The sequence below is a fragment of the Cydia pomonella genome, chromosome 8, assembly GCF_033807575.1.
Source record: "Cydia pomonella isolate Wapato2018A chromosome 8, ilCydPomo1, whole genome shotgun sequence".
In the NCBI taxonomy this organism is placed as follows: Eukaryota; Metazoa; Arthropoda; class Insecta; order Lepidoptera; family Tortricidae; genus Cydia; species Cydia pomonella.
Window position 1 is genome coordinate 9,763,730 of NC_084710.1, and position 144,179 is coordinate 9,907,908.

General features: G+C 36.6%; 2 protein-coding genes and 2 long non-coding RNA genes across 5 annotated transcripts; 3 read left to right on the plus strand and 1 right to left on the minus strand.

The window, feature by feature from the left end:
• The first annotated feature begins 1,552 nt into the window (after positions 1–1,552).
• Positions 1,553–102,857, plus strand: LOC133520522 (uncharacterized). 2 transcript variants are annotated; one of them, XR_009799768.1, is made up of 6 exons: positions 1,553–1,567; positions 2,383–2,461; positions 76,919–77,002; positions 99,582–99,652; positions 101,385–101,438; positions 102,124–102,857. It is a non-coding gene; the product is annotated as an uncharacterized LOC133520522 (long non-coding RNA). The 2 variants fall into 2 exon arrangements; XR_009799769.1 differs by lacking the exons at positions 1,553–1,567; positions 2,383–2,461; positions 76,919–77,002 and adding an exon at positions 97,865–97,883.
• On the plus strand, positions 19,732–20,954 carry LOC133520519 (uncharacterized). Its single transcript, XR_009799767.1, has 2 exons — positions 19,732–20,136; positions 20,695–20,954. It is a non-coding gene; the product is annotated as an uncharacterized LOC133520519 (long non-coding RNA).
• LOC133520520 (uncharacterized protein K02A2.6-like) lies at positions 21,071–24,038 on the plus strand. Its single transcript, XM_061854993.1, has 2 exons — positions 21,071–23,220; positions 23,779–24,038. Exon 1 carries the CDS (start codon positions 21,301–21,303, stop codon positions 22,270–22,272), a length of 972 nt encoding a protein of 323 aa, XP_061710977.1. The 5' UTR covers positions 21,071–21,300; the 3' UTR covers positions 22,273–23,220; positions 23,779–24,038.
• On the minus strand, positions 61,023–97,013 carry LOC133520521 (protein timeless homolog). Its single transcript, XM_061854995.1, has 22 exons — positions 96,520–97,013; positions 96,257–96,440; positions 95,117–95,251; positions 93,842–94,098; positions 93,336–93,533; positions 90,781–90,963; positions 88,709–88,996; positions 88,236–88,354; positions 82,544–82,700; positions 74,798–74,878; positions 73,034–73,143; positions 72,407–72,451; positions 71,678–71,750; positions 70,078–70,276; positions 68,874–69,022; positions 68,612–68,706; positions 67,949–68,158; positions 64,962–65,138; positions 64,337–64,534; positions 63,730–63,926; positions 62,852–63,302; positions 61,023–62,427 (listed from the first exon to the last, which is right to left on the minus strand). Exons 1-22 carry the CDS (start codon positions 96,771–96,773, stop codon positions 62,339–62,341), a joined length of 3,849 nt encoding a protein of 1,282 aa, XP_061710979.1. The 5' UTR covers positions 96,774–97,013; the 3' UTR covers positions 61,023–62,338.
• Positions 102,858–144,179: the final 41,322 nt, after the last annotated feature.

Here is a 144,179-nt window from a genome sequence, read left to right on the forward strand (position 1 = left end):
GGGTATTCATGAGACCGCGTGCGTAGGTATAAATAGTTATTTGTACAACAAGAGAGCAAAGTTTGATATTTCTTCGAGTGCTTGTTTTGAGTCCCTGCAAGCGAAAGATTCTATAATAGATTCACGAGCGTAGCGAGTGAATCAAATTTAGAATTTTGAGCGTAGTAAGGGACTCAAAAGCGCACGAGATGTAAATAACTTTGATCTCGTGTAGTACACAAAATTTTTCACGTCAGTCAGCCATCAAAAAATACAACCTGAAAAAATGTAATCCAGACGGACGGATTACTATTTCACTCATGTTTTCTGAAGGTATTCTAACAATTAACTTTAATTACCGCAATAAAACAAAACGAAAGAAATTTCAATAAAATAATACGAAAATAATGAATTAACGAACATCAATTGACAGTTCAATCGACAAATTTTTTTTTGTAAAAAAAAACTGTAAGATCCGGTCCGAATTGCGGATACTACTATTTGTCAAGTATAGTAGAGATCGTTAAAAGTAGTTAAGTAGAATTATTTACTGCGTAACAATTGCGTAAATTTGTATAAGTTCATTGTGTTGATTGTATAATAAAATATGGTGTTTTTATTAAATTTTAAACTTTTATTTCATTAATTAATTATTACGAATGACGACTCGTAGGGTGTTTTGGAATGATGCGGTCTGACTTATTTCGGGGGTCTATTATATAAACCGTCAATATACCGTTGAATTACTTATGCACTTTTTTGTCTCTTTCTTTTTGCTAATGACGAGAAAGGGATAAAGACAATAGAATCCAAATATTTCGAACTTGTATTAGGCCCCACACGTTGAAATGACATTCGAATCTAAAGGTCACATGAATGTTATTTTGTCTCACTCGGTGAGCAAAATGCGATTTTGCTCACTGTTTTTAAGCAGCAAATTACCCTTGTTCGAGCTGCTGACGTGAAAATTAAAATGTATGAGACTGCGATCACTTATTTAAATCTATGTATGTGTATGCATGTAAATTATGAATATCAACCCAAAATATGTGTATACAACCGACGGCCCGATTCGAACAATGCTCGTGACGTTTTGGGCTGAAAAAATTTACTTTTGACACTGTCAGATCATTATCATATCGGTGGGATATCTTATAAGAATTGTTCGAATAGGGCCGTTGTCGCGTTTTACGAGTATAAAAATGTGTGATGAGTTACAAGTCTCGTAGACTTCAAAAATGTTACAGAATGCACAATCTATGAAAGTTGCTCTATAATGGCACTAGTGGAAGTGATATTAGCGCTTAAACGATCAATAGTGCACCAGGTGTTACATATAAAGTGGGCTGAACGAAATAATGTACGCTGGAAATTTTTAGCTCGGGGCTTTTTCGTTTATTAAAACGTACGGTCGGCCGCTTAATTGTTCTCAATACTGGGACTCATGTATTTTTATATTTATAAACTCCGTTTTAAGTGTCAAATTTGTTTAAAATGTCTGTGCTAAAAGGTCAAAAATATCTGAATATACCTTGACAAATCGACAAAAGAGTCGTGTACATATATAGGTACCTATGTAGTTTCACAGGTAAGCACTTTGTTCGATATTATTAGCCGCCTGTATAGTCGCGTAATACTCATTAAAAGCCAATGAATTGTCTTTGAAGTTGACAACACTTAAAGCCCAATTTCATTCGCTAACTAGCTTATAACAGGCTATTTGTAATACTTGCCTTTGAACTATACGGTGCAAATTGCCGATAACCGAATTAATTTGGTCCATGAATGGGCTGAAATAGAGCACCATGCATAAAACAATGCTTAAAAGCCTGTTGATGACGCCAGTTATAATTAAAGCTAGTCAAAATTAGTAATAGAATTAGCTCGACGCTTGCCGGTCGGGCTAAAACGGTATTTGGGCTTCATTCGCCAGAAATAAGACAATTAATTATAAATTCATTAATTGTTGACAAGTTTGATCTTAGTTTAAAGAAGCAATCAAACTCTGGCAGTACCTACCTAGGTACTATAGGTTCACCCGTAACAATGGAAAGGATTCAGCAGTTTCTGAAAAGAAAACAAAAACCTAAACTAGAATATAGTAATCGTACGGTAGCAGCTGTCGCAGGACAGACACTGCACTCCGCCCACTATGGACACTTCATTCCAATTTTTACGCCATTGATTCGACCAAAACTTGGAAGTCAAACCCGAAGTGTGTTTTATTAAAACATGTGCAACGTTGGAACATCCTTCGATGCTCTACTTTTTAACTCAGCCCTTTTAATAAACCACCCCTGTTGGCAAGATGTCGTTGCGCTTAGCATAATTAGGTACACTCATTATGTCGCAATCCTCTTAAGTCTCTTGAAAACGTAGAATTGTACCTAATGAGATTTCCAGACGGTGAGCTGAATTGTGAAATACGCCAATAGTCAAACGAGCCGGAATGCCGGAGCCTTGCTTAATAACCCCCGAGCAGGTAAGTGTTAAGCCTTATTTACCTCTTCGCTGCGAACGTTATTCGAATTTCCATTACTCGCATTATTCCTAGGTGCTCGAATTTTCATTTTATGCGGCACCAGTTTTCAATTAAATGCGCAAAAGGTGATTTTATTACTTTTAAGTCCTTCGAATCAAGCACTCGAGATAAGTTTAATGGATGTCTTTAAGATGAAAACTAATCGCTATTTATAAATGTAAGCGTATTAGATGTAAGAGGACACTAAGTATTTAATTGTACCTAGTTGAAGAGTTCTAGAATTCTCTGAATCCTAACAGAAGACTATTAAAACAGAAGTACTGCAGAACTTAAATAAGATGTAATATAAGTAACTAACAACGGAGCGCAAAGCTACCTAAGTCCTGTTAACAGTAAAATCGTAAAATGTTTGGTCATATATAAGTAAAGATATTGTAAAACGGAACGAACAAGAGGCAAGAATCGTAAAATTTTGCATGTTCGTGAATCGCGCGACCACTCAAGTAGAAAATTTCACTCGAACACACGAGTACGCAACGTTTACGACTTTTTCATGACGCTGTACTAGACTGGCTTGCACAGACAACCATAAAATTTTCCTTTCTCACTGCTTTGTCTTTCTTAAATCTCTTTACATCTCGGTAGATGCGGATAGGATACGTATAAAGCTACGTCATGTGTCGCGCTACGTTAAAATGTTTGTACTCGTAACAAATTCCCTTTTATATTTGAAGACGCGTTAAAAACTACCCTCGTTCGGACCGCTCCGTAAAAAGGATATAAATGTAGATCTGGACGTCTGGTGATACGGAGTTTGCAAGCAGACATTTAGCAGTCCATTACCGTCAAGAGACGAAAAGAAAAATGAAACTCGATCGTCTTTCTCGAAATGAAGCGGGAGCGGGGCCCACGTCGGGGCGGGGCCGGGCGATAAATCTCAGCGGGACATCGACAGCGAACGCCGCGCTGCGCTTGCCAACGCACAACACCACATTAGGGGCTCTAGACTAATGTCCTCTGATATTACATCCCACTATCTGCATCTAAAATGTAATTTGTAAACTGTTTCACTGTTTACTTATACGTGGAAACGGTTAAAGTCAAGCTATTCAATATTTGTCTGTAACTGAAACTGGTGTGTAAAAGGATCGAGCTATTTCCATTTGCGTAATTGTAACATGAGATTATTAGGAGACCCTAACCATAGTTTCATTAAAACCAACGAATCGCTCAAGACTTCACTTTTCGAATCACTCGCTTCGCTCGTAGTCCAATATTGAACTGTTCGGGTATCAATATTAGCACAAAGAGTAAAAAACAACTTTGCCCCCTTGTAAAACAAATAACGATTGTAACCTAAATATCCACGGAAACGCTCGCGCGATGTAATAACCGATCAATTCAGATAATATTATGTACTTATTACGGAGCTGCAACCGAGCGCGGGCATTCGCTATGTAGCAGTATGCCGCAGCTTCGCCGCGCCGGGTTAAGATTATGACTAAACGGACGTTGCTGCGTGGTTATAATTTAACGGCCCGATTCGAACCTACCTCAAATATTAGTGACGTTTTTATTGAAGAAACGTCACTTTTGATACTGACGTATCCGACACATATCGTATCTAGACCTAATATTTGACGTATCTTAAAGTTCGAATCGGGCCGCCATTCAGCGCTAATCGTCGACAGGTTGTCCTTTTGCCTCTACGAAGCATTTCCGCTACATACCGGTAAATTCATGATATCGGCTACGACGTAGCTCTTCAATCGTAGCTCAGTGGTAAATGTGTTAAGTATTGCACCGTAGCAAGCAGTCAAAAGAAATGAAGCGTCGAGACGTGTCAGGGGGCATATCCAAGATCACAGTCGTTGATAGAAAACGCCAATCGAAACAAATAAAGTATTGTTGCAAATTGTTTTTTTTTCATCTATTTTTTTGAGAATAACTACCTACAGTTTGCAATATTCGCTTAGAACCTTTGCATACAAACTTCTATGCAGGGAGTACCTTTTCTCTGCAGCTGACTGTACATGTACCTACAGTTGTTTTCTCTGACTTCACTCGTTCGGCGGACATCACGAGCATGTGAGTCATCGTTAGGAAACTACGTCGTTACGCGGCGGAACTTCCCTCCCGACTTCTTACGGCTTATTATTTTTTTATCAAAAAATGCAGGGGTGTCACATCGAGTGCGAAATTGCCTATCATACAAAATAGAATCTAGGGGTGCCTTCGATAAGTAATCTAACTGTAAGTTAAACTTTAGGGAGGGTCAAGAAAGTACGTTTGGAAGCAGTTGGGTGCACGTAACGATGTGTGCGGGCTGATATTCCCGGGAAAAAATTAGATTGGTGTTAAAAAGGGGCATTTTCTTTACATCAACCAAAATCTGGTGTAGATACAGTCAGTATCAAGATTAAACAAAGCGTCAAAAGTATCTACATCTGTAACAAGTTAACAAAAAGTGATGTATTTATATGTAGGACAATTAAGAGGAATTCCTAGATGCAATTTTTCCATAAAAACGCTCTCGACTGTTTCCTCCCTGGATTTTTAACCTAGAGCAATATTTTTTTTCAAATAAGATCCATATCATTCATATCTGTGCCGCAATGTTTTGCTTTTTTGGATTATTCTATTTTGAAGAAACTTACGCAAAAACGGCTCAATTGGATTGGTTGCAAAAAAAGGCACAGTATAATATCAAAACAGCCGCATATATTATTTCTACCTCTTTCAGTTTCAAAAATTTCATAATGATTGGTTGCGTTTTGGAGGAGGAAACAGTCGAGAGCGAAACCTCGATTTTTGTTTTTTTTTTGCGTGGGAATTTTAGTCCGAGCTGCAGTTGCACGCCCACCGCAGCGCGACAGAAACATAGCTTTAAAAATTCGATATATAAAAAGTTGATCAGCTAGGAATTGCTCTTAAGATTGTAAAACATAGACTTTTGAACGTGAATTTTAAAGATTTATCTGTATTTGGAAAAGTTATCCGGGTTGTCAGATACTTTTGGTGCGTGGTTACATGAGCTACTTTTGACGACCAGTTTGGCCCAGTGGGTAGTGACCCTGCCTACGAAGCCGATGGTCCCGGGTTCAAATCCTGGTAAGGGCATTTATTCGTGTGATGAGCATGGATATTTGTTCCTGAGTCATGGGTGTTTTCTATGTATTTAAGTATTTATATATTATATATATCGTTGTCTAAGTACCCTCAACACAAGCCTTATTGAGCTTACTGTGGGACTTAGTCAATTTGTGTACTAATGTCCTATAATATTTATCTTTATCTTATCTTATCTTAGCTACTATTGATGCTGACTGTACCTACGTAACTTATTTGCGCGTTCACTTAGGTACGCCTGCAGTATACTTTTGACCGTGTAGGTGAGACAAATGAAAACAAATATAACAAATATTACCTACTTAATATGTAGTTATATAATTTTTTTAACGTACCTATACAAAAGCTGGCATGAGGGGGCAAAAATCTTTATCTTCGGGATGTAACATACATAGAAATAACAGGGGTATATACCTACTATATTTCATTTGTCTATTCTCCATTGACGGCAGGGCAAACCATAACTGACAAGGGGCTGTCAGATTTAAAGACGCTCCAATGCTTCAGCTATTTACGAAATATTTTCCCAGCAGCGCATAACTAGCTGCACAATATTTTAAAATGTGATATAGCATTGATGGCATGCTCCGTCATATATCATCATAAATCAGGGCGCTCGGCTGCGGACGCTCTACATATTTGCTTGCGCGGCGTCCGCAATTTGGGCTCAGCTTGCGGCCGGATGCGCCCGCTGCCCGCGTGTGCTCGTGGCTAGCACGAGCGGCCTGGCCAGTTCTTGACCACTCCAACGTGACCTTGAGGATTATTTTGATTGTAATAACATGGTAATAACAGGTTATGAATTTGATCTTCAATCAGAAACGTCACTTTTGACACTACTGACAGATCATAACCATACCAAATTCAGCGGCGGTACCATGGTCGCATTTTTATCACTTGTCATGTCATGCGTCACTTTGTCACTTACATACTTGTTAGAACGTGACATGGTGACAGGTGATAAAAAACCGACCATCTTAGCCCTACAGATCAAATTACAATTAGAATATGTCTCCCTGACTTCTAAGTAATGTGGTAATCAACAATTGAAATAAAATAAGACACATTTATAATCAAAATAATTGTAAATTATAGTAAGTGTAAGTAATAGTAGTTTATGTGACTGCACTGACATAATAAAAGGCATTAAAATACACGAGTGTGGGTTTAAGAAACGAACGAAGTGAGCACGAGTGTTTTAATGCCTAATTATGTACCTACAGTTACATAAACTATAAACTTTCTATGATATATTCACTAACCCAAATTACAGCCAACGTTGGGGCATCTCTTGGCGAAACTCGCGGATATGTGGTGGCGTCACCGAAATATTTTTATCGCTCATTTTACACGAAACTTTTGTTATAGTTACTTTAGAAACAACAAAACATATTAATTTTATACTTAAAACTAATTAAAATATATATTGTTATGTATATTGTTATTGTCAATAAATATGTTTTTAGTCATTATTAAAAAAAAAAATTAAAAGATAAACTGTACGTCAAATGACGGTAAATGAAAACTTTTTCACGCTTGTCACGCATTCGTAGTTCTTTTTTAAATTCTGGGACAAACTAGTCGGGGGCCTATTTCCGTATCATTCGATACAAACGAACATGCGAGATATGTTAAAATTGTATGAAATTGACATTTCATTTCGAACAAAAAGGCATCTGGACTAATATTAGAATAGAGGTCAAATCGAATTGCTTTTTTTTCAGATATGTTCCTGAAGTCATAACCAAATAGATTTTGATGTAGTTATGAAGCATTTACAACATCATAATAGATAAGAAATTTGTTGTAAAAAACAGTTTATCGTAATGTTCGCCATTATTTACGGATTTTGAAGGCATCATAGAGGGTTTATGATATGTGTGTAGATAAATTAAATTAATTCAGCTGTTTCGGCGACCGCATTAAAGGTGCACCAACACAGCAGCACCAAGCAGCATAAAGGTGTTTGCAGCAGTAATTCCGGTGTAGTCTGAATCCGAACGTTACCTTAAGTTAACGAAGGAATGTAATGACAATGTCGCAATGAAAAGGAATCTATTAATTTATAATCAATTTCTTAAAATAAAATTAGCTACTATACCTAAATTCTATTTTGTAGTTCATGCGGTACAGACTTTGTCTTTCAATGATCTCTAATCTTATAGTTATTTTTTAAACAATGATATGAATAAGTACTTGAAAAAGAAAACAATATATTTATTGCCACTCGTACGTGGCATCGGGCTAAATATATAGTTGAGGATATTGAGAGATATGTAAATACGCGATTAAAAAATATAGGTATAATCGATTTGTCAAATCTAACCTTTCATTACATGACAATACAAGTCAAGGCACGCGTATTCGTGACTAACACGATGTATATCTACCTATACCGACCTACCTACCTACCTATACCTATACCTATGGCGTTATCTATAAACGTCTGTCAACTCTAAACAGCCTTGATAATGATAATCATTTGTCCCTGTCATGAAACAATGCAACAATTTAACAATGGCTTGCTCAGTTTTATGAATAAGGTGGTCATACTGCTTCGCCAGTCTTCTCCCTGGCTCTGTAAGTTGTGTGAGCTCCTGCCCGCTCAGATATGTTAATGGACACTACATCGGATTACTTAGGCCGGTGCGAGGAACTATCCCCTGTATTGTACCTACTGTTCATTTTATTTTAAATGCCGGTACATTTAAACGAATTTATTGCATTGTTCCGTATCTATCATACCTTCATCTTAATATACAATACGTAATAAATTAATTATTTTATAGTGAGTAAATTCAGTACGGGCGAATATTTAAACGGTGGTTAGTATAGGACCTAAGAAGTATATTGAGATAAATTGGACTTAGAAATACAATGAAAATATTAATCACACAAAATAATTCAGCCCACAATGTAAAGCAACATACAAGTTACAAGATGCGAGATTTTTAAAGTAACCGTCATACTTATTGTTAGAAGTTACTATTGCCGTGTCATATAAAGTTGGCAGTACCAACACTGCTAAGCGGTAAAAAAATAAAAAAATACGGGGTTTTAATTAACTTAAACTTTAAAAAAACTTCCCGATTAACGATTACACTAATTAATTCTATAAGTGGTTTAATTTATCGCCCGTATTGGATTTACACAGTTATTTTTATGGGGCTATTCAAAACTATGACAGCCATTATCTTAAGCCTGTCAGCCTGAATATTATTTTCGTCGCAATGCATAGTTAAAACATAAAACGTTTCGCGCCAATGAATGTTGAATACGTTGCATCGGAATTTTGTGATGGTGTAAGAAATTCGGCAACGGAGCATATTTATTATATTGTTTAATAGTTCAAGCGAAGACATACCAAATTGCTCCTAGACGATTCCATATAGCTCAGAATAACGAACCCACAAAGCAATTTTCTGTAGTTTCCATATTGTTAGTCTTTCAATTTAGATAAGTGTAGAAAGTATAGACAAATATTTAATACCTACAGGAATAAGTATGAAACAGGCACCGCCCCCCTGCCGTAGTAAATCACACATTAAAATAAGCGTAAAACTTAACACCCCTCATGCGTTAACAAGATCGGATTTACAGGCGAACCTCGTGCTTGAGGTTCATTCAAATACGTAAAACATGATACTTTTCAATTTGTTTGCATCATCATGGCTCTAATAAAGCTAAAGTACAATTTTACTAGTTATTGAAACCTGAATCGAAGTACCTCTCATATCCATTGGCTAAACTTGAAACTCATGCATATTTAAACTTTGTTAAATTTCGGCGAGTGCGGCATACTGACATTTGTTATCTGAATCGGCCCCCATAATGCAGCAGCATATTTGTCAGTTGCAACAGAAGTTAATCTACAATCTGGCTATAACCATATCATTAAATTCGTGAAGGTGCAAACTGAAGCTGAGTGCGCTATATTTTAAACGTAATGGCGGCCGTTTGCTACGAATTGTAATAAATTACTTACATTTATCTCGCGCTCGGTCGGGCTAATTGGCTGTGTGTGGACGCTGCAGGCTCTGTTTGAACTGCTACGATATTTACAACTGAATAAAGCTATTGGAATTGTATTGAAATACTGTAATACCCTCGATGCCATGTAAAAATAAGTAGGTTATTAACTAGTAGGTAAACATAATTATTATAGGCGGTCGATGTTACTTCGTGATGAGACAAATTTAATAACTACACGTGCGTTAAACGTTTTCAGTTTCTAAGTTTAATTACAAATTTTGATCAAATTACAACTTGCATTAATTTACATATTATCATCACTGCATTAATGTAAAAAGGAATTTCTACAAAAATCTGAAACTTCTATATTTTAATATCATATCATGATTTAAATTACGACCAAATAACAACAAACTTATTTTCTCCAAAATGTCCACGATTTGATAAATCTGGCAACAGATTCACAATCACATATATTCCTACACTTAGCACGAAAGCGGCTGCAAATGTGGAAATACTTGGAAGCCAAGCCGTAAGCATGAGTCAGCGCGTATTATTTTACTTTTTAGAGCACCAATGATTTTCCTCTTACATCGGCGATTTAGAGCTGGCAAGTTTTCGCCTGTTAAATATAAATCTAACTTATGGGTGTCGAAAAATCATTCCCGCGTCATAAATTGTAGCAGCAGGGGTGGGCAACAGTGAAAAATTGCACTTGCTGTGTAATCGTTGTGTCGAACCGAGGGTGCTAATGTTGCAAGTTAAATTTATCTCGTACAACATTTATTATATTTGAAACCCAGACGATCACTGCCGGCGCAGTCGCCAATCGCTTCATTTGACATTCTACATCGAGACGTAAAATCTAAGTCATTATAATTACAACGAAGTCAGTAGTCGGGTCTCGGTAAGCCCCAACACTGTTAAATATTAAGTTAAAACCGCATGTTGTGACCCAGTTTCCAATACAAATTAAAGTTTTGTTCCTGTCAACCCCTCGGACGTATTGCGTCGACTATTCAGAGAGAGTGACAGGTCGAACCCCAAGGAGGCCCCCTAAGTCGAGCGGGGGCGCCGCGGTTGCCCCTTGTGGTCTTACCCTCAGGCGAATTATAGGCCTACAGCCACTGAATACTAAGCGCGGGATAAAAATTCACCCCACAGGTAGCCGCTTCTAAGCCGACACATAACTTGGTCTCGCGAGCACACGACGGGAACGGGGAACAAATCCGATACAGGAACAAATCAATCCCTTGTACAGGATTTGAAGATCAGAGCAGGTAAATAAACAAACACGCTATGCGAGTTTGTTATTGTTTATCCTTCAATAACAATCTCCCTTCAATACGACGAGCATGGTTATATTTGGATGTTAGGTCAGTAAGCAGGTAGCTATGTGTATTCTTAAGAGGAAAGGGGACGACCGCTTCTCCATAGAAACGTCGTCACCGTTTTCCTCTCTGGATGTTAACATTATAAAAAATATTTAGATCCCTCGGCAATGTCACCAGCTATTTTGTAAGTAGATACTAAAATTTCACTGCTATGGTATGCAGGGTAGGTAACGATATTAGTACAACTGAAAATAAATGAAAATTGTAGACATGCGTTCGTGTTTTTTTTTCAATGGAGACAACTTTAACCTTTTAAGGTTTTGGTCGGAGTCTGCCCTTGTATTGTATATATAAGTTTGTGTGTTAATTTTTCATGACATATTTGCCCTTGATCATGACGTGTTAAAATTCAATATAATAACTACAATCTTGCGTTAGCCTGACTTATTAGTACTTTATGATACAAGTGCGAAAAGAAGAAAATTGCGAATTACCTTTTCGCACGTGTATTGTAAAACGTTTTACAGTACATATGGCCCTTTAAATTTTCGATATACGCATGTATAGTGCTAGTTATCGCATAAGGGCGGTAAAGTAGCACCATGTGTACTGTAAAAAAAATTAAAACGAAATTAAACGTCCATAATGTTTCTCTCGCTCATCAAAGGTTTTGGAAAAATTGGCTTCTTATTTATTAAATATAAACATTTATTTTATATGAAAAGCTTGGAAGGAAGCAACCTAATCTTATCTTTTCTGACTCTTCAGATCTACACCTTTTAACCGCATCTACCAGAAATAATGCTCACACTTCACTGATAGTCCATTTAACGAGGTGTAAACAAATGAGGATATTTATACGTTGTCGCCAAAATTAAGCAGCGCTGAACGTATGTAGCTGGTGGCGCCTATTTCCTGTCACGTAGCAAGGCGCAAACGAGCCAACGCGGTAAACGAGTCGCGTAACGAAACAAACAAAATAGTCCAGCGGAAGCCTGTCCTCGCCGTCATATCTCCACTGGCCTACTCGTTAACGAGCCAAATGAACTTGTGTAACAATAATGTTATGTTGAATTTCTGTTGTAAATAATAACACAGCATCAACTACGCAGTATTTCAATCAAGTGTATCCAAATATTTTTCTAGTAACGCATATAACATTGCAATTGTGTAGTTGAGTAAAATATAAGACAGCTATGGCTCAGAAGCACCTATTCAAACAGGCTGGAGGTACATTCAGATTTTACAAACATGATTTTGCATTAATAATAATATTTATATCGCACTAATCTGAGTGAGTTGACTTGACATCAGTATCAAACCAAATATTTCCAAAGTCTGAATACGCCTCCTAGCAATTCCGCGCCGCACTTCGCGCTGTGATGAATCTCTTTTGCTTTCATCGTGTAGGTACACACGTGTTTCCCACTGACACGATTTCTTTGTAAAACACCACTTTTGTGTAGTGTCAAGAGGTAAAGCGTGCGAAGGGAATTTTAATAACACAAGTGTCTGTGTAGTCCGTGTCTCAAAGGAAAAGTTGTCACGTCACTAAATCTAATTAACTCTTTTGAAGTAGGTAAGTATAAAGACTGACATATCCAACTTTCGTCATCACAGATGTTTATTGTACGCGTAAGATTTAGTAAACAGCATGTCCTATCCGCTGAAACAGAAATAAGTCAATCCGATTCTTATTTCTACTTTTATTCTTTTCGATCGTCGCAAATACGTTACTCAACGAACGCTTCGAAAATCCGGGACACGAGTTTCAAACATGGGAAAGTTAATCCTATATACGGGCCGCGTATAGCTTCTGAAGATGTAATAAAAGGAGTAATGTTATGTACCCTTAGTTAAACATTAGGTTTCAATAATGTGGAATCCTAGGAATTGTAAACTCGGTCCATTAAAATATAGGTACAGGTTGGAATTTAAAATATTTGCAAATATGTATTTGTAACTCAAAATCAACAATAAGGATTCGTCCTTTTACCGGTGTTTGCACAGACCGGTAGAAAGACGGGAAAACAAACCGCTAAGTATATTAATTGAGCGCTTACGGAAAATTATGCTCCCCGAGGTGTACTTTAATATTTTCCAGCATTTTCTGACAAAAATAAATATTACTGGTACCAATTTATTCTTTCATAGTTACAAGCGACTGTCTTAAAGGGGCGGAAGGCTGATTTAAATTCACCTACCTCTGTAATTAATTCTACAGCTGTAAAAAAGATAGGCTTACTTTAATTAAAACCGTATCGCGAAAACATTTTTCAGACAATTCCATAATAAATAGGACAGTAATTTAATTCAAATCTCGTCTCCCTAATTGGGGTGTTTGTCAAGAGAATTTATTTAACGGGACTGTTGGATAGCATTAGCTGTACAGTTTGTTCCCTAAAGAGCGTTGAGTAATGAGTTCTGGTTTCAGAGGCGCGGAGCCCGTGAGCATTCTCGATGCACTTGTGCAAAACTAATTGGCTCGGGCAACTTCAACTGAATAAAAATCCATTTGGTGCGGCGCGCCGCCGCTACGCTTCACTTCGCGAGCTCTAGTGCTGTTCCTTTGCCATTACGTTTTTGTAATGTCGTTTTGTTAGTTTTGCCGTCACCAAATGGAAATGATGCGTTTTTTTAGTGTCCGCACAGTTTCTCGTTCCACTGGACAGCTCCAAAGTTACCACGCAGTTTCGCTTTATATAGGAAAATTCAATTAAACGCGACTCAGAACGAATGAATTAGACTCCGTTGCTCAGCCTTTTGGAAATGCAAAAGTTAAATCTATTTGTATTCAACTTAGCACGCAAAATTGTTACAAAATTTTGATAATGCCGAGTTTACCCTCGCCCTTACAGTGAGGTTTAATTAAATTGCAGCATGGACACCTTTTCTAAAATTTCAGAAAGGAATTTTAAGCAAGGAAAATAGACATTAAAAATATGAGTCGGTATCTCTCAATATTTGAGGCCACGCTTAAGGCACTTCTAGGTATACTGCTCAGTACAAATGTGAAATGCAATGCAATTCGCTTCGTGAACGTGACAAGGCCTCTAATTATTATGTAATGAGCGCGTCCGTGAACAAATTTAGCCTTAAACTTTTGCATAAAACTCCGGCGATATATAAAGTTAGGGCTTCAAACAAATCGTATGCGTTAAACTGGCAGAAGAGATTCGTATAGGTAAGTACTATTTATATATCATGTTATATGTCATATTCTGTTTTGAAATCGCTTTTTACGTACCAACTTTTATAGATAATATAACGAAGTTTTTCATACGTGCCGGTTGGTCATAATAGTTTTTTTATGGAGGTAACTATTATTATGTATTCGTTTTCTATGCAAAAAAATTGTACCAGTGCGATATTATTCAAATATTTTTAGTTACAATATAGGTACAATAACTTTTCACAGTTGGTCCTTCGAGCCGTATGTTTCTCCATTTCAAAGGTACGGAAGTTAGTATAGGGTAGAAGTGCGAGTCTCTGAATATGGGACATAGTTCAATAGTAGGACGGGGCCGCTTTGACATGATATGAAAGGGCACAATAGTGCCCGGTGGAGCGGTGCTGATTGACCCACTAACCAAACCCATTAACGCGTCATCGCTTCGACAATAAATATTGAAATTGCTTTTCGAAGTGTCAACCTTTTCCATACGGTGATTGTGAACTTTTTATATGAGGTTCAATCTCGCTATTCAAATCAATTATAGATTTATCGTTCAGTACAATTCAAATCTATTATAGTAACAAAAAATGTATTGTAGTCAGACACACTTGTTTGAGCGCTTGAAATTGTTGAGTGCTATTTTTATTATGGATTAAGTTTTAAAAATAGAAAACACCTTAATTACAAACCGTGTTAATTATAAACATCTGTTAACATGTTTAGGCATGCATTTACAGTGCATGCTACACCTAAGGCCCAAACGTTACTTAAAAGTTGGTTCACATAAAGCCGTTGACACATTTGCCGTTATTAACTGCATATAATCGAAAGCGAAAAGTCTATTAACAGCGATCTATAACTTTCATAACAATCGAAAAGATTCCATCGAAGTTAGCAAACTTTGAAGGATTACTACAATTCTATTGGAAGCTTACCAAAACAGTTGGCCACTTATAAATCATAGTGTTTTCCGATATGTGAGATAAAGTGCAGTGCGCTCGTCCCCGGATTAACTGTTGTCGTATTTACGGTGATCGATCGCAGCACTAGTATAGTCTCGGCACGTACGGCGCTCCAAGACCTCTAGTGCTGCACTACACTTTTATTGTGCCGGTTTTGGCGGTTTTTGGTTCGCGTAAGCCCGGCGAAGGCGTAGGAGTCATTGTGATCGTTGGGCGATCAGCCGTAGTGCGCAACGTAAGTATTATGTAGGCATAGCGACGGTAGATGTACCCAGGTAAATACTAGGCACAAGCTCGTCAAATACTGGTAATGAGATTTTTTATCCTTTACTACTTAGCTCTACTTTAGAGCTTGAAGAATGCTTTCGATGGATATTATGTTGGATATATGTATCGTGGCAGAATTGATCATTTTATGATGTAGCAATCATATCACGTCGCCAGTGTCATGGGGTCCATGCCGCAGGCCGATTTACTGGACGGGGTGTTCTTTTTGTAATTGGGTTTATTATTATTTTAAAGGTAAGTATATATTAATTTTTCCTTCTGAAGAATATACTTAATTTTATTTTTAGGTTTAACTCTATATATAGGGTACTCTTTCATGTTACAATAGTATCATTTAATTTAGTTAATTTATTTCATTTGATTGTAATTATATTTTATCGGTTGAAAAATTCAAACCTAACCTTGGTTTATCAAGAAGTGATCAATTCTAAAATGGCATTCATGAGATCATAAAAATGTATGATCTAGCCAGACATCTTGACAGATGGATGGACATATTGGACATAGGTAGCTAGTGGATTTGTTAGATGGACATTTTTTGTATTGTATGACATTACTTACATAACTTGGAAAATTAAGGAACTTGTTATTACGATATGTGTTAATTGATTTTATTAAGAACTTCACGAACTACCTACTGTGCTGTAAGTTTTCTATTGATATATTAGAATTACAAAATCACAAAAAAAAAGTTTATACCTAAATCAATGGCTTAAACGTTCTCTCGCCGCTACGAGCTCTAAACTATAAGTAATTAAGCTTATATTACGGGAAGATAAGATAAAGATAAGTTGAGATCAGTAGTTTTAAGAACAAACGGAGCAAAGTTATCTTTTATATGCGACGGCGACCCGCGCCTCATAGGTCAATTCGAGTTTTAGTTATTCGATCTGTTTCCGATATGATACTGATCTGTCAGTGTTAAAAGTGACGTTTTTGGTAGAGGAAATGTCCCACTGGGCTGAAGCCATAATTTTAAAATTATGAATGAATGAACTAATACTCATGCCAGTAAGTTTATGATGAAGATGTTAATATCAAACTCTAACCCCTTTCAAACTCTTTTTCCTGTGTGTGTACTCAATCTGGCCCCATTTAAACAATATATAATATATATATATATATATATATATATATATATATATATATATATATATATATATATATATTTATATATATATATATTGGCAGTAAGCTCATTTCTGTCTATTGGTTTAAGTAATTGAAATTGAAATCATTTATACACATAGCAGGTACCTTAAATATAAGGCTGTTCATGTGACGCCCTGTTAGGGCACAGCAACATATTTCCACATAAGGCTATGGACAGATGTAGCCCCCCCGTTTCTTTTCCCACAACCTTGACGCTGGCAAAATTGTCCTAATGAACAGATGCATGATAAGAACAAAAAAAAGAACTGAACTGAACTAAAACTCGAATTGTTCTGTCATTTAATGAATTCTGAGTACCTAGTAGGTACCTACCCAAGGTCGTTATCGGCGTCGGTCATCTCATAGATCGCCAACCGAGCACTTGCATCAGTCACTCTGTGATCTCCGGTATTACAGCCACGTGTAGGTAATAATATCTTACTAAAGTAAGCGCTCAAAAATTTCTTATCTTGAACTTTAAAAAAAGTTTGGAGAACGGAGTTTTCCTTGCATTTCCAGGAAAAAATGTATGACAACGACTAAGGTAAGTAAAGTAAAAGCAATATTTCATTACTACAAATTCACACGAGAAATACCCGTTTACAATTAGTGTCAAAGTTCATCATTGACGTGTGAAATTTGCATTACGGATGTCGAGATCAAACAATCGTCCACCGCAGACATCCCTCAATACCTGCCGGCCTGGCCAAGGTGACAATCGCTATCGCTTCGACAACGAAATGCTTCAATCTTCCATAATAGTGCGACAGTGACAGTTGCGTTTCGATCGCTACGGAGCGTAGGCGATTTGCACGTTGGCTACGCGGCCTGGATGTTTATAGTACTGAAAAAAATCAGATGTCTATTGGCATTCACATCTGGCGGGTCTCTATTTTTTCCCATAAAGTTTTAAGTCATAATGTATTGTTTGTCCGCGTTTTCGTTAGCTATAATTTGGTTTTTCTCAGAAACGCGTAGCTTTTCAGGATTGCCATAAATTAAATTAAATTAAATTTAAATTAAACAAACCTAACCTATCTATAGGATAACCTACGGAAATTCCTGAAAAGTTAACGGATTCAGAGTTATGACTATTGATAATAGCGTGCGGAAAGTTGGATATCGCGAACTAGTGTTCGTCGAAGTCGTAATCAACATAAAAACCTACTGTTAACTTACTACGGCTCGTGGCACGATATCTCGGTACTCATGAAGTAATGACATACTTGCCGCTCTAGCATCGAAATGTACTATATTAACGTTATAACAGCTAACGCGGATTTACATCATCTTTAGGAATTATCCCGTGACATAAATCGTGTTGTAGATTTCTGTTACTAAGCCAATTGAACGCGTATACAACATTATTGATTTCTACATTAGATATATCTAGATTTGATTTGTGTTAACCAAGCAACACTGGGTTCAACTTCTCTCTCGATTAAAAGCTGTGGACATCGCAAAGCAAACAAAATCGTAGTGACAAACTAGTACCCTCTCAAGTTTTATGAGTTTTATGGCTCAGTAGAAATAAAAGTAAAATAGGTACCTACTTGCTGTGCGCAAGAAAATTTACGTAATTTCGGATTTTACAAAATTTTTGAGAGAAAAATGAAAGTTAGAAACACATAAAGCTACTTTTTTATTACTCAAGACAGTTTTCCTTTTACGCTGAGAAAGACAAAGCATAGTAGGTATAGGTATAGTACGAGTTGAATATTTTGAAACTCGAGTCTAAAATTGTTCTACTTTTCATCATCATCATCCATCATATCAGCCTTTTATCGCCCACTGCTGAGCATAGGCCTCTCTTCTAGTTTCTTCTTTCTACTTTTCTACTTTTAGTGGGATTTTAATCTGGATGGTATTGCTTTGAATATATATTTTTATATTTGTAACATAAATGACAGATGCAACTTCACCAAAATTGCATTTTCGAATGATTTGTTGTAATGTTTCCGTTGTAATTTGGTGTATCGATATTGTTTCCCGTTTGATTCAATGAGGCAAAAGCAACCTATATGACTTATACAAGTTTTTTTCAAAACGTAATATAATATGAAAACATTGTTCTACTTATATTGCTCGGTTAATAATAAATAAGTATGTATAGGGCATTCAGTTACAAAACTCCTCTATTATTACCTATTAGTAACCTCATTATATTTAATTGCCGAAAATTCTAGGGTAAAATGTTGTTCTAACGGCGCTGTTTATACAGACGTGGCCTTGAGGTCGGTACTTGCCTTTGTAAATATGACTTTGTCAAAATAAGACCTATTTTAATTAGGTTATTCCACAATTTTGCATTGTATGATAATTTCGAAACCATTTTTTTATAAATAAATACATATTATAGGACATTATGACACAAATTGACTAAGTCCCAGGGTAAGCTCAATAAGGCTTGTGTTGCGGGTACTTAGACAACGATATACATAATATATAGATATTTATGAATGCTTAAATACATAGAAAACATCCATGACTCAGGAACAAATATCCATGCTCATCACACGAATAAATGCCCTTACCAGGATTTAAACCCGGGACCATCGGCTTCATAGGCAGCGACGCTACCCACTAGGCCAGACCGGTCGTCTTTTTACTCACTTATGTCAGTCAGTAGGTAATTGACCGAGTGAACGCGAGGTTTCCGTTTCAGCTGGGGCAAAAATGCTTTCGTATGTCCGGCTGTTCTTTCTCTTCTCCCGCGTAGCCAACGTGCCAATAGTTAACCTTCCGTAGCGAACGAAACGCAACTATCACTGTTGCACTAATATGGAAGAGTGATAAAGAGAGAAGACTATACGCTACGCTATGGAGCGTTCACGATTGGGATGTTGGTTACGCGGGCTGGGTCGATAATTAAGAGGTGGCCAACGCAAGATTGTAGTTTTAATATTTAAATTCTTAATAAAAGGCGAATGCTTAAAAAACACTCTTAACCTAGATAATTATTTAGATTGCCTAAAAGGTTGGCTGGAAGAGATCCCTTAAGGGGATAAGCTCATCTTTGTACACATTTACTGTATTCTCTCTGTGTTATGTACTTGTTTTGTGCAATAAAGTGTTTGAACTACTACTACTGGTACTATTGTACACCGTGTTTTTTAAAACTCCTTTGATTTCAAGGGTGCATTTCTGAGCTTAAATCAAGTTACTTTCACAAAGACACTGGTATTCTAATTAACTCCATTTCGGAGACAATAGTTTTTTTTTATGTAACGGTTTACCGTTATCTTTAATTAAAATCCTATGAAATAAAAAAAATACAACTAAAACCTAAATATAATTATAAATTACTATAATACTAACTAATACTCACTATATATATATTGACAAAGAAATCATACAAAAACTCTAAAAAGTAATAAACTACACATAATAAATCTACGAACAAACGGAATTGACGACTTCATTTGCTATTAGATAAAACTAGATGCGAATACAAAGGACTACGTCACCCGCTCGCGATAAGCGATGTGCACTGGCCGGTTAATGAGACACATACGCGTCCGCGACATTTCTACCACGGCTTTGACAGCGAAAGGTCAAATAAACTAAATCTAAAACGTCATGAAGTGACAAATTTTTAATATGGTGAAATAAAATCTAAAACTAAATGTGTTAAGTTTAAGTTCCAGTATTTCCCCAAATAGGGTGAGTGTTTTGAATATTTTGTAGTTTTTAGAATAAGGTAACTTCCGTAGTTAATAGCATAGTAAGGAAACATATTCTTCATGCAATCATTTTACATTTTGTTCTTAATGGGTACATATTTCACTAACTTTTTTTTAACTGTAATTCCCTATAGAAGTAACGTTGGAAATAATAAGTTTCTCAATCCTTCTAGAAATATAAGTCTACCCACTTTGTAAAAATCTTGTAAATCATAGTTAAAGTTATGCTTAAATCTAATTTAATAGTACAAAATTACATTCCGAATTGTAGTTTTCATGCATTGGTAATGCCATTAGTTGTTTTTATGTTAGTAGAAGTAGATTTAATAGCTTTCGATTCACTTTCTTCCTTGTTTAAAAAAAATAATGATGTTTCTACTTGTGACTGCCACATCATTGATCACCATTTAAATGCTTTGGGGTTCACTAAACCAGCCTACTATTCAATTAGCACATTAATTTGGCCTAAATCCGGATGCCGCAGTCACTAGTTAAAAATCGGACTTTTCTTGAAATGGCCATTTTACCGGAATTCCAGGGACCAAGTCTGGGGTTTCAATTGGAACACACCGACCCCACTGCGCGTGCTCCCGTTCATGTTCCGGAAGGTTCCGGCTGAGGATCCGGAACCCTGCTGATGACGGCCTCCTCCACAAGTGCGAAACCGTAGTGCAGGGAAGTGACCCCTATCAAGGGCTTGTTTCCGACCTAACTGTGTAGTGCCAGCTCAGAAAAGACTCACGACCTTGTCCTTCTTTTAGTTAGTTTTTTTGTTTTAAATACATCTTGTAAATTTTACTCAGGTTAGTTTTCTTCCGTCTCACTCTGCAGTCTACCCTAATTAATGCGACGCTAAACGTCACATTTGGCGCCCAACGTGGGGCCAAATACAACAATGGGCGTGGTTTACAATGGTTGCCAAAACACTCCTACTTCATTTTTAAATTACAAAGTGACTAACGGTAGACTATTTAGGTTTAAAAAAAGTTTAAATCCTTTAACCCGTGAATTTGAGTGGAAAGAAGTAATCCCTCTCGAATTTAGACTCGACATTATAGTTAAAAACCATTCAGAACCTACCGCTGGCCACTTGGGCATATATAAAACACATAAACGACTTTCTTTAAACTACTTCTGGCCCGATATGCATCACGATGTAGTTAAATTCGTTTCAAGTTGTGATACTTGCTGTGCTCACAAGCATGCTACTCATGCTACTCTTGGCATTATGGGCCGTCCTAAAGACTGCTCACGCCCTTTTCAAATGTTGAGCATGGATCTTATAGGTCCCCTACCCCCGTCGAGAAAACAGAACACCTTTATATTTGTCGTGACATGTTGTTTCTCGAAGTATTGTCTATTATTCCCAATTCGTCGCGCAACCTCCGAGATAATAGCTAAGTTAATCGAGGAAAAAGTTTTCTTAGTTCATGGCGTGCCCAGCACTGTTCTTATGGACAATGGAAAACAGTTCACAGGCAACCTGTTAAAGAAGTTGTTTAATGACTACAATGTGCCTAATGTAAAATTTACGCCTAAATATACTCCGCAAGTGAACACAGTAGAACGTTATAACAAAGTGATCATTACAGCAGTGTCATCCTACATTGAAAACGACCATAGATTCTGGGACTGCAACCTACCTAAAATTCAATTCGCTATGAACACAGCTAGTAATGAGGTGACAAAATACAGTCCCTCATTTCTCGTTCATGGACGGGAGTTGGTCACTAGTGGCTTACATTACATTGACGCAGAACTAGGCGACGAAATAATATTTACCCCTAGAGATGAGTATGCGGAGAATCTGGGTAATTTGCGAAAAATTTTCGATAAGGTTCAATCCTCTCTAGTTCAAGCCCATGCCAGGAATAGTGAACACTATAACTTGCGTCGTAAGGATCATAATTTTAAAGTTGGTGATACTATTTGGAAAAAAACCTTCTACCTTAGCGACAAAAACAACATGTATTCCAAAAAACTTGCACCGAAATACGTGCAATGTAAAATAGTTGCTAAAAAGTCTAACTTAGTATACGAACTAGAAGACATGCAAGGGAATAATATAGGACACTGGCACATCAAAGATTTTAAGATCACCAACTACAAAGTTTAATAGGATTACATAATTCCCTATCAACGATTTCTATATTAACCGTCTAAGTTTATTCATTGGCCTCATGATACGGATTTACAAACGCTGGCACATTCTCTAAATACTCTAGCTGTTAGATTACATTCTTTCTACTTTATAAACCCCTACCGGTTTGTGAGTTCCAAGCCTATCAATAGGTTATCAAATCTTCTAAAGAGATCTAAAATATACGGAATAGCCAGCATCAGTGTCTAATATCACTGAAGACACTGAGGTTAGTGATTAAACTTATTTAAGACCCATTAATAAATACATGAGAGTATTAATACAATCGTATGTATATTACTCAATGTGCTAGGACGCAAAAACATATTTAGACATGTTTATTGCTTATTTGGCTGTGTGATGAATGTATGGAGAAGTGGTGTATGTTTAGATCGAAGCCTGAATGATAACTTGTGTATCTATTAAGTAGACAACAGAAATAGCGGGTTTTCCTAGTAAAAACCCTAACCTAAAAAGAGGGGTATGTAACGGTTTACCGTTATCTTTAATTAAAATCCTATGAAATAAAAAAAATACAACTAAAACCTAAATATAATTATAAATTACTATAATACTAACTAATACTCACTATATATATATTGACAAAGAAATCATACAAAAACTCTAAAAAGTAATAAACTACACATAATAAATCTACGAACAAACGGAATTGACGACTTCATTTGCTATTAGATAAAACTAGATGCGAATACAAAGGACTACGTCACCCGCTCGCGATAAGCGATGTGCACTGGCCGGTTAATGAGACACATACGCGTCCGCGACATTTCTACCACGGCTTTGACAGCGAAAGGTCAAATAAACTAAATCTAAAACGTCATGAAGTGACAAATTTTTAATATGGTGAAATAAAATCTAAAACTAAATGTGTTAAGTTTAAGTTCCAGTATTTCCCCAAATAGGGTGAGTGTTTTGAATATTTTGTAGTTTTTAGAATAAGGTAACTTCCGTAGTTAATAGCATAGTAAGGAAACATATTCTTCATGCAATCATTTTACATTTTGTTCTTAATGGGTACATATTTCACTAACTTTTTTTTAACTGTAATTCCCTATAGAAGTAACGTTGGAAATAATAAGTTTCTCAATCCTTCTAGAAATATAAGTCTACCCACTTTGTAAAAATCTTGTAAATCATAGTTAAAGTTATGCTTAAATCTAATTTAATAGTACAAAATTACATTCCGAATTGTAGTTTTCATGCATTGGTAATGCCATTAGTTGTTTTTATGTTAGTAGAAGTAGATTTAATAGCTTTCGATTCACTTTCTTCCTTGTTTAAAAAAAATAATGATGTTTCTACTTGTGACTGCCACATCATTGATCACCATTTAAATGCTTTGGGGTTCACTAAACCAGCCTACTATTCAATTAGCACATTAATTTGGCCTAAATCCGGATGTCGCAGTCACTAGTTAAAAATCGGACTTTTCTTGAAATGGCCATTTTACCGGAATTCCAGGGACCAAGTCTGGGGTTTCAATTGGAACACACCGACCCCACTGCGCGTGCTCCCGTTCATGTTCCGGAAGGTTCCGGCTGAGGATCCGGAACCCTGCTGATGACGGCCTCCTCCACAAGTGCGAAACCGTAGTGCAGGGAAGTGACCCCTATCAATGGCTTGTTTCCGACCTAACTGTGTAGTGCCAGCTCAGAAAAGACTCACGACCTTGTCCTTCTTTTAGTTAGTTTTTTTGTTTTAAATACATCTTGTAAATTTTACTCAGGTTAGTTTTCTTCCGTCTCACTCTGCAGTCTACCCTAATTAATGCGACGCTAAACGTCACATTTAATACCTAATAAGGCCCCTATGAACGGGTAAGTAATGAAACGTATACGTACTTATGGTATATTCCATAGAACATATAAACTGTAATAGTATAATATTGAAAAGTATTATAACATTCACTAAGAATAACGATTATAACGAATAACAACGATTATAATTTCATAATCAATAACACCCTGTAAGTATACTATTATTTATGATAAAATTCATGTAATAAAATGTTGAATTAATATAACTTTAAAAATATATAACAAACTCTAAAGAAAGTAATGAAACACACGGATGACGGTTGACAAGTAACGGGATTTTATTTCATAAGAACAGATATTACCATAGACATATGTTGTTACATGCCTGTACTAGATGGCGCTAGGAACTATATTTTAAACTTATTTTGATATATAAACAACACCCCCACTATATCAAAATAAGAAATAAACTAATATTTGACAGGTATAAACCAGTGAAACTATCTTTCATTAAAAAAAAATATTTTGTCTCTACAGGCATATAAAATAAAACATGAAGTAATTACACTATTCAAGTGAATATATAAAAATGATTTAGTGATAACAGAAATTAAGTAATAAAATCATTTCTGAATCACACCAAGTGTTTTCATAAACCTGTAATGTTTCACCTCTGGTAAACCTTTTGTTAACAGGTCAGCGGGCATGTTAGCGGTTGGCAAATATTTTGTTTCAACAATATCATTATCAATCACTTCCCTAATGAAATTATATCTAACATCAATATGTTTAGAACGCTTATGTGACTGATGATTATTTGCCAGCTTCAATGCGCTCTGACTGTCATTGTATATAACCATTTTATTGCTAAAACCCATCAGTTCCACTTCAAGGTTTTTCAAGTAAATGGCTTCACGGCAAGCTTCTGATAAAGCCATGTACTCACTCTCACATGAGCTCAAAGCAACAGTCCTTTGCTTTTTGCTCTCCCAAGAAATAGCAGAACCAGACTTCATAAAACAAAAACCTGTATATGACCGTCTGTCAATGGTATCACTCGCCCAATCTGCATCTACAAAACCTACCAGTTCTGCTTTTCCTTTGGAATATTTCAAACAATAGTCTTTTGTTCTCAATAAATATCTTAAAATTCTTTTAGCATAGTTCCAATGAACATAAGAATAAGAATTATTAAATTGACTCAAGTAACTAGTAGCATAAGATATATCAGGCCGAGTTAATACTGATAAATACATCAAGCTACCTATAAGTTTTTGATATGGCAGGTTTTCTTCACAAAGATTTGTTTTTTCAACATTCAATTTACATTCTATAGGAGTTTCAACAGGGTTGCAATCTTCCATATCAAATTTTTTCAATAATGTCTCTATATAATTCTCCTGATCTATAGTAATGAAATTTTCATCTTTATTTATATTAATTCTCATGCCTAAGTATTGTTTTACTTGACCCAAATTTTTTAATTTAAACTTTTGACTCAGTGCCTTTACAAGACTATCTTTTTCTGTACTATGATTTGAAAATATCAAAAAATCATCAACATAAACTCCAACAATAGTTTTCTTATTATTGTTATGATTTTTAACAAATACACAAGGCTCAAGTTTACTCTTAGTATATCCTAAGTTACACAAAGTTTCATCAACCTTTTTATACCAAGCAAGTGATGATTGCTTTAAGCCATAAACAGCCTTTTTTAATTTTAACACTTTATTTGAATCAATGACAGGAAAACCTTCTGGCAAATGCATAAAAATGCTTTCTTTAAGCTGGCCATTAAGAAAGGCTGTTGTGACATCTAAATGAGTGATATCCATATCTAACTGCACACTTAAAGCAAACAGTAACCGCAAAGTTGAGTGCCTAATTACAGGGGAAAAGGTTTCTTGATAGTCCACACCAAGCTTTTGTGTGAAACCTTTAGCTACTAGCCGCGCACGATATCTCACTCTATTGTCACAATCACGTTTCTTTTTTAAGACCCACTTACACTGCACAACACTCGCGTTATCTGGGGCATCGACAACTTCCCATACCTCGTTGTCCTCAAAAGACTGCAGTTCATCTGCCATCGCCTGCAACCACTGTTGTTTCTCAGGTCCACTGATAGCGTCTGCATATGTCATCTCGTCTTCTCCCACATAGGTGCTGGTGCATGTATTTGCAAAACCATAACGTTCAGGTTTCTTCCTCAATCGTTCAGGTTTCTTGGTCAATCTTTCTGTGACGTCCACTCTTCTTGGTGAAGCATTTTCTGAAGACAATTGCTGATTTTCAGATGTCAATTGTGACAGAGCATCTATTCTATGAGGTACACCTTCTAAAGACTGCTGCTGTCCTTCCTCTTCATGTTGATCACCATCATCCACTTCGAGGTACTCTGATTCAGAGTCACTGGAGTTAGGCTGGTTAATTGGCTCTAATTTAACCACAGATTCCTCTGTCAACTCCCCCACTGAATCTGTGTTTTCTATACATACTGTGACTGTATCCTCATTCTTTTTCTTCTCTAGAATCACTACATCTCGACTTGTTGTGATCTGATTCTTTACTGGATCATAAACTCTGTAGCCTTTTATGTTCTCAGGAAATCCTACAAGTATGTGCTTCTTGGACTTTTTGTCCCATTTCGTCCTTTTTTCTTTCGGGATGTGTACCATGACAGGGCTACCAAAGATGCGCAAACCTTCTAAATTAGGCTTTCTTCCTGTCCACATCTCGTAAGGAGTTTTATCTATCCCCGATGCTACTGATCGGTTCTTTATGTATACGGCAGTATTAGCAGCTTCTGCCCAGAATTTCTTGTCTAGGCCGGCTTCAAACAAAAGACACCTTGCTCGTTCCACGATCGTACGGTTGCTTCGTTCACTGAGACCATTCTGCTCTGCTGTGTAGGGGTTGGTTTTCTGGTGCACTATACCTTCATTCTTTAAGAAATCTTCAAATTCTTTACTACAGTACTCACGGCCTTGGTCCGTTCTTAAAAATTTTATTTTCTTGTTCTGACTGTTTTCCACCATTGACTTGAACTCCTTAAAATAACTTAATGCTTCACTCTTTGCTTTAAGGAAATAAATGAAAGTCATTCTGGTAAAATCATCAACAAAAATGATGAAAAATCTTGCACCACCAATTGAGTTTTTTTCCATAGGACCACAGATGTCACTATGAACAACTTGAAGGATCTCTGTGGCTCTTGTGCCTGGTGAGAAGGGTAACCTTGACTGTTTTCCTTCACAGCACACTTCACAGTTTAATTTACTACCCGTGAATGTTCCAGGGAAATCTATTCCGTCCACTAATCCGCGCTTCATCCTGTTTAAATCACTGGCATTTATATGACCCAGACGGCTGTGCCAGGTCTGACCATCAGCTGTTGACGATGATAGCATACAGCTTGGTGTTGTTTTTAGTTTTAACTTGTAAACACCATTGACTAGGTCTGCTTCTGCAACTAATTCGCCTAGTTTGTTGCGAATCAAACATTTTTTACGACCAAAATGTACACTATTTCCATTTTTGGTCAATTCACTGACCGATAGTAGGTTAGTCGTAAGGTCTGGCACGCACAGGACATTTTTCACGTTCACTTCGTATCCGTGACTTGTCGTAATTTCCATATCTCCGGAACACAAAACAGGTACTTTCGTATTATTTGCTACAATTATGTCTGGAATATCCGGCGAAAACTCTTTATTTTGCAGCCAAGCTTCATTCGCCGTAAAGTGCTGACTCGCACCGGAATCCACATAAAAATCGCTTTTATTGAAGTCTCCACTAAGAAAAACAACGCTAAACGCGTTAGTCTGCTTTTTCTTTTCTGTTTTTTCATTTAACAGTGGACATTGGCTTCGATAATGGCCTGCGTTTTTACATTTATAACAGGTTATGTTCTTCGTGTTTACATTTGAGTTTGACGTTTGAGAGGTTTGTTGTCTATGCTTGCTAGTGTTGCTGTACTTCTTCTTCAAATAACTTTTTGCAACTAATGCTGAATTGCATTCCGTTTCACTTACTTGACTTGATTCCATATCGAGTAATTTGGTTTTAATTGAATCTGCCGTTATACTGATTCCAGAGTGCTCGATAGCCATAATCATAGGCATAAATCGTTCTGGTAAACCAGCAAGCATCAATGAACCTACCCACTCATCATTGATTTCGAAACCTGTACCGGATAATCTCTGCGAGGTTTCAACTATTTGTGTCACATAATTCGTCATATTATCACAGTTTTCCAGTCTGATGGATATTAAATGACGAAGCAAAGTAATCCTCCGCGAAAATCCTGAATCGTCGAACAAAGTCTTCAACGTTGTCCACAATTGCTTCGTGGTCTTTGCATTCTTTATATGCACAAATAACGATGAATCAATCGTCAAAATCAGTTTCGCTCGTGCTTTTGCGTCTGCAGTGTCTGCTGCTGCTGTTATTGCAGTCCCGTCTGCTGGAGGTTCTTCCTTCAGATACTTGTTCGCGCCTTCAAGTATCAGCAAATTTTCTACTGCGAACGCCCAATCGTCGTAATTTTCGCGACCCTTAAGCTTTGGCACGTTCGTCAGAAAATTAGAACTCATTTTCACGCACTAAACACGAAAAAACACTAACAATTACTAATATTTTTTATTAAAAATACGGGAAAACGCCCATAACCTCTAAAGAAAGTAATGAAACACACGGATGACGGTTGACAAGTAACGGGATTTTATTTCATAAGAACAGATATTACCATAGACATATGTTGTTACATGCCTGTACTAGATGGCGCTAGGAACTATATTTTAAACTTATTTTGATATATAAACAACACAAACATTACCAATAATAATTCAAAAAAGTAATATACTAATAAACGCCTTACAATTCTCCAAAAAAAATAAGTCAGTTCAATTAGCTCGCAGTTCACCTAACACGCTCCTCCTCGCTTCGCTCGTCGTCGCACCTATCTATACTCCTGTCAAACAATACTCTTCCGTGACAGTATCTACACGCTCTGCTGCTTTATATTTAAATATTATTTAAAATGTTATTCGACATTTTGATATGTATACTAAATGTAGATTACTTATTTCAAACGGAATTATTTCTTATGCTCGTTAGGCGAAACAATGATATATTTTATGTATGTTATATCATTATGAGCTTATACTTTTTGAAAATAGACAATTCGTACATTATACTTAACGTTATTATACGTTATTAACGTTTGTAAAGTAAGATTATACCAAAAGTGCGTATACGTTTCATGACGCACCCCCTATGAACGTGTACACAACTTGCCTATGGGCTTGTTTACATATTGATTAGTGTTTAGTATGAGTTTATGCATTTCCTACTACTAAACGCAAGTACTATCTCGGACGATTGATGTTCGAAATGATATTGATATGTCAAGTGTTTTGTTTAGTTAAATAGCATGACCATGTTGTAACAACGCTAGATGCGTTTAATTTCTTATTACAAAAAAGAAAAAAAAACTTGAAAATTAACTATGGCATTCAGTTTCCTTAAATGTACTTAGCCATACCCCGAAATTAACGGAGTAAAAATTTTTACATAGTGTATTTGCGAGGGCATACTCTAAGAAAAACCTTAAAGGTTAAAGTTGGCTCGATAGAAAAAAAAAACACGAAAACATGTCTAATTTTTATTGTTTTTCGACTGTATGTATATTGTTACTGTGTATACCATAGCAGTATACTTTTAGTATTAAATAGCTAAATGATATAGTGGAGGGATTTGACTTGCAAAACTTGAAACAGAAGTATACTTTCAGAGATATAGAGGTAAAACGTTAAAATGCGCGCGAACGCCAAATCTTCCCTCGCATGTTTCGTGCGGTGTGTCATATCATTTGTTTCCTTCTAATTTCGGGGATATCACTAGGTCTACAGTTCACAGAGCCACTAGTTTAGTGCCTTGTGTGTGAAAGTAAAGATGGTAATTGGGGTTCGATACGGAACTAATGAATATGTAAGTTAATACGTATGGTAAAATACCATTAGTAACGTGCTGGCATAAGAATTCCATTTAGTGTTGTTAAAATAAGCCTGTCTTTTGTGGGGTACTATGGGTTCTCAATTTCTCATTGTATTAATACGACCTGTCTGGCCTAGGGGGTAGTAACCCTACCTATGAAGCCGATGGTCCCGGGTTCAAATCCTGGCAACTCTGGCAAGGACATTTATTGGTGTGATGAGCACGGATATTTATTTGTTCCTGAGTCACGGGTGTTTTCTATGTGTTTAAGTATTAATATATTATATATATCGTTGTCTAAGTATACACAACAACAAGCCTTATTGAGCTTACCGTGGGACTTAGTCAATTTGTGTAATAATGTCCTATAATATTTATAAACATTGTTGATTATTTTAGACTCAATCATTATTTTAGTAATCAATCACAAACAATTTCAAAAAATAATAATACAGTAACATTGATTAATAATTGTAAAAGTTTCACTCTGATCTAAAAATCTTTGAAATGACTTTTATACGTAAAATATTCTGATAATCCCATAAGCCCCAGGGAATATTCCCGGTAACAGTCCATCACTAATTGCATTGTATTGTAAGGGCTTCGGCCCTTTTAATTAGGCTGTCCATTAGTGTCGGGTCGACAAATAAAACTCGTATTATGAGTGGCCCCGGAACTGTTACTATTAATGTGATTGCGATCCCTCGTCATACGTCAGCACTCTCGCCAAATTAAATGGAAATGTGAGCGAGTTAGACACTGCTGGAGTATGAAAGGGCGCATTTAGTTTGTAGTTCAGCCTGCCTGCGGCTATAGCTTGGGTTGTTTGAAATGCACGGTTATAGCGAGATTATATTAAATTACAGTGCGGCTTATACTCTCAAGAGCAATAAAAACGGGTCGGTTTCTCTAGAAATTTCTACATAAAGTGACCCGTTTTGATTGATATCCAGTTTATAGTCTTTAACACAAAATAGACACAGGCACAGACATGAAATTGAACTACTGCCTGCCGCAGGCATATGGGCAGGCATAATAATTAAATTATTAGTTAGGTGTAGGTGATATCTAGTATTGAAAAATATTGTATAATCTAAATTATTGCGACTACGTAATTATCCGACTAAACACGTTGGTTTGGTTAATAAAATTATATTATTTGAAATACAGAAAGTAGTAGCAAAGTGAATTACATTTGTGTTCAGCAATTTTGAATTTCGTACCCCATTTTCCTACCCGAAATTGCAGGACACTTCATTTCGTAACCACATGAGTATGGTAAAAGGCAATGCGGCTTTTACAACTGCAAATCTTATTAGTATTAGTATTAGTAGGTACCTATTTTCTAAGACTTTGGAGACATTTTACATATCCAAATTTAATGTATAATTTACCATAGAGACTTATATATCTCTATTATATTGTAGTTGTTATATATTTTAAGATTCTTATAATGGTTTACCCAGGTATTGGCTGTTGTATTTTTTTATAAATGTTGCTATGTATTTTTCATATCACCATGCGAAGTCACTGTAAATTTTGTATTGACTTGTGAAAGAGCCCTTGAAACCTACTTGCTGATTTTAAATTACAATTTGGATAGGATTCATATCTTGTTTAAAGTTATTAAAATATTTTTAGTACTTAGCAGAGCTATCTATTATATAATATAGGTGTGTATTCCGTGATAATAAAACAAATGCCAATTAATTGAATAGCTATTTGAGGTAGGGAAGTGAAGTTTCACAAAGTTTTCGGCTCCGACACGCAACAGAGGATCAACTAATGCGTCAATCATGTTGAGCAACCATAAACTTTATTTGCATCGCGTAACTTAGGGGCTGACCTACATGTAGAGTACATTTATCACTACAAAAGGTAAACGTCCCGCTGCACTAAATTGTTATGCCCAATAACTTCCTGTGACCAGAGGCGTATTTCAATATTTGGAACCCTGGGCCAGTGGGCCCGGGCCGTCCCATGTAATAAACACAAAAGCATTTTTTTTCTCGGCACCCTCTGGAAACCTGGGTCTTGCCGCCATGGCCCCCTTGGCCCTAGGGTAAATATGCTCCTGTTCCTGTCACCCCTATTGCTAATGACATACTTATATTTAAAGTTGGCATCTTCTGGGACAGTGACGAGCAATCAGACGGTTACCTTAGAGTGAGGCCACACTGGTGCGTTGCGTTGAGTCGCATTATTTCGTCGCAAGCGTCGTCGCAGCGTCAACGCTGTGTCGTTTTACATATATCTTTTATGACATGCCACATTGATGCGTTGCGGTGACGCGATTTGCAATGAAAAATGTAGCAATGTCATCATTAATGTCAAATTTCTATAAAGATGTGACGTTTATAGATCGTGTTATTCACGAAGACGCGTGCCTTGACTCGTAATGTCATGCTATTAAAGGTTAGATTTGACAAATCTGCGCGTCATCGTGGATGACACGAACAATATAATGATATTTTTCTAAATAAGCTAGTTTTGCTTTGTTAAAATCAGAGCGAAGTTAGCTTAGATGGACTTTTTTGGCTCTCGTAGCTGTAATTGTAGTTTATGTAAAATATTTCATTGCATTTGAAACATAGAAAAAGAATTATTTACAGAAATTTTAATACCTTTACTTGCGAAACTTTTTGCAGACTTTAATTGCGAAATAAGCCATGAAACCTCCCAGGTCCGTCGAGAGCCCCCTGAAGTCGCCCGAGTCAACGGTATATACATATTTCTATTCAGTAAGAGCCATTGAGTTTACGGCCGCGCCACGGTGACTCTAGGATTCGAAGAATGAGATACTATAACGATAAGTTCTCATTTAGATATCATTTGTATGTAGTATAATTGACAGAAGCAGCTCGATTCGGCCAACCAATGTCACTTTGACGTTAGAAATATCGTAGATAGATCTTAGTGGGATCACAGCGGAATCCAAATAAACGTCAATTTTGACATGTCGTTTAGTTATAGATCTTTTAAAGACCTTAAACGTGTCTTAATCATTCTTCGAATCGGGCCGTCTATCCACGTACCTATTATGAAGTTAAAAACCTATTTAGTAGATTAAGGAAATGAACGGTAAAGTTGTAGTTTTCTTTCAGCACTGCACTTTTATTGTAATATACAGAACTTTTATAGTAATGGTATTGAGTTACACGTTTCTAATAGGTAGGTAAAAAACTTTTCTGGGTTTTCCCTTTATGCTTTCGAGTAGGCGAACTACTGCACACAAAAGTAGAGCAAAAGATCTGCAAGATTGGCCGACTTCCGTTTCAAAACTTCGATAATAATAAAATTATAAAGTGTACGGTCACGTCTGAAAATATCGATTCGAAAAAAGTGTCAAATATATGTATTCACGACTTTATTGCCCATATATTAAGGTAGTGTATCAGACGTGACTGTACACTACGGTACGGTGTGTAAGCAATATGCGGCTATCGTCTGTTAATTGTATGAATTTCGAATGTTGTAACGTTGTAAGGAATATATACCCTCATCTATAATTTATCTGTGATAAGAAATAAATAATAAATAATATTCACATTGCAAATAGGTTGACTAGTAAAATTTGATTTTTATCTAAAATCTAGGCAACTATGGACTTGATGAACTTGTAGGCAACCTATTTGCAATGTGTGAAAATTACCTATCATTTATTTCTTATCACATTTAAATAACAGATGAGGGTACAGAATTGTGGTATACCTTATATTATCTCATGCTATTTACCCGTTACTCTCGTATGCAAGAGTTTATATCCTTTAATGTTAGTATTTTATTTTACTATACTATAAATTTGTAAATTATAAACTAGGGGTTAACACTAACGTGTATGGTCGGTCGGACAAAGCAGAGTCAGTACGTTAGGATCGTGTCATTCACAAAGACGCGTGCCTTAAGTCGTATTGTCATGTTATTAAAGGTTAGATTTTACAAATCTGCGCGTCATCGTGGATGACAAGGACTATAAGAGCATACAAGTCATAATCGCACAGTTGTTATTTTCACCGAGGCCAGTGTAAGAATATGATTTGATACCGTTTCTCAAGTCTCACAAAGCGTGCTGCTTCGAGCCACGAAGACGTCTGTTCTACAGACACGGACAATAGAGCTGCATCCAGCCTGAGACAGTCAAAAAAGTCGTATAACCTTGCGGTTTTCCCTGTACGTAAGGCTTTCGTTATAACTACGGTAAGTGAGCGCGGTGCTCGTGAATCTTTTGAGCTCCCGTCAGGCGGATAGACGCGAGGTTTCGTGTGCAAATGTCAGTGCAGTGCTGATGTTTAACTTGACTTAGGATGCGTTTTGTATCCAAACTGCGCTTGCTGTATAGTCGTAGTTGTAGCTCAAGAAATTTGAAACAAAAGATTTCCTTTGGCAGGATTATCCCTTAAAATATAAAAAAGGGCTGTATGCAAGGGTCACTGACTTCAAAAAAGAGGAAGACATTTAATAATAAAACAATAATTACTTTAAAAATAAGTTTAGAAATTGCTGGGTTCGATTTTTTTTTAAAAGTACTTATTAAGCAATATTTGACATAATGGAATTAAAAATATCACAAATTATTTGTAGCTATATATTATGTACCTACATAATATATGTATAGTTAAGTTGTTCTAAGGACATGTATAATTTTGCACATTACTTGCGTCTTGAATTCGCAGAACTAATTTTTCAAGATTGATTTTGGAGATTTATTTATTTGACGGAGATAAATATATTTTTTAAGCGATGTGTTATAATATATATGCAGGTGACCTTAGCCATTGGACAAACCCTGAAATCCCACGTAGGGTTACTTCTCAGGAATGCTCTGACGTTAATATTTTTAAAATTAAAACAAAAGATAAAAAAAATATTTTTTTTGAACAAAAGTTATTTGCAATAATCGACAACATAAAAAAACACACTGTGTTAATCTTCGGCAGTGCTTTTGACAATTTGTTCGAAATTAGGGAAGGTGGAGATAAGGAACGAAATCTCCATGTATCAAAAAGTGTCATCAAAAAACTTTAAATAGGTGGCGCTACAATACCTAGAGTACTTGAACAAAAAAATCAAATCATAGACAGCGCAATTCACTCCGTCAATAACGCCTAGGTTCTTAGCTACTCTAGCGCTACTCTGGAGAGATTTGGAACTATTATTTATAGCTGACAGCTGGACACTTTTGCAACAGTTCTACCATAAGAGATGCCACTCCTCTTAATTCCACACTCCATATTCGAAATATTTGATAATGCTGACATTTTTCAAAAGTCAGAAGCTTTATTAGTGTCATAAATAAAAAAGATAATCAAAAAGGTCGAAGAAGGTTCCATACTATTCTTTTAGGATATTACCTTAGGAGCTACTAACATATACAGGCTGCTCCAAAGTAAAAAATGGTAATTTGTTAATTTCTTCGAGACAGCTACACCGGTTGTTATGATACTTTGTACATTGGTTCTAAATACCCTAATGCATATGTACATTTCGGCTTTGTCCAATAGCTAGGGACACACTGTATACGTAAATATATAATATATCATACAATAACTTAAAAATTGTACGGGGCTATAACTATTATATGGGTATAAACTAGGTTACTGGAGACGTATTTAGATGTCTCGTTGCTGTGATTGGCATGTTGGCTAAGCACTCAGACATTTAAACACTTGCAAAAAGAATGTAATATTCTCATGAAACTCCCGATTGGGAATTTATCAAATTACAGATAAGAACTTATCATGAAGATAAAAGTCAGCTGACTAAAAAGTGGTGTCTTTTTACGTCAACTTTTAGATATAATTTAAGATATTAATGAAGCATCTTACTTTTGGAATGATCATTCTTAGTTTCACTTTTATGTAGATTGTACGAAAAACGTTATCAATTAATTAATTTGTGCAATGCCCATATGAACTCTGCCCCTATTTGCTACTGTACATTAGTCAAAACCGCTTATTCGTGCCCAAGTGCATACATTTCTGATATTGCATCCCGCCTCGTACGCTCATATCGAAGCCGTCCCCAGGGCCCCAATTGTGATGATCGAGCGGAGCAATAGATGCAATAGATCAAACGTTTCACTCAAGTGAGCACGCGTTTGTATCGTTCACTGGGTGATCACTTGATCAGTTCGAAATGTAATAAAGATGCATTGCTTTGTTCGGTCAGCCATTTAACTTTCAAAATGTCGTGGCTCTTCTGAGAGCATTTCTCTACTCCTTGTACGACTTAATCTTGACATACGCTACAAATATGTGTAATTGAGTAATCAGTATTCAGGCACAGCTTTCACAATTGTTGGTAGTATGTACTAGACAGGACACAGGTATAGCAGCGTTGTCGGCGTCGGTAAGAATGGATTGATTCGGTGCGTTGCCTAACGGTTTATATGAGTTATAACTGTTTGTATGCTTTTTTGAACCTACTTATGTACATATTACAACCACTATTACAACCTAGGCATCTCTCCTTTAAACTGTTCATGTAGATGTTATGAGCCCAGTTTAACTAAAAAAGTGACAGCAGTTGACGATTCCAGGTCGCTACTTTTGTTGTGGAAATTCATTAATGACATGTCCGACCTTATATAATGTTCCCTTTGTGACGTATTTTAAAATTTCAGTTTTATTGTGATAGGGCCATCTGATCTATTACAATAATTAGAAGCGATATGGCAGCTACATACGTCACTTTCTGTTCTCAAGTTACATTCGGTCCCAGCATGTACTCATATGTATGTTTGATCTGATTCTGAGGAGTACCTATTATGATTATAATAGCTGTCTGTCAGTGTCAGTGTCAAAAGTGGAGTAATAAATGTGTCAGTGCCAATAAGTGGCGCTTCTGAAATGACATTTTTGACACTGACAGATCATATCCATAATAATTCCAGATCAAATTCATAATCTGTCATTACAACGCCTCTCTGACATATTAAGTTAATTTATTTAGGTTCAAAGAACTTACGAGTACATACGGCGTCGGAAATGAAAATTCTTCGCAGCGAAACCGACTGTAAATACCTGCCAGCGTCGACTTTAAAAGATTCCTAGATGTCTGAAGAGTAGCTTTTAACTAAATGTTTTTTATTTGCTGTAGTTTAGAAGATCGTCTTTAAAGATGTTCACATTAATGGGGCGACACTTTTAGTTCAAATAGAGATGGTAATAAGATATTAAAACCAAGCACTATTTTGATTAGAAATAAGAATATTAGATTTAACTAAATTTCACGTTGGCTATCTACGCTACACCGTGGCTTTTGTCAGCATTTGACTACATTAAGCGTGAAAAGACGTCGAACAATAAACCAAGAACAGGAGGCCTATTAAAAGTTGCATTTTGATGTCAAAAACGATATCTAAATGGTGTCATACTGTTATTAGTACGAGCGAGACGCTCGGGCGAAAGATATCGATAAATATGCAATTGCAATCGGTAATGGGAATTCTATGTGCGAAACTCAGAGGGGGTTTCTGCCCATAGATTGTCATAGTCGCTACGCCGTAGCCGCGTTAAATCTGTCACTAAACGAGAAGTAACCGCGATATTACGTAAGTACGTAAAAAGATAGACAGGTCGATACATCTTGTGCTAGTATTGGTTGACCCGCATTAGTTCTGAAAGTCAGACAGAAAATACACATTTAGGGTCGACGCATAAAATATTTTCTACGAAGCCTCATTTTACGTTCAAAGGCTTTGAGCTTCAAGTAACGGAATTAAGTTAGCGTTATCAAACAATTGTTACCCACAAGGTAAAGGACAAAGAAATTATTATTGTAAAAACGAGTATAATATACGTAAAGGGGAATGGCTTACGCCGGGAGCGATTTATTCAAACGACCAATAAATATTCAAGAGTAATTAACCGGTGGCGCCGATACAGAGCGGAATATTTTTCCGGCGTCGATTATGCGGTAATCCCCGAAAAGGTAGATTACCGCGAAGTGTTGCTAACTCCGTGAAATGCGGTCGAAAATTTCATATTTTAGTCCTGGAATGAAATAAAAATGATGCTTTAAAAATTAATCGGTTTATTTCATTCTTTTCTTTAGCCGTTGTTATTTATGCTGAGCATGATTGATTCGAGTAAATTCATTTTAATTTGAATTAAAATAGGTACTGATATATCTTAGTATGCGTTGTGTGCCTAAGTAGTTACCTAAGTATTTGTTTGTGTCCAGAAAAAAACGAAGGAAACGGTTGCGTACGCACTTATTAAACGAAAAAATATATATATTGCGACTCTAAAGCAATGCCACTAAAATATTGCCAGGGCCCTTAAGTTCTAACTGCTCTTTATTGCGTTTTAGGTACATAAACATTCAGATATCTCAATCGAGCATTTTAAATTGCAAATCTTTCGCTGACTCAGCGCGAGAATAAATGTAGTTGGCGAACTTAGTGTCTAACAATCGAACTGGAGTCACAGAAACGAATGCAAAGCGAATTACTTTCGCTGATCCATGGAAGTTTTACTATATCGAGGGGTGTTATCCCTTTAGCGAAGCGCAGACAATTCTATTGTGTAGAAAACTGACTAGGAACCCGGAGTGTTTGTGCCTAAATATCGATGGGAGTATTTTACAATAACCAATGGACAAGTCGACACACTTAGTGAACACACATAGCCATAACACATCGCAATGAATTGAGTCATTTAAGAGTTAAACGAACCTAGCTGTCGCCATACCTACATTGATGTTACGCTCTCATTTTAAAACTTAACTTACTACGAAAACTGCGGCTTTTTGGCGGCGGGTGCGGTGAAGTGAGAGATTTTTGATGAGTCATTCAAACTGGCGATATACCTAATACAAATAATTATCATAGGTCGATAATAATAAATGCCCATATTTTAATGATGCTGAGCTCGAATTCAGTCTCTTTCTTCTTCTTTTTATCGCACCATACCTACTCATACGTCCTCGAAAGTTCCGTGAAAATATTAAATTGATAGGAGTAAAACAGACGCAGGAAACCACTCACCACCTACCTCACGGCAACCTACTTGTGCGCAAGTTGCGCAACGCAATCAACACTTCTAATCAATTAATTTGATTACCAAGCTCTAATGCGCAAGCTTCTCACGCAACTCGAGATCAAGGATGTCATATTCCTGAATATTATGTTTTCTGTGCATTTTATACGTAGACGGGCAGTTGTGGAGACCTATGGTAATGTTATTGATCTCATCTTCTCTCGCAGCATATCAACCTATTGCAAGCTTCTATCAATATTGCATTTGCAAGTATTGGCACAAGGGAAAATCTAAAAAGCATTTCCATTTCTGACTTTATTTTTTGATGAGCGATATTGGTTACGGTTTTTGTTGAACGTATGTGGAAAATAGTCAAGTTTACATATTGGTTTATGTAGTAACTTTTTGTTGCAACAATCTCTAAACCAAATTTAATTTTTAGTAATAAAGAATACCTTATTGCACCACAAAAGGAAACTATTACAAAGATCCATTTAGGAAACCGAGCACTGGTAGGAACAGCCCGAATCAATAGTAGCGGATGGGACTACGATTCAAAAGTACCTATCCACAGTTCTCTACGTAATAGCTTTATAAGAGATGTCTCTTTATTTATGTTAAACAATTAGTGTAAAGGATACTTTGATACGTGACTTGGGTACTTAGCCAACTTGCCAATGGTTAACGCTCAGTAGCGTAGCGTAGTCCTTTACGTACTTTGGCTACGCATCCTGGGTGCGTAGACAAGATGCTAATCGTTAACGCTCCGTAGCGAATGCAACTGTCTCTGTCGCACTAATATGGAAGAATGATAGAGAGAGATAACTACGCTACGCTACGGAGCGTTAACGATTAGCATCTTGTCTACGCACCCTGTACAGACGTATCTATATTTGTAGAAGCATTAAGTGGTAAATACTTATGGGGTGTCTTTTATCCCCTACTATTGATACCGAATACTGTACCAACAGAAGGACTTATTGGTTTATATATTGAATATATTTATGAAAATGCTGTGGTTATTTTCGGTATAAATGTTATTTTGCTACTATGCAAACCAACCAGTTAAAACGTCAGTAATAATTAACGGGATGATACCAACATTAAATACATTACGTTGCAAAACGCGAGAGTTTAATATATAATTTTCGTCAATAAACAATTATAATAATAGGATATCATATACTTTGTAACCGTTTCGAGTGCAACATAGTGGAGTTAATGGAACTTGTACTCAGATCTCATATTGAGTACCTACCTAGTTTATGAATCCAATTAAATTAAGTACATTTAGTCACGTTATAATATTATTTTGCGTTGAAATAGATTCATACTCGTTCCATTGCCATGAACTTTCAACCCCTGAGGGTGTTGCGGATATATAGTTCGTGTCATCCACGTGACGCACAGATTTGTCAATTCTAATCTTTAATAATATGACAATACAAGTGAAGGCATGCGTCGTCGTGAATGACACGATCTATATATGGTAATCACCTACATCGCATTAGGCGATTCGTCTGCTCGTTTGTTTCCTATACCATAAAAATCAATTGTTTGAGTTGAAGTGAAGGTCACATAATTCCATATTTTATTACATTTTAACGGATTGACAGCATATCGGTATCTTCATCATTGAGTGAAGCGCGAAGTAGGCTTTAAATTAGTGGCTTTTAATATTGTTACTCTGTGACTTTTTAGTTATAGGTACATATTGTACTCACAATTTTAAATACATAATATCAAGCAAATAATAAAATTAAGGAACTAGTTTTACCCTTATCTACAGAATAGTCGATCAGTTCAGTTCAAATATAGGTACTAAGAATTTCACAAAATATTGTCAAATATTAAAAAAACAATTGTATAAAAAATATTAGTCTAGAATGTCGTTTTGAACCTCATAGAGGTACTACAATCGCCCCATCCCCCTCAGGTTCGGAATAGAATAGAATAGAATAGAATTTCTTTATTTGCCAGAATACGTATGGTACAAGATGATAACAGAAAAGGTTTTACATATAAGTGTCAGTATTCAGTCGAAGACACGACATGCAAAAATTAACATAAAATAAATCAGTATAGAAAAATTAAGAAAATAAAACAGTGGCTAAATTTTTCATAGTAAAATAATAATAATAGTAACATCCACTTGTAACAATTCGAAAATTAAATAATAGAATGTCCAAGAATAAATAAAACTTATAAAACTAACATCGATAAATTAAAATTTGATATTAAAAGTAAAATTGCAAAATGGATGTCGTATATAATTTATTTAAAAGTCATTGGGAGAATACATTAAAAATAAGATGTAAAGAAATATACATAAACTCTACTACTGAAAATTTTACTTTACTAATTTCTGCTCTAAAAATTCCCTAACACTGTAAAAGCAATTTTCAGACAGCCATTTTGTAATCTTATTACTAAATTGGTTACTATTAATTTGCTTTAGCTCATCAGGAAGACTGTTGAATATAACTATACACATATTGTATGCATTTTTGTGGTATACAGTAGAATGTGAAGGAGGCTGATATAACAAGTCCTTATATTGCGCTCTACGATTTCCGGCAAAAACATCAAATCTCTTTTTAAAAAGTTCAGGGTGTTTTTTCACAAATAGACATGCTTTTTTGATGTACATGCAAGGCAAAGGCAAAACATTAAATTTCCTAAACAGTGGTTTACAACTGTCCGTGATCCAAGCGTTGGCTATCGCACGAATGCACTTTTTCTGTCGAATGAACGCTTTTTCAATGTCGACCGAATTGCCCCAAAGTAAAAGACCGTAGTTAAGTACAGATGCAACATATCCGTGATAGGCAGTTGTTGCGGCCTGTAGAGATACCGGAACCGATGCTCTAAGTCTAAGCGGTGGTCGTGATCACAGCTAAGCTACGAAAGTAATGTGACCGCTTTCAGTAAGCCGAGCTCAACCTTGTATAGCGAAGCGGGTAAGATTTGCTGTGAATTCGCTTTCTGATCGCAATCTATGCACAACGGACCTTTATTACGCGCTATTACACCAGTGCTAAGTTTAGTGTAAAAATTCATAAAAATCCAAAACTTTTATTTGTTTCTCGGAAAAACCACTCCCACCTCATCATGATCATCATCATGGAAGTGGATAGGTGTATTTATCGGTGTAAGTACATCGATAGGTACACCTATCTAATAACAGCTTAACGCGAATCGGGGAATTCATACACATCTTTGAATTTCTGCGAAGACTTTTTATGTTTTCCTTCACCAAAAATACCCTGAAACATATTAATCATATTTCGTACAGTACCGAGAAACGAGACGGTACGAGACGGCCCATGTGATCATAAAAATAAAAGCTTTTACAACCCGAGAAGAACTCTAGTATGAAAACTGATTCTAATTGGTGGATAGCATACACTACTAGTGCAGACTAATGCAGGCTTTGCGTGAACAAGTGGCGCGTGGCGTCGCGTCGATGCTGCGTGTTGTTCCTGTTGCTAAACGAGCACGGGCGAGTCGAAATAGTAGGCGGACTTTGTTGAAAAAAATCTACCGGCGTTACGAAAAATTAGGCATCCAAATACTAATGGCATTGTCGAAGATCCTTTACTTTGACACTAAAGTCAAATAAATACATAAATGGGACTTGGGATTATTATAATGTAATGTTTACCCAGGTATTGGCTATTGTTATAAATGTTGCTATGTATTTTTCAAGCCAGTTTATGATGTCACTATAAATGTTGTATTGACTTGTGAATGAGCCCTTGAGGCCTACTTACAGAACAATTTTTGAATTAAACATTAACTCGAATAGTAGAAGTAGAAAGGAAAGGTAAATCTATTCTGAGAGACCATGACTTCGACTATAGTGTTAAAAGAATAGGCATACCCACCTAGAGCTATTCAGGATCTCGAGATCAAGTTATTCAACACCAGCCACAAACTTGACATAACCTCGCTCGCGCATCCCACATCATTGCATCGCTTCGCTCCACGCAAAAGCGAGAGTTCTCCAGCGCATCAGTATCAGGTACAATTTGCGACCTCAATATCCATAATATACCTATGTATGCCACAGCAGAGATCCCAATTATAAAGGTTATTACTGAGTAAACTGGTCGGGAAGTGTTCGGATAAGGAATATAGAGCCAGTATACGCCGCGCGTCGCACTAATGAATCAAGTTCGGCCTTCGGCCCTGGCGCGATGCCCGAATTCAACTTTTAATTGATTTGACATTATTCCGTTTGTGGATCCCGAGCGATTGCGACGCCCCTTCAATTATAACTCATCTCCCAATGAAATGATCAAACGAAAATTAATTTACGAAAGTTAAATGAAGTTATTAAAACAATATTAAGGCGCCTGGGAAGATGTCGCACGCCGCAGCGAAGGGTATTCTAGATTAATAATAATATTGTCTTTGTTAAATCTTGCGGCATTCCTTCGTAATTGATTACTTATTAATTTGATTACATATTTTGTCAATATTGAGCTTTTACCATCTTTAGCGATAAGACCGCCTGTTGTCTAACCAAAGTTTAAGCAAAGAGAATTTGAAATGGAGGTGGAATGTCAAAGAAAACTTTGTAGCTACAGTAAATTTACTGCCATCTTTCGACATATGATTAAAACTTTTAGAACGACATTTGAATTTGATCCTTTTTTTTAATTTATTGTTTTATTGGACCTTTATACCATTGTACATATCGGCCCTATCAAGTCCGCTTCTTTTGATCCTTATTCTTTCACTGATATGTGTTATATAAAGATGGCAATAAATTTACTGTGGCTACAAAGTTTTCTTTGACCATCTACCTCTATTTCAAATTGTCTTTGGTTTAAGTTATATGCTTAATTTGTATGTAATGTTCTTTCTCATATTGGTGAGCAATTAAGAATATTTTGTATTGTATTGTATCTTATACTATTGAAGATAAATATGCCAATTAGGTCGTTATGAAATATTAACGAAATTATGAATTATATTATACTTGATTGCCGTAAGATTGAAAGAATAATGAACATGAATAATATGAGTAACATTAATATATCCTCAATAAGAACAATTTTAAATGTATACAATCGGGCGTTTAATGTAATAATTAACAATAGATAAGTTCTTAAAACCAGTTTTTTAAAGAATCAGTGCTTTGAACTGTAGTATAATAAGTAGAAAACACATATATACTTTCCCATTTTATTTATTTGCTCTATGCAATTCAAGAATACCACTTTAAGACTATCAAGATACCTACAAGTATTGGAAAATAAAACTTTTAATAAGTTTAATTATCCCGCACCGTCTGCACGATATATCCTACAAGAGCAAGTAGGTGGAGAACACCGAAGTTGGCGATAGCTTGCGCGGTTCGTTCCAACTTGTAAATGAAAAGTTAATGCACAACTTTCTGACAGCTGCGGCCGCGAGCTTCGACCTCTTCACACCGCCGGAATGAGTCTCAACTTTTTAATTATTCTACGGCAATACCCCAGATATGTCACTAGGAATACACCAAGTCCTCGGGCCACCGAGGCGTTTTTAATTAATAGTACATACCCACATGTATATGGGTTTTGGTAATTGTAAGTTATTCCTAAAAGTATAAAAAACTTAGCAGCTCTTTTGGTTTTATTAAACCGCCGGAATGAGTCTAACCTTTTAAATTATTCTACGACAATGCCCCAGATATGTCACTAGAAATACGCCGAGGCCTCGGGTCACCAAGGGGCGTTTGTCACATGTACTTTTGGTAAATGTATAAGTTATTCTTAAACCTATTAAAAACTTAACAGCTCTGTTGGTCCTATTAAGTACCTACTCCTTATTTCAATTTCATGGCATTACCTTTCCCATATTAAACCTGGGGGCTGATTATTGCATTTCGAGCGCTCGAATTCGTCAGTCGAAAATCTGTGGAAAACGGCGAATTGATATTTTAGAAATATGAGCAATAGAAATAGGGAATCTAGTGGTATTGACCACTCGTTTTCAATTATATAAGTAAAATTTAAATGCCTAGTAGTGGAGATAAATTGAAGAGAATTACATGAAATCGAGCACTCGAAATTCAAAAATCGGCCCCCTGACCAGTAATATATGACCACGCGCCACATTGTGTAATTTCATTGGAACTAAATTTTTCATACTAAACTGAACTGTCACCCTATACATAAGAATAAAAACGCCCTCTTGAGCTCTTGACAATGATCATATATTTCTGGTCGGGCTTTAAAAACATAATAACCGAAACTGAATGAAAACACAAAAAATATGATAATACATTTTATTTGTTCTATTGAATCGAAAATATTCTTGCAATTCTGAGTAAACAAAAACCTGACCGTCGAGCTAAATCGGGACACTAAAAATAAGTATTAACAAGGCGCGAGCTTAGCTTGGGAGGACCTGGAGGCCGATTTTTGAACTTCGACCACTCGATATCGTGTATTTTGTTCAATAATATCTCCGCTACGAGGCATTTAAATTCTCCTACTGGAATAGGGTTGTTTTCATCTACAAATCTTAGGGCAGAATTGTACCCCAATAAATTATTATGGATTATAAGAACATGTTAAACTTCCTTTAGTGGACCTCTAATGAGCATATTTTTGTAAATATTGAATTTAAAATATCTTTTAACACACGTCACGTGACCCAAGTCGAAACGACATTGAAGATTCTGATGACGTCACAACTCTCGGTTTGACAGTTCGATCAACCAAGGCCCCGTTTTCTGTTCTCAGTACGAAATTTAATACTCAAGCCGTAGCCATTTTGGTGTAGGACAAGCTTGTGTAAGCATGTGTGCGTATAGGTAAATGTGTGTGAAGAGACCTTGGTTTTACGTGTGTATGTACATAGTGATGTGTCAAACTGTAAACTGTGATGTCACATAATTTTCAAAGAGCGTTTTGGGCGCGAATGCTTCTATCAAAAGATATTTTGTTAATTTAACATATTTAAAGCCGTTTTTAGGCTAAAAGTTGAATTTTAGGCCGTTTGGTTAATATATAACGTATTACAAGCGTTTCAAAAAATTGGAAACAACCCTATTGAAAACAAGAGGTCAATACCACTCGATTCCCAATTTCTATCGCTCGTATTTAAAAAATAGCATTTCGCCGTTTCCCACAGATTTTCGAGTGACGAAATCGAGCGCTCGAAATTCAAAAATCGGTCCCCTGCCCGCGTAGCCAACGTTACAATCGTTAACGCTCCGTAGGGTAGCGTAGCCATCTCTCTCTATCTCTCTTCCAAACTAGTGCGACTGTGACAGTTGCGTTTCGTTCGCCACGGAGCGTGAACGATATGCACGTTGACTACACGGGCTGTTCTGAAACGGGACGTAAAAATATTAACTATGGAATAAAGCAAACATAAATTATAGATTAAATGATATCGTAAATTACATTAATGAACAAACATAACATTTTATCTATTTGATCTCCGTCCGTCGAATAGAAATACGAAAATATTAGCTTTTTACATTTTTTTAATTGGCTATGTCGAAATCGTTCACACCTTTGCCTTGCGCGCGCATTGGAATCGTGCGTAAAAAAAATAACGCGCCAGCCATTTTGCGTATTTGTCATAAAATTGGAATAGTTTTGCATGTTTTTAGTTTGACAAAAATGTAATTTATAAGCATTGAAAATGAAGAACACTTAAAATTGACGCTGCCAGTAATAGGTATTAATAGAGGCAAGAGCCGGGAACGATAGCCTTTTATCATCAAAACTAAATTATAAGTTTTGTTTTTTCCTCGCAAGTGTGTTGAAAAACGTCGTATGAAACGCGTGTGCATTGGTCATTACCCATCGGCTTTCTTATTGCGCGCCCGCGTACAGCTCGCGTGCACAATATCGCCAACTTAGCACACTTGTATCATAATGTACTCTATTTTAATATTAACAGATACATTCACTTTTTAATACTTGACTTTTGAAACTTTATCACCATTTACACGATTTTCGATAGAAATATTTATTTATTTAAACTTTATTGCACAAAGATATACAACTACCTATGTACAAATAGCGGACTTAATGCCAAAAGGCATTATCCACCAGTCAACCATAGAGCCAAACAGAAACGCTATGCAAGGAGAAACAAACAATCCAGTAAAGAAAATTGACAAATACATTATTACAAAGGGAAACATTGTATAATATATATACTTACATAAACATCTATATATATTATATAAATAAATATACTAATATACCTATATATGGGATGATGGACACTAGACGAGTTCTTCATTTAGCAGATGACTACAAAGCATCCGCTTGAAAACTAATTTGCTTGGGGATTGTCTTATAGGGAGAGGGAGTGCATTCCAGAGACGGATTGCCTGACCGGCGAAAGAATCAGACACAAAACCGGTACGGTCAGGAAGGATTGAAAAAAAAGTGAGCGGGAGGAACGCAGTTCACATCCGGGACGGGGAAATATCAATTAATTTACCTATATTACACTCGACGACGTACATACTTATATTAGGAATCGCTGAACATCCGTCGGGATGAGTCGATGACTTATGAGGTCCCCTATGAGCAGTCCTCTTCGTATTATGGTGAGTTTATGGGACACCTCATATATCTAAATCTAAGAAGGGACGAGGTAACGTACATGGTTCGGTTCGGTCGATAAAGATTGCTTAGCTCAGGAGCTTTGAACAGCAGGAGCAACAGGAGCAACCTCGACTTATTTAAGAAAAAGAGGAAGTTTAGTTAGCTTATTTCCACAAGGAAAGCTCGATTTTGTCTCGGTCTGTTCATCGTTAGCTAGGATTTTCTATTGAGACTGGAGTTTAAGCGCAAAAGTAAAGCGACTATCTTTTACATCTAAAGAAGCGGCGAATAAAAAAAAATAGGGCACTGTACCCGTTGTGGCAATTAATTGTTTTAATTAAGCTATAAAAACTAAAAAAATAATAGTTATTCTATATAATCATTCAAACTTCAACTGTACAAAACGGTGGTAAGGTGGTCAAAAACGGTACTATCGGCCCTATTTTATTTTGTCATGACTAATACATAATATAACATTAAGCTAATTAGATGATTAAAATAATAGCGAACTGGAGTAATTTTATCGCAAAACATTCTCTAAATTCTATATGAAATATGTATGGCGTTGAAAAGATGGCGACAGAGCAAAATTCATGCGTGACGGATTCTTTACGTTTGAACAAGTTCGCAAACGGAATCCGTCAAGCTATGCAAGCATTATATTATTTACACTCGCGTAATGTGGAGCTCGATGTACAAACTTTGCTGAGTAGAATTCAACTTTTAAAGGATTATGCACGCTACACTAAACCGTGCTGAACGGACTCCGAACTTTCGTGCTTCCATGCAAGCTTCTGACATCGCAAGTCTTCTGATATGACCGCCATACCAGGATATCCAGCATATACATATACACTTGAAATACAATTTGAGCAACAAAAAATTTAATCTATTGATCACACTTTTTTCAAATTGAAAATAAAACCAACTACCTAGTACAATTTGGCTATTAATCCAGCAACTTCGTCGACTTCGTAATGGGGTTCGTTTGCTTCAAATCCGGTAGTTCTGATTTTTTGCACACTTGTTTATGATGTTGGCTCAATTAATAATCCAAATTTTTTAACCTCGATCGCCGAGCGCAACTATGTCAAATAAAACCGGCCAAGAGCATGTCGGGCCACGCTCAGTGTAGGGTTCCGTAGTTACTCTTCCGTCACAATAAGCTAAATTGGAGCTTAAAGTATAGTAAATTGTTAACCAAGGGATGAAACGGTACCTTTCACCCGAGTTAAACAAATTGGCAAATTTGCATAATCAGTACCTAATTAAAGTACCTAAGTCTTTTTACTATGAAGGGGAAACTTTTTGCGATAACTCAAAAACAGCTAAACTGATCATGTCCGCTATAGTTTTCATTTAATGTCTTTCTTAAGCTCTACTTCCACGATTTTTTTCATATTTTTTGGACCTATGGTTCAAAAGTTGGAGGGGGGGGGGGACACATTTTTTTTTTCTTTCGGAGCGATTATCTCCGAATATATTCACTTTATCAAAAAATGTTTCTTGAAAACCCCTATTAGTTTTGAAAGACCTTTCCAACGATACCCCACACTCTAGGGTTGAAGCAAAAAAAAATTTCACCCCCACTTTACGTGTAGGGGAGGTACCCTAAAAAAAATTAAATTTTTAGATTTTATTGTACGACTTTGTCGGCTTTATTGATTTATATATCCATGCCAAATTTCAGCTTTATAGCACTAATGACCACGGAGAAAAGCCTCGGACAGACAGACAGACAGACAGACAGACAGACAGACAGACAGACAGACAGACGGACATGGCGAAACTATAAGGGTTCCGTTTTATGCCATTTGGCTACGGAACCCTAAAAACGGAAAAATCGCGAAAATTTCGTTTTTTTTAGATTTGGGCGAATATAACCCTAAAGGTCTAGTTTTTGATATTATCATCTGGGGTGTTTTTAAAGTAGACTAATTTTGCTACAGTACGAGACTAGAATTGTTTCTGTAGACCTAATAGTTTTCGAGATACATAACTCACATATAGTTTGGTCCGCAGTATTGACAAATTCGGGCTGGATTCTGTACGATTTAAATTAATGCCGGAACGATGCAGTGTGAACCATTCTTAACTCGTAAAACAACAAGTTTTGAAGTAGCAACGTGTTAAAAATTTACGCTCGAGAATAAGCACTATTCATTGTCGTTAAAACTTCCCGGGGAGTAAAATGGTTTTTATTTGCGTCGATGTAACATCAAAAGTAAACGGGGGAGAGTTTCATATTTGCACATAAAACTTATATAGCGGGCTGTCCTGGATAAGTAGCGAACGTACGTCCTAAGTCCTAAGACAAGGATAACTAGGTATCGTTAAGTTCTGCGACATTGACAAAAATACGAGTACATTGTCGCTTAGTAGATACATAACTGTGCTGTCTTTTCCGTGAAACTATAAGTCTATTTTTTTGCGTTGCTAGTTTTTTACGTCTTATAAATAGTGATGTGCTACAACCGGTACTAACCGAAACTAAACTATTGGGAGTTACTTATATAGGCATGTCACACCATTTTGAGGCATTTAGAAATTTTTATCCAGGTCAATACACAATATTTCTAATATTTAAAAGCGATTTTATTGTAAGATTAACTGTCACCTCGAAACTCATAATCCAATTTTTAAATGTTTGAGTGGATTAGTAGTGAGTAGATTTCATTCATTGTTTATTTTGATATTTATCGGTTATTCACAATCCGAAATCAAAGATCAGCACTATTTGTTTTAAGCTGGTCACATTATTTCTACGTTTGACATTTGTGGTTGTCATTTTAGTCTACGGAATAAAAAACAGACTTTAATTATTAGTAAGGAACTTTTTTTTTTATAGATTCGGCCCGCCTCAATGCAATGTAAGCTGACGCTATAGTGTGCCCATAACACAAACATAAGACACATCAGAAAAGCCGCTTATGCATTTGCGACATTTGACCACTTAACCTACAACCGTTCATTCCTCATTCATCTTGCATTGTAGTATTGTCGAATACGGCCGTTAGTATTCGACAATACTTCGAAGTGATCACTACGGTACGATAACGATCTGTCTATGTCAAAAGTGATATTTCCTCAACCAAAAACGTCACTTGACACTGACAGATCGGTATCGTACCGCAGTGATCTCTTAGATGCATTGTTCGAATTGGACCCTAAAGCTTGTTTTTGGTGTGCGGAATCTTGGAACTGAGAATAATAAGCTTGTTAGCTTTCTTGGCGGAGGGGAAGTGTTTTCTTGAGGTAACCAGGCATTTAGAAGCTCGGACCATATCCGAAGTGTTCGTGGAAACTTAAGAGAACTGGGGGGCGATTTTTGCTCGATAGCGCTCTATTTCGTGTGGCTTCCTTCAATACTATCTCCACTAATAGCGTGTAGCTGTGCTCTCTCGGAAAGGTTTCCACGGAAGACCAGCGTCGAGATCCTTAGGTGGTATCTTGACATTAAGCTGAGTGGAGACCTTTTCAGTGACGCTTAATAATAAATTTATTCTGTCGTCTCATGTAATACTTAAACTTAAGCGTTTTCTGAATAAATTTCTTCTATTCTATTCTATTCTAATACTTATAGGCAATTAAATTCTACTAATAACGAAAACGAAACCGAGCGAGTGGTTGATATGATATGTATAAACCGTGTTTTTATCGAATTCCTTTAACTTCGGAGTATATGTAGGTACGTTTAAGGAAAATAAATGGCATGGTTCATTTTAAGACATTAATTCTTTTATTGTTATAAAAAGTCATTAAATGTTGCATATAGCGTTGTTGTAACACAGATATCAAAGTCTGTTTTTTTATTCCGTAGACTAAAATGACAACCACAAATGTCAACCGTAGAAATAATGTGACTAGCTTAAAACAAACAGTGCTGATCTTTGATTTCGGTTTGTGAATAACCGATAAATATTAAATTAATTTTAGATTCAAAATAAACAATGAATGAAATCTACTCACTACATGATAGGAAGTAAACAATAAATAAAATCTACTCACTACTAATCCACTCAAACATTTAAAAATTGCATTATGAGCTTTTAATCTTACTGTTAATCTTACAATAAAATCGCTTTTAAATATTAGAAATATTGTGTATAGACCTGGATCTGGATACAAATTTTCTAAATGCCTCAAAATGGTGTGACATGCCTATATAAGTAATTCTCAATAGTTTATTTTCGGTTAGTACCGGTTGTAGCACATCACTTTTTATAAGACGTAAAAAAACTAGCAACACATGAAATGTCATTTTAGTCTACGGGATAAAAAAATAGACAACATTTAACTACAACCATACAATAGAAAACTTTGACTTATAAATGTCATTTCGAACATCGATCTTCAGAGAGTACTTACGTCGTAGCAAATGTATTAACTCGTACTTAACAGGTCCTAAGGCAAGAGTACACGCTCGTAGGAGCTTTATCAGATAAAAATAAATCGTCGATTATCTCTGAAATTAATTAGAATTAGGAGCTAATTAGAATACCGGTGTCTTTGCGAAAGTTGCACAATATAAGCTCAGGAATGCACCCTTGAAATTAACGTAAATATAAAAAAAAAAACACGATGTATATACAACTAGACACTAGATTCCCAATGTCTATCGCTCGTATTTTAAAAATAAAAGCATTTCGCCGTTTTCCACAGATTTGCAAGACGAAATCGAGCGCTCGAAATAAGAAAATCGGCCCCCTGAAAATCCTGAAATCAGTTTTAGGTAATGAAATCCCGATAGCGTAAATTTGAATATAGGTACTTACAAAGGTAGTATAAGTTAAATACGAATGCATAGGTATAGGTAGATACGATACCTAACGAGAAAACTTATCACGTTTGTGTTAATATGTATTAAATTACTAAAGTCCTAGGTTCTTTTACTTCACACTGCTACTTCAGTTTCTGCTATGGTTATATTAGAGTTGATTGAGTTGATGAATATAGTTAATTTCATGCTTTCAGGCCTATGAAAATGAGCCCTCTTGGACCAATTTGTACACGAAATGCTCGCAGAAGCTAGGAACCAAAAGGAAGTTTATGATGGTAAGGTTTTTGATGTTTAGTTGAAAGAAAAAAGAACGACTAAATTCAGGTCTAAAGTTTGAAGTCAAGTTGTGCAACTAATGTGCACATTGGCTCTGCATTAATTGTTCACACGAAGCTTAATGTAAGTAAAAACCACAATGCTGTCTGAACTAAGTGATTTGATTAGGTGTAGCACAGAATGCAGATAGAAAATTAAACACAAAATAACATATCGATTTTGATTTATCTCACTGCAAAAGCCATGACCCATAACTTTTTCATCAGACAACTCCTAGGTCTCTGTAATTTTCAAGAAAGAAATCAGACTCGGGGAACGTCATTTGTCAAATGTATAGCTTTTAGTTGGCCAACCGTACAGTGCCTGCTATTATGGTATCTAAGCGTTTATTATTAATAATTTATTATTAAGCATTCGTCAGAGGTGAAGGAGGAGAGCACGCATCAGAGGCGATATGTGATATTGCTGTCCCTATAAATTACGCATAGGCAATAGAAAATGAAACATAAAAGTTCCATTGACCTAGTTTCGGCTATTTTGCGAGATTGAGTTACAAAATAATTAACTTTCACGTTGCTTTTACGTATCTAAACATTAGTTAGGACGGACGTTTGGTTTGGACTGTGGACGTAGTCGGATTTGTGGAATTTGACATCAAGGCTTATGCGATAAGTCGTGCCATTTATTATAAAAAGTAATTTCATTAAGAATGTCAGTAAATAAGAGTTTACTAAATCCGTGAATATAAAACTAATTAATTCATGCTCGTATTTCCAAAGGGATCCTAAATAAGATAAATACTTAGGTAATTTCTTGACCAAATATGTTGGTGTCCATCATCCTTCATGTACAGGCACAGGTACACTCGAGGCTAGACCCCGTTAATCCATCGTAACAACAGCCTTGTGCTCGCGGTCGCAGCCACCGCACAGTTCAAATTAAACGCACGCCTAAGACCCCTTATAAAATTACAATAACTGTATAATACCGTAAAGCGCGGTTAGGAGCAGACTCGATTAAAAGGGCCCATATAAAGATAATTATTCCACAGAATACCGCGACCTCGTTAGACATGATATCGGTTTATGTCTTTCGCAAGTGGCATGATATAAATTGCCTAAATGGCCGGGTCTGGGAGGGATTTCCAAACGGTTCCTATTGTGTGACGCTGCCGGTGAAGATATGTTATTTGTAATGGCATATCGTTAAAGCCTATTTATGTCTAATAGTGGTCTTGCCCTGTGGATCTATTGTTGGGGACGGCTGACATTTTATATGAATTTTGTGGGCTCTTCAGTTGACAGAACCTGAAAGCGATTGTCTTGGTATTTACTAATAGGTATGTACCTAGCATACCTAAGTAAATTTATTTTGAAACCTTAATTAATATTATTCATAATAAAATATATGAAGGAATTCTTTTATAACGGTATTATCCACCAGTCTAACTAAACAGAAAGATTACATCGGTGAACTCGCTTAAAACAAAGCAAACACTATGAATGTGTACCTAGATATAAAATATTGATGTAGCTAACCTAAGTTTTACCAAGTACCTATTACTTTATGTATCCAGTGTAAAATATATATTTCCTGTTATGTATAGGTATCAAATCTGCCATGGAAGGACCCCTGAACGCATTTGCCAGAGTAACCTCCAACCGAGGAAAATGGCGAGAAATCGTACGGCAAGCAACATCACTGTGTCTATACTAATGTTAGCAGTAGAACGACTCTCGGCAAAGAGTATAACGACAAAGAAGATAGGTATCAAATCAATCCCTCACCTTGTCAGTACAATATGTTCTCCCAGCAATTTTAGCGGTTTCACATGAAAATTTGGCAATTACTAACGATTTAAAACTCGAATTCTAAACTCTCAAAACGTCGGAAATCTTGGCGCAAATTAAAACTTCCAACATTCAGTGTTTTCGCGTTTACTTTTTCTATTAAACTTTGTTTTTCGTAGGTACGGGATGAGGCAGCTTCGAGATTTATCTACGCGATACCGTCCTATTTGGCTGGGGAAAATTCAATTTGGTTTTTACCTGAGGCGGTAGTGCGAACCCTCGTATCCTCTCCTTAATGTTATGGAATGCCCTCTACCAAAACACTTTTTAGAGCCGGCTTTAAATTATATCTTAGCGTTATCCGTTTGTGAATTCGGGAGCTCAGAATTTAATTTTGAAATGGCACAATAAGGCACTTTGAGAGAGAATTTGTTTTTGTAGTAGCAGTTTGGTTGGGGCACTAAAAAAAATAATGGTCAAAACTAAACAATAAGTACTTCGCCTATGTTGGTAAACAACAACTACCTAATTATGAACAAAACTCAAATAATTTAGATAATGGAACTTGAACTTTTTTTATTCTTCGTAGATTTTTTGTACTTACCATTTCAGATTTTTTTTAATCAATAGGTATGCCGGTGATGTTTTTAATCATGGCTTAGGGGCCGCTGCACGTGTCTCCATTTATAATAAGTAGGAACTCATTCCGCAGGAAACTTTTCCAAAAACGCCTAGAATAAATTCATGCGGTGAATTCGCAAGAAGGTTATTATAACTTTGCCTCGTTGTGTACTTACGGAGTTTAAAAAAAAAAATTCTGAATGCCGACAATGAAGGAGAAAAGCGGTTGACAAAAGTGATTTTGCTGTTTTCATTTACTTTCCATTATTCATTCATCTCGTTTGTCATCCTTTTCTCTCCATCGTCGCGAGTAAAGCAGAAGAATGACACTCGTTTATATTTGCGTAGCTAAGTGGCTAGATGCCGTTGGTTCTTATTACAATGAGGTCGAATGAATCGAATGCTCAAGCTGAACCAATGTAACTGTGAGCTCGAGATCTGTGACAAGTATAGTCTGTTTGGAAAGAGAAGAGTCGTGGAATGTATTGGGCCCCATACATTCCACGACTCTTCTCTTTCCGCACAGACTCTATATCAAATCGGAGAGCGCACTTATTCTATTTTGCCAAAGCTTTTTCTCGCCTGAGCTCGCGTAAACAATTGGAAGAAGTCTTCAAAAAAGAAATATTCAGTACAAAGAGGTCCGCAACTTCTGTCGTTTCCTATATAGAGTCGAAGTTTAAACGTTTGCGCGTAACGACTGCAGAGTGTGCTCACAATTGCATTGCGGGAGTTATTCCGGGAATGCGCGATTCAATAACACGTGATGCTACTTTGAAATTGATCCGTCGCAATTTGCAAGCTTAGCTGAGTCCACACTTGTATCATTTCGCCGTATCGTATCTCCGTCGCGTAGCTCCGACGCGTATCATGATCGTTAGTGGGAACGCGAAAAAATCGCCATCAACATCATGCAACGCGCCGTATCTAATCGCGCGCAATCCATGTTGCTATGCGGTTATTCAAGGGATACGGAATTACGGACACGCTTTTGATAAGTTTGTACGTGTACCGATCCAAGGACCCACCAGATGTGCAGTGCTGTCGTAGCGTAGCAATAGTTTCTTATGTTATAATATGGATATCGTTTTTTAACCTCCTTGTTATTATACAGGTTGTTTATTTAGTCACCTGAAATTATTTACGGGGTGAATATATATGTCTTACTGAGCAACTTTTACAATGGAATCCACCCCGAAAACTCAAAAAAAAAGTTGGGCTGGGCGCGAAATTCAAATTTTGTATGGAACCATAAACCTTCGCGCCTTCATGTTTTAAATTTGCCGCTCTTTTCTACTGACGGAAATGGCTTGATAGGCTATGTTATAAAACAGGTCTGCTAATACTCATTTTGGTGAGCGATCTTAGCAGTCGACATTTTTGACTAGGCACCTTGTACAGACGAACGATCACAGAAAATAAAGGCAAAATGATACGGTGTTACTATATGATGCTAGTGATACGATATGCCCAAAGTGAGCGTCCATACTTAATGATACAGCGTTATGATACGATACGCTGATACGCTATGCTATTTTTTCATGCCACGATGCTAGTGATACCGCATGTCCAAAGTGAGGGTCCATACTTAGGATACGCGAGCTTATGATCGTGATCGGCAAAATGATACAAGTGTGGACCCAGCTTCACGGGTCAAATAGGTAATCATTTTACCTACATTTATAGGCATATCAGCTTTCGAAACAGCAGGACAAAGAGAATAAATAGGAATGTTTGGAAACACATTCTACCGCCACTTAGGAAAATAGGTAATCACGAGCACTCAAATCAAATGTACCTACCTACCTACCTATTTGTACCCGAGTTACAAGTGTTTTCTATTATTTAAGTATTTGATCACAAAACAAGCCTAATTGAGCGTACTAATGTGACTACTGTGACTAGGTTGATTTAAGAAGACCAGGTCTGAAATACTTGTTCAAGCTTTTGACCGTTACTGGTCTACCCGGTACCGTAAACTTTACGGCGGCGTAAAGGGAAGGTTGATTGTTATCTATGAGATGAGTATGTGTGCGAGCTCCGGTCTGTCATAATATCAACCTTTTTCCATAATTACCTATATAACTGAATAGATAGGTATGGGTGTGCAAAGCAGTGCAGGTGCTGTCTTTTACTCTTCAATCAATTTGACTTCTGGCGAAATGCGAAAACGTAAAACATTTTCAGTTTCTTTACAAAAATCCACTAAAAGGAATTAAACTAGGTACACTGAATGCGTTCGTTTTATGTTTAATATCAGGTTACCAGTAATTATGTTGAATAATAATAAAGCACAGGATTAAAACCGACGATATTTGGCACGATAACCAGGTTATATCCGTGCGGCTGACACAGCCTGCTGAATGGGTGATTAAACAGGACCCATAAAATTATATTACCTATCCACATTAACTCCATTGACATGGCAAACGTTGTTGAAAATGTTCCTGCTGAAACACGACAAGCTGACTGCATTCAGTGCTAAAAATTATACCCAATCCAAAGTAGGTAAACAACTACACATAGCGAAAGAGCGATGTATCTACTAGGCACAGTAAAGTCTAGACGTTCAGTAGATGTTATCTATCAATGTGTATGACAATTTTGAAGGAATTAGTTTCAATGGTTCAAATTCTAATGAAAATATATGATTCAATATTTGTGAAATATCCTAGTATCATGATTTTTAGCTCTATATCAAATCTATAGTCTGTCAAGCCATTTTCGTCAGTAGAAAAAAAAGGCGACAAATTTAAAAAATGTGGACGCGAAGGGTTATCTTCCCATACAAAATTTTATATTCGCGCCTTTTTCTACTGACAAACTAGTTTGACCTAGTATATTTAGGTATTTCAATAACAACTGAATACTTAAAAGACACTTTGTGAATATTATTTTTTACGAAATTCGCATCTCCTTAATCAGAAACGGTAAAACTAATTAATTCAAGTTTCATGCCGTCATGTTATTATAGCTCAACGCGTTCTCCAAATTTTCCGCAGGTGCTCCGACTCCCATCGAAATATTTTTACACCGATGTACCTACGATGTTTAGGTAAATCAAACCCAAAGCAAACAGAATAAATCTCTTAAGTCAAACGCCCTACCCCATCTCAAAAAGACACCCCGAATTATTCACCGCCTAGCTTTAGCTCGCCTAGCAATAAATCTGCTAGCATTAACAAAAAATCTGTAATAATAGATAGAATATTAAGTAAGGGTCGTGCTTAAAGATCTCACTATCAAGGAGGGTAGGAATTAATCACTTAGTCAGACAAGCTCTGCAGAGATATCGTTAATTTAACACTTAAAACGTTTTTATTCGACTGGATAATTGTAAGGGGCGGTCGTAATGGGCACGTTCGAGCGCCGCAAAGATTGATGATGTGCTGTGTTGAAACATTAATAAAGCTGACTGAACATTTGAATAAGAAAGCCTTGGCCCGAGGGATTACGCGATGAAGCGATCGTTTGTGTTTTTTTGGCGTGTAAATATATTCAGATTGGTACAGGGCTCTCTATTTCGAGTGGTTTTTCAATACCGCCGGTAGCTCGCCGTAATTCTGTTGTAACCTATCGAAATCGAACTCAGTTTTAAAGTGCAACTCGTACATCATTCGGGATTGGCTAGCATAAGTGAGACAGAGCGAATTTATGATACTTTGAATCTTCGCAGGCGTTCTGAATTTCCAACTGAGTCAGCAACTGTTTCGATTTTTCCAAATATGTATCTGTTACCTACTTATCCTTTGTCGGATAATTAATTACATTAAATTACCCGCTCCTAGGAACTTAATAAGCGCTTTGAAACCAAGTTATTTTGTGTGTGTACTCGTGTTACATTAATTAAATAATTCAGATGGATATTCCGAACGTCAGCAGATTCCCTTGGAATAAGTGTTTTTAAATGATGAAAGCTCTGATTGTAGCGGAGTTCTGTTCTCCAATGTTTAACTGTATTTGATTGAAAATACTCTTACATTTACTTTGGGCCCCGTCTATTTACACAAATTTTGCTTTGTGTACAGTAATAGGTAATTATGTAACATAGGTAGGTATAGCAAATTATGCCGGGTCCGCAGATTAAATGCAAAGTAGAAATAATTTGAATGTTATTTTAGGGCGGGACTGTTTATGGAGCTAGATAATGTTAGAAAAACACTGATACATTTCCGGGAGGGCGCTAATCTGATAGCAAGTGAAAAGATTTAGTGTAGGCCCAGCGAAATTAATCTCCGCAAGTTGTATGATAGGTATAATAGGGCTAATCTCTTACGGTACGGGGTCGAGGGGAATTTATTTAATTAGTAATGGGCAGTTTGTGAACGTATCTGCCCATTACCAGAGTGTACGGAAACTACATTAATCCGGTAGGATTAAGAGGTTGGCAAACGGATTTGTTAAATTAACAGATTCCATGTCTAATGTGGGAGATACCGTAACTGGTTCAAACCACAGCCATGCGTAGCTGACTGACAAAGAGACTAAAGGTACAAATCGTTAAAGTCCCTTTATACTTTCCTTGGCAATTAATTTAACTTAACACTATTTAAATACACTTTTTCACACTTACGTCAGATCGTAACTAATATGAAGATGCTGAAATAATACGACAAACCAAACTCTAAACTCAATATCGTGATGTTCCACATTACAACAATAAAGTCAGTCCTTTTAAAAATCCTACAACCCCAGTACATCTTCCAAAAGCTCCATTTGCAGATACCTTCATATATTTCCAATTTGCAGTAACGCTTGGTTATACTGCAATTGCAGAGTATTTGCAATATCGGGGCAACACACGGTCTCGCAGTGGAAAGGAAATACCAACAAGTGCGCGCACTGAATCGACATATTGCTAGCATCAATGATATTGGAATTCCTGCGTTTAATAAAGTTTTTTGATATTTGTATTAGCAGAGCCGTAGGTTACGAAACCACGTTTTTTGAATAAAGAAAAAATGATAAATTTATTGGACCGGGCGGGTTCAAATCCATAAAGCGTTAAAGAACCGGAACGTAAATAGAAATAAAAAACTATAGGTAAAGGATATGATGAAAATATTTGTCTGGTTAGAGCGCCTAAGCTTCGGGACGTGAGTCCAATTCTCGCCCGAGGCGATAATTCTTCCATTTTTGTTTTATGCTAAAAACTTTATAGATCTTTCTGTTTTTCATTACGGCTTAAAGGGATTTGGACCATAAGCTGATAACATACGCCTACAATATTCCTCAGGTACAGCTGGTACAGCACGCTATGGTGCTTTGAAGACCACTGTATATTGCTAAAAATACAGTATATATTATACAAAACCAACAGGCATCGATAAAAAACCACAGAAAAAAAAAAAACAATAGTACACATAGTTAAATCTTGTTTGGTAACTGGTAGGTATACGCCGAAAACGTTTAAAACTTGCCGCATTCCTGCATTTGATAGCTAGTTAACAGTTGAACCAGTTACTAAACAGACCTAGGATCACACCCCTATCTTGCAAGGACATAGGATTTCGTAGATTCCTTATAAAATACTTTACCTCAGAATAGCAGAGTCCAGTTTTTTGCCCAAAATGGAGCATAACCAATTATACAAGCGATAACCCATTATACAGCTGTTGTGCCTAAAACCAATAGGAACAAAGGGCGCTAAGAGGCCACCGCATAAACAAACGATTGTCCCTTTTGACATGTTTCGAGTGTAATTGTCCGATGTTTACATATGCCGTGTTGCCCGGCCGAGGTAAATTAATTTGCATAGAGATTCGAAATACGCCACACTCGGTTTGCTACAAATATGCCTGAATAATCAGGAATTATCGAATGAAATACGCATCAATGGACCATTAAATAGTAACTGCTATCACTAAATATTTATTAGTTATAGATGCGGATTTGTTCACTCCATACTAGTCTATTAATGGACCGCATGGTTTACCCATTAGTTGGTGGAAGTTTTAATTAAATTTAGTCAGTGCGTTATATCAATACGACATATAGATATACAAAATTGTTGCGCAGGACGGTCCCGACTAGGTGAAGGACATGATAATAGTTGATAGCCGGCGGAAGTGGTCTGAATGGCTCCGCCATTTCGAAAAATTTCCAAATTCTGTTACGTCATAATTCTGTCCAAATTCACAAAATTTCACAAGAATCATGTGAAGAATGCGATCTGGAGAGGAGATCCGGATAGTTGAAGCATTTTCCCAAGCTGAAACGAAGCGCTCGGTCGGTCAATTATAAACACTTAGCCTATTTTCTCGGTGTTCACCTCTATCGGCTCCAAATTGGCGCGCAAAAAGATTGAACGTTAAATATTTGTTCATGTAAAAATGTAAATATTTAACGGGCGCAATTTCTGTTTGATATTTCATTCAGGCTCGCCACGGTAAAGATTGCCTCAGCAAAAACAAACTTAAATTATAATACCAGCAGAAAATACTTTTTGGATTAAAATTAGATTCCCTAAGGGCCAGGCGAATCCAGCCAATTAAAAAAAAATCAGACTGATTAGGGGAAGGAGGGATTAAAAAAAGTTTTTGTTTTACTTACAGTCATTATAATTAATGGAAACAGAAACATTTGAGGGAACAATACAGGAGAGACCAAAAATATCTCAAAGTATGAAAATTGTAAAAATAATTGGACAAAGAATAATATGATTATTTTTTTGCTTCGTGTAAATAAACTCGCGCTCTAATGTCCAACAGGTAACGAATGACGAAATAATGGTATTACATAAACAGGCTAGAAAGGTATAGAGCAAATATTTCTAAATTAAAAATGGCGCTGGCAGTATGTACACCGTGTTTTTTTTCCGTTAATTTAAAGGGCGCATTCTTGAGCTTAAATTAAGTAACGTTCTCAAAGACAATGTACTTCAATTAACTTCATTACGGAGATAATCAATAATTTATTTTTATCTTATAAGGCCCCTACAAGGGTGTACACTAGTAGGGGCCTTAGAGCCTGTTTACATAATGATTTGTGTTTGGTTGAGTTAAATATAATGCCCGTGTTACAACAACGCTATATATTATGCAACATTTAATTAAATGGAAAAATATTTTTTTTCCAAAATTATTTATGCCATTTAGTCTCCTTAAACATACTTACTCACGCCCCGAAGTTAACGGAATTCAATGAAAACACGGTGTATACGTGCCGCTTGTGCGTAACCTCTATGGTACGATACGTATAAAGACGGAGGTAGTGTATTACCGGCCTGCTGTAAGCATCAGGGTGATCAGTCCGAATCGTCGTCGATAATGACTCTGCGCTTCTTCTTGTCCCGGTTTATTGACACAACTATTTGCTCTTCATCTTCGCTGCCGTCTGCAAGAAGACAATGAACTGATTTGATGCTTTTAACAGATGCATAGATTGCAGCAGTCCCCCTAATCCACGTGGGTAAAGAGGCAAACATATGCTACTCTACTTTATTCCTGATACCACATGGTGTTATGTATAGATAGGTCCGTAATTTTGGTACCCATGTTGACATTTTTAACCTCTAAATTTAGTTATACGAAAGCTTTAGTTTTTAATATGAAGGTAGTATAGAAGGTAGATAGTATTTTAAATCTCGAGAAAATACATATGGTCCGATAGGACAAAATTCGTGTATGGATTCGTCATATTCATATTGTGTCCCTCTTAGGCCTTCTAAAAATGGTATTACTCTTTCCCTAACAAACCTTATCAAGATCAAGGGCTCCTATAAACTGGTTAGAGCTAAAAATTAAAAAATAAATCTTACCTGAATCTGCTTTAGGCAAGCCACTTAAAAAGTCTTCCGTATCCGGCACATCAGTTTGCAATGTCTTCTTTGCAAACGACAGAAGGTCCTCGCCATCATCCCCACCATTCACTACTTCTTCCTCAATTCTCGGCAGTTTTCCTCTACTGTTAGATTCGTTAGATTCCAGGCTACGACTTCGTTTCTGACTTCTTTTGACTTCGGTACTTGAAGCGCTTTTTACGTTTTCAAGATTACTTTCTCTCATCTTTCTCAAATTGGTGAATAGGTCGTCATCATCACTAGATTCTGCGTTCGTATTGTCATTTGCAACTTCGGGAACGTTTTCGATAGCAGTTTCGTCTACTGTGGGATCTATTATTAGCTCTTTATTTACAGCCTTGATTATAATTTCGCGCCTCTTTCTAATGGTTTCGAAATGTAAACTACTGGGAATCCTCCAATATGCTTCCTAAGAAATAAACAAAAGCATGAGGGATAGTACTATGTTCATATTGAAAAAAATCTTGTTTATTAAACAAGATCAAATCAAAATCAGATTTTCTGGTGACATTGACCATAGTATATTATAGACATGTAGATAATAAGCCAGTCATTTTTTTAGCAAGAAAGATATGCGCCCTAATAAACAGGAAGAAGCAAAACGCACTTTTCTATGCATTTTGTAATTAATCTAGGTACCTACATTTGTTGATTGTAGTACCTACATACTTCAAAATTTTGTTAGACAAACTTATGAGTTTGTAAAAGTTGGTCTATCAACACTTCCACTAAAATATAAAAGGCGATAATTAGTAATAAAAATATGCCTCGGCATTCTCGACAATCGAAAAATACAAAATCAAAATTATAGTTTTTACCTAAGACAGAAAACTTACTTGTTCATCACTTGGCGGCATGATCCCAACTCCCATCAAGACCTTCTTGAACATCTCGTTCTCCATGGCATCCACACAATCGCTAGATAGGGGGAGTAGTGGGATACCTTCGGCAGTCGGGTCAAACCCTTCTGCTTCTTGGTCGAGTGCCACTTCTTCTAAGCTTTCAGCTACCCACTTTAGAGGTTCCGTGAGACCTTGATATGCAAAAAAAAGTATTTTAAGAGTAAACGTATGAAATTACAAAACACTGAATTCAAAATTACCAACATTACGCCAATACGTGACGTGACCCTAATGAATGGTGAAATCTATATTAAATTTTGTTTCCCGGTGTGTTTGGTTAATGTTCGTTGCACTCTATCTTGTTTTATCAAATAGGTATTTTTTGTTCTTGGTATTGGGGGCTCTTAGAATGTCCAATATTTATTCCGGTGTAAATATTAAACACAACACATACAATTTCTGTTTTTTTAAATAAAGAAAAAGCGGAAAATATCACCGCATCCGTTGCGATGACTCTAAGCGAGCTACTTACCTATGTCGCTAGTAGACGTCTACAATCTGTACAAAAAATAATTTCAAGTTTTATAGTTAAAAAAATTACCATCATCGACAGCGCTGACCATTAACTTGGCAACCTCGTTGGCGCTGAGTTGGATTTGTTTCTTCACCGGTTTCTTTTCGTTCGAGACTTCCTTGGCTTTCAAGGTCTTTTTGACCGGCTTCGTCGTAACAGGGGATGACGGTCGTGAACCATCGTCATCGGAGTCGGAATGTGCCGACGATTCGGAGGAAGAAGAATCTAGGTTTAAAATAAAAAAGTAAGGCTATAAAATAATTAAAAGAAAAATAATAGTAACTGGAATTGTGGAATTTATTTATAAGTCGTTTCTTATAAAAACAATACGAAGGTAAAGTTAGCTATGAGTAAGAACGCCACGTCTTGACGGTTTGAGCCTGCAACTCCCAGCATTCACTCACCACTAGACTTATCGCTATTGCCTTTAACTTCACTGTTGCTCTTCATTCCCTGTCTCTTCTATCGGTACCGTTTCTTGTCCTGTATTATATGTACAGAGCTCCAGCAGTCTTACGTCGAAGCTTCGCATCGGCCACCTACACGGCATGCGGCCCATTATTAAATACTAGGCCGAGTCTTAAGACTCAAGCCATCAATGCCTATTAAGAACGCCTTGTCTTGACAGCTAGTACCTTGAACTCCTACTTACCACTAGACTTATCATTATCGCTGCTGCCTTTCACGTCACCGTTGCTCTTCTTTCCCTTCTGTCTCTTCCTTCGACACTGTTTCTTGTCCTGTATGATACCCAGCTCCAACATCCTTTCGACGAAGCTTCGCTTCGGTCGCTTGCGTGGCATGCGACCCATTATTAACAGCATCGGATCTGTAATAAAGTAACCTGAATAGAACTCTTTACAATAGCTGGAGTTAACGTTACCCGTTTATTGTGTCGGAGTTACTGGGGGTATACAAAAGGTGCTACGTCTAATACAGCTAATTTCTTTTAACATATTGGTTTGTTAGCTTTATATTTAATTTTATTAGTAGCTCGATTGGTCTCCGATTTACAAATTTGGCGGCAATGATATTTTAATATCAGAGGTAATTTTACATTTTGCTTGATCACTATAAATACGCCTACTTTAAAATAATGCCATTAGGTGGTAAACCATTTAGACATGACTAAGACTAAGCATAAAGTGCCATTTATGCTATCGTTCGTTTTTTTAGCATTAGAAAAAAGGTAAACAATCTTGACGTGTCTTTTTATTGAAGATGATTAAAAAACCCTTTAAAAAATAGTTTATACTACTTATGACAGCAGAAGAATGTAAAAGATCGTATATGATTTATAATTGTTACATATTTGCTGTGACTTATTTTTGTGAAGTGATTTTTAATAAAAAGACACATCAAGATCGCTTACCTTCTTTCTAATGCAAAAAAAAACAACTATATTAAAATAAATCGCCCATTATTCACACATGTATCACGGACACAGATACATCAAGCTTTAATTAACCATATATAGGTGCAAATCTGAAAAAAATTAACATACATTTTAGAGATTTATCTAGTCAGTACCAGTACATATCAGTATTTACTACGAATCTTCGTATTTACTACTGATATTTACTGTATATGTTAACTTAGCAATTTATTTAAAGGGAATAATATACCTAAAATTAATAATAAAACGTTAAATACAAATAAATTATTCAAATAATGAAGAGTTAACAAGGAGTAATTACGTAGAGTTTTCCAATAGGGGTTCGTCGGCCTCGCCCGAGTCGAAAGGCACGGCTGCGGGGTACTTTAAAGCCGGGGCTGTACAGTCGACGTCAAAGATATGTCTACATTTTTCGCCTTATTACAAAGGAGGAAGATGTAAAAGTGTAAAACTTTGACGTCGACTGTGCGATCATTCATAATGACGTTAATTTAATTACGGTATTGAATTATGATTATGACAACATTATATATTGACTGCAACTGGCTGATGTAGGTACAGTCAGAAAAACTATTAGCCTAGCAGAGCACCCTAGCAAACATTTTTTTATATGGTGCTAAGCTAATAATATTGCTAACTGTACATATGCATATGTGTAACATATTATGAAATGTGGTGGTGTCACCGGCGATCAAGTTTTGCAATTCGAGATAAAATTGTCACTCAAGGTGCATGATGCACATATGCAAAACGGCCCTATAGAAGGTAATATTGTTCGTATTATAAACCCAATTACGGGAATCAGCGTAATGGCGTGCCTGAGAATATTTTTGACACGCCGCCACTTTTACCTATATTCCTACATAATAATATATACTTCATACCATACCCGTCATTTGTAGGAAGCAGAATTCTGTCCACAAAAGGGATAATGGGGACCTAAATAAAATAGTCCAAACTAGGACGGGTCGGTAGTACGTAAGCACAAAATACCGGGTGGGGCCTGTAACAGGAGCAAAAAATTAAACTGTAGGCTGTACTACACAAACTGACCAACATTTGTTCAACGACTTTTAAAAATTACTTGTATTTTGATTTTTAATACACTTTTAAGTTTATTCTAAGACGCAATGTATAGTGAATTTTTATGTTTAAGACGTGACAAGCAACGTTAATTGCAATGATGCCATCCATTGAAGATAATTTTTAATTTGTATAATAGGCCGTCTAAAGGCTACATAGTTTAAAAAAATTACTGAATAAAAGTCATCGTTTGAGGAGTAAAATCTATGTTTTAACTGTTTGCTCGTATTACAGGCCCCACCCGGTATAAATAGAATTATTAGAATATCGGATTGGAATCGGCATCTGTCATGACAAAGCGACGAATCCTTAAGTAATTTACCCGGATTTCGGCTAATTTGCACAAAACATTTGTTGGAAACTCCACAATCAAATTGTCTGCGGTTCCTTGACCAAATCTTGGACGTAACTTAAGTAACTTTGGGAGGTTTTGAGTTGACTATTAAGTTTAAACAGTTTAACCAACGGGATCACGGACAAAAGTCAGCGTCAAATGGCCAAAGATTTCAAAAGTAAAGCCTAGTCAAGATAGCAGGAAACCGTTAAATATTTCAAGACAGCTCCTTGTCAATGTTGACGTTTTTTAGGGTTCCGTACTCAAAGGGTAAAACTATTACTAAGACTCCGCTGTCCGTCTGTCTGTCTGTCCGTCAGTCACCAGGCTGTAATGTATCTCATGAACCGTGATAGCTAGATAGTTGACATTTTCACAGATGATGTATTTCTGTAGCTGGTGAGCGAGTTCGACTCGCATTTGTCCAGTTTATTTAATGAAATGATTAGTGGCATCCCAGTAGAATCGCCAAACCCTTCCCAAGGCTGCCTAAGCATTTCATCTTCCTCTTCACTGAAATCCTTTGGTACTTTCTTCCTCCGTCGCTCCTTATTGCAGCGTTTGGTGACGTTATTGTCAACATCTTTTGAATGAAATGATCATACAAACTCAGGTACCAGTAGAATCGACAAACCCTCCCCAAAGCTCCCTAAGCATATAATATAATCCTCCTCCTCACTGAACTCTTTTGATACTTTCTCTCTCTGTCGCTCCTTATTGCTGTTTGGTGGGAGCGCGGAATATCAGATCTAGCTCATCTCAGCCAGTAGTTCCTTGATGAGACTATTATGAAAGTTTATTAACTGAAATGAATATAAAAACTTACCAGTTGAATTGCCAAACTCTTCCCAAAGCTGCCTAAGCATATCATCCTCTTCCTCACTGAACTCTTTAGGTACTTTCTCCCGCTGTCGCTCCTTATTGCTGCGTTTGGTGGGAGCGCGGAATATAAGACCGAGCTCTTTTAGTTTCTTGATGACGCTTCGCCGCGTTCGGGTCTGGTCGATAAGGTTCTCGAGGATCCAGTCGATGACGTCTGTTAAATGTTTTATTCAGTTGTAAATATTCCATGAATATTGTAAATGTTTGTAAAAACTTATGTTTTCAAGCATGTACGTTTGCGAGAGATACTAAATTTTTTTTATATTATACTTTGGGTCCGGTGTCGTTAAGACGGAACATTCTCACGGGAGATGTCGCTATGCGCCTACTATGCGTTTGCATTTGTTTAATATGCACGCCGCACGCCCCGGTCCGCTGCACGCCCAACTCCAGCGTCCACTCAGGCCTTGCACTAAGGCGTGAAAACAAGGAAGGAATTGAAAGTTTCGCACGCTTCTGGTAAGTTTCCGTAGCTCAGTTGGTAGAGCGAACGGACCGGTGTTCCGAAAGGTCGCAGGTTAGAGTCTTGACCGAAGCGGTGAATTTTTTCATTTTTTCAATGTTTCGATTATGGCTCAAACACGCAATTTGAGGATGGTATGAATACCTTGATCAGTTTGTGGATTAGACTGGTTCTCCATGTACAGGTTCCGTAATTCTTCTTCCTGTTCCTCGCTCCAGGTACCTTTACCCACTCTATCCCTGACAAATAAAAATATATATTCTAAGGTATATTTCAATACAGGTTAGATCGTATGAGAATTAAATGATGAATGCCTGTATTATGCTTTTATTAGCAATTTTACTGACTTTATTTAGAACCGAGAATAAACGCAACAAATACACAGGAAAATATAATTAACACTTACTTTTGATCGGAGTAGAGGTCGTACCCGCACTCTATATCGATGGCATCCTTCGAATTAGTCCAGAAAAGTAGCTCAATAAAAACTTTAGGATTTTTTTGCGCGACTTCAGTAAATTTCCTCAGTATAAATATAGCAAACTTTTCCAACTCCTGAATAAAAGGAAACGGAATTAATGATTACCATTAAATGACCTATTTGGCTTCGTTTTTCAGAAAGTTAAAACTTAAGTTATTTTCTTTTTCTAACAAGTTGGATCTAAATAAGCCTATAACAATATTTCTCAATTTCTCCGTTGTAAGCGTTCCACGTGGCATGAATTAATTTCGACCTAAATATTTAATTAAGGTGGCTTGGATTAACTCCGACCAAAGGATAAATCTGACATCGGTGTATTTTCTTGTTAAAACATGACAACAGCAGTAGCTGTTAATCTAATGGGTAAAATTTAATTTTTTATAGGTATAGTAAGTATGATAAGATAAGAAGAGTTTTTAGGCGAAACTCTAATACAAATGTACTAAGCATCCCATGTCTACATAATGTTTAACAATTAAATTTCACGTATCATACCGTTTCTTTCTGACACGGATGGCGTTCTTTTTCGGTTTATCTTTGCGCGTCATCAGTGTCAACCAGACATAGAAAAGATGCGGATCCACACGCAACAAAGGTGTATGAGCGAGATAGCGCTATGCACGGTTACGGCGATGTCCCATGTGAATAAATGTGAAGATCGACTAAATTTTACTACAACGCATGGGGATGAATAATGCCAAAGCTGAGAGCAGCCAAACTTGCAGGTCAAAATAAAACGAAACCGGCCAAGTGCGACACAAAACGCACCCCAACGATTCCGTTTCATCAGTTTTTTTACAATGCTGGAAAAAGTGCCTACTTTGCTCCAAACTTTGCTCTCAAATTCGAAATTTAATTTAAATTTTGAAATTTTATATATTGTGGTAGGTATGTTAAAATATATGCCAATGTAAAATGTCATCACTCTGTCACTTAAATGAGGTTGTGTGATATCGTTTTCGTATATAAAACCTGTTTGAGAACAATTACCTAGTACGAAGCAAAGTAGGCGCATTTTACGGTGCTTAATTTATTTCATGAACCGACTCCCAGTTAACATAAGATAAGAAGAATTTAAAGGGTTTTTATATACTGAGTCGCAACCCCGAGGAACCAGTACCATACCAACCTTAAATTGAGGCATAGGGTTGTTGAGCATCTTCTGAAAGACCAAAAACAAAGACGCTTGGAACATCATAGCTGGACGCTTGCAGTCCCACGCTATTCTGTGCAGCATTTTTGTGATGCAGTGGTTCGTGTGTGGTAGGTTCTTTTCGTAGCCGTCTAGAAGGGATGCACAAGCGCTTACTACTTTGGGGCTGCAAAATCTGGTGAAGAATTACATAATGTGTTTATAGATGACTTGAGCACTCAATGCACAAAACATACAACACAAAACGTCGGTTCTGACGTTGTTTGGTCACTGTTAACCTAACACGCTTATCCTTGCTTCGCTCGTCGTCTCATGTATCTTAACTCAGGCAGAACGCCCCGAAAAATAGTTTTAGCTAGTGAAACGCGTTAGAACATATTTTACAGTACATATGGGGCTACTTTATAGCACTAGTGCGAGAAGTAGCATATTATGTTACTGTGTCGAACATTTAAAGGGCCATATGTACTGTAAAACGTTGTACGATACATGTGCGAATAGGTAATTCGCAACTCGTGTCGATTTAAAACACTCCCTTCGGTCGTGTTTTAATTTATCGCCACTCGTTTCGAATTTCCTATTTTTCGCACTTGTATCGTAATGTACTATTTTAAAGCATATACTAGTTTCCACCTGTCGAGGCCTGCTGGCTTTGTAAGGAATTGTTTTGGCTAGTAAAACCAGTGTAACATGTTATGACATTGTACTTTTTTTTTTCATTTAATCAAGGAAAATAAAACGGAGTTTTAACTGGGGAGGATGCATTCTATAACGGGTTTTGGTATACGTTAGCATACATAACTTGATCAAGGAAATCGCTGCTTATGCCCATGTAGTGTAATTCAGATTTCGGGAGTTGCGATTTAGTGTACCGAAATCATAAGCGCCAGTCATGCAAGCAATAACTCATCAACTCTGATCGCATATTGGTGTGCTATTAATTGGTGTTATATATTTAGACACATCGAATTTTGACGCGAAATAATTATCTTGCTTTTGGCAGTAAGGTATATCTAAAACTTCACAGTTTCTTTAAGAAAAGTATAACAAGAAAGTTTGTTCATGCACTTTTAAAATGTGGGTGTCAATATTTTGAGCGCTGGGACTACACAACACATATGTGGTTAGATTTTTTTTATTTGGCTCACGAAAGATAATTTATATTGAATAAATCTTTGGGTCACCGACTTACGTAAGTACTATGTGTATCAAATTTCAACTTATTTGCCCCAGTAGTTTTCGAGCAAATTGGCTATGACAGACATACGAGTGATCCTATGAGGCTCTGTTTTAAGGTTTCGTACCCAAAGGGTAAAACGGGACGCTATTACTAAGACTCCCCGCTGTCCGTCCGTCTGTCACCATGTCTCATGAACAGTTGAAATTTTCACAGATGATGTATTTCTGTTGCCGCTATAACAACAAATACTAAAAAGTACGGAACCTTCGGTGGGAGAGTCCGACTCGCATTTGTTCGGTTTTTTCCTTTTATCCATCCCGAATATACCTCCAAGTTCGCCTTTTGTACATTAAGTTTTTCTTTTGTGCAATACAGTTTAAATAAATAAATAAATACCTTTGAACAAAATCATTGAAATCAAAGTCTGTTTCAACTATTGCTGCACTCCGCTCTTCTTCTTCCTCTTCATCTAGAAATAAAACATATTGTATTGTAGCACGGGCAGGTTTCCGCAACTCGACGATTAGCGCCTATTTTGTGTGTTTATATGTAATAATAGTACATTGTGCAACGAGGGGGGTAAGTGAAATTTTGGATACGAGGGAATTAAAGTCCCGAGTTTGCAATATTCTTACCCCCGTAGTTACACACAATGTTTTTCATCACACTTGCGAAGAAAAAACTAAATTTTAAGCGAAATAATTCTTAAATATTTCATTTCGCCATTTTGTAATTTCTTGGCAGGTGAGGCATCGAAGGCACAGACCTATTCGGCATTCAGCCACGATTGAAAATTATGTAAAAATATTTTAATCGGCTGTTAAATTAACCAATTAAATAATTTTAAACATAAACATAAAATTATAAACGTCAGTATTTTAAAAGTATACCTAACTCATTTGTGCTACTTGGCTTGTATCAATAAGTGACATAATTAAAGAAAAAAAGCTATAACTCCCTAGGGAGATATAGCTTTTTTTTGACAATCCATAATTCCCGCGGGAACAAAATAGGCCTTTGTCCTTCAGCACACCTGCATGAAATAAGATCTTTTTCGAGCAAGTGTGATGAAACTAATATAATATTAAAATTGTTTTCACATAACTTATAGAAGGGCTGTTTTACCTTCCTCGTCATCCGTATTTTCTTCATTATTTTCCTCGATCACCTCTGAAACATTGATTGGGTTTTTATACCAATATTTCGGTACTTTTATCTTAGAAGCTGTGTAAAAATAAAGAATTTGTTCTACTCGTCGACTTTAATGGTTAAATTACGTTTTGTATTTTGTATCCCATACTAAAATCGCTCAACTATAATGACTTCATTACGAAACGCTTAAGTGAACAATAATGAATTTGACCAATCACGTGTCGCCGCGGAGTAAAAGACATCAACAAGCTTCTTTTTCAGTAGATAATCTTGTTTAATTATTTAAATAGGTTGTATAGTAGAAAAAAGTATTATTTAAGTTGACTCATAGAAAAAGCATTTTATATAATAGTGATATAATCAAGCTTTTCAATCTCATACCTTACTCGACTGGAAACGTCTCTATTATATCACAATTGTATAAAATGCCAATGTTTATCTGAGCGCAAATATTTTTACCTAAGTATTACTATGAGGCACATCTATCCAGAAGTAATTTCTTGTTATCAAAGGTTTATGGATATGATCTCTCAGGAAGTCAGGTGTCAACAACATTTCGGGTTAAAAAAATGTCCACCAGGAACTTAAAAAAGACCTTACCTGGTACTTCGACTCCTAAATCGGTCCCATAAATGGTCTCCAGCATTTCCAGCTCCTCTTCTTGCTGAATGTCGCTCGCGCCGAATATACCTTCCTCCGGCCACACTTCTCTGTTCAATAAACAATGTTTTTTTTTTGTGTCATTCGTATTGTGCAATGTGTGTTGGCTACATAATATTTAAAAATTAATTTGAATTTAGAATTTATTGCGAATGGCTGATACGGCCGAAAAACGTTGTGGGGCAACGTGATGGGGGAAGCAAATGCTATTTTTGCGTCCGATATGGTAAAAATGCGAGGTATTGTGGGCCTACATTTTCTAGAATAAACTAATGTAATATAGGTTATCAAGACAAGTATGACTAATATGTCCAATAGCCGCCATGTAGGGGCTTCTACTGCGTATAAAGCCAATATGTGGGTTTCTTGAGGCTCTGCATCACTAGTGATAGGTTTTTTAAATAAATAATAGTTATTTTGACTGAACATCATGAACAACAAATTGGAAAAATATATATTAGGTAAAAAAATCTATTGTTTTTTGCTCGCTGAAATATACCAACGTCCCCAATAAAGTTTCATTTATTCTAAAGAGTAAATACTTACACATTTATGTTTTATCATAAACGTCAACGTATGCATTGTTGTCTTCTGTAAAAATATTTTACTACTGTATCAATTAAGCATTCGTCTCTCAGAAATTTTCACGTACAATGAGTATAGGTATTTACGAAGGAAAAGTAAAACAATTATTTCAATATTTAATTTTCTCAGTTATCTTGGCCATTTTAACGACGCATTGGTATAAATATTAAATATCCACCTAAAGTTTCAGATAAATTCGACTACATTGGACATATAAATTTTAAACAACGCAGAAAGCAAGCAAAGTTATGTAACACGTAAAATACTTGCATTTACCGGATTAATCGTTAATTAACGTAAATTCACAAACCTGGACATGTTGTTATGTTGTTTAAAATAAAACGTTTCTACATGAGTAATTAACAGGCATGACGAGTGTCAGTTCAGGAGGCCAATTCGAAAGTCAAAATGATGTTTTTTTTTCGTCCGTGCGTCTTTCTCACCAATAGCAATAGATTACGAGAATTTAGAATAAGTACGAGTGAAATGTACGCTTGACTGACATTATTTAGATATAATTTTGATGTCAAAGTGTACGTTTGAATAGGTCTCCGTCTAGGCCACCCAATACATGTAAGGACAAGTAAGTACGAGCGAAATTCACGAGCGATTGATAACAAAATAACATCATTTTGATATCGGAATATAAGTTCGAATTGGCCTCCCGTTAATGACGTAGGACTGTGCAACTCTCAACCCAACTTATGTAAAATATTTTTAATTATAGATAACGAAGTGAAGATATCTCCCATTGGTAGGTAACAGTGTTAATTTATTATTGAAGTGATATGGCGGTTCAGAGTATCTCCACGTACCTGTATACCACGTTAGCTGATATTTTAAGAGCAAATTCTGGCATTATTTAGTAATTTCAGCTAAAGCAAACAAGTAATGGCTACTTAAACAAAAACTTAAACTTAGCGTGGAATTCAACCTGATAATAGTTCGGAACAAAAGTTTCAACAAAACATTCATACACAGGTGAAACGAATGCACATTTGCTGTTACTCGATAGTTACAAATCCAAGAAGGTATGTATAATGTTGATGGTTGTTGTCGGTTTGAGTGTTGTTAGAAACATGCACATTATAATTAAGAAGTGAATAGTTAATGAGGTACCTCGCGGCGCGCAGCATCCCGACGGCGTCCTCGAATTTGTATTCCCGCATGAGCCTTTGAATGTTCTTCATGCACGTTTCCCTGCAGACAAACCATCGTGTTTATTAGTGGACAGATTGCGAATCTGGGTTAGTGAGCATGTTTTCATAAAAAGGAGCATGGTTTCAAATGTAATTTTAACTTCTTTTTTTCGTTTTAAACAGAACAGAGAAAAACATAGGTAATGAACTTATAGTCACAGTACTTAATACGTGCTTTCTGAGGAAGATGGAAGCAGTCACGTGACCATTACTACATAGAAACGTAGTCTCCATTTTCCTCTCTGGATAGTATTTACATGATATCAATTATTCTTACGCAATTTGATGGATATTAACATATTCACCGCTGAGCTACGGTCGTGGCGCTACATCGTAGCCGATAACATGGCTTTTCCGGTATGTGGAGGAAATGCTTCGTAGAGGCAAAACGACGAGTCGTGATTAGCGGTAAATGGGGTAACCACAGCTATGGCTATTGTTTTATTTTTTTCGACTATTTCATTATTATAACAGGCTAGCTTTTAAAAAATTGTATGAGATTTGTTTTTCGCTACGAAAATAAAGCGAGTAGAGAAGTTTTGTATGTATGTAAAAGTTTTGTAATGCTACCTGTTATTAGGACAACACTGGATGGATAAGGCTAAAATATGGGGAAAACGGAAGGAGTTGGAGGTCTATCTAGGGATACGGCAGTGTCTATCTATTCAAAGACAAAATTAAAGTATAGTATATAACTCGTCAAAGTTCTACTTCTTGGTTATAAAATTAAAATCACTTATTAAATAGATGAATGAGTACGAGTATGAATATGAGTTGAATTTTATTGCTAATGTCGACTCCATATCTCGCTATTAGTCTTACCATGCGATAAAAACTCCGATGCCTAATTATAACTACTCAAAGTTTCTTAATTTTGTCACTCACTGACTGACCGATCATCAAAAATCTAAGGCACTTCTAGCTGACACAGAAGCTTTAAATTTAGAACACAATTAGTGTTTAGTGTATAAATCAAGGAAAACCTCAAATATGTTGCGATTTTGGTCCAGTTTTCTAGATAGACCAACTGTATGTAACTTTGTAATCCTATATAAATGTATATGATTACAATGTTACATTTGCAGTGAATGAATCAGTATGCCTGTATATATATATATAGTAATACTATGGAATGCAAGTAGTAGAAGGTACCGGAAAGGAAAAAAGTATGACTATCTACAAAAATAAATGAGATGCCATCAAAAACATAACTTGTAAAAAAAACAAGTCTCGCAACTCAGTTCGTCTACCGTAAAAAGTTGTGAGTTCCAACTTTTTACGGTAGAAGAACTGAGTTGCGAGACTTGTTTTTTTTTTACAAGTTATGTTTTTGAAGTCATAAATCTTTACCTGAGAGAGGACTTGATATCCGAGACATTTTTTTAATCAAATTAAGAATGAAATTTATTTTAAATTAAGATAATCAATGACATTATCTAAAGATAATTCATTTTTGTATAAAATCTACTACGGAATGGAGTATCGAGACAAACCTCATGATCATGATGTATTTATAATGAAAATATTTAAAAAATAAAAAAAATAATTACAAGAATTTTTAAAAGCCGATAAATCCGATAATAAACTGCGCCACCACATCATCTGTCAATACATAAATTGCGACGATAAAATCTAGGTATCGCAATATGTGGTCATTCAAAATAAAGGGATGTATCGGAAAATCCCATCACGTGGCATTTACAAAATGAACTCGCTCAAATAATTTAATTACTTAATTTTCATGAATTGCATGCAAAACTTACGTAAGTAGGTATAACGTGTTAGTACTGACCGACTAGCCCGTTAGTTATTATTTGGCGGATTTGCAAAGTAATAATTTTGCTTTGATTTTTCTTTTATCAGAATTGATTGAATGATAAGTACATGGTATAAGTACCTACTTGGAACTGCAATTTAATATTTTATCCGTTTTATCGCATGGAAATTATATTGTAGGATTGTTGAGTTTCAGAATTATTTTTGATTGGTCATTATGACGTAAACATAAATCGTTCAAACAACGTATTTATCTTTATTCTAGATGCAGTTGGATGATAAAGGCCGTCTAACAGGACTTTCTTCTTCTGGTCGACGGTTTGAACGTAGACGGCGTCAATCGGCGGCGGTGCGTGTAGGTACTTTGGTAAATGTATATTCATGCATGTTGTGGGTAAGCATATAATAAATGAGGATTAGTCTTGATCTGAAACTGGTGTTTGATTGTCGCTTCCCAAGTACTTTAACATGGCGCAGCCGAATTGAACCTTTTGTAGAAATATAAATGTGTACATTAGTTAACGCGGGTGTTGAAAACTCGGGAATTGTAGTGATTACTGTGATTTTGTAGACATTTAAATTACAAGATCGAAAAGTGCTGGTGCCGTAATGGAAGCTGTGTTGCCGCCGCCATTGCCATTTAGTTTTACAAATAATTTAGAGAATGTCACATCGGGGAACCTCTCCAAGGAATGGGAAAAATGGAGAAAATCATTCCAAGTTTATTATGAGGCGTGTGAATTATCTAAAAAAAGTGCTCAGGTGCAGATGAGTATATTGTTGCATGTGATTGGTGAGCAGTGTCGCGAGGTACATGCCCAATTTGAAGGTACATTTGCTAGTGTTAAGGATTTATTGGACAAGTTCGAATCTTTTTTCTCACCGAAAAAAAATATTACGATCGAAAGGCACAAATTCTTTACTCGGTGCCAAAAACAAAGCGAATCAATTGAGCAGTACGCATTCGAGCTGAAAAAAACTAGCAAGCGCTTGCGAGTTTAAAGAGCTAATAGATGATTTGATAAGGGATCGCCTCATATGTGGAATACAGGAGAACGCGCTGAGGGAGCGTTTATTGCGAGAACCGGACTTAACTCTAAAAGAGTCCTTGGAAATATGTAATATTGCACAAATATCGAAGTTGCAGGCGGGGGCAATCAAGAAAGAGTCCTGTGAACATGAAGCTTATACTTATAATATTACTGCGAGTAATAGTCAAGCCCGGGTTATGCTAGAGAATGAGGGTAGCCCGTACGGTCAGGTGAATTGGATATCAAGACGTGGAGGGTATCGAGCGCGAGGCGCGCCGAGGGGCAGAGGCCGCGGCTGGTCGCAACCGGCCCCGCGCCCCGCGCCGCCGCGCCGCAGCGCCACTCCTGCGCAAACAACTGCTTCATCGCGAGAAATAAGACACCAACATCAACAAATGGGACCCTATGGTGGAATTAGATCTGAAGTGCAGTGTCTAAAGTGCGGGCTAGCTCACGGTGTGTATATGAAGTGTCCGGCTTTAGGGAAAATGTGTTTGAGTTGCAATAACTATGATCATTTCTCACGCATGTGCACGGTGTATAACGTAGAAGCTGTGGAGCCCTCAGTGGAGCCTATCGATCAGGTAATCTATTGTCTTAGTAATTCGCGTAGTGATTGGTCTATAGATTTAACTTTTAGAGCAGAGGTTACTATTAAATTTAAACTGGATACCGGGGCCGATGCCAATGTTTTGCCGGTAAGATATTTAAGCCAGGTTGGTTTAGCAGAACAAGATTTAACTAAGACGAGTACAAAGTATAAGAGTTACTCAGATAACGACATCATCGTACTAGGCGCGTGTCATTTGAAAGTACAGTACAAAAATAATTATTACATACTGGAGTTCGTGATAGCGGATGTACCGTCAGCACCGGTGTTAGGCCGCGACTCGTGTTGTGAACTTAAGGTAGTTAAGTTAATAAAGAACATTAGCGTCACACGGGAATCACAGGATTATGATTATATATTTCGCGAGTACAACGACGTTTTTGAGGGATTAGGATGTATGCCGGGTGAGTACAAGATAGAAATTGATAGTAGTGTTAGACCCGTAGTTCACGCTCCGAGAAAGATGCCGGTAGCCTTAAAGGATAATATCAAGGAAAAATTAGATAACATGGTAGATGAAGGCATAATTGCAAAAGTGGAAGGCCCTACCGACTGGGTCAACAGTATGACCGTAGCGCGAAAATCTAACGGTGACTTACGTCTTTGTCTAGACCCACGTGACTTAAATCAGGCCATTAAAAGGGAACATTTCAAGCTGCCGACCTTGGATGAAATTACTGTAAATTTATTGGGATCAAAATATTATAGTACGTTGGACGCAAAACAGGGATTTTGGCAGTTACGTTTGCACAAAGAAAGTACGGATCTTTGCACGTTCAACACATGTTTCGGTAGGTATAAGTTTTTAAGGTTACCGTTCGGAATTACGTCCGCTTCAGAGGTTTTTCATAAGCGAATGTTTGAAAACTTTGATGACATTCCCGGAGTATGCCTATTTATAGATGATTTACTTATCCACGGCCGTACTAAAGAAGAGCACGACGACCGGCTGAAAAAGGTGTTCAACAGGTGCCGGGAAATCAATTTAAAGTTAAATAAAAATAAATGCAAATTCGGTTTAACAGAAATCAAATATTTAGGTCATAGAATTAGTGCGAAAGGTATATATCCAGATAGCTCACATACCTCTGCCATAAAAAATATGCCACGACCAGAAAACAAAAGATTTAGAGAGATTTTTGGGTATGATTAATTACGTAGGCAATTTCATACCAAACTTATCGGATAGGAATTTTGTATTGAGGGAGTTGTTACGTAAGGATACCGAATGGCATTGGACAGAACACCACCAAAAAGCGTTCGATGACTTAAAAGATTGTTTGACAAAAGCTCCCGTTTTACAGTTTTATGATCTCAATAAACCCGTAGTGATTTCAGTAGATTCGTCTAAGAATGGATTAGGATCTTGTCTTATGCAAAATGACTTACCGGTTTGTTACGCTTCGCGATCGCTTACCAAAGCTGAGCAAGCTTACGCTCAGATTGAGAAGGAGCTTTTGGCCGTGGTTTACGCGTGTGAGAAATTTTATACCTATATATACGGTAGGGGTGACATAGTAATAGAAACCGATCACAAGCCCTTGGTTAGCATAATTTGCAAGCCCATAGCAACCGCTCCAGCTAGATTACAGCGAATGTTGCTTCGTTTACAGCCGTACACGTTCAAGTTAGTTTATAAACCGGGGAAATATTTGTATATGGCAGATACATTGTCACGCGCTGTAGAACCGACGTGCGGTCCAGTTGATGTGCCGCGAGATCAGCTGGATTTGCAAGCACAAGTTTGTACCATCGCGGTGAGTAACCCGTTACTGGACACGCATTTTGTAAAAATACAAGTTGCTACGCAAAATGACGTGGAAATACAAACAGTACTGAAGTATGTCAAGGATGGGTGGCCAACACACAAACATGAGGTTGACACTCAAGCTAGGTCTTATTGGGGTTATCGCGACGAACTTTCGTTAGCATATGGCATGTTATGGAGAGGCGATAGAATTGTTATTCCAGTTGCAATGCGTAACGAAATGTTAAAGCGCGTGCACACAGGGCACTTAGGCATAGATAAATGTAAATTGCGTATTAGGGAGAGTATGTTCTGGCCAAATATAAATGCACATGTAGAGGACCATATTAGTAACTGTCAGGCATGTTTGACATTTAAAAATCAAAATAGAAAGGAAACCTTAATCCCACATCCAGTGCCTGAAAGAGCGTGGTCCAAACTAGGTGTTGATATATTCCATTTTCAGCAAAACCAATACTTGATAGTAGTAGATTATTTTAGTAAATACGTTGAAGTTGCAAAATTAAATTCTCTAACCTCTGATCACGTTATTAAGGAATTAAAAATAATTTTCAGTCGACATGGTATTCCTAACACGGTGATCTCTGATAACGGACCTGAATTTAGATCCAATAGTTTTGAGATATTCTCGGCAGAGTGGAGTTTCCAACATATAACCTCATCGCCACACTTTGCACAGTCTAATGGTCAAGTTGAAAGGACGGTTCAAACGATCAAAAACTTGCTAAAGAAAACTCACTATGAAAAAACTGAATTTAGACTAGCTTTACTAGAGTATTTGAATACCCCTATTAGTAACAAGCTAGCTTCTCCTTCTGAGCTTCTCAACAGCCGTAAACTAAGAGGTATTGTACCATGTCCTCCAAAACTGCTTTTGCCTAAAATTCAGAGAAATGTAAAAAAAGAGTTGGAAATACGTCAAGAAACACAAAAACATCAATATGATAAGAATGCTCGCGACATGTCTGAATTACACCCAGGCCAAAATGTAAAAGTAAGAATAGACAAACGTTGGGTGAGTGGTACCGTAATATCATTGCGCGGTATACGCTCGTATTTGATAAAAATATGTGGTGGTGGCACTTTGATTCGGAATAGACGACATCTCATTAAAGATTCTGATCAGCGCCCGGCAGCGCAAAACACTTCTGTGTGCTCCCTGCCTTACGATGATATCGGTACCTGCAGTGATAACGCGGTGACGTCACCGAGCGGCGCGGCCAGCGCGCCGCGCGCCACCGACATCGACACCGGGTTCGATTCTCGTGACACGGTCGCTCGCCCCGGTCCATCCAGTTTACTATCTGCTCCCACCAATAATAATAGTAATAACTATGTTACTCGCTCCGGCAGGGAGGTGATCGCTCCTGATCGGTGGGGTTCCTGGGGCTGGTAAACTGTTTGGAATGGTAATGTATTTTAAGATGTATGTTGTGTACCTATAATAAGTTCTACAATGATCAATGTTATCTAATATCTATAATAATGTACCTATTGCCTGTACATGCACTTCAAGGCCTAAGTTGTTGTTTATTATTACTAAATTAAAATGAGTTTCGTTGTAAGTTCTTACACTAATTTCAATCAATTATATCATTATAATGTAATTAAATTAATATTGTTATAAACGTTACATAATTATTACTTTTAGTATCTGAATTAAGTACATTGTCTCACGAATCAATGTTTTATCTGGAATAAAATATGGTTTGTCATTTGAACACTGCTACGTAACTATGCATAGATATAAGAAAATCATTTAGCATGTTGATGTGTTGTGTCATGTGTTATAGCAATTTCATGTTTTAAAATTGTACACCAAATAAGTTTTGTTGTAGTCTTTTTAAATTTACCTATAACAGTCAGCATTTATTTCTTAAACCTTTCACCCAGTTTTTTTTTTCTCTCGTTTGAGAATACAAATAACCAAAAGTAAAGTAAACATTACTAGGTTATTATGTACCTCTTGTTTATGTCAGTTTTACCTCATACACTTTTTTTTTTTATTTTTTTTTAAAGAGGAGATTGTAGGTACTTTGGTAAATGTATATTCATGCATGTTGTGGGTAAGCATATAATAAATGAGGATTAGTCTTGATCTGAAACTGGTGTTTGATTGTCGCTTCCCAAGTACTTTAACAGTGCGTATACTCGTCAACGCCGGCGCCGAGTACGTCGGCTAAAGATCAGTTTATGATTATATCTACAGACATTGAGCGTGCCACACAAATTTATATTCTCTATACAGGGTGTTCGTCAGCATCTGCGCGACCGTGTAACGATAGATATAAACTGGTTAATAGACACTGTATAGAAAAGAGGAATATTATTTTGTCTGCCACACGGCAAGTGTCTGGCACGCTCAATGTCTGTAGATATAAACCGACCTTAACTGCGCACGTCGCTCTTCCCACGTCTTCATATATACTGTTACTGCTTCTGCTGGTCGCTGTCACATCTACACATTATAATATTACTTACTTTTGCTGGTCGACGGTTTGATCGGAGGCGGCGTCAAACGGCGGTGGGCAGTCGTCGACGCCAGCACGGAGCACAACAGCTAACTGCGCCCGCAACTCTTCCCACTCCGGTATTTCTACTCGGCTCGGTTGTGACTTTTCTACTGCACGCCTCTTTTCTGTCAAGTTGATCATACTTCTAAAAATCGTAGAGGACCCAGTGGTGTAGCGAGGGGGGGGGGGGCGGGGCTAGGGGGGCATGGCCCCCGGCTGCACATGAGAGGAGGCGGAGAACACGGCATTTAAAAATATAAAATTAAGAAATCAAAAAATTTCAAATCGCGCCAACGCACCGCGGGAGCCAACGGCGCGAGGCGAGGCGGCGGTGCAGGGGTCTACCGCGAAAACCCAAATTCGTGAACTTCGTTTGCGTGCACTGCTTTACTAAAGGCACGCACGAAAATAATGTAAAATGAATTTAAATAATGAATCACAAAATGATAACCCAGAAATGAATTAAATAAAAAATAAGTTCAAAACTAAAACCAGACTACTGAAAATCGCGCTTTAAAACGTATGAAGTAAGAAAAAAATCTAATCTGAAATAATCATTTATTTTCACCTTAAAGCTTATGATTGACCGTAGCATACGACCACGGCTGTCCTTTAAATATGTTTGTGAATATTGAATATACCTTCACCGTGGGAATGAGCAACGTGACATATTTTAAAGGAGGTGTATTCTTAACCGCATTTAGCGTAGCATTTAGAGACTAAAATCTCATACAAAGTTTTCTTAAATCAGTCTTGTTATACAGATAATTCAGGCAATTCTTGTGAAAATCTGGGGGCACAGGAGTGCCCCGCCAAGACAAGAAAAGCGAAGCGCAAGGGCACTACATACCTATTCTCGAAGCGCTTCGTCGTTTTTTGAACCCACATAACTTGTGTTTGAATTATACCAGATCAACGAAATTCTCGGGATATAATGTCAATAGTGGACTTATAAAGCATAAAAAAATTCAATTGCATAGCTCTCATACTTTAGATTTTATTCATATCTTGGGATTATCAAAATGGGGACTGCTCCATAGCCCCTTGACTCAATATACCTGCGACACACAGCAACGCAAACCATGGCACATCTACTGACGTGCCCCGCATGCCTGCATCATTGCTCGGAGCTGGATCTGAGGGACGCGACAGCCAGGGCTTTCAACACCGCTGCCTATTGGGCGACCATCGTATAAAAAAGCGGCCAAGTGCGAGTCGGACTCGCCCATGAAGGGTTCTGTACATTTATGACGTATTAAAAAAAAACTTAATAGATCTCGTTCAAACCAATTTTCGGTGGAAGTTTGCATGGTAATGTATATCATATATTTTTTTAGATTTTTCATTCTGTTATTTTAGAAGTTACAGGGGGGGGGACACATTTTTTCACTTTGGAAGCGTCTCTCGCGCAAACTATTCAGTTTAGAAAAAAATGATATTAGGAACCTAAATATCATTTTTGAAGACCTATCCATAGATATCCCACACGTATGGGTTTGATAATTTTTTTTTTTTAAATTTTATGACGTATTAAAAAAAACTACTTACTAGATCTCGTTCAAACCAATTTTCGGTGGTAGTTTGCATGGCAATGTATATCATTTATGTTTTTTAGATTTTTCATTCTGTTATTTTAGAAGTTACGGGGGGGGGGGGGGGGGACACATTTTACCACTTTGGAAGTGTCTCTCGCGCAAACTATTCAGTTTAGAAAAAAATGATATTAGAAACCTCAATATCATTTTTAAAGACCTATCCATAGATACCCCACACGTATGGGTATGATGAAAAAAGTTTTTTTGAGTTTCAGTTCTAAGTATGGGGAACCCCCAAAATTTATGGTTTTTTTTTCTATTTTTGTGTAAAAATCCTAATGCGGTTCATAGAATACATCTACTTACCAAGTTTGAACAGTATAGCTTTTATAGTTTCGGAAAAAAATGGCGGTGACATAATCGGACAGACAGACGGACATGACGAATCTATAAGGGTTCCGTTTTTTGCCATTTGGCTACGGAACCCTAAAAAGGAAGCTCGACACGAAAAGAAGAATATCTAAAAAAACCCTATTTAGTCACTGACTCACTCACTCACTGATAATCATTAAAACCTTAGGGTACTTCCTAAAGTCCTAGGAAGCTGTAATTTGGTATGTAAGATAGTATTAGTACACAAACAAAAAAAAAACTTGAATTTTTTGCCACTAAGGAGGAGAAAAGGCGGGCGGAATTTTGTACGGGAAATCAATAATCGCTGAACCGATTTAATTGAAATTTGGTATGTAGATAGTTTTTAACCCGAAAATGACCCCGTAAGGGTGAAAGGGGGGAGGAAAAGGTCGTTAGGGAGAAAAAGGGGTTGAAGTTTGTATGATGTGGAATAAGTAAAAAAAGCAAAATTGTATAAAAGTTGGTCCCAGATGCGTATTTCAGGATTTTTAATAATAAATCACCCCCAACCCTTTAAATTAAAAACAACATACCCAAATTTGACCTAAAGTCATGCAACATTTTTTGCTCCTTATGCGAGGTTAAAATCTGTCGGGTTACTTGTTCCCACATTGTATACAAAATTGATTAGGTAAATTATGTTTTGTTGTATTTCTTTATCTAAAACATGATAAATATAAAGTATTTTCTAGCTGTTTTTATTTTCGTATTTCAGGTGGTTTTTTTTCTTGTTTCGTAATCTTTATAGCCCTATTTTCAGTAGTCGAGTTTCAGTTTTGAACTTATTTGTTGTATTTTACCATTTTTACTTAACTTTTTCTTATCTATTAATTTAACGTTGATCATAAACGGGGCGGCAAATTTCTGATGGGCCCCGGGCGGCAAAACAAACGCTACGCCGCGGAGAGGCCCTAATATTGCAAAATAATAAAAGGATTCGGTTTTGTTTTGTTCTTATAGAATTCATTATCATATAATACGCTGAATAATGCTGATGGAAGAGTATTATCTTCCTAAGGCCCACATTCCTACTCATAATTCTAAATAATTCAATGTACTTAATAAAAACAAAACTATTTTAAATGCTATTGGGATTAGGAGGTTAAATCATCAAATTAATGATTAAATTCATGACAAAAAAATAATAGTCTGTAGTAAAAACTCATCTCAAAAGATTTTTAGCAAAGCTTTGAAAATATTTCAAGCGCTGCGGGCGCCTGAGGAAAAAAGCAACAGTTATGAGCTCGAGTTTTGGAGCGCATGTAACCTGTATCTATTTTTTTCTCTAAAAATAACATTGCGCATATAAAATTGGATTAAAACGCGCCCCATAAGAAATTTTCGTTAAAAATAGAAAATAGCAGATAGCTAATTTTGTTCAAAGTTTCATACTAGATAAAATGCCGCTTGTATAATTAAATGCCTATTTTCCCAAACGCTAGAGATTTTTCGGTATTAGTTGATATGGAGGTGTATACTGATTGTAATTGTATTTATAAATTTGATCTGGATTTCAACTTCTTAGCTCTCAGCAAATAGGCCACAAGGGCACTTTTACACGTCAACATGGACAATAACAGCACATCAACAATTATAAAATACAATTGATTGAAAATATTAATGCAAAATAAAGTGTCATTGTTTAAAGAAAAAGTAAGTAAACTATTATTATTACTTAGAGATGTATAAAGTATCTAAATGTCGACTTACAAAAAAAAAACAAAATAATAGTAATAAAAAACACAAACAGATAAAAAAACTAAAATTACTTAGAGTCCGCTCCGTGCACCCGCGTCAGCTAGCGTAGGCCCTCACACTCTCAATAGAGAAAAATAAAGTTAGCTTAAACAGACCAGTCTCCACAAGCAGCACTCATTCACGAGTATGACGCGTATGTCAGCCATCCATTTGTTATGTATATGATATGACTGAGCCAAATGTGACGTTCAACAAATCAAGGTCATAATCTGTTTTTACAATCAAAATATGATTACAGCACACCAGGGGCACACCTCTTTTACAGAAGACTCCGCTAAATTACTCGTAAAGTAAAGGGGCCCACTGATTAACAGTCCGCCGGACGGTATCGGTCTGTCAGTTGTTCGGAACTGTCAACTTTTTGTTTTAACTGACAAGCCGATACCGTCTGGCGAACTGTTAATTAGCGGGCCCCTTAATGGCTGTAATTCTGTATACTATACAGAATGCTGTCACAGAATACATAAAAGTACTATCGTACAGAAATGACACTTCCTACAAAACTGAAGTTTGATAGCGATTCAGGGACGAATTATGCTGTCCCTTTCTAATGTATGGCATTATCTTTTTCGGCCATTTAGGGTTATCAAAATTCAAGTCATTATCTTATCTGTGGTCGTGTACGTATGGGGACGTCAAATTGTGCCGACCCTAATAATTGCTAGGAACAATGCTGAGCCGAACGGAGCCGGGAAAAGCCGAAAGGAGGAGTGTCGCCCCACTGGCTATGTGGTGAGTAGGTACTAGGTACCTATTATGATCGCTATGTAATGGCCTAATGGGGTTGGCAACTAACAATGGTTTTTATAGATGGCGCCAGTCAACATAGGTTTTACTTGTCTCATTTTGTTCTACAGGGTTTGGCTTAAAAGGCAATTAAAAAAAAACCGGCCAAGTGCGAGTCAGACTCACGCACGAAGGGTTCCGTTCCCTACCATTACGCAAAAAAACGGTAAAAAATCACATTTGTTGTATGGGAGCCACTTAAATATTTATTTTAATCTCTTTTTAGTATCTCTTGTTATATCTATATCTGTGAAAATTTCTACTGTCAAGTTAACACGGTTCATGAGATACAGCCTGGTGACAGACAGACAGACGGACAGTGGAGTTTTATTAATAGGGTCCCATTTTTACGCTTTGGGTACGGAACCCTAAAAAATCCAAACAAGAATTTGACACAATTCGTATGCTGGCGCGATCTGTAAAATACTTCGACCGACCAACAAATAAAGGAAAAATTGAAAAATTCATTGCCTTTGCGGGAAACCAGGCCGCCGCCATATCAACTGAGCTATCGAGATTTAGTCATCTGTCGCGAATTAACTACCATATCCATTTACATTTACAACTTATTCCAAATATTGAAGTTTCGTAAGCAGGCATTTAAACAATAATTCCAGCTACTTCCTTGTGTTATCGAGGTTCAGTAGAATCATTTTCGAAGCTGATAAAAGTAGTTGTATATGACGTAACATGCCTTTGATAAAAAAAATACTAGACCGGAAAACGTTCAGTTTTTTTGGAACTATTTTCCGACTTCGAAAGTGAGTAACGATGTTGTCGATATCCGGGAATTCCTGGCTGTTACAGAATCATATTTCGAGTATTTCAAACACGGCAATTAAATTAATTTAACAGACCAGGGTGCCTAGCCAACATGCCCATCTCATTCACTCTTCCATATCAGTGCGACAGTGACATTTGCATTTCGTTCGCTACGGAGCGTAAACGATTGGCATGTTGGCTACCACAGTAGGTATGTTTCTGACGAAGCCAAACTGCGATAAAAGTTGTTTTCAGGATTAACCAAAAAAAAAAATTAAATTGTGAAAACGAAAATAGACATTTTCATTGGTGCAAATTTGACCAAAACGTGAGACATTTATCATAAATTTTCTCCATGTTACAGAATACATTGAATTACCAAGCCAATCACAGTAAAACACTTACTTTTGGATTTCGTTTTCCTTTTAACTTTTTTCTGCACGACTAATCCCGTTTTCTTGACGTAATGTTCAAGCATTTTCAAAAATAAATGAACCGTTTCTACTAAATCTACGAGATAAGACCTGAAAATGATATTTCATTAGCAGATGTTCAAACATTTTATCTAAAAAGTGTTTCGAACTTAATTAGTTTTGAGGGTTCTGTAATTCTAAATAAACTTTATTATAGTCTGAAAAACCATGCTTTTGATAACCCGTCATACTTAAATATCATTGATATGTAATAATAATATAGTTCCCAATTGTTCCGTTAGTAAATTACTTATTTTATAATATGAACTGCCACAATATGGCATTTATGAAAATTTACAAAAAATACATCAAACACTACTTTTATTTTTGTAAATGAAAGCAATAAAACTCCGAAGTAAAAAAATAACAAAAACACGACGTTTAAATATCTATATCTTTATATACCTTGGCATTTTATTTTCGTCGTAACTTAAACACGTCGTTAGAATAAACTCTCTATATTCTAACACGTAGAAAATGTTACTCTTCAGTACTTTGGCGGACTCTTTCACACTAGGATCCGTACTTTTGTCCATTGCCAGCAATGTGTTAAGGAGTTCTTTATAAGCCCGGAGGGCGAGGTGCAGTCGGCGTACCCATACGGCGAATTTCTTCTTTTCTACCTTGATCATGTCGTAGTATTTCTCCATTTGCTGTTGTACGTAGTGGAACATTGGAACTGACATAGTTTCGCTAAAAACAGGCAGGCAAAAGATAGTTATCATGAACGAGTAGTAGATATAATACCTACTACTACTACGAGTAGTAGGTATTGAAACAAATGTTATATATTTAATAGGCAAGCTAATCACGAATTTAAAATAAATAACAATTATTCGTTTGTCATCTCTTGAGTATTTACGTGTTTTTTAATCAAACAGCGACGTGTCTCAAAAATACGCAGGACTTTTTTTACCACCTCCTTCGGGAATTTCGACCCCATAGCTTTCTAAATAAAACCTAGGGCACTTAGATTTTGGGGGCCTCCTTCTCCGTCTCAAATGCTTGGTGCCTGGGCCCCTAGGCCCCCGGGCCTTGTGGTCCAAGGCGAAATCCGGTCCTGAATGTGCGTACTTTGTTCCCTACTGGGTAATTGTGCTTCAATAGTTTTTATATATGAAAGCTTTATCACAACCTTATTTAAGTGTTATAACAGGCATAACTACTTTTGCTTTTTTTAATTTTATTTTGTAAAAATGAATCATATACAACGTGTCCCAAAACTCAACGATAAGCCGGCACCAGAGGATGGAGCTGCTTATGATTAGTCGAGAAAAAATAAGGAAAAAAATATATCTCAATTATTTTAGAAATTACAGAAAAAAAATGAAATTCATTGAAAATCGACATCCCTAATGGTATTTTTAACGACCATGTCTACAAATATTCAAATATTACTGTTTTTTATTTTGTTTTTGGAAACTTCAGTAGCCCTGCTATCTAACACAGTTCTTAAAAATACCAAAATACATGTAGTTTTTTCACAAAAAATAATCAAAATTCATTTTGTCCCTACAATTTTGAAAGATTGTTTCTTACAGTCCACTTTCAATCATCATGGTGTAAAAAAATAGTATCGACACCACTATGGCAATTATTTTCAAAAGTTGACGCAACTAACCAAGATTCCAAAATGGTATAATACTTTGGGAAACCTAGTCACAACAGTCAGTTTGGGTACAGTAAAAGTGATTACCGCCAACATTAAATAATGTCGATTCTTGTTTAAAAATTCGTTGTTTTTATTTGTGACTAGGTTTCCTAAAGTATTATACCATTTTGGAATCTTGGTTAGTTGCGTCAACTTTTGAAAATAATTGCCATAGTGGTGTCGATACTATTTTTTTACACCATGATGATTGAAAGTGGACTGTAAGAAAAAATCTTTCAAAATTGTAGGGACAAAATGAATTTTGATTATTTTTTGTGTAAAAACTACATGTATTATGGTATTTTTAAGAACTGTGTTAGATAGCAGGGCTACTTAAGTTTCCAAAAACAAAAAAAAAACAGTAATATTTGAATATTTGTGACATGGTCGTTAAAAATACCATTAGGGATGTCGATTTTCGATGAATTTCATTTTTTTTCTGTAATTTCTAAAATAATTGAGATATATTTTTTTCCTTATTTTTTCTCGACTAATCATAAGCAGCTCCATCCTCTGGTGCCGGCTTATCGTTGAGTTTTGGGACACGTTGTATATCTGTTCTTATGCTGTAGGAACTTGTATGTGTAAATCAAGATGGGCAAAAACTTTTTATAATTTATTCTATTTCTATAAGTGAGGACCTGTAATTGGCTCTGTAATTCTATTGGAAGTTCTAGATATATATATAGCGCTGTTGGTTTTCCATATACTAAAATAAAATAAAATATCGACATACCTGCCACAATGTAATAATTTAAAAAAAAAATCGAGTCTTGGAGCAAAGTAGGCACATTTTACGGCAATGAACTGTTAGGTATGTTCTCACCTGACCAAGCCAACTTGAAAATTATGTCCCCTGTTGAACTCCATGAAGAACTTGACGGCCCACAAGTAATACGATTCGTCATTCTGCTGGGCCTTGGACCGCACCAGCACATCCTTTACGTAGTGCATTAGAGGGTTGTATGCACTGTTTAGGAATTCTATGCAGAATTCCTTTAAAAATAGCCTGTAATCATTGTTTACGATAATACGCCAACAAAAAATATTTTAAATAGGGTTTCTGCTCAAGAATTCTCGAGGCGCGAAAAAAAACTCAATGCCTCGAGAACTCGAGAAATAAATCTCTTGTGATAAGTAAAAGAATCGGCCAAGTGCGTGTCGGACTCGCACAGGAAGGGTTCCGTACCATTATCTATAAAAACGGTCACCCATCCAAGTACCGACCCCGCTCGACGTTGCTTAACCTCGGTGATTGGATGAGAACCTCGAGATTGGAAAGAAATATTTATTTTATTCTGTACTAAAAAGTATTTGTTCTTATAGCGGCAACAGAAATACATAGTCTGTAGAAATTTCAACTGGCTTACTATCACAGTTCATGAGATACAGCCTGGTGACAGACGGACGGACGGACAGTGGAGTCTCAGCAATAGGGTCCCGTTTGACCCTTTGAATACGGAACCCTAAAAAGTAAACACGCGATAACACGTGATGTGTCTATAATGTATTTCATTAGGCAGTTAAAAAAATGTAAACAATGTTTTTATTTAATAGTTAACCAACCAAATAAAAAAAACTGCCTTGATCTGTCCCCTATCGTTCTAGCTTCAACCGGTTTTCAGGTTTTGTCATTTAAAATTGTTATATTTTTGCCGCGACTTATTTTTCATTAAAAAGACACGTCAAGATCGGTTATCTTCTTTCTAATACAAAAAAAAACGAATTATATGGCCATGTAGTAACAAACATTATAAAACTAAATTACTATTAATAAATCAAATCATCCCGATATATTCCTATTAGCAAAATAGCAGAATTTTAGCAGCTTCATTGTTACGTTGATTGTTGATTGTCGTAGTAATATTACGAAGTAAAACTTCTGTAAGTTTAATATTGTTGCCTATTAATTTACCATGTTTGTTTACATTTTGTTAAATACCTAAAGAAATATTATACACTATCACACATAGTTCACAAACATAGTTAATTTTTATTATTATTGATTTTTTTAATTAAGTGTAATTTATGGTAATTAAAATTTACCATTTCTTTCATTATTGATCCCACCTACGACTCGTATGAATCTAATTTGTAACAAACCAAAAAAATTAAAAACATCATGGTGTTTTTTTAGTTTCAAAATTTCTCGAGATACTCGAGAAATCCTAGTCGAGAATACCCGTGCATAGAGAAATAAAAAAATGTTGAGAAACCAGAAACCCTAATTTTAAATGATTTAAATAAATAACCTTAACCTGTGAATGAATTCATACTCGCGGCTCTGGAACACCGGCCCAATACTCAGAACTGGGCTATCAAGTCTTATCAGATTGCGGCACATAAATATTACTATAGACTTCTAAATTGTTTTTTAATATTAATTTATTTCGACTATCGTACAATAATCCTCGATTTAAGATGCATTCATCGGCAAGACCAAGGCTGGGAAACGGTGTTAGAAATAGCTTTCACAAGAACGCGAACGTTTTAATAACTTTATTGTAACCTAAATAAACCGGTTTATTTGACGAGCGACGAGATGGCCAGTCGACTAGGTGGTGTACCACGTAAACAAAGACACCGACATAGGAATAAACCGGTTTTTATTGTTCTAAACCGGTTAATCTGACAAGAACTTTACGGAAATTTTTTCCTTAAAACCGGTTTTAGGGTCGAAACCGAAATTAAAAGGCTTTGCGCCAAGTACATGTACAATCGGACCAAATGTATGAACGGCCTTGTGCGGCCGCACTTCGCCTCGCCGGTCGCGTGCTTCTAGACCGCGGGCCAGAAGCATATATCGTCAGTCATCGCCTCCCGGCTGATAGGTACTTTGTCAGATGATATTTTCGATGCTATCATGAATTAAAAGCACAGTCATCCGGTTGTATCGCGATGTAAAGACCGTCAGTTGATGGCATGAACATGTAAAAAATAAACGCGCCTTATCACTTTACCGCAAAGTATGCGTAATGTGTAAATTGCGTAATTCGTTTTATGATTTGTTGTTGTTATATAAATTATCATAAAAAGGTAAAGCGCTTATGTTTTACATGTTCATGCGATCAGCTGACGTTCTTACCATCGCGATACAACCGGCTGACGATTTTTTAAATAAAAAATAATAATAATAAAATCTGAACTATCATTTGACAAAGTATCAAACAGGAGGCGATGACTAACTTTTTTTTTTGCGTGTTTCGGTGGATGCCATTTCTCAACCCACCAACGGAGCGGCAGCTGACGTCCACGAGGATTCATCATACATAGCCGTTAACGACTAAGTATACGAGTTTTCACCCGGGAGGCGATTGGTCATGTAAATCTGTTCCTTGCTCGCGGTCTATCAGGAACATTCGTGTTAAATGTTGGTCTTACCGAATAGCAAAAGCTGATCTTCTTTCCATAGTCCCACTTTCAGCCGGTCTGCGATTTCTGGGCTTGACTAAATTAGACTTTTTACCCCCGCTAAAGTCTAGGTTAGAAATCTTGTTCAATGGCTTCAAACAGATGATTTCATTTTCAGATATAGATTTCATGTTTTGGACTACGTAAGTACCGCCAAAACGAGAATGCCTAAAAAAGTAAGTTGTATCGTAATTAAGTTTATATTATATACAAAATAATACTTAATATGTGTATAGTTTATCAAATTATTGTAACTGCAAATTCATCGCGCTCTACAACGCCTTTTGTTTGGTGGAACCAAAATACTCGTAGACTTAATAACCAAGGTACTGTATAAATACAGGTCCATATAGCTATGTCTACTTTGGCTGACAAATTTGTGTTCACATTGTATTCAATTGTCTATTCTGTTTTTATTATTTAAAAATCAAATTTTACTTTTTAAGATATACTGCACAATTGGTTTTTATCCAAACCTTGATGTTGAAAACTGCTTTACTTTATTGAGCCGCTGCTTATTCTCTGACATCCTTATAGTGAGTAACTCTTGTTCATCCCTCAGTTTCTCATCCGCACTCCGCTGCAGTGCAGCATCAGCCAAGCTGGTGGGATTCTGTTCTCGCAGCAAGAGGGATATGATCTCTAGGATGTGCATGAAATATTGCTTTTCATTTTCTGATGACATGTACAGGATTATATCTAGTATGCCTGATTGATTTAATGCCCATAGAACCTAAAACATCATTGAAATATAATATTTGATGTTGAACTGAAACTGAAAGATGTGATGTGGCTGTCTAAAGTAAGTTTACATAAGGAAAGTAAGTACACAGATGTCTGATAGACATGTCACTCTAATGTAATTTTTTTGAGTCAAATACAGGTCTCTCTTTAGATGAGTAAATGTGATAAACATGAACTGCACACTAAATTAAAAGTAGGTTTAAGGAAAACCACATTAAAATATTTTTTTATAGTTCTCTATTATTTAAAATAACATGACACAAGAGCAGGCAGCTTTTGACTAACATTTGCAATGTAAATAGTTACATACCGAAAAAAATGCACAAAATTATCCAGATAATATGTGTAGGATATTCCATACAAGTAGGATCCATACCATACAGTAGCAAACTGTAGGGATGATACAAACAGGTTTTTTTGTGGTATTTTATAAGTCATTAAGATGAGTACTCATACACAAACAAACTTAAAAGTCTTGTTTAATTGGCCCTGTAAACAAGTCTGGCAGTCAGGAGTCGCACAACAAGATAGAGTCAGACCAAGATAAGTTGGCAGCGGTTTTGAAAGCCCAGACAGTGAAAGTGTTATTTTTAACATCAAACTTCTTTGAAATTATGACATTTACTTAACACTTGCACAGCCTAGGCTATTAAAATCGCTGCAAACTTATCTTGGTCTGACTCTACCTTGTGTTTCCTGTTACTAACCAATTAAATTTAAACCTTATGTTAAGACCATGACAACCAAGAACCGTGGGGAGTGGCATAAAATTAAGGATGCCTACACCCTAAGGGTAGAGATGACTACAGAGAAGAAGAGAGAGAAGTTAAGACTATAGGATCGACTCTAAGTTTTCATCTTCTTTTTTAATCATTAGTTCAATCTAAATGCAACTGTTTTCCATTAAACATTGTCAAAAGTATTTATAAGTTGTCTTGTATGTGAAATTTTTGTAATTTCTTTAGAAAATAAAGTTTCTTAAAACCGAAGGGCACAGTTCCTCTTACTTGATCGTGCACACTGGCATCATTTTCTGGCCGCCGTTCCTTGTCCAAGTCTGCGGGCACATGGAGCACATTTCTGATGAGGATTAGTATTCTCTCGATGATCAGTCCTGTGTCTTCATCTCGTTCACTCCAGTCCTAAACATATATGCACAAAAGTAACATACTCAACAAGTGGATATAGAAAAAAAAAATGCTTAATCTCATACACAAAATTAGATGGAGTCATACCCTATTTTATATGTGTTTAACTTTAAAATGCTGTCAGTTTACCCTCATATCTAGAATTAGTTAGTTTTTTTTGCATTAGAATAAAGGTAAACAATCTCGACATGTATTTTTAATGAAAAACGCTTTTAAAAAATCAGTAACCCTTACTTATGAAAGCAAAATAATGTAAATGATTGTATATGATTTATAATTGTTACATATTTGCCTTGATTTCTATTTTTCATGAGAGTTTTTCAATAAAAAGACATGTTAAAATTGCTTACCTTCTTTCTAATGCTATGATTTATAATTGTTACATATTTGCCTTGATTTCTATTTTTCATGAGAGTTTTTAATAAAAAGACATGTTAAAATTGCTTACCTTCTTTCTAATGCTAAAAAAACTAACTATAGAATCAACATATTATGTATGTGATAAAACTAAGAATATTAGTAGAATGTGGAGAAGTTGATGTTGATCAAGGGAAGGGGCACATGATTAATACATAACATTACTCCTTGAAATTTTCTACAAATCCGCCTAACATATGATGTACTTGGCATTTACGGTTATTTTGTAATATCGAATCGAAAAGTAGAAAAAACACATTTTTATTTTTTCCAATATTTTTAGTTCTTTCTATGGAAACTCCAAATAGGGAACCATATATAATTACTAAACTAAATTTCTTAATCATCAACAACATCAACTTCTCCACATTCTACTAATATACTACTATTGGGACAGTTTTGCTCCTAAGTGTATTTATTTCCTAAAAAGTTTTAATATTCAACTCCATTGACTCCATAAAGTTTTAATTTAAACAAAATATTTTTTTGACATGTGTTAAGGAGTTAAGTGCAAAGAGTAAAGTATGTATATAGGTTAAGTGTCTTATGAAGTTAAGTGAATAAGTAAACAAAACCACTTACAATTTCTAGAATCTTAGTCAACTTCTTTGCAAAAACATTCCAAGTTTCAACTTTAGTGAATGCTTCTTCTTTATAGTACTGCAGATGGAGTAATATCAGCAGATAATTGTGTCTGGCGGTTCGCTCAGTTGGCACTTCTTCTCTGTACAGCAATAGCGCTGGGTTTGTTAGGTTAACCAGAAGTCTAGAATAAAATTACAGAATTATAAAATCTTAATTGGTTAAACTTTATGAAGTACTTACTATACACTTCGAAGTATTACCTGAGAGTAACGTCAAACAGTTCTGTATTTTCCCAGTGGTCAATCAACATCGGTAATAGATCAGTCTGCAACACTTTTGTTTGACCGAAATGTCTGCGAATTTCGTGGTCCTCGCCATCACGACGTAAGTATCTTATTAAGTCTTTTACCGTATTAAGGGTGTAATCGTCTATCAAGTACTTCCCGGTCCTCTTGTCGAACGTGCCCAGTGCATTGCACGTAGCAGAAAGTTCTGCAGAGAGAAGTGAACTCATTTTGCTTTGGATATGCTTAGCCGTAACTAAAAACAAAGCTAATTATGCATTACTGGCGTCTATACTCCGTAGTTATCACATTTAAAGCACTTTTAAAGAATTTATTTGCACATTCTTCTTTCAATACAATGACATTATGACAGCCAGATTGACTTTCAAAAGCCCGCGAAATTAAGTGACTCCATGCGTAATGTCACACGAACAAACGGTAAACATTTAAAATCTTCATAAATAATTACGACTATGAAATATTACTAAACGGTAATCAATCAATACATAAGTATTTACTTGTGCACATCTATTGCTACAGTATTTAAATAAATTCATTAGTCAATCGTCGTTGTGATCACACTTTGCGTGGATCGGAGCTCCCCTTGTTTTTATGTTCCAAGCTACGCAAGTTTCGGTTGATGAAGTTTATATATTATAAATAATATCATCTTGGAGATATAAATGGAGAACGTAAACTAAATTGAACCTTATCACTGAAACAGAAAGGTGTTCTTACCAGACTGGAGAAAACGGTCCACTTGAGATAGCAAAGGTGGGGCGCAGGCTGACGCAACTAGGAACAAAAAAAGTTTTGTATGGAGCTTGTTTCGCAAATCATTGCCAACGAAGAAAAAGAAAACGTCAGTGCTATTTATTCTGTGAAGTTTACATCAAGTCAACTGTCCGACTAATTGTTTTGTTTGTTATGAAGGATTCAATGTTTTGTTCGGGTATTTCGTGTAATTAAAAAAATCAAATCATAGACAGCTCATTTCACTCCGTTAATAGCTCGTAGGTTCTTAGCTACTCTAGCACTACTCTGGAGAGATTTGGAACTATTATTTATAGCTGACAGCTGGACACTTGCAACAGTTCTACCATAAGAGATGTCACTCCTCTTAATTCCACACTCCTTAACCTAGTGTCCGCAAGTCTAGGGGAAAACGTCGATTCACTACATCTTATAAAACTACTCCAAAACTAAAAATTACTGAACGGATTTTCATACGACTTCCATCTATCAATAGAGTGATTCTTGAGAAGGCTTAGGTATATAACTTGTTAAGGTTTTGTGTAAATTGGTTGAAATATAACGATGTTGTCGGAAAAAATCACGCTGTAAGTAAATAACTTAGTGTTTGTTTTGTTCAACCTAAACTTGATTATGTTTCGATAATAAAGTACCTACTTACTATTGCCTAACTCTCCTCAATTTATGATATCTACCTCAAGACTTACTTAACCATTCCTTAAGCAAAAATATAACCGACGTCACGAAAGAATAATATGCCGCAAATCTCGAATCCCCTTTTTTTGATGCCGGTTAAAAAAGTTATAATGTATGGTAGGTTCTCTGATAACATTTACAGTGTTAGAATATACAGACTTAACACTAATTCTTAAGTGCAAAAAGCTAAAACCCTACTAAACTTTCGAGGACTTATTCCTTTTAACTTCATCCCTCTCTGGCAGTTTTATAAATCTTTTTGGACACCAATATAATTTTACTCGTGGAAAATTAGACTCGGCCCTAACTTTGTGCTTTACACCTCAGAAATACTTGACGAAGGGGCTTTTTTTCAACAAACCTTTTAAGGTGATGAAATATTATTTTTCTGTGCTCAAATGTTTTATTTTAAAATTGAGTTTATATGCTACTTTAGTAGTACATGAGAAGGGCAGATTTTAGGCATATGTCTCACTGGCAGTTGTTATTTATGATCGCTGATGACTTTTCTTACCTACTGCCGGCGCGACCTTTTACTAAAATTAGTTACTCGCAAAGAAAAAACTATCAGCGATCAAAAATATCTGGCGTAAATTACCCGTTTGCGTAAAAGTCCCTCGTTCTGTTCTACCCTGTACATATCGGTTAAATATGGCAACATTTCCATAAGATACCGCTGGGATTCCCCGACTCATCTCATAATTATATTACTATAATTATGGCTGATTCCTTTATTACGTAGGTATACAACAATATACCTACGCACAATCTATCTAGTTTGTTTATCGTAAGGCGGTTACACACTGGTTAAAATAACAAGTACCTATTGCATATCAGTCAGTAGCATATACAATTTCATAGACGAATACCTTTTATTTTCTTATGAAACTGAAAAAAAAATAGGTCAGTTGCCAACACTGGAGCGGACAAAGTGCTCAAAAATTTCTACACCCTCCAATACCTTTACAATAGTGGTGTGATCAGATATTTTAAAGCGTTTGGCCGCCGATATTTTAAACTAAATTGTAAACTTATATGTGATCTCAGTAATATAGCTTGCCATAAGGACGAGATTTGCTTGTATCTTTATACGAATAACTTGTCAAGGTGTCTTTATGGCAAGCGCAAAGTGAGTCATTTTGCCGGTTTCGGTCACATGTCTGAGTAAAAGGGCCGGCAACGGGGCAACGGGCATTTACCACTCTTGGACTTGCAGGTGTCCATAGGCTATTGTATCCGGTTCCATAAGGTGGGCCACATTTTTGCCTTTCAGGATCTTTTTCTTTATTGACTTTATCAAGAAATGGTTCATGAAGATCCTTATTCGTTTCAAAATACTTGACTTGTATACTCGTAACGATAGCCTAAGCCACAGGGTTCAAGCTAAAAAACATCACCCCACTTTACGTGCAGGGGAGGTGCCCTAAAAAACTTTTTTATTGTTTTAATTTCACAATTGTTGGTTTGATAGATTTACTTATAAAACGCGATCCTTTACTCGCTGGTCTGTACCGAGCCTAAAGTGACGCAGCGCGCGCGCATTCGCGCAGCCACTTCGATATTTTATTGCGAACTCTTTCGTATTTCAGTCAGACCGCTCCGAGCTGTGCGTGAAACCGACCGTCGAGCAAGTGCAACAGAGCGAATATAAATATAAGAAGTAAGTGTTTATTCACATTGTATTTACTCACGCGACATGTTTCGTAGAGTTTAAAATTAAGTAGGTACCTCAAGATGATAGTGGACAACAGCTTCTCCATACAAACGTAGTGCCTATTTTCTTCCCTGGATATTGACATTATGGAAAATATTTTCAACACAATTTTTTTGTATATTAGACATATCTATGCCCCTTCGTTTTACTTTTTTTATAATTTATGGGTTATCATAAGAGTTAGGAGCGAAAAATAAATTCCATACAAATTACTAAAAGGTTAATTCTTGTAATAAAAAAAATCGAAAAAGTCAAACGAAGGGACTTGGTGGTGGTTAATATACATCAGATTGTATGAACATATTTCACCAGTTTCACCACACTAGCTTGTAAAGACTCTCTTGATTATTCAAAAACTGATGAGAAAGTTGCATTTTATCCACATGTGGGGCAAAGTAATCTGATGCAAATTTTGAGTTGTTTCCTTATGTTGACTGGTAGAATCGACTTTTAAATGATGATTCTGAATGATAAATATTTAATGCTGTTCATTTAGATTTGTTTGATATCTTGGAGTTAATATTTTCTTCGGGTTGGTGTGGTGAAAAATGTTGTTTCACTCGGGGGCTAAATTTGTTTAACCCTCGTGCCTTGAAACCCTCGCAACGCTTAAGATTCCATTTTTCTAACCACTCGCTACGCTCGTGGTACAATTTGGGAATCTCTCGCTTGTTTGGATGAGCGTACAATATTAGCACGAGCGGTTAAACAACAACTTTGCCCCTTGTAGAAGAAATAACTATTTCTATAATGTTAATATACAGAGAGGAAAACGAGGACTATGTTTGTATGGAGAACAGTTAAGGAGACACCTTTCCTTTTAAAACATAGACAAACAATTTTTTAAAGGTGCACGCAAAACATTACCTCGCATTTACTCGTATTTTAGATGTGAGTCATTATGTGATATCTGAAACCAAAAAAAACCGGACTTATGCCATATGTTTCTAATTTCTATGCGTTGCGTCTCGTCTAATCGTAATATCCCTACATCTGCATAAATAAACATACAAATGGTAAACATTGCACTTACTATTAGAAATGATATCATAAATCCCACTACTTTAGATAATAATCCATCATAAATGAAAGTACCTGAAGTAATGTTTGTCGCAAACAAAGCATAACAAATGAATTTTAGACGGACAGGGGAAGCCCCTCAACAGCACCAGAGAGTGTTGCCAGATTTGATTTTTAGGATTACGAGTCAACTAGGAACCCTTATAGTTTCGCCATGTCCGTCTATTAGTCTGTCTGTTCGTCCGAGGCTTTACTCCATGATTGTTAGTTCTAGTTTTGATAGGTATAGGTATTTACCTACACATCTACACACAGGTACTTACAATACTATCATTGTTTGTTACTTAAATATGTATTTATGTAATCTTGCAACATAATTATAGGAATCGATTTAAACTTATTACAGCAGTAAATTTAAAGCTTGTTTGCGATTATAGATAATTTAATCATAGATAATGAGTATGTATCCCAACAATGGACGTGGAAAACCCGATTTTGGGTAAACTGGTTAATCATATCTAGGTCAAACTGTTTTGAACATTAATTATTGTATTAGGTTCCTACGGAATGTTTACCTTTTTCTTTGGTATATTCTCTCTATTCTAGGCCTTGGACGACTATTATTGTACTGTAAATAAATATGTAGCTTATGTTTCAGATATGGGAGGAAATAACGACCAAAACGAAAAAATCAAGACAGGTGCACAAGTTGGTAGGTCTTACTGCCTTATCCTATTAATTTATATTGCCGTATCATATTATGTCGTAATTGAACATGGTAATGTATGTGAATAATATATATTGACTTGATCAAAAATCTTATTTTATTTTAAATATCAGCAAAAAGAAGTACCGTTCTATGGCACCATTCAAGATACGAGTACAACACCTGAAAAAAAAAATGAAATTTCGCGTATCAGTTACAAACTGTCGTCCCTTGCCATAATAATAATCAAATTTATGCCCTATATAAATAATAAATATTATAGGACATTATTACACAAATTGACTAAGTCCCACAGTAAGCTCAACAAGGGTGTTAAGGGTACTTAGACAACGATATATATAAATATTTAAATATACAGAAAACACCCATGACTCAGGAACAAATATCCATACTCATCACACGAATAAATGCCCTTCCCAGGATTTGAACCCGGGACCATCGGCTTCGTAGGCAGGGTCACTACCCACTAGGCCAGACCGGTCGTCTTCGGATATATTATGTCTTCGGGTATTTGTTTTAATATCATTTTCTAGCAACTATGCGCAAGTGTCATTTGTACTTATCCCGCTTCTCGGGGTCTGGTAGGTAGTGTAAGCACCTAATCGGCATTGTTTGCGAAAAAACGCTATTCGCTGTATTCCAGTTCATTAGTTTTTCTTGGTGTGTTTAGGTGCAGGACTTGGTACAGTTGCCGGGGCGACGCTCGGGAGCATCGGGGGCCCGGCGGGGGCAGTACTTGGGGGCATGTGGGGTGGCGGACTTGGCATGGCTATGGGCGGCGCCATGGGCTCCTTTGCTGGCAGAAAGAAATGAAAATTAACATAGCGTTGTTCTAGTGCAGCAGATGACAGTGGCGATCAGCAAACGCACATCAAGGAAAGAATGGTGCCGCTTTTATCGCTTGTCGTGTCATGTTTCAGTTTCGTACTTACATACTAGTTATAAAACGTGACACCCACGGCGATAGACGATAATGAGGCAGCCATATTTACCCTTCAGACCTGCTAGCATGAGTTGCGTTCAAGTACGCGCGAGAACGCAGCACATGCTAGACGGTCTGGACACACTTCTACGGCACAATGATGTGTTGTCGTTTGCTGTTTGTCACCATTATCTGAATGCAGCATAATGCGAGCGAAATCAGACATTGTACCCTAGCATGACTTGAGATATCGCTCGCAACTTCATACTTAAAGTCGCGCTTGACATATTTTTGTGCCAGAATGTATCAATTTTTTTATGGTACTCATTTTATCTATAATTGTGTCTTACAAATTATAATTTCTATTTAGATAGTATGTTTAAATAGTTTTAACGTTCAATCGTTGAAGTGTAACAAGCCCTTGCTTCATAAAATTGCTTCTTTTTTATTTATTAAGTAATAAATACATCTTTTAGAAACCATCTGAAAGTATAAATTAACAATGGACCTATACATATAATATATTTGTACTAGTATATAACGCTGTTTCTTTTCATACTCAACTATTTTATTCTAAAATAAGTTAATATCGATATAAGTGCTTATATTTATTGTTCAAAACAATAACATCAAAAACTTTACATGTAAAGGGATGCAACTTGCGTTTTGAGATGTAATGTTAAACCAAGTCCGTTATTTAGTCAGTGCCTTCGAGTTGCACCGACGTGCCTCTTTTAAAATCGTATCTGTATTAGATATCTTTATTTTTTACTATAATGACTTGGCCATCGCACATAGCGCCTAACTGAACATAGCGCTAGCCCCATTCAACATAACATGCAGTTTGAGTAATACAATACTATAATTATAAAGTTCTGTGTGCCAAGTCATTATAACTATAATTAAAGAAAATAGATATAGAAATATTTATATTCCTGAACACAGTCAACGTAGAAATATTAACTGGCAACTTCCAGCGCTAATACTATAATATTTATAAATATTTCTGTTTTGAAACTAACCATACCTTCTCATTCCTATATACCCATACTCGTACTCCTACCTGTATTATACTCATACCGATACCATACTCATATACATATCATACTCGTTCTCTATACCATGGTAGTGTACCTTTACCTTATTTTTGTAAGAACTGCAAAAGTATCTTTGTAATCGCAAATAATCATATAGGGACCGTGCGCGTTGGAGGGTCTGCCATCTTGTGGCCTGAATCGGAACCATAAACATGCACATTTACACGTCACGTGTTTTCTTGTGCATAGTAGGTTCTGCCATCTTGTGGGCTACATCGGAACAATAAACATCAAATTTACGCTTCGCGCCAAAAATCTGACGGCTCCTGTGCTGCCTCCTACAGTTCATGCACGCTCCCTATAGGATTACAAACTTAGTTGAAGAGCTTTTAAATCTTTACTCCGTGAGTTAGTGAGTCAGTGTGTCAGACACGAAACTAAGGAACGTTGATGGACAATAAAATAGTACTTAAATTCTCGTTTGGTTACTTGGTACTTAGAGAATATAAGTAGTATGTAAATTGTAAAACCTAAAAGTGAAGCATATTCCGATACCATATCCATCCACTAATGGCTATTGGCCATTCAGCCTCGTTTATCACCCAAACAATCGCTCTAATTCAAACAGAGTGCATCCACGGGTACAGACATAAACAACTCTGAAGCCCGATCGATCACCTATCACTGCTGCAAAGTTTCCATTGAATGGTAAATATAGTGGATCGCTACACGCATCGTACCCAAGCGTACAAACAAAAAGAGGTATCTTCGTATTGCAAAGATCAGATAGAATAGAGATAACTACAAATACCTGTGAAGGCCCTACCACCAACATTGTCATTTTTTAAATCGTTGTCTGCTTATATAGCTGGAATATTCAAGAGCAAATGGAGAAACATAATGATATTGGATTTTTCGATGGCGGCGGTAGGCCCTCTGATGTGATCTCATATTTCCGTGATCATAGTCGTAAGTAGTAATCAGAGTCGGCCATGTTGATCACATATGGATTTATATTATGTGGCCGGCGTTGAAAATGCAAACGCACATCACGCACAATATTGTGTATCACTGTATCATTGCAACTATAAAAACATATGTAGATTAATATTACTCGCGCCACGCCTTCCTATCTTCAGCGACCCTTCATCTCTTCTTTTATCGAGGAGGTACCTGGGAAAAGTTCACAAACAAAGGAACACTAACTACAAGTTCCTGTTTGACCCAACGGTTGACTGGTAGAGAATGCCTAAAGGCATTAAGTCCGCCATTTGTACAATTTTATATCGTGCAATAAAATTAAATAAATAATTGGTTTTAACTGTTAGCTATTTAGAAAGCAGCAAGACAACAAAGCCACGTACTTAAATAAAAGAATATACAAGCAAAGATTGTGTGTAGTTGTTAGTACATAGTATTGTGCGTACAGTACCTATTTGTACGCATAAAGCCTCTGTCGGAAGGTTTTAGTGTCACGACACTTCATTGATCCCGTTTTAAGCTCGCATTAAACATAAATCCAATCAGGATCCTGTCCCATGGCCGGCGGCCAGTGGTCGGCGCACAGGACACCATTTGGCACGACACCAATAACCAGGGGATTATCTCACCGAACCCGATAGCTGCAATGGTCGCGTCCTCACAGTAACACTCTTAAGAGGGGGCGTCAAGTCAGGAAATTAGAAGAAAACAAAAGATGTCGTGCCGCGCGAATTTTGCGATGGAAGATATGGCTGTCTTGCGGGATTTTATCACAATTAATCTGAAAACATACTTATGTTTCAATAGCACAAGCTATTTTATACTAAACATACTGCTATGGTGTATACCTACTAACGATATATACCTGAAACAAATAAAAATTAGACATGTCTTTGTGATTTTCTTTGTATCCAGCCAACTTTAGCCCTCTCTTAACAGTGTAGTCGATGGTGCCTATTCCTATTCGATGTGCGAGCCAGGCATAGATATGGGTAGAATAAGTGGTAAGGTTTTGTGTGGTAAGTAGTACTATCTGTAGCACGACCGGTCCGTTCTATAATGGGCACAGTGGGTAGTGATCCTGCCTATGAAGTTCGAATTCCGCGGTAAGGGCATTTGTTTGTGTGATGAGCACAGATATTTGTTCCTGGGTCATGGGTGTTTTCTATGTATTTAAGTATTTATATATTATATTTATTGTTGTCTGAGTACCCATAATATAAGCTTTCTTGAGCTTACTGTGGGACTTAGTCAATTTGTGTCAGAATGTCGAATATTATTATTATTTATGAATGGACAGGCAGCTTATACAGGGACAGGTGGCCTAGCGATATAAGCGCTGGTGGCCTAGCGGTAAGAGCGTGCGACTTGCAATCCGGAGGTCGCGGGTTCAAACCCCGGCTCGTACCAATGAGTTTTTCGGAACTTATGTACGAAATATCATTTGATATTTACCAGTCGCTTTTCGGTGAAGGAAAACATCGTGAGGAAACCGGACTAATGCCAACAAAGCCTAGTTTATCCTCTGGGTTGGAAGGTCTGATGGCAGTTGCTTTCGTAAAAACTAGTGCCTACGCCAAATCTTGGGATTAGTTGTCAAGCGGACCCCAGGCTCCCATGAGCCGTGGCAAATGCCGGGACAACGCGAGGAAGAAGAAGAAGGACAGGCAGCTTATAGCTTATACGTGCACATCAATGTCCTGTACTTGTGTTTTGTCCATTTATAAAATGTTTGTCGAGTCTGTTTTTAAAAGAGTTCACTGAGGGTGCACTGATTGCGGATTATGTACTCGTATTTGTTTATTTATTATCTCAGTATATTCAAGGCAGCACGGCTGTACTAAGCAATAGAGTGGCAGTAGAATAGTTATTAAAACAACAACACCTATATTTTTTATTTGTGCTTACTCTAAGTGATTATTATAGTATCTCAAACCTCACCTGATCATGCCCGAAGTAAGCGACTGCTTGTTAGTATGTTGGGATGTCGAAATGAACTATATATAAGTATAAGCACATTATTTACCAGATAAAGTTAGTAAAAAATTTCATATCATGAATTTGGAGGTACTAAATTAAAGCATTTTTTTACTTTAATATTTAAAACTGAGTAGGTACAGTTTTATGATTATCACCTGGATAAAACTGTAACGAATTTATATAGGTAGGTATCTTAAATATTTACGTTGTTTGATGTTAGAAATTTTAAAATTGCCAGTATTTCAATGATAGGATCCCTTGTAAATATCTCGACCCTTTGCTTTCTTTTGATCTCTTTAAATTGATATTGATTTAGCGGCGGGCCTGAACAAACTGATCTATGTTTTTGTGTCCACTCAGTCAAATGGAATCTTGAGCGTCGATCATGTCAAGTTAACAAATATCAGTAATACGCAGGTGATCACTGTGATCGGGACGAATTTTTCTGACACTTTTTCTTGCTTTTTGCAAGTACTCAATCGTTATTTTAATGGGAGAAATATAGGCAATATATCTTTTTAGATGAAACATTACCCGTTTATTTTAGTTCGACAGGGGTTGGCATCTGTCAATAGTTTTTATAGATGGCATGGCGCCAGTATAGGTTTCCGCTGTTTTGATTTTGTTCTAGCATTTAGCAGCATAGGGCTAGCATCCAGGCCATAAAAAATTAAAACTTGACACTAATCGTAGGATTGACAAGTAAAACTTCTATAGGTTCTAGTATCCTACTAATCCTCCTTTCAGTTACCTACAGAATAGACAATTTGTGTGTATCCAGTATCCCAACATTGTACTAAGGTCTTGCAGGCACATAACTTTCCGGAAAATAAAAAGGGTTTGACTGTTCAGGGCGTGCTATTCCACTAATTTGACGGGCAACGGCGAGAGTTACGCAAGCAGAAAAAGAGTTAATAAAAAAAATATCCGCGTGCGCACTCAAAATACGCATTGTTGTTACAGATTTATTACAGGTCTATCGTGAGCATTGGAAATAGAAATTCATGCATCTCCATCTGTGTCACTCCAGTAAGGCAAGAGTGATTGAGATAGATATTACACACTTCTAAGAACTGTATAGTAGATAACAATTAAAATACGAGTGTAGACTCGTTAAACCTAAGTGAATGGATAGGTTCAAGACTAAAGGGTCCCGTGCTCTTTGGGGAGCTGGCACAATGAACGGGGCATAATGAAACTTATCCCCGTGGCGATTGTCATACCTATAAATACTTAGTTTTGGGCGCAGACGTATAAGCAATTGACTAAATAAATAATTCATATGATTGACGAACGTATACCTTTATGGCGAAAACGTTTCACATTACGAAACGTAATTTTTTTATTGGAAAAAGGTAAGCATTTTACCACAATCTCATTTGCCCGTGTAGCCAACCTGCCCAACCTTAACGCTCCGTAGCGAACGAAACGCAACTGTCACTATTGCACTAATATGAAAGAGTGATTAACTGATTACCTAAAATATGTCTATTCACTCTAGATTTAAAAAGATCCACGTTATAGTGAACTATTATTTCACATAGGTACATTAGATTTAGATTTAAGTAAATTTATTTATTTCATAATAGCATTAAGTACGTTATAAATTGCTAAGCTTAGACAGCTTACTTGGATACATAATTTGATCGACGAAAAAAATAAACAATAAATAATCAAGTAAAAATAAAAAGATGAATCAATTCATTGCAAATGTGTGGGTGGGAGGAATATGAGGGAATGTCTAAAAACAGTACAGTAGAATAACGAGAAGGTAAAATTAATATCGAAATTAATTTTAATAAAGAGAATAGATAATAATGTCCAGAAATATGTGATGTCAACATACTGAAAATTGTTATCTACTTAATTCAAATTAATCTCATTATAAACTGTTTTCATAGAGTATCATGGTTTATCCAATAAAAAGTTTCTCAGTTATCATGGTCTTAGACACAAGTGTTTAGGTATACACCTCGTAGTCGTCTCACTACTGGGTGCAAGTTTCCTCTCATTGCATGTTACATGAGGGGATTGGCAGTTTGGTCTTACTCTAGCTCAATACGGTGTACACCTATATGAGTAGGTAGGTATTTACGCTGCGTCACACGCACAGTCTTCACGTGATAACGACTATTTTTATGATGTTTTCATTTCATCAAAAAGGTCTAATTGAATAAGCGATTGTCTGTAAGCGAGTGTCAGTCACTCAGAAATTGCCTCGCCGATTTTCACACAAATTTTGACTATAACGACGTCTATGTATACATGTCTGTAGTTGGGTATTGCTTACTGACCGAGGCTGGGTGGATTTCAGCCACTCAAGTGGAATAACCCTATTCGATAAGGGCAATGTGATACATCTCGGATATACGGGCAGTCCTCTTCAAGTTTGACCATTTGCTTGGATCTCACAACATTCACAACGTTAGATTCCACAAAGGCGTGGGTAATACAATAAACACGATTTATAAATTAATAAGGATACATTTTAAACCATGCGCCATTATATTAATTTGCGCTTAACTGGTGACCGAAGAGCTGGCGGCTTCCTCGCTAAACGTATCAGTATTGCGATACAACGAGGAAATGCCGCCAGCATCCTTGGTACAATGCCTCAAGGACCTATTTTAGATATAGTAATCGTATTATCTATAAAAAATATAGTAACCGCCGTCTAGGTACTGTCAAACTTGCATTTCCTACTTAATCTACACTTTCTGTGTATCTCCTTATACCAATACTTTCAAGAGTTTCAAGCAATTTTGACTCTAAATGCCCCATTTTTGGCTACGGGCCTTCAATGTTTGCATTCCCCTTATTCGACCCCTCAGACAGTTAAGAGCACCTAGACTTTAAGCGACGTGTTCAACAAGTACCTGCTCATTAAAAGTCGTCGGTGAATCAAATGTTAAACGATAGACACTGGAGGGTGCCTCCCTCGCGTTAACTGCTACCATCCTAGGGTGTCATTAAAAACGCGGATAAATTGATAGATCGACCTAACCAGTATTAGAGCCCTGTTTGATTACACATAGTTCTTACGGATCTTTAAGTCACGTTATAATGGTATGTTTAAGAACTTAAAATGCACGTGCACATCAAGCTGTGAGAATAAACGGCTTACGTTCATTAAAACCTGGCTACATCTACATTGTGAAAGCAGTGTTGCAGTTTTTACCTCTTGTCCCATTATTACCGTAGCTATGCTGCATTTGTGAAATGTTTTGAATTCAGTTGAATTGGACAACTTGATGATGCTCAGGTTTGTGACATCTTTATATATGAAATAAAGATCTACTTGAGTAAGTATTTTAGGTACTAATGTCACATTTGTTTATCACAGTGTTGTGTTCCTGCCGGTGAGTAAGGTTGCCAGAGCTCATTTCGTATTCCTTATTTGGGAACGAAGTAGTTTATTTTTCTGCGGCTTGATTTGATGGATCACGTAAAATCTTTGTCGCTTACGTTTTTTAGGTACCATCAGCCGTAAAAGTGCATGGCGAAATAATCAATTAATTCATTCATAATTTCTCCATGCAATTTCGCATTTCACTGTACCCACATCAGGGTGCGTAGCCAGCGTGCCAATCGTTCACGCTCCATAGCGAACGAAACACAACTGTCATTGCGGTACTAACATGCAAGAGTGATGATTACGCTACGCTACGGGGCATACCGATTGGCGCGCTGGCAAAGCACCCTGGTGACATAGCCAAGATGGCAACTCGTTTAGTTTATCATTTGTCGATGTACGATTACCATCTTTGCTAGGCCTCCTGCTTTTATTAAACAGTACTTCAATTCCAGACAACATAAATGTATTACTTTAATAATTTAGCACACGGAACTCCTTACGAGCGAGTAGACTTAAGGATGATTCACGCTAGACCGGCCCGTGCCCGGGCCGAGGCGTCCGACACGTCATTTTCTATGACGGCTGATCGGTGATCACGTGGTGCTTTCCATAGAAAATTAAGCGCTGGAAGCTCCGGCCCGGCCCCGGTCTGGTCTATTAGCTTGAGTCATCCTTCATAAGTATAGTGTAGATCTCAGACAGATGCAAAAGAAAAAGGTTTAAATTTGATACTTACGCTTGCGGACCGACAGAGCTACTCAGTGAAACAACAAGATTTCTTGTTCAGATAATTTCCGATTTTATTAGCTCCATCTATATCGCGGTATGGAGCAAGATTGATGATTCTCGTGTCTCCATTTTATTTCCCCGCGGATAATCTCGTTGTCTCCGGCTTAGAGGACATGTGAGCCGGAAATACGACGGCAATTTTCCTCCAACTATAGAAAAATGAGGGCCGTTTAGCGTCGCGCTCGGGCACCCACGAGTGGGCACGTGGTTCTGATCACTTACTATACGGACCTTATAAGACGATCCGCGGTCACCATACATTGGCGCTATGATATTAATTTAATAACATTGATCAAACGCTTACTTTTTCCATCCGTTGCGTCTAACGACTCATTTAAACTACAAATACCAACAAAGAAAATATTTTTTTTAAATACCTATATCTAAACATGTCTGATTGTACTATGCAGAATAGGTACCACTAAGTGGTTGTATTTTACCAAAAGAGGGCGATGATCACAAAAATCCTTCGTGAAAGTGAGATCCTTCATGATATGGACTATATGCAGTATGGCGTCTGTGGCAGGTAGTCTACCACGTGGTGTACAGAGCTGTCAAAAGGTGTTCTCGATTCGCTAAGCACTTGTTGTTGGGGAAAGATGCGTCTAATCGTTAATTGCTCGTCTCCCGGTTAGTGATGCGCGAGGGAATATTCTCGACCTCAATATTTTGTAAGAAATGCTCCCGAAGCAAGAAAATGTGGCATAAAAGTTGGAAATTAAGTCGTGTTGGTTCTAAAGTTTTATTAACTTGTCTGGTTCAATGTTTAATAAACATAAACGAAGATTTGGGGACAATCTTACACAGATCGACCTAGCCTTAAGCAAAGCTATGGGCACTAGGCGACGATATACAGTAGTGGCAAATAACGTTACGTTAAATGTTACGAGTGCTCAACTTAAGTTGTTATAGAAATTGAATTTAGACATACGGACATCCATTTCTATTGAATGAAAATATTATGCTCGTTTATGGATTACCTGTTATTTGCGTTATTACTAAAATGTTTGTTTGTTTCTAGTTTAAGTGATTTATAATCTTAGAGAAATAAATATATTTGAACTGAAATAATCATAATAAATGCCGTTACCGGGATTCAAACCCAGGACCTCCAGCTTCGTAGGTAGGATTATTATCGACTAGGCTAGGAGTCTACTACCGTTTCGACACCTGTGAAATAAAGGGTTGACAACGCGCCTGTGACACGCTGTGGTTGGAAGCGTCCTAAGGTGTTCGACTGGCCACGCGCATTTATCATCGTTGTGGTATAAACTAGCCCTAACCTTATTTCGAAGGTTGTTGAGAAAACTAAGGCAAAAAGCCGTTTTTAGTGTTTATGTGTATTTTATTTATTTTTATTTATAGAATAAAAACTTATAACTAAAATAGTTCCTAGCAAAACTGTTTATACAGTGTAACTGCAGGTATAAGTCTCTTTAACATTACATACAATGTTTGGCAAACAAAAATGTAAGTATTCAGGTAATTTCAATTAGTCCAGGCTGTCGGGTATTACCGAAAATGGACTCCACACCAGTATGACGATGACGACGACGATGGTATTCAGAGCCACATTCTGAGGTGTCCGTAATTACCTGAATACATCTTATAACATTCCAAGGAATCTGTCTTAGGGCCGGTTGCACCAACCACAGTTGACGGACTGACTAACGTCACTCAGCACTCTCAGCAGTGAACTACTACCCATACAATACAATTTTGCGAATTTTTTAACGGTGGCAGACGGTTTGGTGCAACCTACCTTTAAGAGGGAAGAATTACTTTGCGATCCTAACGAAATAACTTTTTCTATGATATTTCCCTTCCGGGAGAAAACGGTCTCCACTAACTAAATCTTTTCAAATCACTTTGATATTGATGTCGATCGCTTCAGCATAATATATCCTAGGTTTTTTTTTATTGCAAATTTTGAATGTAGGAAAACCTATAAACCTAGCTTTCATTATGTCAATAACATGCTAAAAATAATGGAGAGTGGAAAATATTTAGAAATGGAAAAACATTTTATCTTTTTGTATTTATATAAGAGTATGTATACTTACCTCTTAAACAGGGATATTCCCGGCTCATCACTACAGAGGAGACATTCCTGAAAAACGTGGAGCGGGCTTTTGTCTCGTTAGCTACGTATTCCGCGCTAAGTGGTCCATTGGCGCTCCCTGAATGCGACTATCATTAAAGAATTCTACCACTTTAACGGCCATAAATGGGTATGCCTTTTACTGCTTATTACATCTTAGCCAACTGAGGTAATAGTTCTCACAATAGATAATGAACAGTGAATTAAACCATACAACTTTCATGAATCAGATAAGATCTCATGGAACAGAATATTGTATGTATTGTACTTGTATGTGTTTATTTGTCAAAAAGTAGCCGGAAAAACCTCGCGTGATTTGTGCACAAGCCCTTACCGAAAATAACCAGACAAATTCTTGTATAAATAAATCGATTGGTAACATACATAAACATACATAAATCGGTAACATACAAAAATAAATAAACTGAAGAATCCCGAAGTCGGTTAAAAATGGAAAAATCATAAAAGTTGGAAGTGGATATATCTCTGGGATAGCTGGGTAAACATTTCGATTTACTAAAAAAATTGTCTGTCGGTTTACAAATTTCAATGAATCATTCTTCCCCAAAATGACTTAAAGCAATGACTAGGGAAAGAAATATCGAGTGTATTTATCAAACGTTAAAACGCGTGAGATCATTCTTCCCGTCCCCTGTATCAGAGACAAGTATCTAATACGGATTGGGGTTCTTGTGATTTGTATTAATAGCATAAAGTTACGTCCATCATCATGATATACTTGCTTATACTTTTGAAAGGGTATACAGAATCCTATTAACGCTTCCTATTAGGTTTGTTTGAATCGTGCACTTTTAAGAAACGATAATGGACGATATCAACAATTTTATAAGAACTTACCCAAAAAGTGACTTTAAACCTTGTATTTACATAAATATTAATTAAAACTGTAAATTGTTCATATTTAAGATCATATATCAGCATAATTCCCTTGCCATTTTCCTATTCACTTAGGTCGTGGCAGCATGTTTTTTATTACATAAAATAATCTCTATCGTTTGTCATCTCATCATTCACCAAAATATATTTTAGTAAAAAAAACATTAGGTATGTATTTTAAATGCTAACTAAATCTCTTGCCTACCCATTCTATTGATCATGGAGATTGAACCTGATTTTTATACCTCGTCTGTGGCACACAAGCGCACAGACCGCCTGGCTATGGACACTTGCAATTCCAGGAGCGTCACATAGGCAATCCGTTAGAGTTAGACCAAGCTAAGTTGGCAGCGATTTGCATAGCCCAGACTGTCCAAGTGTTATTTTAAACGTCAAACTTCTATGAAATAACACTTGCACAGTCTGGGCTATCAAAATCGCTGCCAGCTTACCTTTATCATAATCATAATAATCATAATCATAATAATTTATTGATAATATAAAATTACATGTCAGGGTTACAGTATGTAACTACAATATTATACAATGTTAAACTATAGGTTTAACTTTAACTCAATTAATTACATTTTATATAGCTCCTTGTCGTCGTAGAACGTCTGCTCGAGAAGCCATTTTTTAAGTTTCGATTTAAAAAGTGACGCACTTGGTGCTGCTATAATTTCCCGCGGTAGATGATTGTACATCTTACGACCCATGACGTTTTTTAGATTTCGCAAGTCTACGAGGCTCTAGCGGCATCCATCCGGCGCAGGCGCTGCGGGTCGCGTATCTTCGCGTGGGTTCGATGATGGGGTTTGCGTCCAATTCTTCACGCACATTAATTGCCATATGCAGTATCAAGAGTGAAGGTGTTAATATGCCCAGCGACTTGAAGAGTGGTTTTGCAGAGCTGGTTTGCGGAGCGCGCGCTAGGGCTCGCACAGTTCGTTTCTGGAGGCGGAAGGCCCTCTCCCACTCGGCGGCCGCTGCCCACAACTCGATCCCATATTGCAGGTGTGCATGAACCGATGCAAAGTAACAGGCCCGGACCATCTCAGTTGGGAGTATTCGTGCCAGTCTTTTTAAGGCAAAACAAGCAGTTGCCAGTTTAACACACGTTTTATCTATATGAACTCCCCAGGTGAGGCCGCTGTCTATCTCAAAACCAAGGAATGTTGAGCTCGTAACTTACTCTAGGAACTAAGAGCTCGTATCTTACTCTAGGAACTGGTACACAGCGAGGTACAGGGTGGAAAAATAAGAGGTATGCACTATGTTTTAAAATTTTAAATATATGTATAATAAGCAAAAGTTACTAAATATTTTATTCAGGGTTTACAATTATATACGGTATTAACTAACACAAACGGGACTTAAAAATAATGTGTAAAAAACGTGAAAGTTTAAATCAATTATATACGGGAGGTAATACTACCTCTAGCAGCAAGCATTTTTTTTCAAATGTTTGTGTTGCTTAAAACTCGTTGTTTGTTCGATTAATTTCGAGAAACAGTGAGAAAGAGCTTCCGAATCAAACCGGTCATCCGACACAAATTTATTAATAAAACACCGAAAATGTGCGAAAATATACTGGAAATCGCGATGATAAGTGCTCAAATTTGCCTGCTGTTAGTGGTGGACATTTGTCAGACATTATGTATGCATATATTTTCCAACCCTGAATAATATATTTTTAAAACAAGACTTAATAATTTTTGAACTTAATATAGTTAAAAATTTAAAACACCAAACGCACATTTGCCCAACCTATAGAATATTGAACTAGTAGTCTTTGTTTTACTCGTCTCTGTTTGTATGTCGGTGTACCGCGGACCGCGACTCGTGACGGATGTCTTGATTACATTCTTACGAGAGCCTGACGGATGACCACTTCTTTTATTGCGGGCCCTGGCGATGCCAATAAATAAACTAGTATTAGTTTAACTGCTTAGCCTGTCCGTTCGTGACATGCTAAGGTTTTATTTTTCAATACCTCGGGATATACTAAGGAGGAGTACGGGAGACATATCAGGTGGGAGACTTCAACTACGTTGTAAAAATTATGCCAAAATATGTAGATAGGTGTTTCTTTAATTAGTACGTACCTACTCCAATATTATATCTATTCAGGTATGAAAAATGCATGGCAAAAAATGAATAATGAACTATGAATATGTTACTTATTTTGGCATTATTTGGCAAATAGCTCGTCTCGCATCTGGGCAAGTCACTGGGTAAGTAATGAAACGTATACATACTTATGGTATATTCCATAGAACATATAAACTCTAATCTGACTCTAATAGTATAATATTTAAAAGTATAACATTCACTAAGAATAACGATTATAACAAATAACAACGAAAAATATAATTTCATAATCAATAACACCCTTTAAGTATACTATCATTTATGATAAAATTCATGTAATATAATGTTGAAATAAAATATCTTTAAAAATATATAGTAAACATTACCAATAATTTCTCATTTGCATAAACCATGGTTAACATAAGTCAGATCAATTAGCTCTCAGTTCACCTAACACGCTCCTCCTCGCTTCGCTCGTCGTCGCACCTATCTGTACTCTGTCAAAAATGTTATTCGTCATTTTGATATGTATAGGTACTATTATTTCAAACGGAATTATTTCTTATGCTCGTTAGGCGAAACAATGACTGCTACATATGTGTTTGTTAGATTTTTCTGTGTGTGATTCAGGTTCAAATGTGTTAAAAACGTAACAAAACTTCTTTTTGATGCAGAGTTTCATGTTATACCCTATCTTATTATCTGTCATACTAACACGTTTTGCCTATTAAAACCACAAAGTATCGTCTCATAATAATTAGTGCTCTTTCTTACCACCCATTATAAATGAGTACCTAGATGAAAGTCTTAAGAGCTCTTGGTTTGCACGCTTATTTAATGGGTACTACTTAGCTTCATGAATCCAGTGCTAAATACCTAAATACCTTTATTATGCTTTCAAATGTAGTTTTGTGTTGGTAGTGTTGGTACCTGTGATAGCGTTCAGTCCATGTATATTTTAAGTTAATACATAGCAATTCGATAGGTTTTTGTATATGAATAGCACCATCTGAGATACCATATGTGCGTACAGCAATAGTATAGCACTTTTTATTTTTTTTATCTCTAGTTGTACTTGGATAATCATTCCATTTTCTTAATAAATTTTGTAAAAAGTAATTTTAAGTAACTGAATAATTTAACAGGTGATTGCACTACTATGACTGCAGAATACAAATAAAATATTCATTTCCTAAGAGTGCATACAAATTGGAAAGAAAATACAAGTTAGGTATAATAAAATACTTAATAAATGCAGAGCTGTAGCAAAGGATTAGTAACTGAGTAAGTAAACTGCATGATAAAGTAAACACTCTTTTAATTTTCTTTTCTTTCAAAGAGTTCTTTTGTTTGCATGCTTCATCAAGCTTTAAGAAACTTTTAATAGAAAACTAGAAAACAGTTTCACGGCAATACGATAGTGATTAACACCGAAGTTTAAAATAATAATAATTGGTAAAAAAAAATTATTATTATTATTATTACATGTCATGAAACATATACGTACTTATGGTTAAAAAAAGTATAACAGTTTCAGTTTCTTTACTGGTAAAAAAAATATTTTACAGGTCACACAGGTACATTTGAAATTATGCTAGTTATACATAATTCTAGATAAAAATTAACAGGTGAAAGTTTACGGTTCCTTAATTTTAAAAATAATCGTGCAATAGTTATTACAATATTTTTTTTAATTATCTCTTTCATAAAATCATCGACAGAATAACAGTAGTAAACATTTAAGATTTTTAGCGAATATTGAGTCGCTTTCAGTCAATTTAATGTCATTAGGAATTTTGTTGTATATTTTGGGCCCAATAACACTGAGTGACTTTCGGACCTTCGCGAGTCGTTGAATAGGAGCGACTAGTATGGGCAATTTGCGGCTATTTACATCGCGGTTACAGGTTTTATGTATGTTTTAAGCTTTGTTCTAACGTATTTGCAAGCTTCTAATATATAAACGGCGGGCAGCGTTAGTATCTTATGGGTCTTAAATAGTTAATAATAATTAATAATAATAATAATAATTATTATTTATTTATTGTCACAAACATACAAGAATACAAAGACGTTAAAAGAAAAACAAACAAGTAGACACGTTGAATAGAAGAGCAGCAACAATAAAATTAACATAATTTCTTAAGTCTATCCAAATTATGCAAACAATAGTGTGACAAAAGGGATGGACTCAGCATTTGCTGTGTTAGCAAGCATTTGCAAACTGGCTGTCACAGCGCTGGTTTTCAGTTCACCCCTAATTATAAGTAAATATTAAAATATATATAAGTATTTTAAAATTTATTAACAACTAAATCTAAGTTGACTTAGCAAGGGTAAGGCATGAAAAGAAAAAAAAAGACTATTAGCTAGGGCAAGACATGAAAAAAAAAGGTACTGTTCATTAAGTGTTTCAGAGGTGCTTAAGTATTCTTCTGTTTATAGAGTAATATTGATTTCAGTTTAGTTTTAAAAGTATTTTGGGACACATTATTTCTAAGAGGTGGTGGCAGATCGTTCCAGATTTTGGCTGCTGAGAATTTAAAGCTCCCTCTATACCCAACAGTTTTGTGGTGCGGTAAGGATATTTTATTTTGTATTTTACTGCGTGTATTCACATGATGCTCATCCTTTAACCAGTTAATTTTTTCATAAAGGTAGTCGGGTTTCTTGGTTGTTACAGTTTTTTGTATAAGACAGGATAAGTGCAATACTCTTCGGCCCGCCATTTTAAGTATACAGTTCTTATTAAGATATGGTGAGATGTGGGCTCTTTTTGGCACCGAGTAGCAGAATCGCATGCACGCGTTCTGTACTCTTTGTATAGCTTGGGCAGTTTTGGCAAATATTCTTGGCCCGTAGACTGCATCACAGTAATTGAACTGTGACAGGACAAGTGATTCCACCAGCATTAACCTGACTGGCTCAGTTAAATGGTTCCTTACGCCATACAAAATTTTCAGTCTGTAGAACGCATTTCTGATTTTTGCATTGATGTGCTCGATGTAACGCAATTCCTCGTCAACTACAAGGCCCAAATTTTTCGCTGAGTGTACTTTTTCAACCACCTGTCCGTTGATGATTATATTAGGTTTATGGCTTGCTACACGATCACACTGATTTTTAGTTCCTAAGACTAAAAATTTGGATTTTGTTGGGTTAAGAACTAAGTTGTTATTAACTGCCCACTGAGATATAATATCTAAATCTTCGTTAATTTGTTCCACTGCCTGGCCGGTCTCTTGTGGATCAAACGATAGGTAAACTTGCGTATCATCTGCATATAAATGAATGGAACAATGCTTTAGTCTATTACTGAGATCAGCTGTAAAAAGTGTAAAAAGAATTGGACTTAGAATGGACCCTTGCGGCGTTCCTTTGTTTACAGGTTTTACCGAGGATCGTACTTCTTGGCCCTCTTCATTTTCGGTTAGGACATACTGTTCTCTATTTGACAGGTACGAATAAAACCATTTTCGTGCCGAAAACGAAATCCCATAATAAGACATTTTAGCCAACAAAAGATCTTTATTGATGCAATCAAAGGCTCTTGAGAAATCTAACAATACTAAAATACTACTTTTTCCTTCATCCGATGCTAATAATATATCATCTGTGACTTTCGCGAGAGCCGTTGTGGTACTGTGTCCGCTTCGAAACCCAGATTGTATATTAGGGAGAATTTTGTTATGTTCTAGATATTTTGTCAGCTGCGCACAAACTGCTCTTTCCACTATTTTAGAGAGAGCTGACAGGATACTTATAGGTCGAAGATCTTTATACGACTCTACATTTGATCCTTTAGGCAGTGGTTTTACTTTTGCTAATTTCCATTTTGTAGGGAAAATTTTCGAGGAAATGGATTTATTAATGATGGCCGTTATTATAGGGAGAGTTATAGGTAGGGTCATTCGTAACATTTTTATCGAAACTGAATCGTCTCCACAAGCATTGGTTTTGATTGATGCAATTATTTTCATAATTTCATTTTCCGAGCATTCAGTTAGATCAAATTCGATACTTCCATATTTTTTATTAATAAAGTAATTATACGTATCGAGATCAGTATGTCCATTACCTGGTATGTCAAGAAAAGAATCATTAATTGTGTCTGGATTGTTTAAGTGATGTGGTATACCGACGTCGCTTGTGCCAAGTACCGCAGAACGTTTTAGGTAGCTCCACATTTTGTTTGGGCTCTTTATATTATTATTAACATAATGTGTGAAAAATGCTTCCTTTTCTCTGTCAATCGCCGAGTTAGTAAGATTACGCAAAGCTCTATAGTAATTACGATGTGTTTCTGCGCCGGTAGTGTTAGCTCTCATCAATGCTTTGTTCCGAAAGGACATCATAAGCTTAACGTTATCCGTGAGCCATGGTCGCGGTTTTTCTTTCACACGGACTCTTTTATTCGGGGCATGTTTATCAAATAATTTATGCAGCAAGTCATAAAAACAATTAACCATAGCATTAATGTCACTAAAATTCAATATATCAGTCCAAGGCAAATCTCTGAGGTCAGAATTAAACTCTAAATCATTAATCTTTTGTATAGGTCTATAATCGATAAAACGCTTAGTCTCTTTCGGTTTTTTAATATTGAATTCGGAAATAATCAGAGCATGATCGCTCAAACAAGGATTATGGTACACATTGACACTTTGGCACAAGTTAGCGGAGTCAGTAATAATTAGATCCAGAAGTGTAGCAGAGTGGTCAGTTATACGAGTGGGCTCCTGCACTATTTGTTGTAAGTTTAGCTGAGAAAGAAAAGTCAAAAGTTCAGAAGCGGTTTTTTTCTTCGGATGTAGTAAGTCTACATTAAAATCAGTTAGAATAAAAACATGGTTACAATGAGCAAAAGCACTTGCAGATTCGCCGAGTGATTCAATAGCATTTGCCACAGATAGCGCTTCGGGCCTGTAGGCTGAGCAAACTGCTATACGTATCCCACCCGGGAGCGACACCTCCAGCCATAGTTGCTCGAGCGATGAGCTCGGATGCGGGCGCACGCGCGCGCGCATTCCGCGCCTTACGTAGAAGCCCACACCACCCCCGCGCTTATCACCAGCGCGCGGAGAGTGCTTAAAACTGTACCCTGGCACCACCGGAGCGCATTTCTCTGTTCCACTTTTTAACCATGTTTCATTTAGAGCTAGTATGTCGGGTTTATATATTTCCATAGAGCATAGCAATTCATCGTTACCTGTATTGATTGATCTTATGTTTAATAGTCCCAGAATTAATTTAGAATTGTTTTTATTTTTTACATTAATCACTTGAATCAATAAGAAAGAAAAACTGTGTAAAATTAGCAAGTGAGATATTAGTTAATTTAAATTGCTGTAGATACTTCATATGTTGCCCTGCTATATAAAATAATGGTATAAAAAACTTCATAGTGAAGCTAATAAATACATATAGACAATTAGCAATTGGGTTTCCTTTGGTTGGGTTGCCGTTTTTTATGTAATACAACCATGTAGTACATTTACATATTCCAAAACACGTAATAATTGAGTTTAAACAAAACAAGGATAATAAGCAAACTTGTACTAAATTAGGACTCATCGGTCTCCATCTGACTGTCAATAAAAACCTTGGAGAAATCTTCATCATTGCGGAGTCGATGTGCCTGCCGCCCCTCTGCTTGTTTGACGTAAATTCTACCAAACCTTGTCCAAACGTACTTCCAGCTTCGTTTACTGGCTTCCTCTCTGGCTTTCTTGAATATCCGGCGGTTTTCCCTAGTAAGTCTTTCGTTCATGTACACCGATTTCGCTTTACCAGGCAATTCCAGGTCGGTGGTGGACATGTTTCGGCGCACTCGTGCGGCCCGTAGCACGCGCTCCTTAACAGCTCGCCGCACGAATCGGACGACAATGGGTCGCGGGAGCGCGGGCTCCGCGCCGCTCGCTTCGATGCGCCGCGGGCCGCTCCGGTAAGCCTCAGCTATGTCGGTTGCCGCCAGTGTTGTACCTATTTTGGTGGCAAGTAGGCATATCATGTGTTCAATACTTTCGCCGTTGCTCTCAGGGATGCCTACGATCTCCACGTCATTGATTAGCAAATCCTGCTCCTTATCGTTCATTTCCGACTTTAAGCATTCAATTGTTGCTTTGAGTTCGTTTGTCTGTGACCTACAACCCTCCAGCGCTAACAGACGTTCGTCTATATTATTCACCCGCTGCTCCACCTTTGACACGTTGGTTTTGCAGGATGCTATTTCGGTTCTCATTTCTTCACGGAATTGCGTCATTTCCTCTCGAATTGTATGGATATCTGCGCGAAGTAGACGTATTTCGGATATTAATGTAGACATCTGGTTCTCGCTGTAAATTGGGCTCACTGGAGACTCGGAAGAGTTTGCCGGCCCGTCCGATTTGACCACCGATGCCGGCCCGTCCGATTTAACTGCCGGTGATGGCACGTCCACCTGAACTTCGTTTGGGGGCTTGCTCGTCCTTGCGCGTGTACTTACGCTACTGCTATTGTCTTGTGCAGCCCGCAGGGCTTGTTCGCAGCATGTGGAGCACTTCCAGCTGTTTCTTTGCTTCGGATTCATAAGACTCCATCGTGCGTAGGTCACACTTGCGCATTCAATGTCATACATGAGTTTGCAAGCGGAGCAGACTAAAATTTCTTTGCTGTTGGGTGCTTTGTCGCAGCGAGCGCACTTTACAGGAGCCATAATTAAGTAAAATGACCAATTATATATTCTCAAAACTACCACTGGCTCGAAATTTCGACCGAGGTCATCAAAAGATTCTCGGAAATGGCCGCGGCGGAGTTAACGTCCAGAACGGCACAAGCGCCACACGATTCAGTAGATCTTACGCGTTTTCTTCAACGCGATCGCCTAATTCCCGCAAACTTTTGCTGTTAAATGTTTTATATGATTTGTCCTTAATTTTGACACAAACTGTAACAAACTATAAGTACTACACAATCACTGTCTAATTACGATAATTTTGATGAAAGTTCTATGGTAAATAGCTAACTTTAAACCGGTTAAATTATTTTTTTATATGGGAGCGTTTTAAAACACTGTTTACGCGATGACGCCCCCCGCGAAGTTCCTTGGCGGGGTGATCGAACGGTTTGTTGGAGATAACATGCAAAGCTTGTTTTTGAATTTTGAAAACCTTGTCACGGTTTGCGGCCAGACCCCAGAGATCAACGCCTCGGATGAGGATGGAGTGAAAGTATCCGTAATAGGCCTTTTTCAGGTTTTTTGGAGATAGGCTTGGCGCGAGTCTGGACAGGGCGAAACACGCAGACGAAAGTGAGTCACAAAGCTGGTCTATGTGAGAGGACCATGTTAACCCTGAGTCAATGACATATCCCAAGTACTTAGTTTGTTCCACCTGTGGAACTAGAATATTATCGACTTTAATATTTTAAGAGATTTTTTGTTTTGGTGTTCCGTAATTAAAAGTTAATAATGTTAGTTTTTTCTAAATTTAAAAGCATTCCATTTGCCAAAAACCATTTGTAATTTTCGATTTAAGGCTATTGTAATTGTCAGCTTCTACTATTATGCAAGTATCATCGGCATAGATTACGTATTCTAGTTCAGAGTTGCCGCAGTTACGTCATTTACGAGCATGAGAAAGAGGTTATTTCCCATGCTCGATCCCTGTGGTACGGCACAATCTCCTATAGATTCTAGGTCAGATCTTGAGTTAAGGACGCAAGTAGTTTGCTTTCGGTCTTTTAGGAATGACATAATGGTGCTATAAAATTTGCCTTAAAAACCATATCTCGCCAGCTTTTTCAAAAAGAGGGAGTGATCTATCATTTCGAAGGCGCGGGACAAGTCGCAAAAGATGGCTGCTACCTGCCGCCCGCCCTCGAGGTGCGATAGTACCCGCGAAATTACGTCTCGAGCTGCAGCAGTAGTAGATCGGCCTGGTTGGTACGCGTATTGTTGTTGATTAAGTAGGTTATTACAGGTAATATGTCTCATTATTTTAACATTCACTAAGAATAACGATTATAACGAATAACAACGAAAAATATAATTTCATAATCAATAACACCCTTTAAGTATACTATCATTTATGTTAACATTCATGTAAAATAATGTTGAAAAAATATAACTTTAAAAATACCTATATAACAAACATTACCAATAATTTCTCATTTGCATAAACCATGGTTAAAATAAGTCAGTTCAATTAGCTCGCAGTTCACCTAACACGCTCCTCCTCGCTTCGCTCGTTGTCGCACATATCTATACTCTGTCAAACAATACTCTTCCGTGACAGTATCTACACGCTCTGCTGCTTTATATTAAAATGTTATTCGACATTTTAATATGTATACTAAATGTAGATTATTTCAAACGGAATTATTTGTTATGCTCGTTAGGCGAAAAAATGATATACTTTATGTATGTTATATAATTATGAGCTTATACTTTTTGAAAATAGACAATCCATACAAACTGATTTATTTTAACCATGGTGTTAAAATAAGTCAGTTCAATTAGCTCGCTTCGCTCGTCGTCGCACATATATATACTCTGTTAAACAATACTCTTCCGTGACAGTATCTATACGCTCTGCTGCTACACAATGCTGTACATTATACTTAATATTATTATAGGTTATGAACTTGTGTAAAAAGTAAAATTATACCAAAAGTGCGTATACGTTTCATGACGCACCCAACTATTGGTACCATCCTTGGATTACCATAACTCCGAAAGCATAATCTTTTATAAGAATAAATGCTGTTTATGGTATTTATGGAAAAAATCGGCCAAGAGCATATCGGGCCATGCTCAGTCAGAATAGGCTAAACCGGGGCTATTAGTGTATCATTGTACATTACAAGCATAAGAGAGTACCTTCGCAGCGCTTTGTAGAACTTTTGCAATAACTCAAAATTGTCTGGACCGATTATGGTCCCCATAGTTTTCATAGAAATTATTTATTTAGCTTACAAGATTTTTTCATAATTATTAGACCATGGTTCAAAAGGTAGAGGGGGGGGGGGGCACATATTATTTTTTCTTGTGGAGCGATTATTCCCGAAAATATTCACTTTATCACAAACTAGTTCCTTATTCGTTTTGAAAGACCTATCTAACGACACCGATTGGGTTAAATCGAAAAAATAACAAAAAACCGGACAAGTGCGAGTCATTCGCATAGCACCGCCCACAATCTATCTGCTTTACCTTAAAGTTGACTGGTAGAGAATGCCTTTTGGCATTAAGTCCGCCTTTTGTACGATAAGTTTTCTTTAGTACAATAATATTTAAATAAATCAATTCGGACTTGTCCACCGAGGGTTCCATATTTTTTAGTATTTGTTGTTATATCGGCAACAGAAATACATCATCTGTGAAAATTTTAACTGTCTAACTATCACGGTTCATGAGATACAGCCTGGTGAGAGACGGGCAGACGGACGGACAGCGGAGGTTTAGTAATAGGCTCCCGTTTTACCCTTTGGACACGGAACCTTAAAAAACATGTATTCCGTATGGAAGATACCCGTTTTAAGAGTCAAGCGATCTTAGCCGTCACACAATCGACCTTGAACGAATTCATTTTACTTACAAAACTTCTCGGTACTCGCTCTATTTTCTTTGTATAACATATATTAGCATCGAAAACGAAAACGAATACGTAATTAATGTTCATGCCAAGTCTCATGTAACTATTTTAAGGTGACGCATCGTTAAACAATACAATCTAAAAATGCGGCGCTTGTTTGCTTGCTTGCTTCCAGGAACCCACTATCTCATCCCGATACTTCGCGCGTAGTGTTTTTGCTTTTGCGCTAGCTTATTCTATAAGGTCGTATGCGGCAAAACGGGGTTTACCGTTTAAAGAAAAGAACAAGAATTAATAGAATTAAGAAAAAAACTGACTTAAATGAGGGAGACCGTCACCGGTCGAAGAACGGTTTTTTTTTTCTTTTTTTTTTAAAGCATACGGCCTGCCTGATGGTAAGCAGTCTCCGTAGCCTATGTACACCTGCAACTCCAGAGGAGTTACATGCGCGTTGCCGACCCTAACCCCACCCCCCTCGTTGAGCTCTTATTATAGTTGATTTTGGATTTCATAGAATGAAATTAAAAAGACAGCGTCCTACGCCTAATTACTTATGTAGAAAAGGAGGTAACATCTTTTTTTTTTGTCACTGCACCCACCTTGACATATTTCAGATTTGCCCTATGGTTGACTGGTAAGATACTCGCAATAGGGTATTCGACTTTAAGATAAAAATTTTCACACCATGCATGAAATAAAGCACCAGATAATTATAGAAATAAGATAGAAATATAAAAATATGCATTGAAAACCTAACTGCTTGACAAACATGCAAAGAGAACAAATTGCCGTATGCATCATTGAAGAGTTCCATTCTGTTCATCATCAGCAGTTCCACTTCATCAAATGTCACTTCTACAAATGTAAATACTTGATTTGTTGATGAAAATATGCCTTTAACATTTGAGGAGTTCCCTCGATTTCTCATGGACCCCATCGTCAGAACTAGAACTTGACAAAAATTTTTCTTGAAAATCTTATTTGCTTAACAAACACAGCGAAGAGGACAAATCGCCAAACGTGTACTATGCGTCGTTGAAGAGTTCCATTCTGATTATCATCAGCAGTTCCACTTCATCAAATGTCACTTTTTTTTAAATGTAAATGCCTGATTTGTTAAAGAAAATAAAAAAAATCACTATATGTATGCCTTTCATATTTGAAGAGTTCCCTCGATTCCTCATGGATCCCATCATCAGAACTGAGTTTTGACAAAAACGGGACTAATCTGTATATAAATATATAAATTGAAACGAAAAAATAATTTACAAAATCGGTTCAGAAATGACGGAGTTATGGAGAAACAAACATAAAAAAAAAAAACAAAAAAAAACATACAACCGCATTGATAACCTCCTCCTTTTGAAATCTTGAAGTCGGTTAAAAATCACAAGTATGAAATCGAATCGCTTGAATCGATCCCATTTGCCTGTACAATGAAAATGTTTTTTTTTTTAAGTGGCATTTTGATACGATTTTCTTTGATATAAAAGTACCAATCATGTAACGAAATAATAATAACTAGTTGACCAAACAATACTTTCATGAGTTTTGTAATTGCTGAGTCAAATCAAGATAGTTAGATACTTACCTGACGCCAAAATTTACAATGCGTCGTATTCGTAACTTCGAGCGGCTTTTTGTTTGTGATTCTTAAGTTGTAAAAATAAAATAAAGGGAGTAATCAATCCTCTTTGGCGGGATTAGTTTAAAATCGAATGCAAAGATAAAAGCGCAAAATGACAGCCTTATAAATAAACGCATCTGGAAGGGACAAGGTAATCGTTTAAATTTAATAGCCATTTCTGATCACTCTTCAGAGACAGTTTTGAAAACGCGGGGGGTGGCCACCCTGTGCCCTTACCATGAGTTTACAGTGGTCGTATTCTTTAAACTCGCTCTCGTTCGATTACTGATGTATTGATGCAAGAAAGGTGCACTTGGAATTTTCCCAAAACGGGTAATTTATCGGTAATTTAATGATATAAGTCCCCGTTTTAAGTAAAATTGGTTTTCCGTTTTCAATGCGTCAATTTGTTTTAATTCACCACAAACAATAACATATTTAATATACCTAAATTACTTTGAAAAGATAATTCCAAAACTTTTTGGGACACTTTCAAAGGCTATCGAAAAGTTATCCCGAACCAAACAGTGGCCAGACACAATTCGGAATAGCACCATTTTTAGTACAAATTTACCGTTTCCTTGCTCAGACACTTTACAGGGAATATGGTAATCTTTACTGTTAATTACTGGGAATATTTCCGGAACGAGTAATTTCTTAGCGACACGTTATATTATATTATGATATTCGGGGGTCCTTGCAAGACTTCGACCCATAGGGATCTTTTGTGCAATGGCCCCCTTAGGAAAGATCCGTTAACTACTAGCGATACGTTACTGTGAGAGAGTTTAGCGACTAATTCCCTTATTCATAAAACTTACCAAACCTCTGCTAAATATTGTCTCTTTCTAACAAACACAAATATCAAAGTGACAAATGGGGAAAACCAATTTTCAACTCAACGGCTTGTTACAGTTGACAGGCGTTCATGAATATCACCATATGAATCTAACGGCCAAGTAAACCCATGGTAAGGGTACTGTTAATAGCGAAAGTGCCGAGGGGTGCCGCTAGGTCTTATCTCGCTTTCCCGGCGACGAGTTACATTTAATTGTCCAAGTTTTATTGTTGCGACCCTAATTGCAATATCGGTGACTAAAGAATAAGACACTCTCATTAATTTTGCCTCGTGTGGAATATCAGTGGCTCGAGCGCGTCTAAACGCGTTTGCAGAAACTGATATACCTCTTTAAGCGTGCGAATTTCAGTCTGAGATTTTCGATTTGAATTCTATTATTTTTTTATTAGTGTCCTTTATTTAACAGCGTGAACAATACGTGTCTTAGTTGCAACTAGACGTAACGTAGCTAGTGCTCTTTACCTGGTGCTTTATACCTACATTTAAAGGTAAAATGGAACTCTGTTTTCTAAAAAATGTTTATGAGACATTGCTACGAGGAGAGTACCGACTTTTGCGCTTACGTTAAGTCCAATCAGTTTAATCATAATTACTTATATATTTATGAGAGTCTATATTAGGATGTAGGTATGTAATATTGGTCACTGTTGTATAAATTAATGGCTAAAAAATAAATTATCAGTTGTTCAGGCACGTGAGTTACGTCAGCGTTTATAGCAGGCAATTTGCTCAGTAACGATAAAGTTAAAAACTTACACAGCATGAAAACGGGCATCGGCGGTGCTTGTCGAACAACAGCCCGGAGGACAATTCAATTTACTTTTATAGCCGAAGCTGATCCCTTCAGATCAGGTTGCTTGCTACGAACTAATCATCGCATCCACGCTTTGATTCGTTATCGTTTCTTTGAAACGATTGCCTTCAAATCCCTGTAGAAACATGTAAACGACGCGTATAGGTAAAGCTTAAGCACAATGACAGTAACCTACCTTCGAACCGAAAAGAATTTACGTTCTAAATTCAAACTTACGGCGTAACGGCTGCTCTTTCCTTCAAGTTAACACTATACTGGGCACTATTCCCGATACAATACAAAAAACAATGGCATTCCGCCTATTAGGTATATAGGCGTCTAGTGTCCACCAAGGTGGTTATATAAGGTTATTTGTTATTGGCGTATAACTTCACTTATTTTTGCGCGTGGCTCTCGTATATCCATCTGTTAAAGATGTAATAAATAAATATTTTTTTATACATAAATAAATAAACAAATGTTATAGGACATAAATATAAACAAACAAACATTATAGGACATTATTACACAAATTGACTAAGTCCCACGGTAAGGTCAATAAGGCTTGTGTTGCGGGTACTTAGACAACGATATATATAATATATACATATTTATAAATACTTAAATACATAGAAAACATTCATGACTCGGGAACTAATATCCATGCTCATCACACGAATAAATGCTCCTACCAGGATTTGAACTCGGGACCATCGGCTTCATAGGCAGGATCGCTACCCTCTAGGCCAGACCGGTCGTCAAAATATGTATTACTCAAAATGATTCCACTCTGGTATTTATTCAGCTTCAGTATCGGGAATAGAGATTTGCGATTGATGTTCTCTGTAGGTATTATCTGTCTCCTTAGGTGCTTCATCTCTTTGTGATGAAAAATATTCTACCAAGCTTTTTTCTATTAAGCTGCGATGTCATTCTTTGGTTAAATCTGTGACAAATTGTGATTTTTCTACTGTTTTGTTTTTTTTTCTTTGGCGGGTTTGCGAAGAACATATTGAACGTCTGTTCGAGATAGTTGTGTTCAGTCATATCGACATTTCCACTGAAGTGTCTGGTACATACCAATATATAAAATGAGTATTAACTTGAGGTACAGTCACGGACTTTAATTGTTGCGCCATTTAGGGTTTACTTTACATTGATCATTTCATACCGTTAGTATTTTGTTGTTGTTGTTGTCCTAAAGCGCCCCAGAGGTGCAAAGGGCCTTCACTAGCTCGCGCCACGTCTTCCTATCTTCAGCTCGCCTTCTGGCGTCGCTCCAGCTCAACTCGACTGCTCGTAGCTCTCTTAGGACGGACCGTTGCCAAGAGTGTACAAGACGCCCGGGGCCACGGCATCCGTCCGGCGGTTTCCAAGCGAAAGCTATGGTAGCATTATTCGTTTCCCCTCTTCGAATAGTATGTCCTATCCATATCCATTTCCGTGTCGCGATTTCTTCGTCAATGGGTGTTTGCCGTATACTCCATATACTCCATAGGTCTTCATTTCGAATGGTTTTTGGCCAGAAAACGCGAAGGATCGACCTTAGGGACTTGTTGACGAAGACCTGAAGTTTATTAGTTAGGCCTTTAGCCACTCTCCACGTGTTAGTATAGTCAACCAAATTAACTTGAACCCTAAATTGATCTACAATTAAAGTCTGTGACCGCTCTGCAATAGTTTTTCCTTTAAAACATTACACATTTTGTTTTTTCAGCATTTATACAATGCAAGTTTCAAAGGCATACATAGGAGCTAATAAATAAATCCCGGTTTAGTAAAATATTTCCCTAATGTTAAAGTTTCTGTACCATTTCTGCTTGTGGGCGATCAAAGTTAACAAATCTCTTAAGTTTTGGCTAACGGAGCCGCATAATATAGTCGCCTATTTATAAGTTCCGTGCGTTGCGTAAAATCACCCTTTTGGAGCAAAAAATTGAGCCTACTACTGTCGCTTCCACGAGTAGTTTGGCACAATAGATGTATTAAACAGTTCTGTGCATCACGTTGTTAATGCTGACCTAGGAGACGCTGCAAATCGTTTTGGATGAACTAAAAATATTTCTGTCCAGTCAATGTGCCGCCATAAAAATAAGGCCCAATAATCCTGTTACCAAGAATACCACACCACACAAAAAAGGTTTGTTTAAGCCAAACTTTTCTTTCTACTATGCACTTCAACAACACACGGACCTACTCGGCGAATTGCGGGGGGAAACTCCGTGTGTTGGAGGCTTTATAAAATATTGGAATGAAAATATCTAACTTTAGTATTAATTTAAAGCCGTCAGATAATAATAGATCAGTACGTGTAAATACTTGAAAATGATAATTAATTGATATGGAGTAAGTGGTTAACATAAGAAAATTCATGAATCATTTGATAACGGTGAAATGCCTCGGCCGTATAAACTAGTCTTTGAATGAACGGCTTACCTACTAAATGTATGGAAGGGTTTGAAGTTAATATTTGGGATATTTCTGCTTTTATTTAAAAAAAGTTATTAATGTAATTTTACTTATTGGGTAACGCACTTTCGATATCAGTTGGAAGTTTTCTGATATCTGTTATATTTACGGAATTATGGCCTCGCCACACTTAACGATTACACCCTGTATATATACAAGAATGTCCACGTGCACAAAATTAAAACATATGTCAAATTTTATATTCATATTTCGTTTGAGAACTTGTTAGATTGAAACGGAGAGAACATTATAACGCACATTGGTCCTAACGAATATAAATTACTAGTTAACGTACTCAAGGTCCAGGAGCTCAAGGTTACACAAATAATTGCGGCAATCGTTCACTCTCGCATCCTTAGCTACTTCGGTCACGTTACGCGCAGGAAAGACGAAGCCATGGAGAGGCTGGTTGTTCAGGGCAGACGAGTGGATGACACAAGACCCAGATTGCGGCCCTCAATGCGAAAGACCGACCAAGTGGAAGCTCTCACCAGGTCACCTTGAAATTTATGCGTGCGACGTGCAATAAATAGAGAAGCACGGCAGGAAACAATGAAAACGGCCGTACAACGACCACAATGACCATGACTACTCTGACAATAGTATACGATTGAGAAGAAGAAGAAGGAGTTAACGTACTGTACTTAATATAATGACTGCGTATGGGAACCACCTTGTCGTTCCCACCCTCAACTAAATCACTGATGCAAAGCAAGAAACCAACGTGGTTGAAAAATTGTTCTCTGCGGGATCCCTCTAGTTTTATTTACATCTGTGAGCCCACCACTAGGACTCACTCACTCGGACACATTTCGGGTAGTTTCAACCCTCTGAATTTATAAGTTGCGAACGTTACAATTTGTAAGTTGAATGAGTACTGTAGTATTTTTTTTATATGAAATACCTACTGCCCTCGTGCTAATAGAAAATATTATGAACGCTCATTTGTTGCTTACATAGAAAATGTATGGCGTAGTAGGTACTTTTAAAGTTAAAAAACATACCAGCCAGACTCATTCATATATATTAGGTACTTCTAATAACTTTCGTTATTGCGAGGGTAAGCCCATTTATTATTATAAGTACCTATTTATTTACATTCCAGGAATGAGCTTTTGAAAACATAAATACAAACGTCACCAAATGTTTCTCAATGATTTGAAGAATACCTCCGTTTTAAGTTGTAACTACATACAAATACAGGTAGTTTAGTTTAATAATTAAGTAGTTTATTAAAAATGTATTTAAGCTTTACTACATAATTAAACTTTTGATATCTTTGCTTTATTACGATAAGTATTAATTTTCCAATTCAACTGCCGATGCGTTTAGAAATCTTGTCAACCGGGACTTAATCACATTTTACAAAAATAGTATTATTAAGTAAGTAAATATGGTCGCCATGTCACAAAACGCCAATAAAAGGCGAATATTGTTCCTAATAGGCTTAATAAGGATGGAGCAGACAGGCCGTCCGGTGCGGGCAAGCTTAATAGGTATTCCGTGTTTGGACGAGACTTCTATAAATACACACCTGGAAGTGTGGTCACGGGGGGGAGGGGGCGGGGACTGCTTTGAATTTTTCATTTCCTCCTCCTGTCACGGTTAACAAAAAAGAAAAAAAGATTGACTGAGCAATAGACGCAGAGGTAGAACGCTGATCGCATTTACTGGTCACGCTATTGTTTTATGGTGTAGAATTTGTAACAGTTCCTCAAGTCAATAAGTTCCACGTTACGAGGAAGTGTATTGAGAAATATGTTTATATTTTTCAACTTTTTGCAAATGATTATGATCAAGTCGCAAAAGTGTGAACATAATTATGTTTGACGTCGACTGTACCTTATAGTTTGTACTTGTATGTTTCGTGTGAGAAAATAAAGAGGTACATGCTGACTGTTCACACAAACTTTTCTGAAAGAAAGTATTCATCTACTAAGTACTAGCGCGCGGGTTGATGAAAAAAAAGTAGTTCAAAAGTAGTCCAAACTTGATGAAGTCATAACCGCAGATGTGAACAATGCACAATGCAGTTTAAAATATCTCACTAAAACGCCAATATCTGGCCGATTGTGTCCCAGCGGCGCTCGTTTACCGCGCTTACGTCTCGTTATCGAACTGCTGGCGTGTCACGGCTGGCAACTGAAATACATAAAATGAATTAGCCGTTAATGTTGTGTTATCGCATGGTTCATTCTTTTTCATATTAGTTTCATATCTGAGATTACTTATATAGGGTGCGTAGACAAGATGCCAATCGTTAACGCTCCATAGCGAACGAAATGCAACTGTCTCTGTCTCAGTAATATAGAAGAGTGATAGAGAGAGATAATTACGCTATGCTACGGAGCGTGAACGATTGGCATCTTGTCTATGCGCCTTGGTCATAGCACATATAACGTCTTGGAATTTGCATTAAAATATACGTGCCATATAATGACGAATTCAGGATTTTCCGAAATTAAAAAACACGAAGTATCGTTTAAAGCTGTCATTCAAGCAAGTCTAATTTGTATTTTTGTTAACATTTGACAATATTAATACTCACATCTAAAATCGGCTCGTTCGTGCTACCTCATTCTTATTAAGGAAAGTTAAAATGGGACTATGAGACCTAAAATATATAAATAATGTATTAAATGTATGTATATTATTATTTATCTAAAAAAAAACAATCAAAACAGAAACATTAACGCAAATTCCGTAGAAAGTGACTTAGGTACTTTAATTTAAAGAGTAAACGTATTTTATTAAAGTAAAACAACGACAATATTATCTCCAATAATAATCGTTAAGTATGTACATAAAATATCGTGTATCGTTAAATATATCCTGTGTGATAAATGCACGCACGCAGACAATAGGTATATGTGTTTTCCCGCAATCCTGGCAATCCTGGGCAAATTGTGAGATGACGAAGTGAAATTCAAAATAAATATTGCCTTTGGTTTGTGTTACGCGATACCATGTTTTATTTTGATACAAACGACTATACCGGACTTTGAGTCAATATTTGCCATTTCAAATTAAAATCTGTGTTGCGCGAAAATATTCCCAGCCCATAATATTATCCGGTTCTTCCATTTTTTTCAATCCAAAATCTAATACAGGGAAATCTCATCCCATTTTCATTTTCTTTTCTTTCTGCGACGGCTCTCTATTGTTAGAATATGTATACAAAAGTGAAATCCACTTAGTCCTGAAATTAATGAAATATGCTTTTGGAAATCTTTCGTAATGTAATTGGTTCATCTTAACAGACAATATGTACCTGATGATTACTCTTTGTTCAGCTTTTTCTATCAAGGGACACTGTTGCAGTGTTAATGAGTTTCCAAAAGTCGAAATCAATACAAGGTGAAACGGGGATTTATTACGGAAGAGTAACAAGCTTCTTACCAATCATTATCAAGAGATTTAATGACTGGGCTGCGACTTGTTTATGGGTCGTACATTTTTGGATAACAATTAAGTGCTTTATTTACTTCAAAATATTGTGATTACTAAGTCAATAAGTACTGTCGAATCAACCTTTTAATCACAATAGGTATATTAGGTATATCTACACCCAAGGCCAAAAGTATGGAAACAAGGTTGTTTTCTTTAATATCTCATGTTTCTGTCTTTGTTTTATTTTATAATTGTAACTTAACATTAAGCAACCACAAAAGGTTAAAAATACTCGCTTAATATCAAAACATCCTAAAATATTGTCAAAAACATAATATATATATATATATATACCATTTTAATTGCTTTGAAAAATGTTGAACTAGCAAATATCATAGCCACAACTTGAGTAATTGCAGTAATTTACTTTTAAAATGTTCTACAATACAATACAATACTCTTTATTGCACACCTCGATACAGAAACAGTACAAATAATACAACACATAAAGAAGAGGTAACCAACAGGCGGTCTTATCGCTAAAAAGCGATCTCTTCCAGACAACTATTATTTATTATTATTGTTCTATTATTATATTTACCATTTTGTTTCTAATGAGTAGTATATATTAAGTATTACATCGCTTAAAAATCACACTTTTCTATTAAAATATAGCCGGGAGTGTATGTTAATAAAACTTAAGTAACTAATAAAGGCGACTTAAATCTCAATCTTACAAAATAACAACGATTTAATGCACTTTCATTACAGCACCCCTAATACTCTATAAATCTCTTGAAGCAACAACCGAAGCTTCACTTTAAAGCGTTGTTTACGTTTTTTGCCGGCGCGCCTTCGGCTGGTCAAAGTTTTATGATTCGCCTGCAGATTCAGTAGACCTATGTAAATTTTATAGTTCCCCGAACAAAGGCCCCTCCGTGCCGTGTATTCACTTACTAAGCAACGCATAAACTATGTTTACTAGTGGTCAACAACTATAAATGGTAATATTATTTTGTTTTATGTTCGGTTTTGCTACGGTGTAAAAAACTCATTTAATAATTGTGAATGTGAGTATCCCCAGTAATAGGTATACCCAATATACACACATATTTGATTATATTTATTACTTTCACGTATACATACCTATAGGTATGAACCTATGGTAGTGTAATTACGTTATGTTGAAAATTAGTACATTACGATACAAGTGCGAAAAATAAGAAATTCGAACGAGTGTCGATAAATTAAAACTCGACCGAAGGGAGTGTTTCAAATCGACACGGGTTGCAAATTACCTATTCGCACATGTCTCGTACAACGTTTTACAGTACATATGGCCCTTTAAATTTTTGACATAATTACGTAATGTGCTAATTATCGCACTAGTGCGGTGAATTAGCACCAGGTATTTTATAATAATTTATTAGTTTGAATTTAGGCATTTTGATGGCTTTTATATCTTTCTAAATACCTACTCAAAGCATGCTGAAATTGTTTACTGCCATTAAGTTATGCCGTAACCAGAACATGCTTTAGGTAGGAGTAGACCAATTGATTGCGATTTATGTTAAGTTATTGTTAGTGCGACGAGAAGGTTACCGCACTATACGAGTATGTTGGATATTTTTATCACAGTATTTCAAACATATATGTGGCAAATAATTGAATATTATTCTTCTTTACTAAGAATATATTTTAACTCAAACGAGCGAAGTAATTACCTACGAGTGTACTAAGTTATATATCTACCTATGGTTAGTATACTCGTGCACCATACTCGTACAGGCCTCGCCGCAACCGCGGCGCGTCACACGTCTGACCGCACGCGCGGCACCAGCAATCGATTCAACCAAACTTGCCCACGTTTGTGGCGTTCTGTAAATCTGCTATTGACATAAATGTCTCTTTGTGACTAACTTGCGGATGTGTCGACATACGAAATAAATAGTAAACTTTACTATGTAAGCAAAAGCATTGTGTTTGTTTAATAAGTTTGAGATTGTTTTATTATCTATTTATTGAAAAGCACGAGTGGCTCCTCCTTGCTCACAGTTGTGGCATTCTGCTACTGACAGAAATGATAATTCTTTCTGAGCTATACTTACTTGCCGATGTCGCCGAAAATAGTAAACTTTGCTTTGTCACTTTAAGAGGATTGTGTTTGTTTAATAAGTTTGAGATATGTTTAGCCTACCCTGGTCACAGTTGTAGCATTCTTTGAATATCCTAAAGTATGGCGGGCAACTTCATAGGTATAAAGATGTAATTTCTCTCTCTCTCTCTCAAATTTATCTTTCTGAGCGTAGCTGATGCAAGCTTAATTGCTGTTATGACGTGCGAAATAGTAAACTATGATTTTAAGAGAATTCTGTTTGTTTCATAAGTTTGAGACTGTTATTTCATTTTTCGTTATTATAAAGCATGAGCGGCACTTGCTATCTCTCTCACATATCTATATCTCGCACTCATAGTTGTGTCATTCTGTAAACTATTGATGTAAATGTTGTTTCTGAGGAACTCCCCGATGGCAGCTCAACTGTTGTTATGGCGTACGAAATAATGAACTTTAAGTACAAGTAACTTTAAGAGGATTGTGTTTGTTAAATAAGTTTGACTTAGTTATTAATTTTCTTTCTATTGAAAAGCAAGAGTGGCACCGGCTACAGTTCGGTGAACCCTGCTCACAGTTACGGTATTCTGGGAATCTGTTATTGACACAAATATCTCTTTGCCAATGCAAGCTCAACTGTTGTTTCGACGTACGAACTAGTGAACTTCGTTTTGTAACTTTGCGGGTATTGTGCTGTTTTAATAAATTTGAAATTGCTGTTTCATTTTCTTTATTGAAAAGCGCTGTTATTCGACGAATAATACGGGCCAAAGTGTACTTTAATAAATATGATATGGTACCTGATATGTCCAGTCGACGGCGCCGAGTCCGCTAAGGTTGGAACTCCAGAATATGCCCACAACAAAAACGGTTTTGGACAGAGAAGCATGGCGGTCTTTGGTGTCGGAGGCCAAGATCCCCTTCGGGTCGCTGCGCCACAGCAGTAAGTAAGTAAGTGAACCTGATATGTACAATTTTGAGTAAAACTATCGATTTTTATTATGTACCTATAACTTACGTTATAATTTATAGATTTTGTTTCATAAAAAATAACAATAACACTTAAATTAAGACTAGCTTTTTATTCACTTTTAATTAAAGTTTTAATAAATTGACAATTGATTATTCAGCACCTCTACTCTCACTAGATAATATTTCTAATCTTATATTCACTGTTGTCTGCTTACTAATATGAACATGCACAAATTCAGCATTTCAGTGGGAAGCCCCGAATAAATGTGGCGTTCAACAAGATAATAAAATCTACATTTCGACGCCGGCCCTGCAAGCAGTTATCTCAGTTCAGGGTATAAAAATGTTGCGAATTCATCATGGTCGGCAACAGTATTAGTAGATAATGGAGTAGGGTCAGATTGCTCTCCGAAATCTGTACCTAGTTATGATAATAGAGTTCGCTGGTCGTGACTGGCAGAAAAACCTGCTCGCGTATTCATTCTTTTTGGTCGCGCGAGTGCGGGCGAGTCGAGTTTTTAGATCAGACCTGTGTAACATGATCTTATGAATTATCAAATATTTATTTGAATATTTTGTACATTCTTTATCTTTAAGTAAGTACCCGAATCGAATGCTATAAACTTCATCAAAATGTAGATATACTTCATCGTCGTACGAATACAGCCGCATGTATAGTGTTGTTAAAAGACTAGTCTTGAATACTTTGAAACCTTAGACTTGTAAACCTTGAAGGTTCAAGCTTTGAAGACTTAAGCGTTGAAGGTTTGAGCTCAAAAACGGTTCAGAACCTTAACGACTCAAGCTTTTTATGAGCTCTTAAGAGTAAGTTTTTAAGACTCGGGCTTCATAGAGAGCTCAAGCTTTAAAAACTCGGGCCTATTGAAAGCTCAAGCCCCTCGAACCTCGAGCGTTAAGAGCTCAAACAATGAGCGTTTTAGGCAGAAAGTATTATTGTTTTTTTTTTCTTCAGAATATGTATTATGAACCTACCGTTGCCACCTTGTAGCCATGTCTGGGTGTAGTGATTAACAGATCGCAAAAAGACTGATGTCACTCATAAAATTGATCTGAAGTCGAAAAAAAATCTTTAACTTTACGTTTAGAGGTATTCTCTATCTAGAGTGGATTGATATCTAACATAAAAATTCGATAAAATCCGAAATTATTTTTCTTTTTTCCCCTATTTCACAAAAATTTATATAATATGTTGTAATTCTAATGACCTCATTGTTAAAATATCTCAAGTTCCTCACGGGAACTCTGTATAACTATCAAATATGGCATAGATTGATCTAATTTGTTACAAGTTTTTGAGACTTAAATGCTCCAAACCTTATAGACTTAAACCTTCCAAACATGAGGTTTTAAAGCTTGAGGCCTAAAGACTCGAGGTTTCTGTAATCATCGATCGTAAGCAGCAACGCGAACTTATTAATTTGAGGCTTATACGGTCGAGGCTTTAAGGTTCAAGGCTTCTAGACTCAGCAGTCGCGACTCGAGTCTTGTAAATTACGCCTCGAAGCATAAATTCACAACACTACGCATGTATCTTTTAGAACGCGCTGTCGCTAATTTAAACGCAGGGATTATTTGTGCGTGTTTTACCTCGTATTCACACGATTAAACCTAAGATTACATAGGTGTGCGATGTGCGGACATGTTTAAAAATTATAAGAGCTGCCTAAGATCAACTTACCCGTGTTCGCCATTCAATTGGAATACGACCTTTCCCCTACAAGTTTGCGTGACATGACAAGCAATATTTAACGATAACTTTAGAGGAAATGGGATTGCACGTTAGTTTGTACTGTTTGTAATAGTTTCTGTTAAAAACATTGGAACTGTTGGAGCAACCGTTACCCCTAAGGAGAACCATTTGCTTGAATGAGTAGAATATTTTATAAAAAATTGGGCAGACTTCTAATAGACCTACCCACAACCAGGTTACTAGTGTAATAAATATTTTTTTTGTATTCATTTTAAAGTAGAAATAGAAACACAATTTAAATGATAAAGTGATAAAGTCACTATAGGTAGACCAATTTAACTGGAGTGCTTGTTAACAACTTCTTATGGTCAACTACGGACTAGTTTGAAGGCTTGGATGTATGCAGCTCATTTGTATTAAGTATGTTAAGTAATTTTTGACGACCTACCTGGCCTAGTGGGTAGAGACCCAGCCTATGAAGCCGATGGTGCTGGGTTCAAATCCTTGTAAGGGCATTTATTTGTGCGATGAGTACGGATATGTTGTTGAGTTTTGGGTGTTTTCTGTGTAAGTATTTATATATTATATATATCGTTGTCTAAGTACCCACAACACGAGCTTCATTGAGATTACTGTGGGACTTAGTCAATTTGTGTAATAATGTCCTATAATATTTATTTAATTAACTCAAAATGTACATAAACTAATTTTAGCCCCAAAACTAAGCCTACTTTCTGACTATAAACATTTCTGACCATCCAACTTCTTCACTAATTGCCTGTGATACAACTAGAAGTGGTGGACCCATATTTAGTGCCCGAGGCCTGTTTCGAACCGATTCGATGATTCGTTTGGACATGAATACCTAAGCACGAGTAGAATTCTTGCTATATGCATCAAAAAGTGCGCTCTGCAAGTTTAATTATGTAGATTGCTTTAACACAGGCCTTAACAATACAATGTATTCGCTAACAAGAAGACAGGGGAAGATAAACAGACAATAATTTTTACCGTCGCTTATCTTGCTCAGCAAGTAGTATGTTAGATGCGTGGAGGTGATGTTGCGAGGCAATGTTTACTAAACACACGCTTACGTGCCTAAGCTACGTGGACAAATATATGGGTGGCAAAACAATGGAAATGCCGATGTAGGGAGAGATTTTATTCAATGATTTGGATGTGCGTATAATGTTTAAGTGTATTGAGATTTATAACTACTTCTTTGTGTTGTTTTTAATACTTTTTAAATATTAATAGGTTTATATATTACAATTAAATTCACTCAAATCGTCATTAAAGCTATTATGAAAGTGCTTTTAATTCTATTTTCAAAGTAGCGTAAAAGCTCCTTCGGAAACGTTTTTTATATTACAACGTTTATTTATTATTTAAGTAGGTACGTGAACAATACCGAATTATATATAACATGTAACATCCTTTTAACCTTGGGAGGTATAAACTTGAACAGAATATTTAAGTTCTTCTCGAGCGAAGATGGTTTATTGAGTACTCAATTAATCAACAAAGACTTTGAAATAAAGAAACAAATAAATGCGATCTTTTCAGAGTTACGGTGCCCAAAGAAGACGGAAGCTTGCAAACCGAGTGTCAGAGAGCTCACTCCATTTGCCCCTTGTTTGTCTGTCAACACAAATATTGAAAATCCATTAGCAACCGCCGTTGGAGCGCAAAAAAGTCGATATTAAAAATAACAAAGAAATCGCGGGCCGTTCAAAGTTTCCCGAGGAGGGGAAGTTACTTTGAAGAGTGTTTCTGTTATTTGCGTAATGCAAGGAATTTCCATCGCTTATTTATGAATTCCAGTATCGACAAAATATCCATCGGTTTTAATAAAAGGTCCCGAAAATTATAAGACGGACTTGTAACCTACTTTGACGAATAAAAGAAAGGTAAGGATAAAATTGAATAATGGCAGATATTTTCTGGAATTTGCGACGTTAATATACCTTTAATTGTAAAGTGTGGTTGATTTAAATCCAAACTACGTTTATTAATCCTTCCAAAAATAAAAGTTAATAAAATTAAATACTGCTTACTGAATCACAAAACTCACCACTCTGAGGCTAATGCTTATATTAAAATAAAATACTACAAAACTTATTTTTCAAACAAAATCCGAAGAGTGAGTGACAGGGATCGGAACCGGTTTTTTGCAAAAACATCGAAATAACCATATATTTCGGTTTATTTTATACTCAAAATGTAGGACTCAGTTGTGTTTTTAGATAACGACTTCGTATTATTAGATTGCCCGATTAGGAATGAAATAATTAACAAAGAACGAAAAAATACCGTTTTCGTTCCCATACAAAAAATACCGGTTTCCGATCCCTGGTGAGTGATGCAATGTATTTGTTTTACACGGGGCTAAGTTGTTGTTTAACTCATAGTGCTAATATTGATACCACGAGTATCAGTATACCTATTACAATTAAAATCCAAATGAACGTTATTAAATATTAATCAATCAAAATCAACACTTAAAAGTTAATTTCACTAGCCAACATTAGGACATAACTCAAAATTAAAAAAACTGCTTTGCCACTCTTGTGGATCAAATGGCATTTCTCATCAGTTTTTATAATTTGTAATAATTAAAAACTAAAAAAAAAAAACAGAATGAAAATATTTTCAAAATTGCATTCTAAATGATATGAGAATAATAGATATAATTTACAAAAAAATTGAACGGTATCGTATCTGGAGAAGCTCAAACTTAGTATGTTTTGATTGTTTTTTATTCTAATTTTAAAAAATCTGAAATGTGTTGATGTGATATATTTTTAGAATCGGCTCAAAAAGTCCTTTCATATAATACCACGCACGATTGGTCTCTGAACAATTGTTTTCCCATTCGAAAAACGATGACGTCATAACTCCTCTCAATTTTTTTGGTTCTACGGGTCAAATTGATTCAAATGTACCGATTTTGATGCTTTTAACATGATTTGCAACGTTTTCTGGCTGATGCTATACGAGCTAATGTCAAAAAAAAGTTATTCCCAAAAGTTTCATTTTTGGTACAAGCTTTTATCGCTTACTGTACTTTATTTGAGTACCACAAGCAAGTAATACTCATCAAGACATTTCTAATAATTCCAACCACAATTAGGTTGCATTGTTTCATCACAGAGTAAGGTCACCTCCTGTCTCCATCATCAAATCAGCTCGATATTACCATAATATTGCGTTGTCACCCGACTTACACATGTTTGCAAATTTTTAGCTCAATTGAAAATCGGGAAGTGGATCAAATTTAGCTTCCAAGATTTTACCCACGATAACTAACATACCTGCATACATATACATATACATACTAACAGGGCAAGTTAAATAAAAGCTTGTAATAAACCCTGAAGGCTTACATAGTTGCATACAATAGTTGAAAAATAGTCCGCAATCTCCGCTGGCCCAAATTCGGAGTCTACGTGATTATTCGTTTAGTTGAAGGTAATAAAATCTTAACGTCGCGCCAAAACCAGCTTATGAATTTCTTGAAAAATTATTTTAATATATAATTATTTAATAACAAATCAGTTTTCCTGGCGAAGTAATTTTCGCGAAATCCTGTTATTAAGTAAGTCTTTATTCGCGGTCATTGTTTAAGTTTCGGTCACGGTCAAAAATATCTAAACATATTTACACCTTATTTCAATGACATAAAGCCCAAAATTGAATAGTCAATGACAGCAACTGTCCAATGTAAATTAGCTAGATGGAGGGCTTTAGAAGCCAATCTTATTAATTTCAACAAAGTTGCTTCTGTTCACAATACGACAAGAAAAGGCAACTGTCGAATTGGCCGGAGATCGTGGTTGGAACTTGAAATAAAATGGCATAGACTCGCGGTTTGCGCCCTCCTTTCGTGGTTTTCCGATTTCTAATTAGAATTGCTAACTATAAGAGCTGGCGTCGCATTTTTATCCCTGAAAAGTTATGTTTCTTTCTAGTTTAGTCACTTTGGCAAGCATTGCCACTGGATTGCATATTATTCAAACATGTTATTCTTTACAACTAGGGAACAAATCAAGTTATTTTAATTTTAATTAAGTAGTTGCGTAAGCTAAAGACGCCAATACGATACAGATCTCGGCCACTAGAGGGCTTGATCGCTTTTTTCTAAGTATAAGACATCTATTTCAGTTTATCAAATTATTCTATATTTGCGGATCTCAAATAATTAACATTTACATGATCCATGTCCGCTCAAAATTGGATTAATCAAGTAATTATATCGAGATTAAATTAAATACGCCTTTTTCATCATATGCACTTTTGACAAAGCTTTTATATAAGAATTTATTTAATAATAATTTTTACATACGAAAAATCTAATATAATACACGTGTTACACCATACAAAATGCTTTGGTATGGAAATATCATATAATATTTTCTTATTAAAAATTGTGTCGGTTTGGATGCGACAATAAGCACGAAAAAACAATCAAAGATAAATATCCTTCATATAGCTATGGTAAGTTCTCTGATTCCTTCCACTCTGAGTTCGCGTTGAACAGCCGAAGTTTCAATGACTGTTGTTTCAGAAAAAAACTTAACGTTGAGTGAATTCTTTTGTGAGTTGGGAATGCGAGCTTCCATCGCTTCAACAGTTTAGCCAGAGACAATTTATAATAAAGATTGTCAATCGATACAATGTTATGTTCTTGCCACAACGTGGTTCTTGCTTAATGTTTTTTGGGTACTTGTAGATGTACTTACAAGACACAATGTAAATGCAATACGCTCCAAAAGGTGATGTGAAAAAAGGGTCAAATTAAGATGAATGTTTAGGTATGGTTCTATTAAGATACCTGAGGCGAAAAAAAAAAGATAAGCAGATTAGAAGCCAAAACGCCATATAATAATTCAGCCTATATATGTCCCACTGTTGGGTACAGGCCTTCTCTCAGGCGCGAGAGGGTTTGGGCTATATTCCCCACGTTGGTCCAATGCGGGTTGAGGACTTCACATACACCTTTGAATTTCTTCGCGGATGTATGTTTCTTCACGATGTTTTCCTCGATCGGAAAGCTAGTGGTAATTA

What these genes read in the sequence shown, in the direction of transcription:
- LOC133520521 (XM_061854995.1), bottom strand. Translation starts at nt 96,773, where the DNA reads ATGAGTTCACTTCTCTCTGCAGAACTTTCTGCTACGTGCAATGCACTG. An exon ending in AAATACGGATGACGAGGAAG is followed by an intron (nt 71,751 to 72,406) that starts GTAAAACAGCCC and finishes TTTTATTTCTAG; the next exon opens with ATGAAGAGGAAGAAGAAGAG. An exon ending in GGTCAGCGCTGTCGATGATG is followed by an intron (nt 63,927 to 64,336) that starts GTAATTTTTTTA and finishes TTGCATATCAAG; the next exon opens with GTCTCACGGAACCTCTAAAG.
- LOC133520520 (XM_061854993.1), top strand. Translation starts at nt 21,301, where the DNA reads ATGCATCACGATGTAGTTAAATTCGTTTCAAGTTGTGATACTTGCTGT.